This window comes from Malus sylvestris, chromosome 2, assembly GCF_916048215.2.
Source record: "Malus sylvestris chromosome 2, drMalSylv7.2, whole genome shotgun sequence".
In the NCBI taxonomy this organism is placed as follows: Eukaryota; Viridiplantae; Streptophyta; class Magnoliopsida; order Rosales; family Rosaceae; genus Malus; species Malus sylvestris.
In genome coordinates, this window is record NC_062261.1 from 11120043 (window position 1) to 11257116 (window position 137074).

Below are 137074 nucleotides of genomic sequence, written 5' to 3' on the forward strand. Positions count from 1 at the left end.
TTATTATCAAATGGGATTATTATTCATTAAATGGAATTATTATCAAATTGGATTATTCATTAAATTGGATTATTATCAAATTGGATTATTATTCATTAATATTAGGTTTTATTATTCCATATTATTTTTATAATTACTTAAATTTTTACAATCATTTTCTTTACTTCGTATTTAATTCTTCTGTAGAATAACTTTATTATTTAGGTTCTCTTATATAACCGTCAGCACTACTATATTTTTTGGCCAAAAAATAATTGTCTAATTTTCATGAAAAATAAATATAGGTACGTTTAAGATGTCCAGTAGAGTTACTAAACGTGATCCAACTTGGGAACATGGAGACCCAATAGACGGAAACAAACATGGCACAATTTGCAAATATTGTGGTCGGGTAATGAAGAGTGGCGGAGTGACACGACTTAAGTATCATCTTAGTGGATTAGATCCAGCAAAAAATGTCCAACAATGCGATAATGTCCTCCCAGAAGTGAAGGCATTCATCATCACATTATTAAAAAATAAAAAACAGCATAAGGAAAAGATAACACATGGAATGGAAAATATTTGAGCTGGGCTACGAGGAGAAGTCATTGGCCAAGCGGTTGACAGTGATGATGATGACGATGAGGACGAATGTGATGATGACATGGGACCTGAAGAACGACGCAGTTTGAAACAAGCATTACGTGCCTCTAAACAGTCAGCATGGGAAAGAGAACACCTTCATAAAATTCCTAATAGAGCACAAGGTTCCGGGACAAGTGGTGGTGCACAAATGAGACGGGGAGGCAGTCTTAGAGAATCACAACCAACACTACCAATAGCCCCAAGTTTATATAAGTCATCCAAAACACGTCAAAAGAGTGTTTGGAGTTATTTCACTGGAGGTAATGTGAAGGAGGAAATGAGGTGTCTAATTAGCAAGTTCTTTATTTATGAAAATGTCCCTGCTGAGAAAGCATTATCATATCATTTCAAAAATATGGTAGTGGGATGTCAACAGCCAGTGTTGGAGTACAACCTCCCACTCCCTATGAGATAAGAAACAAATATTTGGATATGGAGTATAAAGACATTGGCGAGTATGTTAACAAGTTGAGGTCAAAGTGGGAAACTAATGGTTGCACAATCATGTGTGACAGATGGACTGGCCCGACCAGATTGTCTATCATAAACTTCTTGATATACTCCAAGGGAAAGACAATTTTTTTGAAGTCTGTTGATGCTTCAGACCATATAAAGAACTACAAGTATATTTACAAATTATTGAGGGATGTAATCATGGAGGTGGAAGAGCATAATGTTGTCCAAGTCGTGACCGACAACGGTTCTGCATTTGTCAAAGCTGGAAAAAAATTAATGAAGCATCATAATGTGTTTTGGACATCATATGCAGCACATTGTATTGATCTCATGTTTGAGGCAATGGGGAAGAGAGAATGTTGTTACTGTGGTAAAAAGAGCTAGAACGATCACAAATTATATTTACAATCACGGTTGGTTGTTGGCAAAGATGCGTGAATTTTGCAAAGGAGAAATTATTCGTCCAGCTACAACTCGATTCGCCACAAACTATATTGCATTAGACAGCCTACTTAAGAAGAAAGCAGGGTTGAAGCAACTATTCACTAGTGACGATTGGGCCAACCACAATTTCAGCCGCTCAAATGCAGGTCGTATGGTGGAAAGTATAGTGCTTGATCATGCTTTTTGGACTCAATCAGAACAAGTGTGCCAAGTGTTTGAACCTCTTTACAAAGTTTTACGGATCGTTGACACAGAAGTGTATCCTACTATGGGGGCAATATATGAGTTGATGCGTGTAGTGAAGGATGAATTGGAAAGAAAATATGGTGCAAGGTGGGTCATAAAGATAATTGAAGACCGATGGTATAAAACATTATACCACGATTTGCATGTAGCAGGTATAAATTATGTCATAATTTGCATTCATTTCTTTAGTTGCATAAGTATTATTTCTCTTATTAGAGTATGTGTTTCTTTGAACAACATATTATTTGAATCCTCGATACCAATACAGACCCGGTGTTGGAGATGATGGTACCCTTATACGTGCTGTACATAATGTATACTCTAAATTAGACCATGCATCACCAGCAGTTGGCCAATTTGAAAATGAGGTACACAATTACTTAAATTATAATAATTAATTTGTTGGATTAAACTAACACGATTTATTGAATTCAGCTAACATGGTAAGATACATGGGTGGCATGTTAACAATTACATGCAAAACTATTTTGGGGATTTATCATTTGATAACTACTCTTCACAATACACTCACTCTACACATAGAGATGATGAAGATAGTCAAAAATTTGAACCTCATAGGAACTCTATGTGGTACTAAGTCACTCATGTATCTTACCATGCAATGTATAAAGTGTAAAATATTGTACTAATTCATTATATATAAATTATTATGCTGTGTTTAAACTTTTTTCATTAATTACTACATATTTTCTACACTCACAATGTTTGCCAGCTCGCTATATAATCAACTTGATAATGTTAAATCCATCATGCAATGCATTTCCTTCCAATTTTTTGTGATAAACTAATAGATAATTGACTAAATAAATATCCTGCAAAGTTTCAATAAAAATTTTCAAGTTTTTCTTACAATTTCCGTTGTTTCCATATTATTTTTATCGATATCGATATTATTCTGATATTTTTATCGATATTTCCGTATTTTCAAACTACCGATATTTCCGATATTATCGATATTTAATACCTTGCTTGTAGGTAAGAACAAGGGTAAAGGAAAAGATAGGGAAAAAGTATGATATGAGATACTCTTGCTTTTGACCCTGATGATATGAGATACTCTTGCTCTGGTGTGGCTAGTTTGCATAGTTATTATTGGGGGGGGGGAAGAAAGCTGAGTATTTCGAGAGGCTTCGTTGGGAGTGCCCTCTCAGATATGAGGAAGGGTTGAGCATTTTGGCAGGTCTGCCTGTCCGTGAAGGATGGAGGTCGACATATATAGGAGTCTCCCTAACAACAAGTAGTAATGCTATTCCTTTACCCTTCTTGGTCGTAGCAATGTAATGGGAGCTGCAAGCTTCACGTGTTTTAACTTTGTCAGAGCACTTTTGAAAAAGTGGTATGTGGTTGTGAACACGGAAAATTCCTGAAACGAAAGAGACAAGAACAAACGCGCACAAACAAATATTAAGTATTTGATGATTTTGGGTTACAATCTCTCTCTATTTTGATCCTCTGATTCGATCTCCGTAAGGTGTGTATTTGTGGATGTGTGATTGATCCAAAGGGCCGTTGGGCTTGATCTAAGGATGAACGTTCTTCAAGGGCCGTGGACTTGATCTTGAAGGTGGATTTGAGCGGATCTTCAAAGGGGCTTTTGGGCTTGATCTTTGAAGAACAGTGATGAACGGATCTCCAAGGGCTTTTGGGTTTGATCTTGAAGAACAGTGATGAACGGATTTTCAAAGAGTTTTGGGCTTGATCTTGAAGAACGGTTGGATTTGTGGATTTGTCGACGTTGTTGATCCAAAGGGTCGTTGGGGCTTGATCTTGGATGAACGGATGATGAACGATGGTGCTTTCTTCAAGGGCCGTCGGGGCTTGATCTTGAATTGGTGGATGGTTGATCCAAGGGGCCGTCGGGGCTTGATCTTGGAAGAACGATGAACGAAGAACGAAGAACACTTTCTTCAAGGGCCGTCGGGGCTTGATCTTGAATTGGTGGATGATTGTTGATCCAAAGGGCCGTTGGGGCTTGATCTTGGAAGAACGATGAACGAAGAACACTTTCTTCAAGGGCCGTCGGGGCTTGATCTTGGAAGAACGATGAACGAAGAACGAAGAAGGCTTTCTTGATTCTTCGGGAACCTGGATGCTTGAGAGCTTCGGAGTTTCAGAGCTTCAGAGCTTCAAGGTGTAATATGAATTCGTTTCCCCCCCATGAATGAAATGGGCTTGTATTTATAGAATTTTCCAAGGCCTAATTTTGAATATAATATCCCAGATGAAATAAGTCGTTTCTGCCAGGTGTTGACACGTGTCCTATTTGATGACTTTTCCAACTCATTTCAATTTTCGTTTAGTCACACGCTACGTGTAAAATTTATGTAATACATGAGCGTTGACACTTTGATTTATCGATCAACATTTATTTACCGAAATTTCGATGTCTACAAATGCCCCCACTTCAAGGCACGTCGTATACATGTGCTTGTCACGTGTAGGAGATGCGTTTTGAAGTCCCTTATTGTAGATGTCGATCCAAGGGCCATTCGAGGCTTGATCTTGAATTGGGCTGGAGATTTCTTCAAGGGCCGTTGAGGCTTGATCTTGAATTGGGCTTGAGATTTCTTCAAGGGCCGTTTGAGGCTTGATCTTGAATTGGGCTTGAGATTTCTTCAAGGGCCGTTGAGGCTTGTTCTTGAATTTTTTGTTTGAAATTTCTTCAAGGGCCGTTGAGGCTTATTCTTGAACTTTTATTTGAAATTTCTTCAAGGGCCGTCGAGGCTTGATCTTGAAGATTGAAATTGGACCACAAGGAGCTTCATGTGGTAGATGATCTTTGGCTTTGGTAGTGGGTGAATCGGCACGTATTTTGTTGCGTTTGTTGACTTTCCACAGCTTTGATCTTGGACTGGGTTGAAGGATTTTCTGGATTCCTCCAATTGTTGATTTTCCACAGCTTATTCTTGAACTAGGTTTTGATTCAAGGGTGGTAGACACTTAATCTTGAATCGGACTTGTGATTTCTTCCAGGGCCGTCGAGGCTTGATTTTGAATTTGGCTGGAAGCTTCTTCAAGGGCCGTTGAGGCTTGATTCTTGAAGGCTGACTCGAACACATGGCAAGCAGGCACGAGGTGAAGGTGACGACTTGTTGCTTTGTTCAATCTTTCTAGTTCACACCTGAGCAGTTTGGTCAACGGTATGATCTTCAAGATTGATGGGCTTTTCTTCCAGTTGGTGACTTGATCTTTAAGGATTCGGTTCAAGGGTGGTGAATCGGCACGTGCAGCCCACAACGCCTAGTAAGTCGACCCAAGAATTTGAGGGTCAAAACGAGTTCTTCATCTCAGACTCTTTCTGCCGAGTTGGCTGTGCATGCTGCATTCTTCTCTGCTTGTTTCTTCAGGCAGATATGGCAGCTTCTCGAGTTCCTCAGTTCGGACTCCTTCTGCTGAGTTGACTGTGCAGACCACATTCTTCTCTGCTTGTTCCTTCTGCACTTTGTCTCCACATGTTGCAAGGTATCATTTTCACTTGCCTTATCTGTTCTCCAGGCAGATGTGGCAGCTTCTTTGGAAGTACAGCAGCAGTGCGAAACGAGTACTCGAGAGCAGTGCTAGGTAGGCAATCAGGGAAGGGTTCCAAGCAGTCGGTTCCTTACCCGAGTTTGAGTGGAAGTTCCGACATATTGTTTTCTTTATCCTTGTCTTTGTAGGTAAGAACAAGGACAAAGGAAAGGACAGGGAGAACGCATGATATGAGATACTCTTGCTTTCTACCCTGGTGATATGAGATATTTTTGCTTTGGAGTCATTGGCTTGCAGAGGTACCCCAAGGAATAAGGAACACTGAATGACTCGAGAGGTTTCGTTGGGAAAGCATTTTTGGAGATGAAGAAAAAACTCTGTGTGTCTGCCTTGCTATGGAAGGTGAAGGTGGACAGTTATAGGAGGTCCCTTAATACCTATAGAGGTACTATTCTTTTACTTGTGTCGGCAACTAACGCGTGATTGAACAGTAAACTTTCACGTGCTTTCTCCTTCACCGAAAATCTTCGACAAATTTCCCGTGATTTGCGCAAAGTTGAGTGTGCATATGACAGGTGATGACGCGGTCGAAAAAGACTGGCGCCTCTTCGATAACTGGGATCGGCGCTTCGACAAATTACCCGTGATTTCCGCAAAGCTGAGTTTGCGTGTGATGGGTGCTGACGTGGCTGAAAAAGACTGGCGCCTCTTCGATATCTGGGATCGGCGCTTCGACAAATTGCCCGTGATTTTCGCAAAGCTGAGTTTGCATGTGACGGGTGCCGACGCGTCTGGAAAAGCAAGATGCTTCTTCGATTTCTGAGCTTGCCTCTTCGATTTTTGAATGGCCTCTTCGAATTCTGAGCTCGCCTCTTCGATCTCTGAAATCCCGTCGAGTGCTGATTTTTTATAGAGGCATGCAGTTCGTTTCAAAGCACACTTGAATTTTCGCTTGTGAAAACTCCCCTCTTGTACTTCTAAGATCTTGATTTGTCCGATCTCTTCTTCCTTCAACACTTTGAAAATGTCTGGACCCTCCGACCGTCGTTTTGACTTGAATCTTGGTGAAGAGGCAGTCCCGCCTTCTCCAGACAACATATGGCGCCCAACCTTCATATCCCCCACTGGTCCTCTTACCGTTGGGGATTCGGTGATGAAGAATGATATGACCGCTGCGGTGGTGGCCCGGAACCTTGTCACTCCCAAAGATAACAGACTACTTTCCAGGCGGTCTGATGAGTTGGCTGTTAAGGAGTCTCTGGCCCTTAGTGTGCAGTGTGCGGGTTCTGTGTCCAACATGGCCCAACGCCTATTTGCTCGAACCCGTCAAGTTGAATCGTTGGCGGCTGAAGTGATGAGTCTCAAACAGGAGATTAGGGGGCTCAAGCATGAGAATAAACAGCTGCACAAGCTTGCACACAACTATGCCACCAACATGAAAAGGAAAATTGACCAGATGCAGGAATCTGATGGTCAGATTTTACTTGATCATCGGAGGTTTGTGGGTTTGTTCCAGCAGCATTTACCTTCGTCTTCTGGGGCTGTACCGACTGCTGAGGCTTCAAACAGCCAACCTCCGACGCTTTCTCTTCCTGGAGCTCTGCCGAGTTGTGAGGCGCCACCTGATCGTCCTTGAATATCCCCTCTCTGTAAATTTGATTTGACTTTTTTTTTTTTTTTTTTTTTGACTGGATGTAAAAATGTATATTTCTGTAAAATTTTCAGAAAAATAAATAAAATGGACTTTATTTCTCTCAATGCATTTTTTATTTTTTTTTTGCACAAAATAATATTAAATGAACATGGAATTTGTAAATGGGTATATATATATATATTTTTTTTTTTTATGTGAGAGCGAAATGCTCTCCCCTTGAATGCTTCCTTATGCTTGCTTTTCCGCTAGTAATGGTAATCTCCAAAAATGAAGCTGTTGGCCAACTTCCCGTCTCATCCCTCCAATCTGCTACTTTAAACAATTGGCAGCTGGGATTGCCTTTGAAAGATGCTTCCCCTCATCACCATTGCTGCTCCCTTTATTTTTTAAATCATTTCTCCCTTTTTTTTTTCTTTTTTTTTTTTTTAACACATGGTGCTGTCCACCACGATTTCTTCTTCTTGCCTTTGAAAGATGCTTCCCCTCATCACCATTGCTGCTCCCTTTACTTTTTAAATCATTTCTCCCTTTTTTTTTTCTTTTATTTATGCACATGGTGCCAGACGCACCATGAAACTTTTGATCTACCATGGGGCTGTTCCCTATCTTTGATCCACCATCCCCTTTCTTTATTATATATTTTTTTATATAAATTTGGATGAAGGGTAGAGGAACTTCTGCAGGAGCAGAGCAGGGAGGACGGAGAAGATGGTGCTTCGAGCTTCACGACCGGCTAGTCGTTTGACGGCGGTCGTTGAAGTCGTTGGCAGCTGCGAGGCAAGAGACGGAGGAGCACGCAAGAGAAGAGTGGTGCAGCCTTGATGTCGGAGACTTTGCCGTCGCCGTTGCTGCTTGGAACTGAGCTGCAGAGATGGTGATGAAGAGTCCTGCTCGCGACTACTGCAGTTGTTGTGACGATGGTTGCCTGTTCGTGGCAGAGCTGGAGTTGTAGGCAGCGGCGCAGTGGTGAGGAGAACAGAGGAGGACGTCGTCGCCGCCAACGAAAATCACCAAGTGTTCATAGCCTTAACACTTGTTCCTTCGCTGCAACTTTAGGCTTCGCCGGAGCTGCTGCTTTCTTCTTCTCATCTCTTTTGAGAGTCTGACCAAAGCTAGAAGCAGCCGCGGAAGGTTTTAACGAACTGGAGCTCCTTTTGCGGCAGACAATGATGGGTGCAGTACGCTTTTGCTTAGCAAGCAAGGACTCTGATCTTTCAAGCTGCTCAGGGTGTTTGGGTTGCTGACTTGTGGCGGGTGCAGGAACTACGGAGTCTGATGGCTCAGATGAAGGGTCGTGGTCGGGCCGAGTGATGAGATTCCTCTTCTTCATTAATTTCATTGAAAACTCTTGGTTCATTCTTTACGGGCAGTATGTCAAAGGAGAACTTACCCCCAGCATTTCTGTCCTGATTTTGGAAGACACCGTCATCCCAAGGTTCATCCTTTACTTTAACAGATGTTGACGGGGTTGAACAATGCCTTCTACTTGTGCATGTAGGCAGATAGTCCTGTCCCCCACATGAACTTAACTCCGTGGCATTAGGAGGCATTCTCTCAGATGAGCATTTCTTATCACTTTCAGAACCTTTTCCACCATAATTGGACTTACTGGAATTAACTGAATATTGATAGGTTGTAGAAAATGCTTCAACAATGACATTATGAGGTGAACTAATCATAGAAGTTCTACAAACAACTGAACTATTTCTTCCTGAATTGTCATGAAGTGAACTGGTAGCCACTAAAGCTTCTCCACCGGCACTACTAGTATCTGCCTGTCCTTTACAAGCAAGCTGTTGCATAAGGTCCTTTGATAGTGGCCCTGGAATATCCTCAATAAGTGCTTTTTCAAACCCGAAGAGTTTCCTTGATTGCAGCATCTTTTGTCGCTCTTTGAGGGAAATGTGGTCCAGGTGATCATAAGTAGAGTGATCAGAGATCTCACTTTTCATTTGAACTGCTAACACAGAAGAACCAGCAAAGCCATTCATACCACCTCCAGATGAACAAAAGAAGCTGCAAGAGTCATGTTGTAAATGCTGATCAAGTGAGGGATTTGTGACTTGGAGAGCTCATCTTCTTCTTTAACCGTAACACCAATGAGGGACTTCAAATTTTGCTTTCCAACGAGTAACAAATTGCGCCATTGTATCAATGGAAGATAGTCAAGCTCATCAGACGAACCAGCACCATCAATTTTAATATAATTACCATTTGAACCACAAAAAGTAATAGCCATTTTTGGGTGCACCTTCTCTCCACTTCAGTTCAGGTGCTTAATTCCCATAAGTTACTGGTTGAATAACACTTGTGGCGCATCAGAACAACTCTACAGCTCGCTTTGCCTTCTCCCTCTAATCTTCCGGTAACAGCACAACCATCAGACAAAGCACAAGTAGGCGGAGCGAGGGACCGAGAAATTGGGAAAATGGAGGGTGGAATGGACTAAGCGGCTGAGATAGGAGGTGACGAGTGGAGTCCGGGGTGCTGCGGTGCGAGAATGGCTCTGATCTTCAGAGGACGAAGCGGAGAAGAAGCTCGACCGTACTCTTCGATGATATTCGCCAAATCCTCGTCGGACTTTACGGTAATCATGGTCTCTAAATCTCCGTTCGGCAATGGACACTTCAATTCCACAGAGTAGCCACAGAACTCCTTAAGCTTCTCCACTAACTCTGTACATGTAATGGAGGAATCGACGGCAAGGACGCGGTTGTGGCCGCCGACGTATCGGAGCGTGCCGTCGGAGTGGCGAAGGGGCTTTGATGCAACTGGGTTTTCGTGAAATTCGATTTCTAAAGTGGGTTTCTCGGGAAAATCATCCATGGGGACTTTCTGGTTTGAAACCCCTTTAAACTACCAGCAACCTCGATGCATCCATCTTCGTGAGCAGGCGGCAGAACGGTGGTGGAGATCATGAGATTTGAAACTGAAGTTTAAGATGGTGATGGTGAGGATGAGGTCTTCTTTTCGTTGACAAGGAACGTGGGCTTCTGGGCCTGGGCCTATTGGAATTGCAGATGTGTTTTGATCTGCTTCTGAGGCTATATATATATATATTTATTTTTTTTAAGCTGTAGTTTTTTTTTTGTTTTTTTGTTTTTTTGTTTTTTTGTTTTACAAACAATGTGTAATTTTTTTCGTACAAAGAATGTAATAATATTGACTTTCAATAGCAAAACACTTAATAAAACCTTATTTTTTTTATTTTTATTTTGACGTGACTGTACTCGAAGTTGAACGTTCGAGTTGCCTACGTACCCTTCCAAAGAAGAGATCAAGTCATAACGTAGTTCAAATACATACATATATTTTTTTGGTATTTTCTTTTTTTGTGCCGTTTGCAGTTTCAGCTCATGCAGGCAAGGAGCGTTGGTGTTGCATTTTATGCTCGTGCAGACCAGAAGCGTTGGTTCGTGCAGTTTAGGCTCGTGCAGGCGAGGAGCCTTGTGTCTTGCAATTTAGGCTCTTGCAGACAAGGAGCTTTGGTTCGTGCAGTTTAGGCTCTTGCAGACAAAGAGCTTTGTGTCTCGCAGTTTAGGCTCTTGCAGACAAGGAGCGTCGTGTCCTACAGTTTAGGCTCGTGCGGACAAGGAGCTTTGTGCCATGCAGTTTAGGCTCGTGCAGGCGAGGAGCCTTGTGTCTTGTAGTTTAGGCTCTTGCAGACAAGGAGCGTCGTGTCCTACAGTTTAGGCTCGTGCGGACAATGAGCTTTGTTGGTTTGTCAAGCGATCCGGGAGAGCCGTTCCTCGCAATCTTCATAGCAAGGAGCCTTGGCTGAGTGCTTAAAGAAGTCTTCAGGAAAGAAATCACGCATCGTGATGGGGATGGACGATCTATGTGTCGAAATTTCATCATCTTCAACACGTTCATGTTGCTTTGAAGTTTGACAACAGCTGTTTTGCCCCCTTTCTGATTGGCAGACTTGTGGAGGAGACGTATGCTTCTTGTGCAATTTCTTAGGAGTGACTTGAGTCCATCCTTCAACCTTGCTCGTCTTGGAGGATGCCCCCAGCGGTTGAGGTGAAAACTTTGAGTCGGAAGAGTCAGAAGTGAAGGTGGTATAGTTTGACTTCGCCACATCGTCAAGATCTAGCTCGATGATTCCTTTCTGAGCCAGCTTCATGATGAGATCTTTCAGCACGAAACATTTTTCTGTCGGATGACTGATGAAGCGGTGGAATTTACAGTACCTTGGACTGTCAGTGCGATTCATCTCTTCTGGCAGTTTGCACTCAGGTAAACCAATCACCTTCTTTTCCAGCAAGTCTTCTAACATGGCAACCACATCAGAGTCGGGGAATGGATAAGTCTTCTCCTCAAGCTCCTTCAAAGTGCGTCTACGCATCTCTTGATCACGAAAAGCTTCAGTTTGAATCGCATTGCCTCGTGTGGATATTTTGACGGGAGCTGTGTTGACCGTCATTGTCTCTTTGGTGGGTTTCCACGCAGTCCTCTCCACCTTTGTCTCAAGAACTTTGTCGTTCTTGTAGTTGGTGATCGGTTCCTTCTTCCCATGATGGGCGATGCTTAACTCCATGTCATGGGCGCGAGTGGCCAATTCTTCGAAGGTCCGTGATTTAATGCCTTGAAGGATGTATTGCAAACCCCATTGCATGCCTTGGATGCACATCTCGATTGAAGAGGTTTCCGAGAGCCTGTCTTTACAGTCGAGGCTTAGAGTGCGCCATCTGTTGATGTAGTCAATGACTGGCTCGTCCTTCCACTGCTTTGTGCTCGTTAGTTCTAGCATGCTCACAGTGCGGCGGGTACTATAGAAGCGGTTGAGGAATTCCCGCTCTAACTGCTCCCAGCTGTTGATGGACTCAGGCTCTAGGTCTGTGTACCACTCAAAGGCGTTTCCTTTCAGCGAGCGCACAAACTGCTTGGCGAGGTAATCCCCTTCGGTTCCTGCGTTGTTGCAAGTTTCAACGAAGTGGGCAACGTGCTGTTTCGGGTTTTCCTTTCCATCAAATTGCATGAACTTTGGTGGTTGATATCCCCTCGGCATTTTTAGGGCATCAATCTTCTTGGAATAGGGCTTCGAGTAGAACAAGGAGGTATGTGAGCTCCCTTCGTACTGTGCCTTGATGGTGTTGGTGATCATCTCCTGCAGCTGCTGGATAGAAAGAGATCCCATGAGTGCCGCTGCTTGGTCTGGCTCCGGCTTCCCATCGATTTTCTTCACCGGGGGTTCTTCGTCTCCGCCAGCTCCTCCCTTTAGTGGATCATCTTCTGGGTCGGGTTTATCGCCGTCCTGCGCCTCCAGTCGGTTGACTAGTGCTGCAATTTGCAAGTCTTTTTCTTCCACAGTTCGGGTTAGCCTTGCGATTGCTTCATTCATTTGAGCCAGCTGCTCATCGATTGAAGTTGCTCCAATGGTCATGACTTGCATGGCTGAACTGTCGCTTGAATCGGCATCGGAGAGCATGGATTCGGAGTGTTTCCTTGGGCTTTCCCCCCTTGGTGCCCTTAGTGAGGCTAAGGTGATCAAAGGCTCGTGCCTTGGGTGCTTTTGTTCCCTTGGCAGAGTTGATGCAGAGGTGAAAGAGGCGGCAGAAGTAGCTCTTGCCATGCTTCGAGTCGTGATGCCCAAAGTGACACCAGTTGCGACGAGGACGCTTTTGTTCTTTGCACCGGTTGCGGGAACAGTTTGAGCCTTCCTTGATGCCATTAATTTTGGAAGTGTGCTTGAATTTCTTGAACGGAGAAAGAGATGAGAGGCAGAGATTATCCCACCGGGCGTGCCAATTTGTGAACGCGGAAAATTCCTGAAACGAAAGAGACAAGAACAACGCGCACAAACAAATATTTGTATTTGATTTTGGGTTACAATCTCTCTCTATTTTGATCCTCTGATTCGATCTCCGTAAGGTGTGTATTTGTGGATGTGTGATTGATCCAAAGGGCCGTTGGGCTTGATCTAAGGATGAACGTTCTTCAAGGGCCGTGGACTTGATCTTGAAGGTGGATTTGAGCGGATCTTCAAAGGGGCTTTTGGGCTTGATCTTTGAAGAACAGTGATGAACGGATCTCCAAGGGCTTTTGGGTTTGATCTTGAAGAACAGTGATGAACGGATTTTCAAAGAGTTTTGGGCTTGATCTTGAAGAACGGTTGGATTTGTGGATTTGTCGACGTTGTTGATCCAAAGGGTCGTTGGGGCTTGATCTTGGATGAACGGATGATGAACGATGGTGCTTTCTTCAAGGGCCGTCGGGGCTTGATCTTGAATTGGTGGATGGTTGATCCAAGGGGCCGTCGGGGCTTGATCTTGGAAGAACGATGAACGAAGAACGAAGAACACTTTCTTCAAGGGCCGTCGGGGCTTGATCTTGAATTGGTGGATGATTGTTGATCCAAAGGGCCGTTGGGGCTTGATCTTGGAAGAACGATGAACGAAGAACACTTTCTTCAAGGGCCGTCGGGGCTTGATCTTGGAAGAACGATGAACGAAGAACGAAGAAGGCTTTCTTGATTCTTCGGGAACCTGGATGCTTGAGAGCTTCGGAGTTTCAGAGCTTCAGAGCTTCAAGGTGTAATATGAATTCGTTTCCCCCCCATGAATGAAATGGGCTTGTATTTATAGAATTTTCCAAGGCCTAATTTTGAATATAATATCCCAGATGAAATAAGTCGTTTCTGCCAGGTGTTGACACGTGTCCTATTTGATGACTTTTCCAACTCATTTCAATTTTCGTTTAGTCACACGCTACGTGTAAAATTTATGTAATACATGAGCGTTGACACTTTGATTTATCGATCAACATTTATTTACCGAAATTTCGATGTCTACAGTGGTATCTAAAAAGCTAATGTTGCGTGTGAAGATTGCAGACAAGCTTTATCCAAGGAAATCTGGCTCTCGAAGTTCGGAGAGCGATGCCTCTTCGATTTTCGAACAAGCAATCTTGTCGGGGATCTGGCTCTCGAGATTTATAGAACGGTGCCTCTTCAATTTTTGAGAAAGAAATCATGTTGGGAGTCTGACTCTTGAGATTCAGAAAGCAGTGTCTCTTCGATTTTTGAGAAAGTAATCATGTTGGGAGTCTGGCTCTCGAGATTCAGATAATGGTGCCTCTTCGATTTTTGAGCAAGAAATCTTGTTGGGAGTGTTTTCTCGAATATGAGTAAAGGTTAGACATTTTTACCAGTTTGCCTTGCCATGGAGCATGGAGGTTGACACACATTGGGACTTTCTAGTTATCAAGCAGTGGTGATGTTCCTCTACCCTTGTGGGTAATAGTAGGGTAGCTGGATCTTCAAAATTTATGTGTCTAAACTTTGTCAGAGATCTTTGGCAAAGTTATTTGTGGTACTCGAGGAGCTGATGTTGTGTGTGGAAAGTGGTGCCTCTTCGGAATCTGGAGAGTGGTGCCTCTTCGGAATCCGGAGAGTGGTGCCTCTTCGATTTTTGAACCAACGGCCCTATTGCCCTTTCTTTTATAAGGGCATCAATTGTGTGCAAATGGTACATTCAGAGAGTTATTGCTTGAAAGAATTTTCCCTTTACTTCAGAGATTTATTGCACCTCATTTCTCCTTCATCATTTCTAAGAATGTCTGGCCCATCCGACCGTCGTTTTGACTTGAACTTTGGTGAAGAGGCAGCCATGCTTTCTCAAGACAACATATGGCACCCATCATTCTTATCCCCTACTGGTCCTCTTACCGTTGGAGACTATGTGATGAAGAATGATGTGACCGCTGCGGTGGTGGCCAGGAACCTTCTCACTCCCAAAGATAATAGATTACTTTCCAAACGGTCTAATGAGTTGGCTGTTAAAGATTCTCTGGCTCTCAATGTTCAGTGTGCAGGTTCTGTGTCTAATATGGCCCAACGCCTATTTGCTCGAACCCGCCAAGTTGAATCATTGGCGGCTGAAGTGATAAGCCTCAAATAGGAGATCAGAGGGCTCAAGCATGAAAATAAACAGTTGCACATGCTCGCACATGACTATGCTACAAACATGAAGAGGAAGCTCGACCAGCTGCAAGAATCTGATGGTCAGATTTTACTTGATCATCAGAGGTTTGTGGGTTTGTTCCAAAGGCATTTATTGCCTTCATCTTCTGGGGATGTACTGTGTAATGAAGCTCCAAATGATCAACCTTCGGTGCCTCTTCCTTCTGAGGTTCTGCCTAGTAATAATCACCCTCTGGTGCCTCCTCTTTCTGGAGCTCTCCCGACTACTGAGACTTCTCCTGAGCAACCTTTGTGAAGGCTCCCTCTTGTTTGTTTATTTTGATTCATGTATATGTACATATTTGTAACTTATCAGAGATATCAATAAACAAGCTTTGCTTCATTTCAACGTATTGTGTTAAATACATCAAGGCCTTCTTTACTAAGTTCTTTGAATTTTTCCTTTCGTTGAAGCTTTGTGCGTGAAGCATGTAGGTTGAGGTAGTGCTCCCTTAATTTCCCGAGTGAGGAAAACTTCTCATTTGAAGACTTGAAAAATCAAAGTAACTAAGTGGTCGTGAGTCTTCCGAGTATCAAGGTGCAGTAGCATATGGTAGGAAGTCTCCGGTCGAGGGAGTTGACGAATGAGGCATATCCTTTCTAAGTGGTAGCCCAAAACTCTTTCTTCATATATATTTGTTATGCACAAAATCAGTGAGGACTTTGGTACAACAGAAAGTGTTAAGTTTGTGACCTTCGCTAGATTGCTCCGGTCACTAGTGTGGATAAGTATGTAAATGGATAAGGATAGGGAAGCAAATACAAGATGTACGTGGTTCACCCAGATTGGCTACATCCACGGAGTAGAGAAGTTCTCATTAATTGTGAAGGGTTTACACAAGTACATAGGTTCAAACTCTCATTTAGTGAGTACTAGTGAATGATTTAGTACAAATGACATTAGGAAATATTGTGAGAGAATGATCTCTATTTATAAAATAGAGTTTCTAGTTTCATTCTGACATTGACACGTGTCGTGTTGTGATTGGCTTTTGATGTTGACACGTGTCGCGCTATGATTGGCTTCTGATGTCGACACGTGTCGCGTTGTGATTGGCCTCCTGGTTGGAGGGAAACTCTTCTGGGTCCTTGACGGTATAACGTTGACCGGTGCTCAGTAGTTTCGGGATTGGTCAAGTATGGTACAAACAATATTTTTTTTGAAGTCTAACTCGCTGTGGTTTGGTCGGACAACTGCTCGAAATTAGCTAATCATTTTCGAGTTAACCACTTTTGAGCAGTTTTCGGTCAAATCACGGCGAGTTAGCAGTTAAGAAAGATTCCATTCTTTTTGTCTTGTCGAGAAGTATGATTTTTCGTTTTTGAATCACTCAATTTCGTTGAGTATTGAAGAAGTTACGAACGTTTAAAATTTACCTAGTTTCCGACGAGTTTTCAAATTTTCCATTAGACTAGTCATCTTTTAGGCTATTTTCCAGCAATCTCTGGCAATGGGCTTCCAAATATGTATAATCTTGTTCTACACTTTCTTATCTTTATTTTGATATATTATGGATCAAATTTGGTTAAGAATCGATTGAGTTACAAAGTTTTAAAATTGTTCAAAGAGTTTTTAACGGAATAACCAAAATCATGGATGGTGGACAATTTCGGAGACCATTTCTATTGATTTTCAATCTCAATGACCATTTCTATTGAGCATGCAAATCTCAGGGACTATTTTGTATAATAAGTCTTCTACTTATACTCCATATCAAATATTATATGAGCAATAGTGCTCTTGTTCTGTCATTAAAACCGAAAAAACATTCTCCCGTCTATCATGTACTTATATTTTTCTCATCACTTTGCCACTTTTCACTACTATATTGAAATTTTGTAACATTAAAACTGTGATACATCATCATTTAAAACCATACTTAATATCATATTGCATATAACCATAATATAATAAAATTTTCTTAGTTGTGTACATTAGAAGAAATTTCTGGATGCGTCCTACCTACCACCCAGCTCCTTGGTGCTCCAAGCACCGCAACGATGTCGTTTTTGGGATTATGAATTTTGAAATCAAGCGCGACGATGAGTTCTTGCAGCAGGAAGAAGAATTTCGGGAGTGGCAGCTTCGTGGAGAATTTGAGGGATCACATTCATGAATTTCTTCGTACTTCAATGGACGAGCACAGAACTTGCTTGAAAGAGACAGTGCGGAAGGTACGATTTTACCCCCTTCTCGTTTGCTTTGCAATGGAAGATTTATGTCTGTGAATTGTTGGGCAGTTTGGGAAATAAATTTGGTTTTTGGTCCAAAGCAGATGTTTGAAAGGGCAAAACTTAACAGAGAAAACAGTGGCGGCGGACCAAACGAAGGCGGAAAATCCCTGCCTATGCAAACAACTACAGATTAGGAAGATTTTGCAAGTTTTTTTTTTTTTTTGGGTTGCAGAGAAAAAGAGTAAGTGTAAGACAAATTTGATATCTTTATCTTAGCATATGTATATGCTGTGTTTGAAACAAGTGTTTGATGAATGACATTGAAATGCTAGCGCCAGTTACTCATGGGTTGGAGTTTTATTGATGTGGGTATCACAATGACTTCATATTTCCTTCAAGGATATTGATATTCACACACCTATTTTTACTTCTCATACACACTGTTAATTTTTTACCATTGATATTTTTCAATTCATTCGATTCGATGAAACGGCCGAAAATTGAGAATGTATGTGAGAAGTAACAATGGTGTGTGAATAACACTACCCTTAATCAATTGCTAAAAATTGTCCATGCCCGTGTGAGTGACTGAAGGAGCAAACTTTGTTTTTATTGGAACGGTTGGATACTTGTTGGATGGCATTGAATTTGATTCCACCGGTGCTACACTCAAACTTAGCAGTTTACATCCTTTATGATACTGGTGTTTCATGTTAAAATTTTATTACCAAACTTAATGTAGTTAAGGATTTGGTAGCCACTACCCAGTTATAGTAATATGCTACTTAATGCCTCCTTTCTTTAATTTTTAATCTAAGATTTCTGCCCCCTAATCCCACCCCACCTTGTGCAACTGGAGCTAAGATCATGTGCTAATAGTAGTACGTGCTTTCTTTAATTAATGATGATTATAAATAAATAAGCACTTGCATATGCAGGGATTCTTCCTTGTTACATGTGCAAACAAGGCAAAGGAAAGTATACTGCATCTTGAAGTTACAGGGAAAAGATAGGAGGGAATGGGAAGGGGTGCAGATTTTGGTTATGCTAGATCCACTTCAAGAGGAAATTGGTGCTGTGTCTACCGCTGGAGGGCGTCTTCCTTTAGAGCTTTAGGGTCTTTAGCCTGTAGAAGGTAAATGGAAGTTATTATACACGAAGCTTGTAGTGTTTTCTGAGTTAAGTGCTTTCTACTGTTGCAAATCTTCATCAATGAACAGATTTACTGCCAGCATATGAACAAAAGATATGAGCGAGGTGCATGTTGATAGTGCAACTCCGCCTACGAAGAGTGAGGCCAACGAAAAATGAAGAATGACAAGGGTAGTATCAATTTGTAGCCTGAAAGGTTCATGATCCTGCATAGAAATTGTTATATTTATATTTTGAGTATGGATTTAGCACAGAAGTGAGTTTCGCTGATTGTTTTCGGTTATATATTTCGTGGACATGAATACCTTAATGTCTGAATATGGTCAGTTAAAGATTTAAAATCAGTTTTTCTAGTCTTCATCTTATCAAGTAATAAGAAGAAAGAAGTGTATTACCTCTCTTCTTCACTGCTGATGTTGCTTTCTCCAACTTTCCGATACTTGGGAAGGGGAACTTTTCCTGATTCAATGCGGTTGATGTCCGCTAGAAGGATCTCATACTGCCTCTTCACTTCCTCTTCGGTTGTCCCTCCAACAATTCTGGCTATATTACGCCAACGATCATGGGTTTCCCTATCATATGTTGCCAGAGCGTTTTCAAACAATTTGTTTTGTTTGGCTGTCCAAGAAGAAAGCTTGCTAGGTGCCATTTTTCTGAGATATTAGAGCAAGATTAGTCGGGTGGAGCTGGAAGTGACGAGAAAGAAGTTGCGGGAGAGAACGAATTTGGCCGATGAAAGGAAACGAAATTTAAGGGGAAAGCCTGAGGTAGAGAAACCGAATAGTACTCTTAAGTCAAGATATTAGCAAAGAAGAGAGCAGAGAATTACAGTTCATGCAAATAAGGTGATGCAAGTTGGCAGACAAAATTTAAGGACATCATATTATAACACTTGATAACACTCGATGTGCTTGAAATAAGAAGCAGAAACTAGAAACAAAGGGATCTTTAAGGACGGTCAATTGCTTTATTTTCAAGCTTTTTTTAATGATCGGAAGTACGATGATATAATATAATTAGTATATAAACATGTGGGATGTCATAAATTACGACTTATATTAAATAGTTCTACTTCTAATCGCACCGACACCTTTTGTTATAAAATCTAAACACAATGTCAGGCTGTGCCGGTGGTTAAGTAGTTACAAAAGAAACCAATGTTGTTATAAACATGTGTATGTATGTATGTATGTATGTATGTATGTATGTATGTTTGGATCCTACATTGTTAAGCATTTGTTTCCAAGACATTTCCACTTCTTAGCTCAACTCTTCCCCCATGTTTATGTCATTAGATAACTTCTTCCTTGTTTTCTGGAAGTGGCAGCACCACATGGTTACTTACAAGAATCAAACCACTCTTTTTTTTCCTAGCTACCATATAAAATTTGATACACTCTAGTCCTACCTAACATGTATTCTAGTCTAGGTGGAGAAAGACTTTTGTGCAACAGGATAATGTTGTAGCGGTATCCCAAGTCTAAAAGGTATTGCCTTGTGGGAAAGTTAAAACGCATTACAGTACATGATTGACTTGAAATGCCGTCACAGTGGCATCCTCGGTGCAGGTAAGTTTCTATCATCTTTCTCACTCTACAAACTAGAATTTGGTTTTTTTTATTAACCATTGAGTTAAAAAAAAAAAATCTTTGGAAGTGGTATGATTTGCATTGGGTTCCATTCTTACAGTTGTCCAAAAATGGTCTATAATATCTCAAGTGTGGAACAAATCTTTTAAACTAAACCCCATGTGAAATCCATGGAGCAAAGCATTAGTTTAATTAGTATAAGATAATCATAATTAGGGAAGGTTAATTGCAATTATGTGATAGGTCCTTTTGTGCTTGTCTTGGGGCAATTCCCCATGAAAGCATCTTTTGGCTTGACTAAACATGTGAACCTGTGTATGCTTAGCCCTGAAGGCAAAGGATGGAAAAGCAGCAGGAAATGAGGAAGATACTTAGCGCTTAAGGATTAGTGTTTTGATGAATTCAAACTAAACTCGATGAGAATGCAAAGAACATTTTCTAGCACAGTAGTTTGATTGAAATGAAAAAGTAGGTAGGTCTCATTGATTTTGGGTACATGATAATACGAATGTATTGAATAATCAAGTGTGGGTTGTTTATCTCATATCGATTTATCATCATCCGAATTCTTTTTCAGACTTATTCCTTATTCTTTTTTATCTCCACCTAGAAAGTAACCACACACGCATGAAAAGCAAAAAATTAGAATAATTTTGCACTCATCTTCTTCTTCTTTTTTTTTCTTTTCACAAGAAGCGATAGTAAGTTTAACACACGATTACACAAGTACAAAGGTTGTCGTATGGAGATAACCCGCACAAATAAGCATAATTGTAAAATTCCTAACGGCTACCACAAGCACAAGCACCTCCGTACTACCACAAGTACCTCAACACAAATCCACCACAAAGATGGCATACGTATATCTAAGGTGGGGTTAAAAAAATCGAAAAAAAAGGAACTGGACACCAAACCAAAACCAAAAAATCGAAAATCGAAAAAAAAGGAAACCAAATCGAACCCTTTTGGTTCGATTTTGGTTTTGGATGTTCGGAAACCGAGCCGAACCGAATTCCTTTACACTTTATGAATGCATGCCCATGATGTTTCTTTTGTGAAACTTTGTTGCCAAGTTTGAAACTAAGCCTAGGGCTTTTTCAAGGAGTATATTTGGTTCAATTAGGGAGGATATTTCATTGGTTACAGAGGAAAGTTTTAGAAGGCTTTGGAACTTATAATAGTTTCTTTATTTGTTTACTTTTTGAATGAATACGGTGATTTTTCTTTGCAATTGAGGTTGTTGATAAAATATGATTGGTTTATATAATCTTGTATATGTATAATTGCCTTCCCACTTTCCCACTTTCCCCATTTTTTTATTATTAGTCTACCAATCCAAGCCTCTTTTCTAAATTCTATATTAAAAAAAGATCAAGTTTTATAAAATAAAATAAAAACCAAAACCGAACCGAACAAAATCAAACTGAAAATTGAACCCAAAAAAACCGATAGAAAATTGAACCCAACCGAAGTTTCGGTTTCGTTTTTGGCAAAAAAATTGAACCAAATGAAACCGAACACACCCCTACATACATCGAGACACATGCAAAGTCCTTGCCGGCAAGCAATACCACAAGTGAGGACACATCACTTACCAGGCGATACATCACATGCTAGACGCGTACATACGAAACAAACACCGCTTAAAAAACGAAGGCAACCGTCGGCTCATGTCCACCGGTGGAGTCGTCTCCACTAGAGACAAAACTGCATATGTAAAATTCAGATTTGAACTCTAAATCAGATGTGTTAGTTATAAGAAGTAGGGAATCAAAAGATTTTTTTGTTGATTCCAACAAAGTAAACATACCATTCATTTAAAGGAAAACTAATTAAAAAAGTTTGAAAACTTTGAGTTTTAATGATAATGACAAAATAAAGAGTAAAGTGAATAGTACCATAATTGATTTTTTAGTGTAAAAATATATTTTTTCATTAAAGTGAACAGTACCGAAAATTTTGTTAAAGTTCCCTTCATTTAAAGGAAAACTAATTAAAAGGGTTTGAAAATTTTGAGTTTTAACGATAAAAACAAAATAAAGAGTAAAATGAATAGTACAAGAATTGACTTTTTAGTGTAAAAATGTAATTTTTCGTTAAAATGAACAGTACCGAAGATTTTCGTTAAAGTTCCCTTCATTTAAACTTCTAAATCAGCAGATGTTAACATAACTAACTTGGCTAGAATAGATGCGTTGTCCCTTATGCATCTGAACACGAAAGTGCACTAAAGTATAATGTCTCTTATTTAAAAAACAAAAAAAGGCCTAGCCCAATCAGGACCAGGTCCGTCCCAGTAGTTTGGGTTGAGTGGAGGTGGGAGGCCCAAAGGGGAACAATGGTCCAAATTGACCGTGTGATCCGCTCTCCTTCCTTTTAAAGGTAAACAATCAGGTACCGTTGATCAGGTAAGGCCCCACAATGCATCAAACGGTTGAGGTTTGCACACTCTTGACTGACCGCAGCATTTCGTCTTGCTCAGTAAACTGAAAGCAGACTGCCGTTAAACATTAGATTTAATCAAATTAATTACCAGAAAAAACGACGAGGGGATTGCCTGTAAAGCACCATTTTAATTTTTAATTGCAACACTAATTCTTATTATTATACATGAAAATCTGATTAAGCAAATCACTAAGCAGCAAGCACTACTACTGGTTTAACCAGTCAGCAATCAGCGAAAGCCAGACTCCCATTCCCGTCCCACCAGAGACAAAATGTGGCGAAGGAGCTTTAGCAGCACCACCGGGACAGCCGCCGCTACAACCGCGTTGAAGGACAAGAAATGGGACGCTCTCGTCATCGGCGGCGGCCACAACGGCCTCACTGCCGCCGCATACCTCGCACGCTCCGGCCTATCCGTCGCCGTCCTTGAGCGGCGCCACGTGATCGGCGGTGCCGCCGTCACAGAGGAGCTGGTTCCGGGCTTCAAGTTCTCTCGGTGTAGCTACCTCCAGAGCCTCCTCCGCCCCTCCATCATCAAGTAACACCCACCACATCTGATCATCTCTTCAATTATCTGTTTGTGCGGTTTGCATCGTAGAAATGCTTGAATAATTCAATTTTCAACCAAACAATGCCTTACGCCTCCTTCTAACAGGGAATTAGAGCTGGCGCGGCATGGAATGAAGCTGCTGAAGAGGAGTCCTTCGTCCTTTACGCCCTGTTTGGATGGAAGATATCTTCTTTTGGGGCCAAACAAGGACCTTAACCACTCTGAGATTTCCAAATTCTCCAAACCTGACGCCGATGCTTATCCAAGGTTTATACTTGTACTATCCATATTCCGTATTCCGTATTCCGTATTCCGTTATCTGTGTGTTGGTTTTGAATAAATTGATTGTACAGATATGAGACTCAGCTGGAGAAATTTTGTGAATTTATGGACCCCTTGCTGGATTCAGCTCCTCCTGAATCTTTGCAATGCGAGTCATCTTGTAGTGTTAGTGATCGGTTCAAGAATAAGATGCACAATTCCATGTTTTGGGCTCGGTGTCTGAGACAAGCGGCCGCCTTAGGCCAAAAGGACTTTGTGTAAGAACCATTCATTTTCCTAATAATGTTAGCTCGAACCAGCATTAATTACTATGGTTATGGAGGTAGGGCTAATTGATTTCCTGGTAAAGATTTCGGCTTTATGATTGTGTAATTATTGGCTTTGGCAGCGAGTTTATGGACCTTTTGCTATCCCCGGCTTCGAAGGTTTTGAATAACTGGTTTGAGGTGATCAAGTCATTTCTACATCAATGATTAGTTCAAAGTTCAAACCTTGTGAATTTTTATGCATATTAGTCATATCTACATGATCGAGTCATTTCGCTTTTTACAGGCAGAAGTTCTGAAGGCAACCCTTGCAACGGATGCTGTAATAGGAACTACGGTAAGAGTCATTATGAACGGCTGGAGATTCATCACTTCAAATTTCTAAATACTTATCATACATACTGCACATTTTGTAACTTTTTTTTTCTCGAAGGGACTATCCTACTATATTATTTGCACTGTTTAGTTACTTTTCTGCCTCTCCGCCTTGGATTCTTATGCAGGGAAGTGTACATACACCTGGGAGTGGATATGTTCTGCTACATCATGTGATGGGAGAAACTGATGGTGAGCGTGGAATTTGGTCGTAAGTTACTCTATTGCTTGCTTGACATGTCTCTGCCCTCTATTTTTCAAAATTAGTTTCACATGATACTTTGATAGAAATTCTTGGATAAATGCATTGCTGTTAGCATTCATATGTTATACTCCAGCTTGAATTTTCGTTTAAACAATTTTTGTTCATCCCTGTTTGAACTTTCTCTTAGTATTGGAAAACGAACTTTCCGTACAGGTATGTTGAAGGTGGGATGGGTTCAGTATCCTTGGCTATTGCTAATGCCGCTAAGGAAGCTGGGGCTCATATTGTAACATGTGCAGAGGTATTTATGTCCCTAAAGGAGTTAGGATTAGTTCATGTTTCAGTTCTCAGACTTTTTGCATCTATTGTCTGTCTGCATGACTTTGTAGATTATGTTTTCAATCTTGTTCTTCAGGTTCAGCAATTATTGATTAATGACTCTGGCACTGCGGACGGGGTTAGTTTCTTCTTGCTTCCTAAATGAGGTAGTAGTGAGGTAGTCTTGAAACTTAAATCTAACTTGTTGGATATTGTTTACATGTCTTGTTGTAGGTTTTGCTGACTGATGGCTCACAGGTGCATTCTTCAATTGTTTTATCAAATGCAACCCCTTACAAAACATTCAAGGTAAAACACCGGGCCTGCGTATGTAAGTTCAAATATAAGAGACGACTTGTTCTGTGAGAAACTAGATGGGAAATAACACCTGGGTAAACCTTTAAATTTCTTTTATATCAAATGGATTTTAATCTATATTATAGGTTTCCATTATATGACACAGGAATTGGTACCAGATAATGCTCTTCCTCCTGATTTCGTCCGTGCAATTAAGTATTCTGATTACAGCTCTGTAAGCTCCCTTTATTCCTTCTTTTTCTGTGTCATTCTTCTTAATTTTCCAATTATTATCTTTACTATAACTTGAGCTTACTTACCTTTCGGCAGGGAACTACAAAGATAAATTTAGCGGTTGATGCATTACCCCAGTTCAAAAGTTGCAATTTAGGTCATCCCGATGCAGGTCCTCAGCATGCGGGCACCATTCATATTGGTTCTGAGAGGTGTGCTATTATCTCACTGTGTGGTTTATTTGGTTCCACATGCGGTGCTTTTTCATATCGTTTCCGTCTCTCTTCTAAAGCATGGAGGAGATTAACTCAGCCTGTCAAGATGCTGTCAATGGATTGCCATCGAACAGACCGGTTATTGAGATGACAATTCCCTCTGTACTCGACAAAACTATTTCTCCACCTGGTACGTAAAACTACTTCGCCTTAAAAATGCATTCATATTGTCTCGTTCCTCATAGAAAGCATTCTAGTTCTCAGATCGACATAATCCAACTCTTTGTAGGCAAGCATGTGATCAACTTGTTTATTCAATACACACCATATAGTCCCTCAGATGGCCACTGGGGAGATACTGTTTACAGAGTGAGTTTTTCATTTCTTCTTTTATCTTTCTTTTTCTTTCTAGACGAGGCGTCAACTCTTTTTCGTCACTTTTGATGGAATAATTTTGTGGTGACACAGAAATCTCCGCTCTGGGCCTCTGACTAGTTCTTTCAAATGGCATCGTACCTTTGCAGGAATCGTTTGCACGAAAATGTTATAGCTTGATTGATGAATATGCACCTGGGTTTAGTTCATCAATTATTGGTTACGACATGTTGACTCCGCCAGACCTTGAAAGGGAAATTGGTTTGACAGGTACATCAAAACTCAAATCTTTGTAGAAATGTAGGCAGAGCCGCAGATGGTTCGGCCAAGTTTAGTTCACCATAAATGATATAAGGGCATTGGCCGGAAGTGGCAGCCATTGAACGTCACAATACGGAGATGGGAAGTTTGTCATGCAGCATCCAAAAACTCACACCGATTTGCAAATGTTTCTTGACAGGAGGGAATATCTTCCATGGTGCTATGGGATTGGATTCGCTCTTCCTCATGCGACCTGTGAAAGGATGGTAAATCTTCCGACGTATCCGATTTTGCTTGGGACATAAACTTCCTGCTATAGCTATGCCTTATGTTTGCTTGTGTAAAAAGTCTTATCTGTTTTGTGTTATTTTGGTATAAACGTACAGGTCAAATTACAGAACGCCACTCAAGGGGCTGTATTTGTGTGGGAGCGGAACCCACCCCGGGGGCGGTGTGATGGGGGCACCCGGGCGTAATGCTGCACGCGTAGTTCTTGAAGATGTGAACAAGCCATTAAAATGATTTTGAGATTTGTGTCTTAACCGGGTACCAATCTGACTGGTTCCAATTTCTTATGTTTCGGGTATGCCGAAATTTTCAGGCATTCCACATTGTGTTTGTATCTTGTATCTTCGTCGAACAATACGAGACTGCATTGTACCTGTTTCTGTTAATTATCTTTTGATACAAGCGATGTCTGAAAGACTCGAAACCAAAGAAACACATGCTCAACAGCTCAAGAAAACAGAATATATAATGCCGATAACTCAAGATTGTCGCATGTTTCCTTGTTCTTTTTTTCGTCCAAGTATTCAGCCATCCATCAAGCATCCAAATACTCACAAACATCGCACTAATATTGCAAGAGCTCTGCAGTGATTCCTATCAAAGAAACTTTGGAGGCTCGGCCTCGGTGTGACATCAAAACTGCAAACTATCGACTCCGCCAGGCAGAAACAGATTTTGGGACCAGTGAGATGGCATTTGAGGCTGCTTCTAACCTGCACCAAAAGTTCAAATTAACATAAGCAATCAGACATCGAAATAGTCAGCAACAGATACAAGGAGGGGATAGGGGGAGGGAGGGGGAGAAGAGACACCACCTTGAGATTTCTTCGACGGCCTTCATAACTTCAGTTGAACTTGTTTCCAGCACTTGACCTCCAAAAATGATCTCATCCAATACGGTATGCATCTGAGAACGAAGATAAAACTAATTGAAGCACGGTTCAATGAAAATGGTTTGGTGAAGCAAGATCACAAACATTTTATTCGGCGACACTTCCTAAAACAATAATGTATGTAACCTGACACCCACCCTTTTGTGCAACAGAGTCAAATCACAAAGCAAAACCAAATAATGTTTCACATTACTCGGAGTATCAAAATACACGCAACAGATCACAAGTAAACGTTAGTCACACCAAAACGAAGGGAGCATCTTTACCTTGCTGTAATTGATCACCACGTCAAGCTCGCATACATTTTTGAAGCATTTGTCCAATGTTTCCACAAATACTGAAGGAATGAGAATCGAAGTAAGCAACTCATTCAATCAAAGCAACCCTTAGCACAAGAAAGCACAAGCATTAACTTTGAGAAACAAGCTAATCATTGCCATGTTGGATCTTATCATAGTCTGTTGTTCAAGTCACGACCATATACACAGTAATCCTCATTTCTCATGAGTCATGACATATTAACTGTAACCATAAGGTTTCTGCAAGCAAAATTCATCAACATTCCACTTTTCAACCGTAAAAAACTTTCCCGATATCTTCTGATTGCAATCAATCAACTTGTGAATGCTCTTCAAAGGTGCGGTATCTTGTGAATTCGAAACCTTGCAATTCAGTAGCAGCTATATAACATGGATAATGCTAGGTTACCTTGTATGAGGTCGAGCATGGCAAGCTCGTTTTCAGAGCTATCGAATACAAAGACGATGTACAAAGTTGCAAAGTGCTTGTACACAAGGCGAGTATCCTGCTCAAGAAAGGAAATGATTCAGACAGCCGATTTGAATAACCGTCGTCCCGGATACAAGGACTGTTTCTTATTCAAAGTTTACCAATTTCAGATCATCCAGAAACTTTATAAACAGGAAGAATTTGAGGGAAGATTTGCCAAAATACCGGGCCGAAAATAGACTCAGCATCCACGAAATTGCTCACATTCTCAGCTCTACCGGACAACACTGTGGAAAAGGAAAATCAACATGAAAACCTAATTTGAATTTTAAAAAAAATCACAACAAATTGAGAGTCAAGCTAACATCCACATTGATTTATGCAGTAAATAAAATATAAATCACAGTAGAGAGAGAGAGAGAAAGTAGAGAGAGAGAACCTCCATGGACGCTGCTTATAAGTTCCTGTTGCTTCTCCACAGGCTGCCCTCAGAAATTGGAAAGCCAGCCATTTTCACACAACAATCGTAATAATTAAGAAATAAATAAATAAAATTACAGAAAAAATAAATATTGAAAAATGGAAAGAGGAGGAGGTGACCTGAAATTCGTAAAACTTGGAAAGGCGAGGCTTCCCCTGCGTGTTTATCACCATCACCGATCGGATCATCTTCTCCAGAAACAAGAAAATCTTTTTTTCAGTGAATTTGCAGACTGCACAGATGAGAACTGGCTTAAGATCCACGCCGGCCTGGTCCCTTGTAATTATGTACATCGGTAGGGGCCTATTCGTAAATTCCTGTGGGGACGCATGGCTGGAGATCCAAATCCGCGCAACTTGGCGGTATAAAAAGTGTAAATATCAAATAGTGAGCCAAACAAGCCCTAGACCCTAGTACAATTGAAGTCGAGTCGCAACCAGAATCATCGGCGGCGGCGCATCATCAATGGCGGCTCAAGAAGGCGGTGATTCTGAAGACGATGCAATACTGATCCCCGAGACCGCCACGCTCGTTCCATCGACTCAGCATTGCCTCCACTCCATCAACTCGGCCGTCTTCATCCGGGAGCTCCGGTCTCAAGGCATCTCCTTCCAGCTCTGGCCGCCCGCCACCACTCTCCTCACGCTCCTCGACGGCCACCGTCGTGACCCCAGCACCGGACCACTGGGCCCCACACTCTCGGCGTTGGACTCGAGGCAGCGCCCTCACAGAATCCTCGAGCTCGGCTCCGGGACCGGCATCGTCGGAATCGCCGCCGCAGCCACGCTCGGGGCTACCGTCACGGTAACTGACCTCCCCCACGTCATTCCTAACCTCTTATTCAACGTGGAAGCGAACGCCTCCGTATTGGCAGCTAACGGTGGGGTGGTCCACGTGGCGGCGCTGAGGTGGGGGGAAGCGGCGGACGTAGAGAAGATTGGGCGGGAGTTTGATCTTATTCTAGCCTCGGATGTAGTGTATCACGATCATCTCTACGAGCCGTTGCTTAATACGCTGCGTTTGCTGATGTCAGGTGAGGCGGAGGAGGAGGGAAGGGTGTTTGTGATGGCCCACATGAGGCGGTGGAAGAAGGACTCGGCTTTCTTCAAGAAAGCCAGGAAGCTTTTCGAGGTGGAGGTCTTGCACGTGGACCCCCCGTGCCTTGGCTCCCGGGTTGGAGTTGCCGTTTACCGTTTTACCGCCAAAAAGTCGAGTAGGAAAATGTTGAATTCTGTTGACAATGCTAATATTATCGCCTAACAATCAAATTCCATCTTAATAATTCTTGCGTTTTTTGTTAATTGCATCTTTTAAATTCTAAACGATTCTAAATTACAGAAGAAGAATTCAACCTCGGATGCAAAGCGACGGGCAGATTGACGTGACTAACTGGCGTAACACATTTCTGATCGGGTTTTGTTAACTCGATAACAAGACCGGTTTTACAGTTTACAATCTTTACAAAGAAAGCTATAAATAACCAACAACGAAAACTCACAACCTCGCTCTCACACAATCTACAATAAGCCTCATCCAAACATCGCACACGGTAGCCACTTAGACCAAAACTAGCAAAACCCGGAATGCTTGGAGTGCCCGGCAAAGTGCAGAGTTAAACCACTTCCTTAAAGCCGAGACTCGTGCATGAATTTCAGCATTTGCTAACCGAAAGTGGAGGAAAGCTTTCTTTTAGCCACGTGAATGCTTGATTTTCATGTCTTCCATAGCGGCGATCCTCTGCCCACGGTTTTCATACTTTGCGAGTCTCTAAAGCACACAAAGTGCACTAATGTTTTCCCGTTTGGATATACGGCAAAGACACTGGTTCCTATTTTCTTCCTGCAAAGGGAGCACATGCTGTCACTGGTGACCTTCACCACACCCTTCCTTTGTTCGTAGAGTTCATCTTTAACCTGTTTCGGATAAACATTTATTTGTTCAGGTAGTGAACTACGTTTACAATCGTGAACATAAATAACTGGGTGAGGAATCTCAACCACCTCAAGAGCATTTGAAATGAGCACTTTGAGATGATACTAAATGAACGAAAGGACATGCGGCATGGAGACTACACTATAACACATAACTAGGGGTTCAGTATCATCTGCAACAAGATCAAGCCAAGATACCTACTCGTTGCCAAACTTAGATTCCAAGCACGATATATGCATACCTGCAGGTTCTCGCTTTGTCTCAAACTCTTGATAACTGAAAGGTTCCTGTACGCTTCACTGGATTTCCTCAACAGGGGTCCCATAAATGGAAGCAAGTGCTGCAGATCAACAATAATAACACACAACTTCAGCATCGATATCAGGAGAAAACCATGCGTGAATAAGATTAAAGAGACATCAATATCAATACGTTAATCAAATATTTAAAAAAAAAACAAATTTGAAATATTCTTTTCCACTATTGGCAAACACATTGTGTTGTGGTCGATAAAATCATATTCTTTGAGAATTAGTATGGTGAATACCTGTAGCTTAGTTTCCCTTGGCAAAAGTTTGAGTGCCTGAGCTCCATTTATTCTGTCCCACCTTCGGCTCAACAAATCAAGGACCTCATCAAGCATGATTTTTGACCCTCCTTCCTCACTAGATTCCTCTGCATCTCCATCACTCTTGCTACTGTCAGTGCTACTTTGACTGACTCTTATGTCAGGTGCCACCTCTATTGCAGCAATTTTTTTAGCACCACGCCCTCCTTTACTTTTAACCGTATTTGCAGAACCAACCTTTGGTGTATTGATATTCTGAGGTGATACTAAATTTGTAATTCGCTTCTCAAAGTTCTTGGTTGTTTTCCTCGGATTAAGATAAATTTGTAATAGAGTTAGGTATATATTTCCAGAAGATCTTGAAGATGGTAGATGAACTAAGGATTCATACACGCGATCACAATGGGACAGTGCCAGCTCAGGAACATGAAGCTACAAAAGTCAAGAACTTAATCAACTCAAACAGAATATACATACGTATTGTGTATAGGATGTGAACATAGAGAAAATACCTTATGAACATAGAGAGATAAGGCAAGCTCATGTTGGTTCATTTTTCCCAACAAAATTGCACGCTCTTCATATAAAGCATCCGTTGGAAGACGTTTCAACAAAGCCTCCGGATTATACCCTGAGATACTCTCTAAAGCAGACAATAATTTCTTTCTTGTTAAGGAGTAAGTATGCTCATCCCATTTCTGCTGAGCACTTAAATCTGCATACCAATCAAGTACTTCTGATAGATAGATATGTACCTGCCATGCACTAAATCCATTAGAATGCAGTTTTGGCTGGTAAATACTGGCATACTACTTGCATCACCAATTCACAGAAATTACAACAGCGTAGCTGAAATTGGCAGCAGAGATATTTTTTTTCCGGCCAAATCTACCTTTTTACCTTTTTAGCTTCTCAGAATTTCCAAATGACCCTAAAATTCCAACTAATAAATTGGTCTTATTGTTTTTGAACAATGCGTACATCCTTACCATTTCATTTTGCAGATTTCCAGAGATTCCGTTTTCATCCATTGCAAGCATAAGCTCTAAGTATGTGGCCTGCATGTTTGGAGCATGTTGCTTCAAGTAAGAGTTGACCAGGTCTGCTGGAATATTCCCATTCAAAAAGAGCTCAATTGTCTGCGTTGGACAACTTTCAAGAACAAGCATTGAATACTCCAGGACCAGCATGGGATCAGTCCCACAAAGAGGCTGCACATAAGAAAATCGGTCAAATATTTTAAGGTATTTTACAAATATTTTGGTTCCTGATAAAACAAGTAATCTTAGCAAATATTCAAGTTCCTAAAACAACTTTTCTCCAAATGAAAAATGAAAAGTTTTATGTTCGATGATAACACATCAAACTTCATCCGTTGGATGAAACATTCAAATATAGTTCTTTAGTTCTGAAACTGAACCCTACATCACAATTTTCAGTTTTATATATAACAAAGTATATGGAAAAACATAAGATGATAGTAATGCTGAAAAATTTGTAGTGTTCAGTGGAACAAAACAAACTCAGAGGAAACGTGGAAATAAATAAAAAATTAGCCCGCCTTTCATAGTTGAAAATGGTCAGGCAACTTGTGCTTTTTACTTATCATTTAAATTATACACCAAGGATTTCTGTAACGTTACCATCTAGTTCCAGACTCCAAATGTCAATTACTGATGAAATATAAAGCTTTCATATCACTAACATATTCAAATTTCTGAAATATGACTGGCAGATTCAAGATCAAAGTCATCGATCAGATGGAGAAAACCTACCTTGAGATATTCAACAATTGACTCAGGCTTTAACTTTTGGATAAGTTCAGTTTGCACTTGGTTAGATTTAGAATCCTCTACTAATTGATGCAAGAGTTTTAGAGCTTCATGGTGCATTGAATTGCACCTGTAAAGTTCTAACAAAGCAGCGTAGTGATTATTTTTCTGGAGAATCTCCTCGCATATTTTTACATCGCAGTAGTTAAGACCCTTCAGTAATTCCAAAGCCACCGAAGCCTGTCCAGTAAGAAGTAGAGCTTGGAGTAGTGCTGTATCCAGGATCGCTGCCATCTCCCTAGCACCAGAGGTAACTGGAATGCTGCCACGCCCCTTAGATACCAAAGATAATGTGAGGTTGTTGATATCACAATTGAAATATATGATAGTAACTATATAAATATACAAAAATGTATTCAGGTTGTGAAAATCCAGATGGGCAAATGTACACACACAAGGTCAAATATTGGAGTTAACTGAGAAAAAAAAAAAACTAACTTCTGACAGTTGCGTTATGCATGTTTGCAAACACGTTAATCTAATGTAACAAAGCATGGTTCCTTCTAACCATCATATGTAACCAAGCTAACTTTAATGAAGTAACCAAAGCCTATGATTTTTCGTATTAAAGGAACAGCATGGTAATAATATATATCTCTTACTCACCAAAAAGAAGAAAAAAAAGAACTATTTGTTAGTTTGCAACCAAAACGTCATAATATCTGTGTTCACAAAATCTAGAACACTGCATTTAGTGACACAAAATCCTGATCACACGTTCATAACCCATAGAAATTTGTGTATCACTACCAGATCACATACTGAAATATTGGAATCATATATAAAACAAATATAATTAGTTTACCTTGTTTGATTTCTTAAACCTAGATTCATAGGACACAAAATTGTCTCCAACAGCATCTAAAACAACCTCTTCTGTCCCCTCAGCAGTGGCCTTTTCAATTATGCCATATCTTTTTTTCTGTAAGAACTTTATGAGAGCCATAAGAGTGTTATGGCTCATTTTCTTGGACTCGAGTGCTGCACTCTCCTCAGATTCCAGTAGTGATGGCAGAGAGTGTTCCATATCATCTGATATACCAGACGAACCTCTTGAGAGATACGATGAATCCCCAGAAATATCCATTAGCTTCTCTGGCTCAGCAACCATAGTTGTCTTAGGAAGAATAATAGATGGATACAAAGAAAGAACATAGGTTATATCCACTTGAGATGCCAAAAAGTGCTCCATGGCGTCCTCATAGGCCCCATTATCAAAAAGATGATGAGCATATCTATAAACAATAACACAATCTCCTTTAACATATAAAATTTAAAACGCATAAAACAAGCATGAATTCCATGCAGCATCAGGTTATGAATTCTTCAAATCTACTGACTGGTTCGCACAAATAAAAGCATTTTAAGAAAGCTTGGTAAACTTTCACCTTAGTTAAGCATTACATGGCATACTTAAACACTGTCTGATGTACTTCAACTTTAAATTGCATATAATATACATACATATATATACATGTGTGTGCATGTGTGTGCTTAAGATGGAAGGCCATATATATAACCTGTGATAGATGTGATATACAAGCAATCACAATAATGTCTCTTCCCAAATCGCTTCCTGACTTATCGAAAGTCAACGAGCATGTAATTGTATATATTGATGTATCCATGATCTCAATATCAATCAAGACATTTTACCCAGAACTTTATCGCTTGCTATGCTTCTTGTCCAGCCATGTGACCCCGCCTAGTAAAAAATAGTATTACATGTCCAAGTGTGCTAAACAAATAAATTTCTCCAGCCATTTTATTGCAAGTCAGTTTCTACCATATGCATGTTAGATGAAAATACAAACACATCAATTTTATTGCAATTTTAGACCAATACATTTGTTTATTCAAATAAACGAAAAGAGAAATGAAAGTAGAAATTATTCACCTCATATGAATTGACCCCTCCTTTGCAGCTCTAAGACTTGCTTCTTCTGGAGGAAGCATCTTACACAATGCCAAAGCTTCGTCAAAATCGCCAGATGCTGTTAATTGTACAATCTGCAGGGCAAAAACACAATTCTCACCTCCTTACCAAAGAAGATTGTGCATGTACCATAGAAGTTTAGCACATAGAGCATCAGGAATACCTGAGCACCAAGAGGAACAGGGAACAGACCATAAACAGCATTCTCTAATGCAACAGTTACAGCGTCATTGCTCTGTAGAATACGACGAGCATTTCTAAGAACTACCGTCTGTATCAATGGATAGGGATCTCGGAGGGACCGTACCTGCAAAAGAAGGCATATCTGACCTGTGTCTTGTAAAATTTTAAAAGCAGAAATAAGTACTTCTTTCTTTAGGAATATGAGGCCAACCTACCTCGACATATCTTGGTAACAGAGCAATTGCATATGGCTTCTGAACAACAACAACATTCGGGGAATCTGACCAACAAACCCTGCCTTCTTGACAAAGCTTCCCGTTTTGGTCCACAAAAACCCCAATATTATGCTAAAACACGAGAACACGGTAATCACTAATCAGTATTGCTTTTAGGAGTCCTTCTACTATAGATCTATGTACGGTATACATTGCATTTTCACTCGCTAAATTTCTTTGGATTCTTCCGGGCACATCCAGCCGTTAAATTCAGCAATCATACATTCATGTACTCTAAAATTTTTGCGCTTTTATTCCGAAAAACACAAACCAAATGGGAGACACGATAAAAGCAAGTACCTTTCCAAGAAGAAGCTCTCCCGAAGGAAGAGAGACCACCAATGGAGGCGCTATCCTCCCCGAAGGAAACACCTCTGACAGTGCACCATTTGTAGAATTCAGTATCATATACTCTCTTCTAATCCCTATACATATATTATCTCCACACCATGACATCGACTTCACCACATCCGGAACCCCAAATTCCTTCACTTCCACAAACCCTCGTCCCCCTAAACACATTCAATTCCCAAATCATTTCAAAATTTGAGCATTTTCAACTGAAATTCCTAAAAAAATAAGAAATTAAAAAATCATGTATAATTACCGTCGTGCCGGAAAATACAGACCCGCTTCTGCCTGGCGAAACAGAGGAACCCTCTGCGGTCGTCCCACGAGTAGACATTGGCGCCCTTCGCCTTCGTGATCACGGCGATGGTGCCCAAGTTCGGGAGGCCGTGAAACGCAATCGACTCCGAGAGGGAAAGGAGGAGCTCTCGCGATTCCAGGACCTCCATTGAAACCAAGGGCTTCTTTGAGAAACCGGCGACGTTCCTCTCCAGCGCGTACGGTTCCTTCTGGAGCCTGTGACCGTGGTAATCGGACGGCAGAGAGCGGTCGGTGCCGGAGGAGTCCGGAGCGTAGATTTTGAGAGATCCATCGGAGCAGCCGATGAGGATCTTCGGTCCGTACGATTCGATGGCTTCGATCTTCGTCGGGCAGTCGCTGATGAGCTCGAAGGAATCATAGGCACTGTGTACCATGTCGTCGTTGTCCTTTGATCGGAGTTCTTTTTGGCTGGGGCGATTAAAGAGCTACGCCGTTTCCGTTGTCTAGGCTACGTTAACTAACTTTTGAACGCAGTCCGGATCCTCTCTGTGAGGATCCGGCATTCGTATTATATGTATTATATATATGTTTATCGTATATCGTGCTGTTAAAAATTATTTTAAATATTTTTATTTAAAGTTAAATATAAATAATATCTGACAAAAATTGAACCCACAATGTACGATTTACAAATACCTAGGATCCCCACCAAAATGATCCGGAGAGGATCCTGTTGGTTATTGGAACTTATTTCAACTTTACTATGGGCTCGTTTGAATGTGTTTTTAAAATGATTGACATCACTTTTAGAGAAAATATTTTTGGGTTCTAAAAGCACTGAAGGTGTTTTTGGTAAGGAGCACCAGTTATGTGCTCATTCTAGAAAGCACTTTAAGTGTTTTTCCAGGATTTACTTGCATATTTACTAAAAGTTGGTTCTAAAAACATTTTCACTAAAAGTATTTTCAGTCATTTTAAAAGCACTTCAAAACGAGCTCTATATTCTTGCAAGTGGCTTTTTACCATAATGGTGGAAATGTGTTGAGTTCTCGCATTCACAACGTGGATTTAAACCCTATCGGAGACTAATATAACAAAATCAATCATTTGACAAAAAATAAAAACTTTACTATATTCTTAAAATTCAACTTTCGCTACTTAACTTTCAGAATTACGTCACTTATAAGTCCAAAATTATGTATCAAAATAAAAAAGTATTTTGGGTGATTTCAATTTTGGTCTTAAACTTTTTAGAATACTCCAAATAACAATGTAATATTTCATTGACGTTAGCCCAATATGAACATATAATTATGGAGTCCTAAATCACCAAATAGGTCATTTTAGCTAAGCTAAACTTTAAATTTGTTGTAAAAAATAACGTGAGTTCGAAAACTGGTTTCCCTTTATTATGCACATCATTACTTAATAGTTAATGCTAATGATCCAACAAATGTTTAATTTATAGTTATTTAAAAATTTAATTAATTTAAAATCACTTGTAAAAAGTAAATATTTATTCCTAATTAACCCCACTATTTTTTCTCTTAGCATACATTTCTAATACCACATCTCTCATGCGAAAGAAATTGCAACACCAAAATTTTAATTTTACACGTGATTTTGTATTTCGTGAATGCTAAATTAAACGTATACGATGATTAATTTTGCGACTAATCCTCTAACGACCACCATCTCTCCATTGAACTCACACATTCAATAATTAAAATTTGGCAAATAGTTTTGCGACCAATCCTCTACCGACCACCATCTCTGCATTGAACTCACACATTCAATAATTAAAATTTGGCAAATAGTTGGTTATGATTAATTGGCTCGTATAAGTGTAAGTGGGAATCGGACGTAATAATAGCATGTGAGTGGAAGAACCAAAGTTATAAAATATTTCCCATAAAATAATGAAGAGTGTGAAAATAGAAGACAAAAATTAAAAAAAAATGTAAAAAAATAGAAAAAGACAAAAAAGTGGTCCCGGCGGGGCTCGAACCCGCGACCTTCGGCTCATAAGACCAACGCTCTAACCAACTGAGCTACGGGACCACGATGTTAAATTTTTACACAATATTGTTAATGTACAAAACTGGATTCGATTATTCTCAAGGGCGTGATTATTCTGTTTTGTTTGTATGGTATTGAGAAGTGACAACCGATTGACGTAAGACTTCTAAGTGGGACACGTGGCTTATTTTTAATTGCTTGTTATATAAAAAAGTAACTAATAGACTAATAGTACAAAAATAAATAAATAACCCCACCAACTAGAGCTCTTGAACGGGGGATCTTAAATTCGAAACTAGATTTATGGTTAAAAAAAAAAGTTAAAATGTTTATGTGAGTATTTTTGGCCTTTCAAAAGAATGGATAAAAATGAATAATCATGATTTGTCATTAGTTGTTCAAAAAAAAAAAAAAAAGCGCTAGAGCTCGTGACCAGGTAGGTAAAGGTGGTTGGTGAAGTAGAGAGGTCTTAAATTCGAAACTAGATTTATGGTAAAAAAAAAAAAAAAAAAAGTTGAATTGTTTATGTAAGTATTTTCGGTCTTTCAAAAGAATGAATAAAAATGGATAATATGATTTGTCATTAGTTGTTCTTAAAAAAAAAAAAGAAAAAAAAAAAAAAAAAAGGGCTAGAGCTCGTGACCAGGTAGGTAAAGGTGGTTGGTGAAGTAGAGAAAGTAAAAGACTTGGACTGGAATGTGAGCTTGTAAAGAGAAGGAAGAAGAAGATGACGTTGGGTCTGATCAATGCCAACCCCGTGGTCCACGCTAAGAAGGAAAGGGTTGCTCGCACCGAAGATCTCCACGCCGACGACGCCGTTGATCCTCTCGATATCTATGATATCCTTTCCCATTCCATCTCTTACCGCCTTTCTTTTTTTTCTTTTTTCTTTTTTTTTTTTTTGATTTAATTATGTGAAATTTTGCTGAAATTTGCTATCTTTGACTGGAAATTGCAAATTTCGTGAGGGATATAAGAGATCCGGAGCACCCCTACTCGTTAGAGCAGCTCAGCGTGCTTTCGGAGGAGTCGGTCACCGTGGATGACAAGCTCGGCCGTATTCTGTGAGTATCATTTCTCAATTTTCAGCTTCAATTTTGCATTTTTCTGATGATTTGGATTTTGGGTTTTTAAAGAAATCACCAAAATTTTGATCTTTATTTATTTATTTTGAAATTTGATTGAAGGATAACTTTTACGCCGACGATTCAGCATTGCAGTATGGCAACAGTGATAGGTCTGTGCCTGAGAGTTAAACTGAAACATTGCTTCCCTCCTCATTACAAGGTCCGTCTGTTTGCTATGTTAGAGATTTTGGTGCATTGAGTATCAAGCGATTCATTTATTCTCCGCGTCCTGTTTTTATGTGGTGCTTCGGAGTATAGAATACCCAGTATTATAGTAGAAAGTCCCTTGGTTTTTAGTTACGACTCTGTCAATGGAGGTAGTTGCAACGAGGGCCAAAATTTGATGCTGTTTAGTGCAAACACTCACGCTGCTAGATGAAACTCGCTTGTATAATTCTCGTTGAATTATCATGCTAGTTGCGTAATGCAATAGTTGATGTGTACTTACTTGTTACATTCCAAAGATGATTACCATCGTGTGTTAATTGGCTTGTAATGTGATTAGAAAATGTTGGTTACCCGGCACTGCTCCAGCTATTCGTAGTCTCTCTCATTTGTCATAGACCCCATAGCTTTCCCTCCATTTTTTGAGAGGGTTCACAGAGAATCTACCCTGGGGTTTTTACAAATTATACTCCCTTGTGAGTTGTGACCGCCAACTTAGCTATCCCCCCATTTGGAGTTGCTCAACTCTCTCCCTCGCGCTAGCAGTCTTCCGCATTTGATCTTTAGCATCTTTTGATCCCCTTATCAACACATAATTGACCGCATATTTTGACCTAGAAGCAATTACAAATCAGGATTTTTCTTTGAGCAATTGGTGTATGTTGAGAAATAAGTCTGAAATGGTAATGAGAAATCACATTATACAAGACTTCATCAGGTGGTTATCTTTCCATATTGTAATTGTTTATCTATTTGCTTAACCATGTGTTTGATGATGCATTACAACAGGTTGACATTAAAGTATCTCCAGGATCTCATGCAGATGAAGAATCAGGTAATCTCGTTTCCCCTATTCGAATCAAATAATGACTAAGAAATCTTATCACGATATCGTCTTCTGGAAACAGCTGTTGTGAAGTACCTAAGGAATTGTTGGAATGATTGTAACTTTGTATTGTGCCTAGAGAATTGTTGTAACTTTGTTTTGTGCCTAGGGAATTGTTGGACCAATGGTTGTTAGATTGGTATTCAACCCACTCATTTCGCTTAATGTCTTTACGCTAGAATAGAAAGGATTTGGTTACATCTCTAAGTAGTTTTGAGATAAATGTTACCACTTACCAAACCGGTTTTTGGTGCCTCGAGATGTTTTTGCTCAGATACACATGATCCATCAATGAGAGGTTGCACTTGGTGCGATGGCAAGTGCCTTCGCCCATGAGCGGTAGGTCTCGGGTTCGAGACTTGGGAGTAGCCTCTCCATAAATGGGGGTAAGGCTAGCCGACATTCACCTCTCCCAGACCCTGCGTAAAGCGGGAGCCTTGTGCACTGGGTACGACCTTTTACACATGATCCATCAATGACACCTATCTTGGCTGTCATTGATAACATGTCAAGTATCAAGAATGCATCAATCGTAGTTTGTCAATTTCCAGTGTGCGAGAAGTAACTTTTCTTCATTGCATTTTGTCATGTGAGATTTAAAATTTGTTTCTTTCCATTTTCCTAGTTAACAAGCAGTTGAATGATAAAGAAAGAGTTGCTGCTGCCTTGGAGAACCCCAACCTTCGCCAACTTGTGGACGAGTGCCTGTATTCCAACGAACTCTGACCAAGTAAACTTCATAGCTCAAAACCCACTGTACAGAAGAAACATCAGTAATACATATGCTATAAGAACTTGTTTTGTTGTAATATTACTTGGCATGTTTGTCTCTTATCAAATGGAGTTGCTTTGCGGTCAGTGGCCTTGTTATATCTACATGAAATTCAGCTGCAAACTAAATTGTTTCTAAATGTCTCAAAAAAAACCAAAAAAATGGATCATTAAAAACATTCTGTTTATAAAAGAAATAATAAAAGAACTCTTGGATTGAGAGAAATGGAAGTATATGAATTGAGTGAAATTAAAAAAGATTTAATAATCAGTAATGCTTTTTAAAAATCAAATGGATTCGGTCTTATGCATACGCGAGGAAGGTAATCAAAAAAGAAAGAAGTCATCCAGTAAGCTGTGCACCTTGTCTGCAGGCTGTGTTTGGATTTGTGTAATAATATCTAATGTGGTTTGTGGGCAACCAGTTGCATAATCTTGAATTTCATCAGCTTATGAATAAAAGATTCAGCTGGAGATGCAGCCATGCGTTTCAATCCTGGTTTGGTACTGAGGTGATTTTGAAAAAAGTGGCTATCAAAAAAAGCTAGAAGTTTTTTTATGTTTGGTAAACATTTAACTTCAGCTTTTTTTCACAGTTTTGGGTGAAAAAAAAGCCAAAAACACAAAGCTGCAAAACTCATCTTTGAAAAACCAGTTTTTTTTCACATCTATTTTACATAAAAGTATCAAACACTATAATACTGCTTTTTTTTTTTCGAAAACACTTCTACAAAAAAGTTTACCAAACACTCTGCCGCTTTATTTCACAGCTGCTTATTCTCACAACACAGCAGAAGCAATTTTTTTCCAAAGGACAGCAATACCAAACCAGCCCTCAAGGTGATGGTTCGTCAGTTGTAGGCCTTGCCTTGTTTGTTTCCCTTAAGAGGTCTTGCCTTGCATCATGGTTCATACTCGGGGCAATCAGAAAGTAAGTAGAGCCTCTTAGGCGAATGGTTAGTTTGGACTTCGGGAGTGAAAATAAACGCTCTTAACCATTTGAATTGTACTTTTACGACCTGCTATTTCAATGTCAACGTTGCCACGTTGATACCTGGCAAGTCACATTTTAAGGCACTGGCATACTATCGACAAGTGAACTTTGCCTTGTGAGGGATGTGAAATGTTGCAGCAATTGGAATGTATATGAAGTAACCAAGAGAATAAAAACCCATTAAAAAGATAGAAAAACATCACACTGTACGTTTAAGTCGAGAACGTCAGAAATACAACTCAGAGGTTATCGATCTCCCCCGTATTTAGCAGTTAAGTACAGTAGTACAAATGCTTATTAACCCGCAACGAGGAACTGAACCACAAACCCCTCCCAGGCCTCATTCCGAATTCAAAACTAAAGACAGCTTGTACTCATTGTATAACTCTTTAAATTCTTACTATACTCCACCGGGCCGGCCAGGGTAATCAGCTAGCCACAGGTGCAACGGGGAGAGGCTCCGGTGCCACCTCTGCTCCAGAATGCCCATTTGTTATATGGAAAGGCTTCTCATCAAATCCCCAGAACTTGGCAGTTTTCACATCATCCTCCGCCATCATTCGTGAAAACTCCTCGTGGTTATACTTTAGGGTGGCTTGTCCCCCAAACTCGCTCGGAAGATTTTCAGCATCAAAGAATGTCTTCATGAGCTCCACACTTTCTTTACCTTTCGGGTATACAAACTTCACCTTCTGAAAGGTCTTGGCATCCAGGAAGTACTTGACAGCCTACAGAAGTGAAAGGCAACAGGAAGATCATCAAATGACAGATATAGTTGCTAAGCTACAAATGTTGTACCACTAAATATAATGTAAGCGAACTCAAACTATAACCAATGCCAGATCATATCAAAAATGAAGTTTTTGGATTTACATCGGACGAAGCTCGAAGAACCATGTTTGATATTTTTATAATGGCAGGATAAAAAATGAAAATGAAGGATACTACAATAATCCCAATGAACCCTCACTAAATTCCCTTCCAGTTGAAGTTCTACTAACCAAACTTTTATATTCTGAAAAATGAAAGTTGGAATACTGATGCTTCAAATTCAGTTGAAGAAGTATGGTGTGGGAATATCCGTGTCAATAACAACTTAAAAAATTGCCATGAAAAGTTCATACCTTCCAGAATGCCTGAAAAATTCTTGGTGGGTTATATAGAAATGCAACCGCAAGCCTCTCGGGGTAATGGTTCTGTAGAATGTTAATAATATCCCGGGCTGTCTTGACAGTGACATTGGTGTTGATTGAGAATCCAGTGAAGTCTACCAACCATGACATCTGTTCTTGACCTTCGGGAAGGTTGAGGATACCATTTTCTATAAGATAGACTAAATGGCGGATATTATCTTTGGGCGAGTTTGTGTTCTGAAAGAAGAAATAAAAAACGAAAAAGAAAGAGAATTGAGTTAAATCTATTAACTATAAGCTTACTGAAAGTGTAACCATGTTTTAGGGGGTGGGGAGGATAGCCTACTACGGACCTGCTGTGCTGGCCTCATTATAAGCACACTCCTGCCAAGTCGATCGTGGAACTTGGCTCTAAATACTTTGCCAGTCTCACCTTCATGCGCTATTTCATGCTGAACAATGACATGTTTCAGTGGTGAGTACAAACTTAAATCAAACCCAAATAGTGAATTGAAAATTTTCCTAGTGAACTAGAATTAATCATCAATAAGTATGACGGGCGATAGCCTGTGCAATGCACAGAAGTAAGCTGCAGATGATGCAAATGAATTAAATGAACGCAATTCACGCGTAATGTGGTTGGAGAACACCATCTGAGTCCATATTAAGTTTTGATTCTGCCATATATTTGATGAAAACAAAATATACAAACTCAAAAGTTGATCGGTTTATGCTCAAGCAGAATTACCAACATATCAAGAGAAACAAACATCCTACAAATATATCTATTTCTAGTTTGTGAATATCATAAAAGTTCATCCAACTTACCCAACGGGTTTCTTCAGGCTTATAAGTTGCCCTCCACTTCAGTGTCTCTTCAACCATTTTCTTCGCCTTCTCAAGATTCCAGCTCCGAGCTTCCAAATATCTCCGAAGGCATCCATCGGTGCAGTACTTCAAATTGCGTCCAGACAGGGGGCCAAGCGCTGCCCTGAGTTCTTTGACCTGAATGTACATTCATGTCATTCAACGTCAGATTTCTATATTGCACACTGCTTTGTTTTTCCATCAAAATTGGAAGGTAAGCTTTAATATTTTTGGCCGACTTAACAATTACGATCATGTGTACGCCGGAGAGGCAGACCGATTTACTTGAGATACACAACCCCTTTGGATTGCCAGTTGTACACTTTTGATATTACTACAAACCAGAAAAGTAACTAAATTTGTTACCTTTGCATCTTTTTGTGCAGAATCATCCTCAGGGGTTGGTTTTTGAGATTGTCTTCTCAGAAGATACATGTTGCTCACCAATTTACTTCACTTTTCAACCTGCAGTCCATAACAATGGTAAATAAAATGTTAAAAAATAATATAGTTTAAAACATTCCTCTTTCAAATACAATTATACAACAACTGAAGAAAGAAAAATTCACCCACTTCTTCCTAGTAAAAAATCAAAAGCATTGAAAATTACATGATCTTCAAGTTCAATCTAAATTCACCAAATATTTAACAACAGCAGCTAGTTTCACATTTGGTCAACTCCCACAAGGTAAAAACGACCACACTAATTTCCAACCCAATCTTTCACCAAAAACTAATGATTTGTAACACAATCAGGTAAAATCATACAAGATCCATTTGGAGAAATGGACAAAAGGGGTGTAGCTACAATCATTGGATAATCATTTGGGAGTGACAGATCCACTAAAAAATCACAAAAACATGATAAAATACAAAAATAGCAAACGGGGTAATTCTTGGGCAGCTGTGTAATTTACAAAAGCAGCTGAAAAATCTCATCTTTATTGTTGGGAACAGAAGGAAACGAATACCTTTGCACGTACCTTTGGGTTGATGAGAGAGAGAGAGTAAAATGAGAGATCCCTGTGGGGGAGGGGGAAGCAATAGGTAGCTTTGTGCTTAGACTTTTACGGCAATTAAAAATGTTCTAGAGAGAGAGAGAGAGAGAATGTGTTTGGTTAGATGATGTTGATTCTTGACGTTTTAGGGGGTGGCATTTACTGGGATTTACCGAACGAGAGGAGGATTGAGAGCAATGGGAAGGAGAAGGGGATTGAAATTGTGAAGGGATTAATGGTTGGGATTTATATAATTCTGGGAGGAAATTGGCGTGGTGATGTGTGAGAGTCGAGAACACCAAAGTTGGCTACTTTTTGGATGTCAAGGTCTGCGACTGCCACTGACTTTATCAAAGTGGGGACTACCTACCTCCATTGCTTCTTTCTCCATTCATTTCTCATTCATATTTATTTTCCCCTCTGTTTTTTGTTTTATTCATATATTTATTTATTTATTTATTTCTTATTATATGTTCATTTATTATCCTGTGAACGGATCCTCTTTGTGAGGATTCCATAGATCCTTCAATCACATTTATTCATTATACATGGTGTGATAAAAAATTATTATAAATTTTTTTATTTAAAATTGAATATAAATAGTACCTGATAAAAACTAACCGCATAATATACGATGAACGAATGTGATTGGAGGATCCCCGAGATCCTCACAAACAGGATTCGGCGAGGATCGTCATTCTCTTGTGAATGTTACCACGTTTATTTTCTATTTATTTAATTATTATCGTTATTTTCGTTTAATTTATTTAATTCGGCAATCGGTAATAAAAAATGTGTGTAAGAAGAGAATAATAGAGCAGGGTTATCATTTCTAAAAAAATTAGGGAAGTGTTATTGGAATTCCAAAAATCTCATTCTACACTCCTCACAAGTGTATTTTTCTTTCCTAGTATAGAAAGTTTGGAATGTAGAATGAGATTTTTGGAGTATTAATAACAATTCCCAAAAATTATACATGATCTTGCAAAGGATCAGAGGTTCAAGGTTTTTGTGGTGTCCCCTGGAACCTTCTTTTCATCATTGGTGGCATCAGTTGGTTGGATTCATAGTTAACCAGGATCAGGTGGAACCATATCTTTCGTTAGTAAAATTTTATTACGGATGCTTTTGCTCATCATGGCCTAATTGTTTCTGATAGTCATATTTGAGAGGATTAAATTTTCAAGTTTTGCTCGGACTGCTTATTTCTTCGGTTGTACAAGGAACGGTTGTTTTCGTGATTTGTCTATGTGAATGGAGTTTTTTCTCTATCAGAAATAGAAAAAATAGGGGTATCTGCCAGAAAATATTATAATAAAATTTAATGGACCCATAGTGGTATTGCACGACTGAAATGAGGAAAGGAGGTGGTAGATACAAATATTTATTCATGTACCTAAAAGCAAAAAGGTTATCATTTTAAAATAATAAAAATTAATGAAAAAGATTTTAAAATTTTAAGTTTTAATGATAAGAATAATAAGGGTAAAGTGAATAGTATCAGAATTGACTTTTTAATATAAAAATGTGATTTTTCATTAAAGTGAACAGTACCTAGAGTTTTTCGTTAAAATTTCATTTTTAAGTTTGAATTTCATGAATAGTGAATTCAATACTAAATTATTCTCTCACTCCTTAGTATTTATATAATGTTGTATAAAAAAAAGGTTTGGTTGTTGGTAGCCTCCTTGGTTGGAGCAAATTTTATGCTCAACTCACATAAATGCGAGAAAGATGTATGTACTTGTGACGACTTTGATATATAGTTGTGATCGACTCAATTTTGATGGTGAATTTTTTTTTTTTTTTTTTTTTTTTTTGTGTGAATGAATTTATAAAGTGCCATATTATTAATTGTTTGCGACACTACTACCTTTACTGTGTTTTCTTTTATGAGATACCTATTAGTGTTCATTTTCTTTACTTATTTAGACATATTCCTAAGAGTTTCTAGAAACGTTACTTACCATGTAATAATTTATTGTCCTTGTACTAAGAACCATGTGATATTTCTTGGAATTATTCTATTGTATAGATCGCCGTTTATAGTGGAGGGAGAACATTTTTACAGGCAAATTCGCATTCAAATGAAAAGAAAGAAACAGAATTTTTTCTCGCTTCGTTTTGTTCGATATCAAATCATCCTCTAGCTCTTTTTATGTAAATATATCGTTATATGAAGAGAAAGATACAAAGAGACAATGAAAGAGAATGACAGAAATGCAAAAGAAAAAAAATGAAACTTGAGTTTAGGTAAGTTATGTTAGAGTAAATGTATAAATATAGAGAATAATCCAAATGGTGACTTTAAGGTACGACTTGAATCGTTTCCTTAAAGTGTTATTTGCCCCCACTCAAATGAGTTTGCTAAAAGGTTATTGACAAATTACTCCCAGGATACAACAAAGTATTTAATATTGAATTAGCAAAACCGAATTATATTCCCTTAGAAATAACTAGAAAGAAATTGTATAAATGTGACAGAGAAAGAAGAGAGCAAGAAATGTAGAAACAAATTTTTGAAATTGTGTAGACAATAAATTTCTGAATGAATTTCTCTTCTACCAATTTACTAATATATAGGGAAGATTGCACCCGTTAGACATATCCTTTAGTTTTGAATATGCCTACTCGGCATGAAATACATCATTTGGTTTTGGGTATGTCTTATCGGTATACAACTGAATTAATATAATATTACAACAATATACCCAATACGCATGTCTGATGCAAAGCATCAATTACCAAAGGTTATGTATGTTAGTAAACTATGCACTAGTCATACATGTCTTTTAGCAAAGTTGGAAAAGTCACATTGCTTTAATCTGATGAAGAGTAACTGTTGGGCAAATACCCAACTTCTTCCACACGAATATATTAATATATTATTAAAATCTTCAACAGGTTAGTTAGAGAGTATATGTCATTACACAATTTTGAATCATTTTTTCAGTACTTGTTTGGTTTTGGGTATGCCTAGCCATAATTATTTGGTTTTGAATTCTCTTTTTGCGAGAATGAAACATTTTACTTTAAAATGAAGAAAAATATCACTAGACTATAGTGTTAAGTTACAAAAAAAATCATATGCTTTTAATATTATAAAAATGTACAGTATATGGGGTTCAGGCCAAGAGTGCTATTACCGTTCTGCCCCATCGGTTTTTAAAATGGAACTTTAACAAAAAGTTACATGTACTGTTCATTTTAACGAAAAACCACATTTTTACACTAAAAAGTCAATCATGATACTATTCACTTTACTCTTTATTTTATCTTCACCATTAAAACTCAAAATTTTCAAACATTTTTCATTAATTTTCTATTTTAAAAATGACAGATCCCCGCAATTATCCATACCCAAATGACAATCATAAATCTTTTTCTCTACAATAATTTCCTTTTACATCACGCAAATAACGTGTGTGATAACTGTAGTTGAAAATTAAGCAATCATGATGAATGCCTCTTTATTTTTTATGTTTTATTTTGTGCCTATAATTCTTTAATAACTCATGAAACACACCAAAAATCAACCAATATAAAATAAGGAAAACTAATGAAAAGGGCTTGAAAACTTTGAGTTTTAATGATAAGGACAAAATAAAGGGTAAAGTGAATAGTACCAGGATTGACTTTTTAGTGTAAAAATGTGGTTTTTCGTTAAATTGAACAGTACCAGGTGCTTTTCGTTAAAGTTCCCTATAAAATAACTAAAACCATATCTGTAATACACACACATATTATTATATTGTAATTTATAATTATAATTTAGTATTACGATCTAATAATATTCTTCTTTACTTATAAGTGAGAGGTAGGTTCGATTTTCGTCAAAAGACGAATTTGAACCATTGCTAGCCCATGAGGCTAAGCTCACACACTCCTCCTTAGTGTAGATAATATCATTTTTTTTCAAAAAAAATATATATGTATCTATAGGGGATCAGCTGGTAGCTTCACCACGTCAGTTCATCCTTTCGGGAGCCGAAAAGATTTATAGAGACATTTCAGTATTTTCCTGACCACCATCGTATGATTCACCAGCAATAAAAATCGAACACAGAACATACCATGTAAAATAAAAATCTGAAATTCGTCATCAACAACTTAATCATCCCATCCCATGATGATAAAAGGCCAGCTGTGTTGAATGTAGGCTTTGGTTGCTATGAATTGGGATATCCGTACATAATATTATTATTATTATTATTATTATTATTATTATTATGACCAATAAATGGGCGAAGAATTAAGAAAAGCGACTGGAAAGTGGAAACCTCTTTTTGTCAAAGACGTAATTCAAGTCAAAAGCGCTTCGTGTTAAAGAGGTTTTTCAATATGATTGAAAATGGAATGATATATTACATGTCATTATACAAATAGTTGGGTATTTATGTTAAAAAGTTAATAATTTAAAAAATAAAATTTCTCACCCCTTATAGAGAAACACGTGATGTACCACTTCTGTCCGATCACAATGAAAATTTTCTCCTGGGGATCTCATAGTCCACTCATGCATGTTACATGTCAAGCCACAGGAAGAGATAAATTGTGGTACCCAGCATGTAATTTGGGTTTTTAATCAAGATGATGCCATCATAAAACGCCAAGTATAAAGGAGAGATTTTTGAATAAGGCTTCAGCTGTAGTGAAATATGATTATGTACCTAATTTAAGTTTACCCAACATAAACTATGATTATGTACCTAATTTAAGTTTACCCAACATAAACTAAGGTTAGTAGGGTTGGGACCAAAATGGAATGTGACCTCGACTTATGAAATAAGCACATCTGTCATAAAATTAATTAGCAACGGATGGAAAAATTCAAAGAAGATGACATCACCCAAAGACAATGGTCAAGTCATTGCGTTTCAATACACACCCAGCGATTTTTACGAGGGGCCGGTTCAACAAAGTTTGACAACTTTTTTTTTTCTTGAGTTTAGAGTTTAGGGTTTACGGTTTATGAATTGTAAGTAAATATATAGAACACTCCATACATGAAAACCAATAACCACACTGAAGTTGATACAATGGAACTACCCAAAGCTCAATGGAGTATACCAAATAAAAAGTTAGCTAGATTAATACACTTGCATTAAGTTTGGTGAAATGCACTTTTGAGGTGCAATTTAGATCACAGTTTGTGGGATCAAGATCTTTTTCAGATCTCACACTTCAGCATGCGACCAAGCAATTCGGATCATTCAATTTAAATCTTACGGTTTTCATTAGCTGATTTCATTGGTCCACATTACAAACAATCTTTCCCAACGCTCAAATATCTCCCTCTCTCTTGAAAGCTCCAGGTTCCTCAATCTCCAATCTCTGGAGTCACACTCCAGAGATAATCTCAATCTCAATTTGTAACCACATATGGCTTGAAAAATTGGCAATTATTTTAGATTAAATAATTTTACGAAATGCTTCATTTTTCAGTTCCATATTATTAAGAGGTACAGATGGATTCCAACAACCAAACAACTCAAAGCCACAACTACTTGCCCTACTACTCTTCCGACTTCCGCTTACAAATAACTGCCAAAGTTCAACTAACACCATCACTTTCACTTCCCACTTACACCACACACTAACCTCCTCTAATAAAAGTCATAAGCAAAAAGACAGAGAGACTTACATGAAATGAGAACGTTAAAAAGGTAGTGTCTTAAACAAGGTTTTAAAAGACACTAGGCGCTAGTCGGGCGGCGGGTTGAGCACCTAGACAGCTAAGCGGGGGCTTAGGCGGACTAAGCGGATTTAAGTAAATTTATTATATTTCGTGTAAATAAGTGTCTGTTTATACTTAAAATATATATAAATTACAACAAAAATGACATATATATTATGAAGTATTGGAACATAATAAAAATATGGGGAACAAACATATAATGTGTGTTTATATAAGTATTCAACAAGTCTCTTACAATTTATTGAAAAAATTAATATGAATGAAATTTATCTATTTTCTGTTTATGTGAGTTGCAACCTACGGGTGCCTAGGTAGGTTTGGGCGGGCTAGGCGGTAGGTTTAGGCGCCATTTTTTAATTTTCAAACACCTAGGCATTAATCGGGACAGTGACCAACCGCCTAGATGCTAGGCGGGGATTTTTAGAACAATTGTCTTAAATGTATCATGCATAGCTGCGTGTTTTGGTTTTACCACATGATGTCTTGTAATTAATTTGAGACATTGCAACCATGACGTCAGAGACCAATAGACAAGTAGTAGAACGCATGACAGAATCTAAAGCCAGTGAAAATGAAGGACAAGCCTTTAATACTTAATAAAACAAGCAAGATATAAATTAGACATTTAATATGAAAATATGTATTGAACTAAGAATTTCCGAGTAGAAGGAGATTTACGCTACATCATGAGCATTAAAAGGTTTTAATAGTCATTTACAAATTCTCCAGAATTCCTCGCAATCTAATTAGTTTTTCTAGTTCTTATTTTTAATATTTTGCAATGCATTTCTTACTAATTTAGCTTAAATCTCGTGCAACGGAGTTATCCCTAGTCCTAAAGGGGATACGAAGCCAAGCAACAAAACAAAGACAATCTACGAATAAACGATCACTAAACCGAAATGGGGAGTTGAATAAGCATTGTTCAAAGACGAAAAAATTGCCATCACATTGACTAAAGTGGAAATGCTCCTCCACAGTCGAGCTTGATTTCATCCTCTCACCCATTTGTATAAAAAGAAAATGCTACTCAATGCCAACTCTCTTCGTCTTTGTCCTTCTACCTTGTTATGAAGATGCAAACCAATCCTCTGTAATGCTTGTTTAAAAACAGATATCCAAATATTGTTTCTATAGAAATTGTCAAACAATATATCAATTACTTTCCTTTGTCACTAACGATAAAAACACACATACGACATACGAGAATTGGCGCAAAAGAATCCTATTTTTCAATTTGTAGTGTATTTTATATTTTTTGTTAGTCAAAAAGCTCTTCAGAAGTTTAGCTGTAAAATGTGAAAAAGAAATAAATGAGACGAATGTGGTTTTTGCGTGTGTCGCCATTGAAGATACTCGACAAAGAAATCCACTTTCAATAAGACAAAACTTTGGCTCCTTCCTTTGAGAAGAAAAAGAATATTTATTGGGACTTGGATCCTCTCCTGAGCCCAAGGAGAGGATCCTCCTGATCAAAGGTCTTAGACCGTTACATGAAAATTTAACAGCTATAATTATTATAACTTTAAAGGAACCCCATTGTTTGTAGCCGTTGGCTTTTCATCCAACGGCCCAAGTCCTTTGGTCAGGAGGATCCTTTCTTTGGGCTCAGGAGAAGATCCAAGTCCTATTTCTTGCTCCCCCTGCCATTGATTGTCCCAAAAATACCAACAGGATCCTCTCCGGATCCTTTTGGTGAGGATCTTGAAGATTTGTAAATCATGTTCATTCAACGTACATCGTGCGGTCAGTTTTTATCAAATATTGTTTATGTTTGTTTTTAAATAAAAATATTTAAAATGATTTCTGACCGCATGATGTACGATGAACGGACACAATTCACGGATCTCTGAAATCCTCATAAAGAAAATCCGAACTCCCAAAAATAAAATCCAACATTTGAAATTGTATAACAAATAGATTAAATCGAAACCTCAACTTAAGACGGTGAGCAAAAGTGCACTCCAGAAATAGGTTCTCCTATCTTCCAACAAATAACAATCGGACAAGCATGGAAAAATTAATTTGTTTTTCTGTAGTTTAGATGATGACTTGTTTTATAAAAAAAATGATCAACTAGTGGCTTGACCACGACAGTCCAATTTCCCGACGGCCAGAAAAACTTGCAGAGGCATTTCAGCCTTCCCTAGCCACCATTATGTGATTCACCAGCGCAAGAAATCAAACCCAGGATGTGTCGTGTACAATACAAGTCTAGAATTCATTCTCAACCATTGGACCACCCCGTGATGGTTTTAGATGATTACTTCTTGATACAATGTTAAATGGTATTTACAAGAATAAAAAATCCACTATACTACCAGTATCCCCTGGTAACAAGTGGAGGAGCGAAGATAAATGCGGACCAAAAAGAAAATAGAGTAGCCCATAAACAAACTAAGGGCCAACGTGTCATAACCAAACAAATTCAATGACCAAAAATTAACAAGATGAGGAGGTAAAAATAGTTGTATAAATAACGTTCGAAAATTAATGTAGTGTAGCATCTGGGTGGATTCGAACCGCCAACCTCCCAAAGCCCAACTAAGGGCTTTAAGAAAATGCACCAACATCCAGCTCATTTAATCCACTCAGTGAACAGAGATAGACCTAATGAACAATAATTGGCTAAAAGCATCTCCACCCTTAAAAAATGCGGTGGCACAAAATCTAAAAAATACGTTGGCACAAACAATCTCTACCCCTACAAAATGTGCAGGCACCCAACCCATTTAAAATATTATTAATTTTTTTATAAAATAATAAAAAAATAGTTTTAATTTCGAATAGGATTTTTAACTAATCTTGTCACGCCATGTGTCATTATCCGAAAGTACTATTTTGTGGATAGATGTCTGATAACATTTTCAACCAATCTCGATGCGCCACATGTCACTATCTGTTTACAATAATTTAGCCAAAATTTCGATCAGATTTTCAAACAATCTTATCACGCCACATGTCATTATCCAAACATACTATTTTTTGGACAAATTTTCGATAAGATTTTCAACCAATCCCAATGCGCCACATGTCACTATCTATTTACAATAGTTTAGCCAAGATTTCAATCAGATTTTCAACCAATCACGTAGTGCCACATGGCATTGTCTAGAACATCATCCTTTCTTTTTTTGTCCATATAAACCCTACATCCATCATCATTCATACACCAAACTCAATCCTTTATTTTTAGCTCAGAATCATTCTTCATCGTTTTTAAATCTTGAGTTCTTACAAGGTCTTTTTCAAGGAAAATGTATGAAATTGATGAGCACCAGAAAAAATTGTTGGCACAACCGGAAGAATTGTTCAATGTGGAGGAAGGTGGAGATGAGGCTTTCGTAATGAAAGAGGATGAGGATGATGAAGATAGAAGGCATAGGACCTCACATTCCCGTCGTGTCCTGGAAGCTGTGGATCAGATAGCCAAACCTAGACGTGCCGCAAACCTTGATAGAAAGAGGGAAAAAGAAGGTAAAGATCTCTTAGAATATTATTTTATCCCCTACACTGTATTCCCTGATCATATTTTTATACGTCGTTTTAGAATGCAACGAAGTTTGTTCGACAAAATCATGAGTGCTATTTGCAACCATGACCCATACTTTGTGCAAAAAAAAGATGTTTTTCATGTTCTAAGTCTTATTCCTGAACAAAAAATCACGGCTTCCTTACATATGCTTATATATATAGCATATGTAGATCAAGTGGTTGAGATAGTGAAGATGGGAAAAACAACTGTTCTTGAGCCCCTGATGCGATTTTGCTCCGCAATCGAAGCCCTGTACACCAATGAGTACCTTCGAAAACCCACATTTCTTGCAACTCCATCTCATTACCCATAAGCGAGTCATGAGTAATTTAAACCCAGCATTGACACAACGTAACATCTTCGATAAGCTTCCACGTAGCCATTTTTTCCACAAAAAAGTAAATTGAAATTTTAAAAATATTGAAATGTGGTGTAAGGTGGAAGATGATGGTTAGGAATTTAATTTTTTTTTTTTACTTTTCTGTATCTTTAAACAATTTTTATTAATTTAAATTAAATTAATTAATTTGGACAGTTGGATTTGAAAAAGACTCAAATCCAACAGCCCAAATGTTGACACGTGGCCAACGGTACTAATTCTGACCATTGTGCCCTGGATTGAACGACTCAGAAATCGCCACATCACTAGCCGTTGGATATGATTTTCAAATTTTTTTTACCATTGAAAATCCACCGATCTAGAAAACTAACCATTGGACCTAGAACGAGCCAAATGGTGTCTACCTCGCCTCCTCTGCCACGACTACAACGGTAGACCCCATAGCCTTTTTTTTGTCGGGAACGCACGCCTACGCACGCGTGCTTCCACTCGCCAAACGAAAAAAAAAAATTCAGTGTGCTGTGACATCATGCTGACGCTAGCTTTACGTCACAGAGGCTAGCTAATTGCTCAGCACATTTTGGCCCAGCCTACGGCCTGGGTTTGGCTGGATGCCAACCTATTAGGATGGGGTGGAGGACTTTCGGGGAGTGCCAGTCCATTATTTGTGCTTTGAGCCAACCTACCCCTTGGGATGAACTTGCTCTTACATATCTTCATTTCAAACAAGTCAAGAAATTCAATTAAGACTCGAGCATACTTTGTTATTAGGTGAAAAAAATTGAAGCAACTATGTGCAGCCATTGTTTAAACCACATTTCAATAATATTAAAGCATACTTTGATCTGACTCATTTGATCTTTTTGTCATAGTAAAAAAAATTGCAGCAGAAGCCACAAAATTTGTTTTTCAACTGGCATACGACATAGAAATTCTGAAGAGGTAAAAACCCAGCACTAGTGTTCGAAAAGAAAAGGACCACAATAAAAATAACGATTGATTTAAAATTATGGTTCTTTAAAAAAAATAGTTTATTAATTATAACATTAAACGTGTTTAAAAAAATTAAAAAAAAAAAAAAAAAAAACCTGTTGCCAATGACAAAATTAAAATGGAAATGTAAGATCACATTAAAATCTTATTATTTTTAGTCATTCAAAAAATTTCGCAGCAATTTATATAATAGTTAATCAAACACTCAACAATTTTACTTGATAACTGTTTATTCTCATAGTACGACAGTACAATAAAAACCATTTTTTTTTCAAAGCATAACAATACCAAACCCACCCATAAATAATACAACTTATATAATACAAGTAAGAGTTGCATGTCTAATTCACAAAAATCTTTAACAATATCCCTTTCTATCTATCGTGTGGTGTGGCTATCTTGTGATCTGAATATGCTGAAAAATCTCCCAAAAAAGAGCAGGTTCACAAATTTAACATACCAAAATTCTTTGCTCGCCTAAAAATTTAACATTAATAATATAATTTTGACTAAAAAATTATCATACCAAAATCCTTTATCTTGGCATAAAATGTTTAAATCAAGTAATCTTCACAGTAAGTTGTAAAAGACAAAGGGAAGCTAAACTCATTTCATTATTCACCTCAAGATCCCCAAGTAGAGATTGCAGACGGGATTTCATCATTTCCACAACCAAGCATGCATGTATTCGAGATTGTAATTGAACGGAAACATACAGGCTTCCGGCTTCATAGATAAGAGAGAACTCAGTGGCCCGCCAATCCAACTTCTTGAACCATCTCCAACCGAAAGAGAACCAGAGAGCTCTCTTTGACCCAATAACCCTCTAAGAAATTTTATTTTAATGAACAGTATCAGATCATATTTTATATAATCTCCAAATAAAATTTTGAATATAGGAAGACATAAAAATGAAATTTTGAACATAGGAAGACATAAAAATGAGATCAGATATTATAGAATGATGAAAAATATTTGAGAAATGATTAAATTTTTTTTTTTAAAAAACAAAAGTGAGCTGGACAAAAAATATTCTTCCCAAAAAAAATACGAGTTAAGCCAAAAGAGTTGATTGGGCTAAAATAACCATCCCGAAAAGAGAAACAAGGAATTGGCTCATCGTACTAACCGATTGATTGAAAATGGTCAACAAGCCCAATGAGCCAGCCTCCCTGTTTTTTTTAAGAAAAACAAATAAAAACAACTTGAAAACTTTGAGTTTTAATGATAAGAACAAAATAAAAGGTAAAATAAATAATACCAGGATTGACTTTTTAGTGTAAAAATATGATTTTTCGTTAAAATGAACAGTACCGAATGCTTTTCGTTAAAGTTCTCTTTTTTTTTTTACAAAGAATTTTTTTGCCCAATCCACATTTGTTTTTTGGAGGACTTTTTTTAATTTCTAATTTTTTTCCTACATCATTTCTCATAATTTTTTTACCATTCCATACTATTTTATTTCAATTCTTCACATTAAATTGAATAGCCTTTTGAGCCCCTCAGTTAGAGAGGGTATGAAATATAACATAGCATTTTTTTTATCAAAATAATAATTTTTTTGAGAGGTATAGGGGTAAAATGAACTCTCTCACCTTGAAGATGACCTTAATGCCATCTAACGAGTATACAATTTCCAAATCTTAAAGCAGTAGCAGCCACAGGCAACAAAATTACTTAGGATCCAAACAGCATCCTATCCAAGAATACATCATAACATCGATCGCAATCAATACCCTCCCGCAATTAGTATACAAAATAAAACTTCAGCTTCAACTCACACAGCAACACGTAATGAAAATTTCCGCTCATACACCGGAGTGTCGTAACAAAAGCACGAGGCGATATTGGAAAAGATTGCAAGCATGAACAGTTTCATAAATATGAATCACAATAACAACGTAGGTTATATTACAACGAGTGCTCAAGCCTTACAAAATTAAAATTTATTTAACAACATTCTAGGTTAATTTGAACATTAAGCCAGACATGGTAAAAATCCATATCCGTTAAGGTTTTAGATCGTCCGAGTGTAACATATTAATTGGTAACAATTGTAACTACTGTCTTATAACTTGCTACTACTTTGAAAATCAGTTTAGCGGTTTGAAGGAACACTGCAATTTAATAATACTAGGAAGGCCATATTTATAAACTAAATTTACAAATTAAATCATCTATCAATAATATAAAAAAAAAACATGTTAATCAGTATTAAGTAATACTCCAATCATTTTTCATGTTTTATTTTACACAATATAATATCTCTAACAACCTAGTTATATTTAGGATACCCAGTTATATTTGGTTTCATCCGTTTTTAAAACAAGATTAGATGTTGGACTTAATGCTAGAAAGATTAAATTTACAAACTATATAATGTTAAAATAGAGATTTTTAACGAAAAATATCCCGGTATTGTTTACTTTAATAAAAACCATATTTTTACACAAAAATTAATTCAGATACTATTTACTTTACTCTTTAGTTTGTCATTTTTGTTAAAACTCAAAGTTTTCAAGTCATTTTCATTAATTTTCCTTAAAATAAAAATAAATAGTAACAGAATTAACTTTTTAATGTAAAAATATGATTTTTCATTAAAATGCAATACCAATAGCTTTTCGTTAAAATTTCTTTTATTTTATTATCATCTTTAAAATTCAAAGTTTTCAATATCATTTTATTAATTTTCCTTAAAATAGACACATTTATCAACAATTAAGAAATAATCCACTCAACTTCTTTATCATTTAATTTACACAATTTAATCTCCTAGCATTACTCTAAAAATATGATTAATCCCCTAAATTAAGTTGAAGTGGTTTGAGCACGAGGCAAATTAATTGTACACAATAAAAATGGGTTTGCTGTGTAACCGGAGATGTGATAGTAACATGATTAGATAGATTCATATCAATTGAAATAGGCGTAGTCAGATAGTACCTTTGGCGGTGAGATATGCCGTCGTCGTTGCTGTGCTGAATCCGAATTCAAATGCATATGTGAGCAGTAGAGCAAAAACAAACACAACACAACAGAGAAAGGAGGGCACACCACACACCGGAGGGGAGACCCTGGGCCAAAAAAGACCCATGCTGTCTCCCCTCCAAACCACAAACGATGTTATTTTTTTTATTGAGATTTTTTTGACCTGCCATGCAAGCGCACCTGCCATGGCAAAGGCCGGATGACAAAGATCGGTCCAGGACTCAGCTCTTCCACCGAGCCTTTCGTCCCGACATCTCATACATCCGATGCGTACCCAATTAACCCCATAAACACCCATCTCTTCAGATTCCCAGTCATCAAATTACAATTGTAGCATTCACATAGCCATCGATTCGGTGTAGAGCACCTTCAGCCTTCATAAGACTCGGATCTGCTGCTGAAACGCCATCGAATCAAGCTCGGAAACATCAAGGATTCAAACCCGCATAGATTGTGCAAGAGCTCCGTAGCTATATCTGATCGAAAACAAAACAACAAAGCAATCAGAATCTGTAGCAAGCAGAAGCACTAGAGCATAAACAAATAAGAAAATCGAATCGAAAGCATACGAACCTGTGAAATCCGAATCGAAGAACACAGGCGAAAGCCGGTTAAACCGGCTGAAGTGCAAAAGCATATCAAATCATCATCCCAATCTCAAACGACCATCAACGCGAAGATCTCGATGCGATCTACGCGAATCCGCAAGAATTAGACAGAGAGAACGATCCATGCAGAGCAGATCTGCAGAAGAAATCAGGAGGCGAAGCATAGAGTTGTTAAGAGAAGGAAGACTGGTAGCGTTGAAACTTTGAACGGTTCAGAGTCAGGCACCCTAACGTACTTTTATAGTGGGATAAGAGATGCGATGGACGGATGGGATTTGACTCCTCTTCTTTGAGATGGACGGTTCATATGGGGCGTTGTGGTTAGTGATTCATGAGCTGGACGTTACCATCCAACACACGTGGGAACAGGTGGGACCATGGATTTCCTTTTTGTTTGGGAATCCGATACCCCGTAAAAAGGTTATTATAGCTGTTTTTTTTTTTTTTACAATAATTAGGTTGTACCTCCACAATTTCTTTATTAATTGGTTCTACAATCTTATCAATTATTTGACCGGAATAAGAATATATTGGGCCATTGGCACTTATCCCTTGGGAATTTATTGGGCCATTGGCACTTTATCTCTGACTGAAGGTCAAATTCAAGAATTCAGTATTGTTAACTTTTGATAATTTTTTTTACTTAAAAGTGAGAAATTTTAAGTTTGATTTGTTCGAATATCGTAGCTGGTAAATTCAATACGAAATTGGACTATCCATTATGTAACTTTGCCAAACTCCACCTCCTCTTATTGTCAAATATCAATGTAGTAAAAAAATTAATTAAAAACCTATAATTATCACCATCAACTTTATTATTTGATAAACCATTGTATTTTGTTATTTTTTTAATAATTTTGAAATTAATTTTGTACGATCTTATCTTATTTGATTGTTTACGTACATTTTGATGTAAAAAATTCATTTCATGCAGAGAGGATCTGCATGAGAAGAAGAGCCGCGTAGAATTGCAAGGAGAGAGAGCCTGCGAGCGAGCTTTGAGGGTACACTTTGAGGCCCAATTTTTTTTTCCAATTCTTGTTCAGTTGAAATTTACCTATTTATTTGACGGTTAAAAATAAAATTGGAAAGACAAGAATTAGTTAAGCTTTGTAAGACAAGACATTAACGCATGTCTAACGAGTGGCTATATAGCTCACTTTTTAGTGAATTCATAATCCGTCGTATTTAGCTCCTATTTTTTATTACAAGACTCAAGTCCATTTTAATTAATCACAACGTATCCTAATCAATCTATCAAACATACCCGATGCCCAAACACCCTATTAAATTAAACGTTAAATTAATCACCGACTAAATTTAAACGTAAAAACTCAACATCTTTCCACGATTGTAATACAAGACCACTTGCTAGAATAACATTAAAAAATAATTTGTACAAATACCACTTTTGCTAGAATAACATTAAAAAACAATTTGTTTTGAATGTAAAGACTCAGCCTTTTCTCCACCACTGTAATACAAAACCACTTGCTAGAATAACATTAAAAACAATTTTGCTGTAAAATATAATTTTGCATTAAAAAAAACAACAGAACAGACAGCAAAAAGGTAAACAGAATGCATACCCAAAAATCAACAGACTACATCAAATCATGTAACGAAAAATTCATAGCAAATCTGGATGGATTCGAACCACCAACCTCTCAAAAGCCCAGTCAAGGACCTTGAGCGCTCTTCCATTTTTGAGCTTACAGATCTTCATTTCAAGCAACGAGCAGGAGACAAAACTTCTGATATTTCCAGCTTAATTCTTTTCAATAAGAAATTTACAGTAAAAGCAACTACTTGTCCACTTACGTTAAGTACATATGGTAGATCAATTTAAATGGGGGGTATTCTACCCAAATAAAGAAATCTAAGTTAGGCCCCGCAATAAGCCAACAATAATTTAGTTGAATTAAAAAATAAAATAAAATAAAATAAAAACCATAAACATAAACAAAAACAAAAAAAACGACCAAAAAAAAAAACCCCTAGGCATGTTGAGATTATCCATGATTTGAATGCCAAATTACCAATTGACCGGTAGACTATCGAACCCTCAACCAGGCATTAAATTCTATAATAATTAACTTGGTCGAACAGTGAACCAGGCTTTGAATTCCAAAGTAACCAACTCGGAGTCAATTTAAGGCAAGCATCATTTAACCACAGTGAAAAAATACTGAACCTTTGCATAACGTGTGTTCAAATCTCGTCGGTGACTAATCTAAAATTTAATTTAACAAAATCTTTTGTTTGGTCAAAAATAAAATAAAATTAAGATCCCCCAAAATGTTAGGGCTTCCGTTTTCTAGTATGATTTAGAGATCCAAAAATTAACTTCTCCGTAGGCATAAAAAATACAAGTGTTCTAAGCAGAGCAACTATTCCCTCCGAAATTAACTTCTCCAAGGGCATAAAAAAATGGACTTGGATCCTCTCCTAAGCAGGAGATCGAGATCCTCGGGATTAAACAACATGAGCCGTTGGATTTTAATTCAACGGCTATAATTATTATAACTTTTAGAGAACCCCTGTTTGTAGCCGTTAGATCAAAATCCAACGATCCATGTTGTTTGATCCCGAGGATTCTGATCTCCTGCTCAGGAGAAGATCCAAATCCTAAAAAAATCAAGTGTTCTAAGCAGAGCATCTATTCCCCAGCCGAAGAACAAATTCAGCTGTTTCATTTTTACAATTAACTTAACAGTAACACATACCCTTCCAGCAAATTTTTAGCTTTAGTTAAACCCCTTGCATCATATAAAGGAAGAAATCATGAACAAAACACCTTCGGTAAGTAATTGTAAATAGAAACTACAGAATACAAACATAGAACGACTACACGGAAGCTGTTTGAAAAATAACCAAAATCATGTACTACAAAAACGACACCGGTTTAACAGTAATTCCTCCGCAATTCAATACAACAAACAAAACTAGGGCAAAATATTCAATCTAAACTCTTTTAACAAATGAATAGAATAAATAAATGATAATGCGGACACCCATGAATGATCAATTGCAATGACTTAAATCACAAAACGTAAATTAACCGAAAACATTACTTGCCAATACTTAAAAGCTTTAGAGACGGAGTAATGCGAAGCTCAACTCGTTTCATTGGTCACCTCGAATCCTCAGAAAAGAGATTGTCGCGAAAAGAACTTCTGGACCTATCCCACAACCAAGCAGCTTGAATTTGAGCCGAAATTTAGTTTAACTTGTAATTGTGATGAGAGGCTTCGTCCTGGCCATTCAGGCTCGCCGAGAAGTAATCTGCCGGCATCAAACCTCCCTAGAATCATCTAATTGGAATACAAGACATGGCTTACAGCAATGGAATCCAAAACCAACATAATTACATAAAAAGATCCATCAACTAACAGATCTCACAATATCTAATAACATCCGTTATCAACAAATATTAATGCAAAGGCCAACAATTTAAATGATAATCTCATCCTCAGCTCATAGAATTTGTACTACAATAACATTAATAACGAGGCAATAATCAGTGCAGAAGAGACTTTGGTATCATAAGGATGACTTGTAAAAGTAAGCAGGAACGAATCGGAGGTTTCGGGAATTGTTTAGTAGGATGACAACGTTTGTGCATAAGTGAACAGATATTACCAACTATATCAAACAGAGTTTTGATTCGTGGTTGGATCTTTCGGTTGGAGCTTTAAAATTGTGATCAAGTATTGCAATTTATATTTTACAATCAACAGATAAAATAAATTTGCTCCCTTTAAAGTCGATTGAAAACAATTTGGAGTAATTTGAGATTGATTGAACAACTCCACAGATTGTAAGCATCGTCCACTAGCATCATCAATCAATTACCAGGTTCCAATAAACATAATTTATATTGTGTTCACAAAATTAGATAAAACCCATATTGATTTGAGACAATTTGAGCAAGAAACTAATTAATTGTGCAAGTGATTATATGTTCCCTGTGTGAGTGGCAGGCTTTATTTAGTATTATTAGATTGATGAAATCAGTTGAAATAGATTAATACCTTTGGCGACGAGATATCGATGCGGCCGCAGTTGTCCAGAATCCATGTCCGACTGTTTGCAGTTGGGGGCGAGCGAAAATAAGAGACAAAACAATAAGAAAGGACAGAGGACGCACACCACACACCGGAGGGGAGACCCTGGGCAAAAATAAACCCCATGCTGTCTCCCCTCTGAACCAAAAATCGTTATTTTTTTATTGAGATATTTTTTTGACCTGCCATGCAAGCGCACCTGCCATGGCAAAGGCCGGATGACAAAGATCGGTCCAGCACTCGGCCCTTCCACCGAGCCTTTCGTCCCGATATCTTATACATCCATGCGAAATCAACCCATAACCCCAACCCAAATCCCACGATATAAAAGCTTCAGTCTCATGAAATTACAACCATGAACCATGACCCTTTGGTTAAGATTAAACATGCTTCGGCCACCACGAGATCGAATTGGATCAGCTGCTGAAACGCCGCCGGATACTTGTAATCTCCTCCGATTTGGTTAGAGCTCCGTCTGCGAAATCTGTTTGGACGCCAAAACACACATCAATCAAAATCTATACGGAGCAGAAACACTAAAGCTAAAATTCGTTGCAAATTAATAAAATTTAAACAAAAAAGCAAAAACAATAACGATTTGATACAAAAGTTCATATCCAGATTAGTAAAACGAATCGAAAACATATACGAACCTGTAAATTCGAATCGAAGAGCGACGAACACAGAAGCTCGGGCTGGTAAAACCAGCTGAATTCAAAAGCAGCTCAAACCATCACCTCACAATCTCAAACCACCATCAACACGTAGATCTCGATACAATCGACGCGAATCCGATGGTGATCGACATAGAAAACATTCCATCGAGCGCAAATCTGGAGAAGAACTCCGGAGGCGCATGAAGTTGTGAGAGGCGAGAGAGAATATTTGGTGGCGTGAGCCTTGAATGGTTGATAAGCAGGCACCCTAACGTACTTATAAGAGGATAAAAATTGGATAGACGGCTGCGATTTCTTAATTATCATCGTGATCGACGGCTGGTGTTGATCATGTGGTTCGGTAGATTTGGCGGTGGCGTAACCATACACGTACCCTGATGAGCTGGAGACAGAGAAAGCACACCCCATTTTATTGACCATATCAAACACGACATGTAGTTTATTTGGCCGCCTCGATAGGTTGTTTGGTGGGAATCGGATTCAATTTTTATGCAAATATCTATTTTGTCGAGATAGAATTCACGACCATATCTGGATTCTATCTTTATTAGAAAGATAATACACATAAATAAACCATAAAAATAACATTTTTATTTTATTACTATAATTTTGGTTGGTTCTAGATTATTCGATATATATGGGCTAATGGTTTCTTCATTATTGGGCCTTAAGAATATACAGATATTTTGATATAAGTACGCATTATTTTTTAATTTTCTAAATCAAACATCTATGTCTTTTAGTAATTTAATTAAACTTTTTTTTGTCATAATATTGGTGCTATATGCACATTATATTGTAACAAATTTCATATAATCTAGCCTTTTGATTACACTCTTCTTCGTTAGAGATAATTGTAAAAATAAAAAAAAGTTGGTTAGATTCAATTTATTTTCACAATAATGCTTCAATTTAGCAATAATTATCTACGATTTAAGATATTTTCTTTTCAAAATAGTTTAAATATTTTTAATCCCCAAAAATCAAACATACCGAAATAAGTTTTTCTTTTTGTACATTAAGAGAAAATAGGATTGAGAATAATACAAACATACCAATATACAAAATAAAACATACCAAAATAAAAATAATGTACCAATATTAATAATATGTATCAAATCAAACATACCAAAATTGCAAATAAACATATCAATTAATGATTTTTGTAAATTCAAACGTACCCTCATATAATATATACGTAATGTATCGTACCTAATAATAATTCGTCAACAACTATACTTAAAAAACAACCAAAAATATATATAATTTCACAAAAAATTGAAAAAATTACACGGAACTTTTTATGTTGATCACCAACTATTTGAAAAAGAAAAAACCATTTGAAAAAATAAATAATATTAAATGTTTGCATAACAAAAAAAAATTGTGATCGAAAAAACATATTTGGAAGAAGAAAAAATATAGTTTAATTACTAATATCTCCACTAAATAAGAAAAAATGCATCATACATATAAAATGATAAATTCAAAAATTATTTTAATTTTAAATAATAGAGGTAACTATTAGTCAAAGCACTTTAATCAAATTTTAAAAAGACACAGATGTTTAATCCAAATTATAAAGAAAAACTGTAGGGGATTCTAATTTTCCCAATAATACATTGGGCCATTGGTTTTTTGTCAAAGGATATAATTGTATTAATAATCAAATACGAATGGAAACATTTGCATCTTCAGCTAGAACATTAAACAAAAATTGAGGTCCTAATTCATCCCAACCATAGCTTCCACCATGCTTAAGAACGTACGCCGCCACCATATGGGTTGCATGATTGCAGTGTCGAGGGGTAAAGATAAACTTCACCTATTGGAATGACTGCATAATATTCCAAATACCAACTAAATAAACCTCCATCAACACATCAGCTTGAATCTCCTTATTTAACATTTGAACCAATCCTTTCGAATCAGACTCCACCTCCAGGTCGAATTCAAGAATTCAACTTTGTATTTTTAACTTTCGGTGTGATGATATTTCGTTTTACTTGAAAGTGAAAGGTCTTAAGTTCGATTCGTTCGAATATCGTGGATGGTGAATTCAATACCAAATTGGACTACCCATTATGTAATTTGCCAAACTCCACCTCCTATTATTGTCAAAATATCAATGTAGTAAAAAAAAAATATTAAAACCTATCATTATCACCATCAACCTTATTATTTGACAAACTATTGTATTTTGTTTTTTTTTTTAATAATTTTGAAATTAATTTTGTACAATCTATCTTATTTTTATGTTTACATACATTTTGATGTAAATAATTCATTTCATGCAAAGAGGATCTGCATGAGAAGAAGAGCCGTATAGAATTGTAAAGAGAGAGAGCCTGCGAGTGAGCTTTGAGGGTACACTTCGAGGCCCAACTTTTTTTTTCCAATCCTTGTTCAGTTGAAATTTACCTATTTATTTGGCTGTTAAAAATAGAATTGAATAGACAAGAATTAGTTAAGCTTTGTAAGACAAGACATTAATGCATGTCTAACGAGCGGCTATATAACTCACGTTTTTGTGAATTTATAATCCAACATATTTAGCTCATATTTTTTTTTTACAACTCAAGTCCATTTTAATTAATCACAACCTATCCTAACTAATCCACCAAACATACCCAATGCCCACACACCCTATTAAATTAAATGTTAGACTAGTCACCGATGAAATTTAAATATAAAGACTTAGCATCTTTCCAACACTATAATACAAGACCACTTGCTAAAATAACATTAAAAAACAATTTGTACAAGACCACTTGCTAGAATAACATTAAAAAACAATTTGTTTTGAATGTAAAGACTCAAAATCTTTCAACCACTGTAATACAAGACCACTTGCTAGAACAACATTAAAAAACAATTTGTTGTAAATGGTGAGACGGATACCAATTTATTTTTCCAATTTGCTGTAAAATATAATTTTGCATTAAAAAAAGGGTAAATTACATAGTAACCCATCAGATTTGAGGTCTATTACAACCCCATACAACATCTTTAAAACATTTCACTTTCATACTTCACGTACTATTTTATTACAATCTCATACAATCTCTTTAAACATTTCACTTTCATACCTTATGTATTATTTTATTTCAACATAATACCTCTGTTAGATTTTTCATCCATTAATCCGTTAAATCCTGACGTGGCTATCACATTTGTGCTGATGTGGCTGCCATGTGGCAATTTTTTTTTTATATACATTAAAAATATTATAATATTAACCCTATTAAAAAAAAAAGAAACTCAAACCCAGAAATCCTTCCCCGCAACACCACATCCCATCTCTTCCTTCCCGTCCCTCCATCCCCTCCACCCGAGCACCCCTCAGCTCGGGTCCCACCTTGACCTCTCTCTCTCTCTCCCTCCCTCTCTCTCCTCTGTAAAATGTGGAATGGTTTTTGAGGTCTAGTGCCTCGCCTCCCTCCCTCCTCCTGGACCCTTCCAACCTCGACCTCTCCTGCCTCGCCTCCCTCAACCTCCTGCCATGTATATTATAATATTATAATATTTTTAATGTATAAAAAATTATTATTTTTACCACATGGCAGCCACAGCAGCACAAATGGGCTGTCATGTCAACATTTAACAGATTAATAGATGAAAAATCTAACCGAGGTATTATGTTGAAATAAAATAATACATGGAGGTATGAAAGTGAAATATTTTAAAAAGATTGTATGAGATTGTAATAAATTTCAAACCTAAGGTGTTACCATATAATTTACCCAAAAATCACCAAACAACATCAAATCATATAACGAAAAATTCATAGCAAATCTGGATGGATTCGAACCACCAACCTCTCAAAAGCCCAGTCAAGGACCTTGAGCGCTCTACCATTTTTGAGCTTACAGATCTTCATTTCAAGCAACGAGCAGGAGGCAGAAATTGATCAACAAAGTTTAACTTCTGATTTTTCCAGCTTAATTCTTTTCAGTAAGAGATTTACAGTACAAGTAACTACTTGTCGACTTACGTTATGTACATATGGTACATCTATTTAAATGGGGGTAGTAGTCTACCCAAATAAAGAAATCTAAGTTAAGCCCCGCAATAAGGCAACAATAATGTTGAGCCTTTGCACAATGATGTTAGTTCAAATCCCAATGTAATCAACTTGGAGTCAATTTAAGGCAATTTAAGGCATGATGAAAAAATGTTGAGCCTTTACATAATGATGTTAGTTCAAATCCCGTCGGTAACTAACTTAAAATTTAATCTAACAAAATCTATTATTTGACCAAAATAAAATATAATTTTAAGGTCCCCCAAAAATTTAGGGCATCCCTTTTCTCGTATGATATAGAGATCCAAAAATTAACTTCTCCGAAGGCATAAAAAATACAAGTGTTCTAAGCAGAGCAACTATTCCCCCCAAAAATAACTTCTCCGAGGGCATAAAAAAAAAAGTGTTCCAAGCAGAGCAACTATTCCCCAGCCCAAAAACAAATTATGCTGTTTCAATTTTACAATTAACTAGCAGAAACACAAATGATTCCAGCAAATTTTTAGCTTTTAAAACTCATTTGAATTTGCTTTTAAAATGAAAGAAAGCGCTTTCAAAGAAAATGTTTTTTGAATCCAAAATCACTTTAAATGCTTTCCGGAACAAGCACATGTTGTGCTTCTTCCAAGAAGCATTTTAGATGTTTTGAAGAAGCATTTTAGATGTTTTGAAGAAGCATTTTAGATGTTTTTTCAGAATTTACTTGCATTTTTACTAAAAATGCTTTCAGAGAAAATATTTTTTTGTTCTAAAATCACTTAAAATGCTTTCCGGAACAAGCACATATTGTACTACTTCCAGGAAGCAATTTAAATGTTTTTTTTTTCAGAATTTACTTACATTTTTTACTAAGAATTGGTTCCAAAAACATTGTCACCACAAACGCTTTCAATCATTTTAAAAGCACATCCAAACAAGCTCTAAGTTAAAAACCTTGCATCATATAAAGTAAGACATCATGAACAAAACGCCACCTTCTGTAAGTATTAGTAAATAGAAACTACATAATACAAACATTGAACAACTACGCAGAGCTGTTTGAAAAATAACCAAAATCATAACCCCTAATTGTGAATCGGGGAATATCAACAGACCACAATTTGATCTATCATCCAAGTACTATAAAAACAACCCCAGTTTAACGATAATTCCTCCGCAATTCCATACAAACAACAAAACCAAGGGAATATATTCAATCTAAACTCTTTTAACAAATGAATAGAATAAATAAATGATAATGCCAACACCTATGAATGATCAATCGCAATGACTTGAATCACAAAACGTAAATTAACCGAAAACATTACTTGCCAATACTTAAAAGCTTCTTGTAAATTAACAGAAAACATTACTTGCCAATACTTAAAAGCTTTAGTTTCATTGGTCACCTCAAATCCTCAGAAAAGAGGTTGTCACGAAAAGAACTTCTGGACCTATCCCACAACCAAGCAGCTTGTATTTGAGCCGAAATTTAGTTTAACTTGTAATTGTGATGAGAGGCTTCGTTCTGGCCATTCGGGCTCGTCGAGCAGTAATCTTCCGGCATCAAATCTCCCTAAAATCATCTAATTGGAATACAATACATGGCTTACAGCTATGAAATCCAAAACCAACATAATTACATAAAAAGATCCATCAACTAACAGATCTCACAATATCTAATAACATCCGTTATAAACAAATATTAAGGCAAAGGCCAACAATTTAGATGATAATCTCATCCTCAGCTCATAGAATTTGTACTACCATAACATTAATAACGAGGCAATAAACAGTGCAGAAGAGACTTTGGTATCATAAGAATGACTTGTAAAAGTAAGCAGGAACGAATCGGAGGTTTCGAGAATTGTTTAGAAGGATGATATAAGTACGTTTGTGCATAAGTAGACAGAGAAATTACCAACTATATCAAACAAAGTTTTGATTCCAAATTATTTCTCTGTACTTTCTTATTCCAAACAAAGTTTTGATTCCAAATTATTCCAAATCGTTTGTGCATAAGTAGACAGAGAAATTACCAACTATATCAAACAAATTATTCCACGATACAATAAATTTGCTTACTTTGAAGTCAAAATGATTGAAAACAATTTGGAATAATTTGAGGTTGATTGAACAACTCCACAGATTGTAAGCATTGTCAACAAGCATTATCAATCAATTACCAAGTTCCAATTAACATATTTTATATTGTGCTTACAAAATTAGATAAAACTCATCATTGATTGAGACAATTTGAGCAAGAAACTAATTAATTGATTGTGCAAGTGATTATATGTTCCCTGTGTGAATGGCAGGCTTTATTTAGCATTATTAGATTGATGAAATAAATTGAAATAGATTTAGATAGATTAATACCTCTGGCGACGAGATATCGATGCGGCCGCAGTTGTCCAGAATCCATGTCCGACCGTTTGCGATTGGGGGCGGGCAAAAATAAGAGACAACAATAAGAAAGGACAGACAGCGCACACCACACACCGGAGGGGAGACCCTGGGCAAAAATAAACCCCATGCTGTCTCCCCTCCGAACCAAAAATCGTTATTTTTTTATTGAGATATTTTTTTTGACCTGCCATGCAAGCGCACCTGCCATGGCAAAGGCCGGATGACAAAGATCGGTCCAGCACTCGGCCCTTCCACCGAGCCTTTCGTCCCGATAACTTATACATCCATCTGAATTCAACCCATAACCCCAACCCAAATCCCACGATATAAAAGCTTCAGTCTCATGAAATTACAACCATGAACTATGACCCTTTGGTTAAGATTAAACATGCTTCAGCCACCACGAGATCGAATTGGATCAGCTGCTGAAACGCCGCCGGATACTTGTAATCTCTTCCGATTTGGTTAGAGCTCCGCCTACGAAATCTGTTTGGACGCCAAAACATACATCAATCAAAATCTATAGGGAGCAGAAACACTAAAAGCTAAAATTCATTGCAAATTAATAAAATTTAAACAAAAAAGCAAAAACGATAACGATTTGATACAAAAGTTCATATCCAGATTAGTAAAACGAATCGAAAACATATACGAACCTGTAAATTCGAATCGAAGAGCGACGAACACAGAAGCTCGAGCTGGTAAAACCGCCTGAATTCAAAAGCAGCTCAAACCATCACCTCACAATCTCAAACCAACATCAACGCGTAGATCTCGACACGATCGACGCGAATCCGATGGAAATCGACATAGAAAACAATCCATGGAGGGTAAATCTGGAGAAGAACTCGGGATGCGCATTGAGGTTGTGAGAGGAGAGGGAATAATTGGTAGCGTGAACCTTGAATGGTTGATAAGCAGGCACCCTAACGTATTTATAGGAGGATAAATTGGATAGACGGCTGGGATTGGTTAATTATCATCGTGATCGACGGCTGGTGTTGATCATGTGTTTCGGTATATTTGGCGGTGGCGTAACCATACACGTACTCTGATGCGCTGGAGACAGAAAGCACACCCCATTTTATTGACGGACAAGGTTGTCTGCCCTCTTGTTTTTGTGCCTTTTTGTTTTGTGTGGTCACGGTTAAATCACGTTAATATTTTATATTATTTTTTTTATAGAGATAATAAGACAAAAATGAATACTAATATAAAATGTTGACGTTGATTAACCTTAACCATACAAACATGAAGGCATGAGAGGGTATGGGAACAAAGAGGATTGTGCTTTTATTGACCATATCAAACACGACATGTAGTTTATTACGCCGCCTCGATAGGTTGTTTGGTGGGAATCGGATTCGATTTTTATGTGAATGTTTATTTTGTTGGGATAGAGTTCATAAACATATTGGATTCTATTTCTATTAAAAATATGATACAAATAGTTGTATAAATATCTATTTTGTTTTATTACTATAATTTTGGTTGGTTCTCTATTATTCGATATATCTGGGCTGATGGTTTCTTCATTGGGCCTTAAGAGTATTAGGAGATATGGCCCAAGCCCGAAATTATAGGTTTTTCTGTATTTGTAACTCGGTTTTATAAATGATTACTTACGTAAATATGACTAATATATTGTGTAACTTATGTACTTATCACCTGTTTCAGATGCCCTTTGTTAAAATGTTGGTTTTTTATGTGCCTGGTGATATTATTCTTTACTTGTAAGTGATACTTCTTAGGTTTGATTCCCATCAAAGGCAAATTCGAACAAAAATATTATAGCTATTTCATTTTGAGGTTTACCTCACTCCCACCCATCAACATAGATTGTAGGGGTGTGATATCCACACACCCTTTTTTACTTATCTCACACCTTTTTGGTTTTCGGCCGTCGGATCAGATGAATTAAAGAAGATCAACGGACAGAAATTAACAAGGGGTGTATGAGAAGTAAAAAGGAGTGTGTGGATAGCACACCCCTAGATTATATTGTATGTATTCAAAAAAGGTTGCTTGTCCCACTCAGTACTATTGTTTTGTGATATTTCTCTTCACTTTGAGAGATCATCTCGTGGATAGCGAATTCGATACCAAATTCGTTTATCCATTGTGTGGCTTAGCCGAACTTCCCATATCCTTAGTGTAAAAAAATATCGATGTATTTATAAAAAAATAAAAAATAAAGTTGCTTGTTCGTAATTTGTTTATACTTGTTTCCCTTGGGTGTTTTTAATATGTAGCAAGCTTTGATCGTGTTTTGTTCTTGAAGGAATTTTCACTTTCGGTTGGGTTTGTTACTTGGGCCATAAGAAACTCTATCTGGCTTCGGTCTCCTTCTGATTGATCGTTGAAGGGGCATTAACAACTCAATCCAATCCGTCTAAATTGATGGTTCTTCTGCTCTCATGGGCATTTGAGTTTACACCACTTTTGGCATTCAACTTTTTTAGGGTTTACACGTATCTTAAAAATGTGTGCTATTAGGTTTAACAAATCGAACCATGATGCAAAGTTCACAATTCAATCTATGCTGGGTCGGATGCAAGTTGCTTTAAACTTTAACGAACGTTAACATTAACACATACAAACTATGAAGATAATCCGAATGAAAAATCAAGCAAAGAATGATTACTTATTAGCATTAATACTTACATATAGCTAGGATTACCAAGAAGAATTATAGTTCAATCACTCAAATTGAGCGTCCATGCACTCTTGATTATCAACACATAACAAAAATAAAAACTTTGGATGCGGTCTTTATAAAAAATGAAAAGGAACTACATAAAAAGCCACGTATCCATGCAGTCGTTTTGTAGAGACATTAGGGCTATTGGCATTGGTTACTTAATTAGTTTGTAGATGCATTGGCCTGGGTCTGGCATCTCCCTTTCTCCTTCTCCTTGACTTCGCTTCCCTGCGTCTTGTCATAAGCAGGGTGATTCTCATGGATCAGCTGATCCTGTTCCGTCTTCGGAAAAGTCTGATTGTCCGAAAACACTCCTCCAAATCCTTCTTCATCGGACCTTGTCGCGTACCCTTCCCCAAATGATTGGGACATCACATCTCTATATATATAAGAACGTACATTAAGTGATTACATTTAGCTGCTAATCATAAACAAAACTTTCTTGAACTGTCTAGCATCATAAATTGCTTACATTGTACTACTGTCAATTTTTATAAGGGTCTTTATGAATCTAAACGTTGATTCTAATGAAAGTTTAAGAGTGATTAAACTTGACCGTTAATAGGATAATTTTTGTTTGAATGTACATCTCAAGCTATGGAAAATATATGATATATCAAACAATACGTTTACTAGAAAGTGCTTTTAGAATATAGTTAAAAACACTTTTAAAGCACAAAAAAACAAATATTCGTGATAATTTTTGGCAGAGAAAGTATTTGTGATTTTTTTTATTGGAAAGTTAGTGAGAAATATTTTGTCAAGAACCACTTGATTTCTTATTATGAGTCTCGTAGTATTGCTTATAAGTTATAACATCAATTTCAAAAAAAACGTTCACGAACAAAATTGTTCGAAAAAAACACATTCGAAAAAGAATCCATCCTCGAGCATGACAAGATAACATTACCTGCACACAAAAGCTAGAAAATTTTGAGTACCACAAGGCAATGAGCAACTAACCCAGTTTTCTGATCGGGACACTCTGCCTTGTTCATGTTGTGTTTACTGTTTGGATCGCTAGAAATAGTTGTGGCCTGCCTTAATACGACTCCGGAAGCAATCCGACCCGAGTTCGACGGTGCTCGGATTTGGGTTCTGAGTGATTTTACTGCATGAATCATCTTTTGCATTCTTACAAAATTTTTACAGCTTGCTATAAATACATGAAGAAAAACTTACGACGATGAACCAGTAAATACATGCGGGTAAAATTGTCAAGTCCCCAAGTGGCAAATATGTCCGGTTCTATGGGACGGAAGTTCAATTTCGCCCATCAAAACTAGAAATAAATGGATTGTAGCGAATAATGGTACACCGCACACTCCACTTTCTAATTACAATTTAAATGTAGGTTTTGTTTGTACCGCATTTAGCGGGTAATGTCTCGTCTAGCGAGTAATGTGGTTGCTTGTTAACGATGGTTTGATGTGGTCTCGCTTATTGGCAGTGTCATTACATGTGCCTAATTAGGTTCGTTGCGTATTTGTGATGAAGCTAAACTTGTGCACTTTTGCTAATACATAATCCTTGTGGTAGCCAAATTGGGAGGATTATCCTTATGCTTGTTTGTGCGAATTATATTTAGATCATTGAATTGGTCTAAAGAATGTATCTATGTGGGAACCCTTGTACTTGTTCTTATCTGTTAATGATATCACTATCGTTTTCTGTAAAAGAAATAAAGTATACAACATGATTAATATGTCTCGTGTTACCCTACACGTGTTGTACCATTTTACTTTCCTTAGAAAAATCTCCCATCGTGTTGTAACCGTTCACTTGATCGTGAACTAAATTAATATGTCTCGTGTTACACCACACTACACGTGTACCACTTTACTTTCCTTATGTAGTGAAAAATCTCTCATTGTGTTGCAACAATTGACTTGATTGTGAACTATCTCCAACCACGAGATGAGAAAACTATGACATTAATTATTTATTAACACAAAATATTTACATACACCTACAACAAGCTGAGTAATAAATTACACGGAGGACATATAGTTAACCACTCGAACCAGACTCTCACACGAGTCTGGCATTTGCTCTTCAAAAAACAAACGACACATGCAGATGCAGCGTGCTGTATTTTATCTATGCAGAGGGACTCGTCTTGTGTCGGGCTTTCTCCTTCTCCTTCACTTCACTTCCCGGCGACTTGTCGTTGGCCGGATGGTCGTCATGGATCAGCTGATCCTGCTCCGTTATAGCCCCGTATATCCCACCATATCCTTCGTCCTCGCACCTCGATGCATACCCGACCCCGAAAGACTCCAACAAAATGTCTCTGATAGTGTTCATATACAAACACCTTAGTCAACAGATTTAAACCACCAATTTTGACACTCAAAGTTTTAGCCACTGAGGAACGTACACCTCTCCTGATTTTGCACTTTTTTTTAATATTTTCAATCAGCAAACTCAATATTCTATTATTTTTACCAATTTTTCTGTACCACTTTGTTATATATATATATATATATATATATATATATATGTAAAATATACCAATCTATTTTATGTAAAATGTCCCTATTTTATTATTTTAGAAAGTGAATCCATTCACTTTTTCTTTTTTATATACGCATATTTTGAAATGAAATGTATCTTTTTTTTTAATTTAACACACACCACTATTTAAAAATAAAAATAAACATTTTACTTTTAAAAATTAAACATTCATATTCAGTATTAACCTGTGCATGATTTTAAGAATAATTTAATAATTTATGTTATTAAATTTCTTAATTAATACTGAAATTTGATATTTTAATCAAAGTATTCAAATTAATAAAGCTTTCGACCTAAAATTTTAATCAATCAAAGACGAGAACCAAAATTTCCACAACATAATCGGCATATTATTGATAGATTAGCCACGGTATCGACACAAAGTTCTATCTTTTCTAGTCATGAATTTGAAAAAAATACAAGTATATGTAAAAGAAAATATTCTAACCCAGTTTTCAGAGTAGGTTCCTCCTGCTGCTTATCCATGTTACTGTTCTTACTAGAAACGTGAACACTTGTAGCTTGCTTGAATCGGACTCGGGTAGCTTTCCGGCCAAAGTTTGACGGCAGCGGCGGCGTGAATATCAAACCTGGCGGTTGTGGTCTAATTAATCTGATCGCGGTGATCATCTTTTGCATCTTCAAATTTGCGCTGCTTTGCTATTTATACTCAGAGGTTGAAACTTGTGTTGTTTTATACACTCACGCAGTGTAAAAATCTGAAGTCACCAGATTTCTCCGACTCTTGTAGGAATATGTTACCAGAAGCCTTGTTCTCGCGTCATGGTACATGGTGATGTGGGGACACGTATCGAATTTTGGAGAGAAAGTGATTACGTAGCAATTCAAGTGCGCACGGCACTACATGCCATTTGAATCTTGACACGGTTTTTTGCTGGGAAAAGATAAGGGATACGGATGAGCAACGACATGGGCAGGTTTTATTGGTTGCCCCTGAGGGAAAGAAAGGTATAACCAGTGTATAAAATAATATTCTTTGATTGAAACCTTGTTAGTTTTTAGTTTTTGATTGAGGTCCCTAACATTAATGTAATAATGTAAGTTACTATATTTTTTAAATTAAAAATTAAAAATTGAAAATTGTAATTGTTTATATTAATGAGATTTTAAATAAAACCCATAATTAATGGGATTAAAAATAATAAAATATAAATTATACTCTATTATATTGTGTGTGTACATATATGTATGGGTACAGTAACCAAAATTAACAAAAAAGGTTATTGTACCAAAACATGGATACATTCTCAAATCAACGAAAAAGAATGTACCTATATAAGTTTAAACATGGATTAAAAAATTTGAATGGATTTTATATTAAAAAAAAGGGTACATTTTACACATAACAAATTGATATATTTGAGAATGGGTACATTTAAGATTAAAAAAAATTGAAAAATTATATGAATGGGTACATTTAAGATTAAAAAATTGAGAATCTTTTTATATATAAAAAAAAACTAATAGGTACAAACTTAATTTAATTTAATTTTTTTATTATTTTGGAAATGTTTGAATTGAAAATTAATTAGAAGTTTAATAGAGGTGTGAGTATTAAACCCTAAATTAATTACTAATTTTTATATTAAAAAATTATATAATAAACATGTAAATTCATTATCACATTCATGCTAGGGACTTGAATCAAAATTTGAGAACTAACAAGGTCTTAGTCAATGAACAGTAAAAACTAGGGACCAGATACTAATTTTTCCTAAAAAAAATAGCCTGTTTAGTTTTTCTTATTGGATAAGCAATAAAGTACGGATTTTTTCCCCAGCCCCTAAGATCATCTTCAATGATTGTGCTAAAAGTAAAATATTTTAGTTCGGAAAATTTAGCTTTTAGCCCATAAACAGTTTTTCTGCTCCAACCGTTCTAGCCTAAAATTTTTGCCCGGGATTATTTTTTTTGTTAAATTAAATTTTTTTAAATAAATATGTAGACTATCATAAATTAATTTTATGAACATTTTAATCTAAAAAATAATTAAATTCAGATTTTTGGGCTAAATTTCGGGAGGAATATGGCTTTGGTTTAGCATTTAACCCAAATTTTCCCCTTGGGTTGGAATGGGTTTGGAGAGAAATTTTGGGGGGTAGTTTGGCTTTTAGCCCACCATTGGAGAGATTTTTCGGTGTGACCACTACACGGAGTGGTACACCACGTGTTACTATGCAAATTGTGGAATATGTGTACTAAAAAGTTAATAACTTAAAAAATAAAATTTCCCACCACTCATATTAAAACAAGTGGTGTACCACTTGTGTTCCCGTTACAACTAAAAATTTCTTCTCTGAGGATATGTCAAATATAGTATGTCAAAATTTTATTTGATGACTGATGTGCAAATTGAATACAAATGCTAAATCTTCTTCTTTTCCAATGGATGTGTCAAATAATTATTTTTTTATTTTATTGGGCCTAAAGTTACATTAACTATTAAAAAACAATCAAAATTAATTTTAGTTTGTATTATATGAGTTGTTAATGCGACTCATACATTAAAATTTTAAATTAAATATATTTGACTCTTTTTTTGTTTGCTGTAAAAAAAGGCAGCTAGAAAGTAAGAAGTCAAATGACTCACATGCCACATCATATATGGTATATCTATTGATGAACATTTGAATGTCTTTTAATCCTATTTGATATATTTGACATCTCCTTTGAAGATAATCTAATTATCTCGCAATCCCTTCTACAGCCAACCTAACAACAATAACAGAAGCGGTAGGAATCAGTGTATTCAGGTTAAGTTCCTCGTACCCTAAGAAAATGAAATAATTAATGATACAAGCAACAACTGAATTATGACTTGGCCCACGTAGCTCATAGTTGGATTGTTGATTCTTTTGATAGTGTTACAGTCTTATAGTATTAGTTTCACAATGAACTAGTAATAATGTGGTTAAAATTCATCTTAGACGAAAATCGAATATAAGATCTTTCACTTACAAATAAAGAAAAATACTAATAGACCGTAGTACTAAGTGGCTCACATTAACTGCACAAACCCGTGCCTACAAACAAATAAAAAAAAAAAAAAAAATCTGCTCCCACACAAAGTGTGTGGGTTTAGACTAGTCGGTGTCGTTGTTCATTCTATAGGATAAAAAGCCCAATGTTTTCCAGCCCAGAACGCAGCCTATAGCCTCCACTGTTGACAACTATGGGCTACCCCCAACTGGACCCATTAAACCCAACAGAAAGTTGTTTTTTGTTACGTTGCCTTGGTGTCACCGTAGTGTGCGAGTGTAAATCAGAACTAAGAACTTATGTAAACAAGATACTGTCATACTGTCATCGTAGTGTTCCAAATTAATTATATCGTGTCACCTCGTTTGAGATTTTACTAAAATCTTTTAGTTGCCTTTCCGATTCTTGAAAGGTGCATGCAAAGTCTTCTCATTCACAAGATTTAAGTTGGTTTACCACAAAAAACAACGTTCTCATAACAGTTGGAACATCATGAAATCAGATGAGATCAAAATACCAAAAACTCATGTGACCAGATAGTTTGCCGGGGAACTTTTTACGTCACAACTAGACCTGTAAACGGGTTGGGTTTATTGGGTTTGGGTCGGGTTGTTAAACTAACGGGTCACCCGAACCCGACCCGTTAAGCTAACGGGTCACCCGTTATCACCCGTTAACAATTATTATTATTATTTTTTTAATAAAGTTTATTTTTTGATATCAAGACTTTACTAAAATTACTAAAATATCCTCAACTAACTGGTGCTAACGGGTCTAACGGGTTGACCCAAAGTGACCCGTTATTTAACGGGTTGTTAACGGATTCACCCGTTAGTGACCCGACCCGTTAAGCATCCATCCAAATACAAATATTAACGGGTTGGGTTGGGTCGGGTCAAGTTAACGGGTTGGGTCCAAAATGCCAAGCCTAGTCACAGCTGCAGCAAAATGGTAGAGCCACAATCTTTGGGTTACCTAGTTTTACAGGAAGGTAAGGGAATTTATGAGACATGCCGTGTGGACATTCCATAGAATTCAACTACAATTTGCAGTCGATTCAACGTAAGATGATCTTGTCGATGACAACCTTTTAGTCTCTTTACTTTCGGCAGCGTTAGTAAATATGAGTCATGATCCAGTCAGCCAATGCATATCTGACATGTCACTTTCTTATGCTACTACAAGTCAACAAGTGCGAAGGAAGGTGGTCCCACACGACCGTTGCAGCATGCGATGTCATCATCTCACCACATTCTAAAATCCAGCCTTGGCAAGACGAAGTTAGATTCTCTCGCTTTGTTTTTTCAAATATGCAGCTGATCTTTTCAGCAGTTCAGTTAATTTTTTTTTTCCTTCTCTTTTCATTTAATTGAAGGGCCATGATTAAGTTAAAATTTAGTTGGAATTATGTGAGTGAGGGAGCAGAGTCAAAAGCGAACAAATAAGATTCAGACGTTACCATTTTGTATTAACTTCTTTAAAAAAAGAAAAATAAAACATAAAAGTGTGAAAAAAAAATGAGAGGAAATGAGTTAAAAAATAGAAGGAAGAAAATCCTTCTTGCGAACGACCAACCAGACCCCAAAATATTTGGAGAATTGGACTTATTTGTTGCTTACGACCAATTACGATTGAACACGTGTTCACGTTTTAATTAAAAAATAAAAATTTAGATACATATCTAGCCATGATTGATTGTAAACAGCTGCTGATGCTGATCGGATCAGCAACGAAGTTCTATCCGTATTTGGGTAGCGGAAAGTATGATTTGATCGGATGAGAGTCGTGCAATTGCAAACTGCAAAGCAAACGCTTCCTATATTATCAACAGCTTTTGGCTGCAAAAGACTAGTCAAGGTTTTGACTAAACCCTTCAATCCTCTTTGCACTATTCCATTACCGTTGTCTAAAGTTCTCACCTTTTAACCCCAACTATATCTATATCCCAACTAAAAAGAAAAAATCTTTTGTTCAAAAAAAAAAAAATCTATATTATTTTGTTTTATGTACTAAAGCACTTTAAAAATCTTTAGAATTTATAGATTGAAGTACTAGATTCAGTGTTTTATTGTGCTAAGACAATAAATTCTCCTCACACGGACACAGTGTGAGTTAAACATTTACGAAAGTTTGTACGATGATATCATTTGAGCTTTAACAATAGTAATAAGGTATACGCATTCTTTCGACATGTTCTTAATCAGTAAATATGTCTAGGTACAATATACAATACACACACATGGCATTTTTTTGACGAAATTGCACCCCCAATTTCTTAGTGTTGGGCTCTTTCACTTGGCCGTTTTTGAAAATTCACATGTCACATAACAATGTTTGAATGGCCAAAGGCATTTCCAGAAGAGTTCTCTTTGACACACGTACACTAGAGTAACCAAAAAAAAAAACTGGTAACTCTTGTCAATTACTTCCAATTCCACCATTTATTAGTTCATGACCTTCAGATTATAACTGGGTTAACCAGTGCCTTAGCTGTCAAGTTACCAAATCAGGTGGTCTTGGGGACAATTGGTGATGAACACATACCTCTTTCAAGTAATTAACAGCAAAAATTTTACTAGGTTGAGCCACTACATATGCAATTTGCTGGACTAATTAAATTAATTAGTTAAGAAAGATAAAAAATAGTTTATTTGTTTTACTTACAACGCGATATTTCAAACTGTTTGAACTTACAAAGAGAACCAATCGTATTTGGGTACTACGAAACTGACATTTTACTTTGAAGATCAACTCGTCTGGCTCACATTTGCTCGAAGATACAAATTCTAAGTTTGAAACAACCATTTGATCATTTCTCGCCACTTGTGAGAATGATATGTCGCATTGTAGTTGCAGAGTGGAGGGGCTAATAAGGGTCTATTTTTGCAATTCAAGAAGGGATTCGTGTTCTACAAGTAAACTGAGCAAAAAGATTGAAAGAGACTTATACCGAACCCCACATTTGTGATTTTTAGCAAAAATAGGACCCTAACCCAAGGCAAAATATGAAATTTCTATAAACTCAAACGTTTCCTTTTACAATTGAGTCCTGAATTGTCACAATCGCTAGGACCTTAAGCAGCAGCATTATTTGTCATGCGGTCCACTGCATTTTGGCCCCACTGATTTTGTACACTGACTAGGAAAGGCAATGCTTCTCCTCCTCAGCTGGTTCAATCCCCCTCTCTCTCTTCGCTCGAGAGGTCGAGATCCAGAGGGAAAGAGGAATTGATCGGAGATTGAACGGGACCGCCATTAATATTAGAATCGAGAAGATAACTTGGACCCATGGATTTGAAGTTTGAAGTCCAAGTCATTGTCCTTGCGCTGGTTTAAGAAAATTGATTACGCAACCCTAAAGCAACAGCCTCTGAATATGGAAAGGTTTCCGCTGCAGGAGAAGAAAGATTTTTGTGGCAGATTGCTTTTGCTTGCAGGCCGTCCTCCTCGGAAGGCCACTTTACAGTCACTGTCGATATTGAAGCAATTAAAACTGTCATATTTGATCATTTACTTCTTCTGCAAGTCACAAAAATGAAAAATCCGATGCCTTATTGCATAAGCATTGAAAAACCCTAATGTGGACACCAGTTAAGAATTTAAGGAGGCAAAATATTGAGTCTACTGTGAGAGGGAGACTTACCTACACCGAATAAATCATTGTCGTTGTGAATCTCAAATCAATATGCAATTCTATATATATATATGTGTGTGAGAAAGTTGAGACATAGAGCAATGCGGTGATAGTTAGGGTTTAGGGTGATGTTAGTTTAGGATAACACCACAAATGCATAGTTTAGGATAACACCACAAATGCATACCTTTTGATAATATGACATGCGCTGGATGAATGAAGTGTGGAATAAGCAACCAATAATCCAATAGTTAAGAAACCAATAGCCTCGGATGCCGGTGTAGTATGCGCAAATGTATTATGTAAAATCCCTGCATATTGGTATTAGTTTAGGAAATTAAGATGGATAATCCTAAGGTAGTACTCACTTTCTGATTTGGCCTAATAAAAAAAAGTTACATGTTCCTTTCCTTTTTTTTTTTTTTTTGACAGAAAAATAAAGCTAAAATCTGTAAGTAATGCTCCCAAAAGTGGGGGTACGATAAGGTGAGACCATGGTGTGCCAAAGGCATCAGCTACAAAATTTGTTTCTTTGTACACATGGTTCCACTGAATACAATTGAACTCAGAGCCCAACTATTTTATGTCTTCAATAATTGATTTCAGGTTCCATCGAGCATTCCAAATTTACCAGCAGTTAAAGAAAACCTTACTTAAGTTACATAATTCCTCCTTTTATGTAGAATTCCAAATTAATTCCATACAGTTTTTGCATATTGGCAGTTAAGAAATAAGTGAACTTGATCCTCTCCATTTTTAATAATTTACTCAGACGTTTTCTAGTTTGAAGCCTCTCGTGAATTAGAGCTCGTTTGGATGTACTTTTAAGCTGACTGAAAGCACTTTTGTTGAAAATATTTTTCGAACTAATTCTTAGTAAAAATGCAAGTATATTATGGAAAAGCAATTAAAGTGCTTCTTGCAGAAAGCACTTTAAGTGCTCTTGAAACCAAAAAACATTTTCTCTAAAAACGTTTTCAGTTATTTTAAAAGCACATCCAAACGAATCCTTAGAAGCCAAGGAAACATTTTCACCTTTGGGAGAATCAATAGTTTCCACATTTTCTTTAGTAACTTCTGTCTATTCTCATGCCGTTGGTTATGACTCTGCAACCATTAACCAAGTTCCAGTCTTAATTGAAAATTATCCATTAGTTGACGCACCCTACACAAATCTATCATTGGATTTTGCGAAGGATAAAAGAATAACAATGTCCTGATCAACAACTTCAATCGGATGATTTCTATCCCAACAATTATTGTCAATAAAATCACCGACTCTTAACTCCCGGTTCAAACTTGTCCACTGATATGTTCCTTGTTTTTTAAGTCCTAGGAAAAATTAAACATGTCCGTTATATTTTAAAACAATAAAACACGTGTTAAATATTATTGAACGAATTAAAAAAAATAAATACTAGTGTCCAAGTATGATTAGTTGTTATTTTCCAGTCTTGAATTGACTTGAATTGAATAAATTAAACGGGTCCAAAACGAGAAAACGAGAGTGAAAATCACTACTCAAAGAATTAAGCTGAAATTAAATAGCAACTAAACTCAATATCAAGATTCAAATTTACAAACAGAATTACAGAGAACAAAGGGGGCCGAACCCTTTTACCCTTTCATTTCAATGCCCTTTTTTTTCTTCTTTACAATTAGTCATATTTCATAGTTTTAAACGTCAAACCTGTAAGAAAAGCCCCAACCAAGAAGCCAAAAAACAGAGGAAGTTGAAAAAACCTAGGAACCAAACTACGAAATTAACAAGCAATTTGCCACCCAACAAGCTCAAAATTAACACTGATGGTAACTACTAACTGTTAGGGTTTTCACTAAGGCAGGGTCTTGAGTTCCATCTCTGATTTCCGTCAATGGCTGTCAATGGCGTACTGAAACTAACAGGCTCCAGCCCAGAACAAAAAAGACCTGGCGAAAACCCGATAACCCGATTTCGATATCGAAGCAAAACCCATTAACGCCATGAAGAAACCGTGAACAGAGGAACTTCATTCCAGGACAAAGAGAGAAACCCAGGTGGAGATTCACTTAGAGAATACAAAGAACTGTAGTTGTAGTTCCAGAGCAGGATTTTCGCTTGGCTGACGGAGTAATGGCTGAGGGCTACCGGCTCAAAGCCGGAGCATTCCATCAGATACTTCCACTGCTCTTTGTCTTCGAACCGTTCTCTTTTGGTTCCCGGTTGCTCCGGCCCGACCAAGCTGCCAATTCGTCGACCCAGCAAAAGCCTCTCCACTTTCAGCCGCTCCGGTGAGTCTCGGATCATGTTCGGCTCCAACGATTCGAACAGCGCAGCGTAATACTTCAATGCGTTCTTGAACCGGCTGGCAAACCCGACCCGGTTCAAATTCGCTTCGTACTCGCCCAAAGTCACAATCTGTGGGTTCAGAGACTTCGCCAGCTTCAGAGCCGATTGAACTGCTGTTGGTTTCTCGTCAAGCAGGTTGTACAATTGGAGCACCAAGTTCACAGCCAAGGCCTCGTCCGGGTCCACCCGAACGCACGATTCGTCAAGCTGGTGAACCGGAGTCAGAATCGGTTCGAACTCGAAGTTGAGCTCCAGAAGCTTCGCGAACTCTCGGAGTCGATTTCCAGTAGCAATTAGCGAGGCCGCCGGAGAATCCCCAAGAGAAGGAGCGGGTATGCCAGAGATCCGAATACTGACTGGTTTTCCGGTGGACCGGGTCGCGAGAGCCTGCAGCAGTGCCGCCCATTGGACCCCTTGGACGATTCCGAAGTCGACTATGTGGAGCTTGGTAGCTCTCTCCGTCGCTTCGAGTATCGCTTGGTTCGCCGTTAAATGGGCGAACTTGGAATACGGGCATGCGTCGTTCAGGGCCTTGTACGACAGCGTGAAGTCCTCGCAAGGAGTGTCGTGCGCAGTCGTAAAGCTCTTCTCTGATTGCAGAAACGACACTCTATTTTGCAGCGCTTCTGCGAAGTAAAAGGCGACTCTTTGAGTTGGATCTCCGTGGTCCGAGATCGATTCCCTGAGTCGAACCAGAGACTTGACGGCGCCGTCGGGGTCGGACTCGGCGAGCCTGGCGCAGTCGAGGAGGGCTTTTAGCAGCGGCGGTTCTGACTCGATCTCGGGCGACCTTAACGACACTCCGACGGCGTCGTTTTGGAGTGACTGAGGGTCGGTTGATTTGGACTCCTTAACCGAAACCTGGTGTAGTTGCTGTGGCAGCGGTGAAGTCCACGCTGGCAATTGGTTCTGGGTCTCGGAGAATATGACTCGGTTGAGATCTGACGGCGGAGAACAGGGATTGCTGAGTCGACTCGGGCAGTGGGGTCGAAACGGATCGGCGCCGTAGAGACCGAAATCAGAATTGCTCCCCTGCCACGTGTCGCAAGCAGAAGGCAGGTTGGAACTATCCGTTGAATCCCCACCGCCTATTATGCTATCCATCCACTCGTCCGAGTCGAACTCGGCCGGGCCACCGCCGCCCAAATCCGAAAACCTAAACCCGGCGGAGTGGTGATCCAAGTTAGGAAACGGAAACCCAGGCTCCCCACCGGCGTCGGAACTTCCCGGAAGCTGAAACGGGTCTGAAAACCCCGACCCGGTCAACCCGAAGCCCAAATTGGGGCTTTGAGTGGGAGTGTGGTGGTTGTTGTTGGGCCATGGAGTGAGGGAGAAAGCACCGAGCGGCGGCTGGTGGTGATGGTGGCGCTGTTGCTGCTGCTGCTCCTGCTGCTGCTTCTGCTGGATGACTTGCTGGGCAATCGCCATTAGATTTCCACTGTCCGCGCACATATATGCCATTCTCCGGCCGAAAGGAACCGGAAATCACTGCACTCACATTACAAAAACAGAAACCCAGGATCAGAAAATAGCAGGAAAGTGAGTTCGAGTGCGAAAGATTGAAACTTTATAGAGTGCGAGTGGAAGTGAGAGGGACAGAGAGGAGTGCATACACAACACTAGAGGTCCAGAAACAACGGGTTCACAACTTGGTTTTTGCCGAGAGCTAGAGAGAAAGCGTGTGAGAGGGAGAAGAGTAAACTACAAAGTGTGAAGTGTGTAAAATGGCCTCGTTTATTCTTATTATTTGATTTTAAATATAACGAAGGAAAAGAGGACAAGCTAAAATCTCAAAGAGAGTATGTTAGATGGATCAATTTTCAGTTTATAGTTGTAAATTATAAGGAAAATTAATGGAAAAATGTTTGAAAACTTTAAGTTACAGCGATAAGAACAAAATAAATGGTGAAGTGAATAGTATTATGATTGACTTTTTAGTGTAAAAATATGGGGTTTTTTATTTTTTATTAAAGTAAATGGTACCAGGAACTTTTCGTTAAAGTTTTATAAATTATATGATATGTTATCAATAGAAAATAAATATATTTATGAATATTTAAATAATAATTTATTCAACAATCACATCATATAGTTTAAATAGATAGTCTCCTTAACATTTCCTACAACTTATAAGATACGGTTTACTACACTACAAACAGACGTTTATGATATTTCAGTGACATAAGACACTACAGTGAGGTAAACTTGTTAGATAAATGTATTTTCCCACTCAAAAAGTTGTTGGGGACCATATTTCCGTCTACTTCATAAACGATTTCTAATCAATTTCCTTGTTGGATTCATAAATATAAAAATTTAGAATTTCAGTATAGAAAAAAATATCGGAATTTGGGGCCTCCAATCCTGAAGTTCAAATTCATGTAAATGAGTGTCATTTCCAAATTTCTATAAGTGATAGTTCAAAAGTCAAAAATCCATATTCAAATTTCATTGTTCTTTTAAGTTAACTAACCAATAAAATTCACAAATTATAAAAAATAAAATTCTATCATTTTGAAAATCTTAAGTAATCTTAAATTTTCTCATTCACACTATAAGTTAAGGAATTTGAATTTAAATAATTAAACGATTGTTAATCTAATTTATTTTTCAAGTTATAATTATGTACGTTTCACGATCACTTAGACACAATTAAAGAAACATAAAAATACACCATAGATCAAGTAATTTTCTAGAGTGCCAATGGGTGTTATACTACCAACCTATTTCGTCACTTAATTTATATCGTTTAATCAAATTTAACCATCAAATATATTCAAAACACAAGACCTGTAGGTGCTTAACAAAAATTGAATCATCTTCAAAGTTGGGATTTTTGTTTAGAGTTCGGACAAATAATAAGATAATTATGTTAAATTAATTAATACTATGATACATAATTTACAGTTAAAAGCATAAACTCAAATTTTCCTGAAGCTTCTTTTTCGCTCATAAGCAGTGGCGAAGCTACGTGAGGGCGAGGAGTGGCGGCCGCCCCTCCCCTCGCTGGAAATCAAGCCCAGGAGTGGTGGTTCCGCCCCTCCGGTCTCGTCGAATGTGATGAAATTCCGTATGGTTTTCGGCCTTTTGGATGTCCCTGCTTTATCCCAGCACAGGCTGATCGTGTGCTCTCTTATTTTTCACAAAAAAAAAAACATAGGCCAAAGAAATGAGGAACGAACATTTTGCAGTTTCAGGAGAATGGAAAATAAGTTATGGAACTCTGGTTCTAATGAAGAAGAAGAGAAAGGAAGAAGAGAGAGACTTTCTCTCTCTCCCATCCCACCCCACGTGACCTTTCTTAATTACAATTTGTTTTTTTTTTAAATATTGGCCAATCAATTGGCACCACCTAACCTGCTTTGTTTTATTTTTTAATTATTGTCAGATTTTTATTTGACCACTCTTTTAATATTTTTTAAGCCATTTGTTTGACACTATTATTTATCTTAAAATTCATTATAAATTTATACGAGCTTCAAAAAATAATTTGTAAAATATTACGAACTCCTCATTATTTTATTTCTTTCTCTTCCCATCAAATTCAACAAAGTAATAAAGAAAATTTGTCAATATTTTTATATATTATATGTTTTATAATAAATATTTTTTGGATATTATAAGCTATATAATAAATAGACAATTATTTATACGGTATATAATAAATTTATTCAAATTTGCCTACGCCCTCGCCTAAGTGTAAAGTCATGTTCATTGCCTGATTAGAGCTTAGCATCTTTTAAAACTTTGCTAATTATACAATTAAGTAATAGGACGATACAACGAGAAACGGTGCTAAATCATCCTTCAAATAATATTGTTGTTCAAACCCTCCTTCGACTATTTTGAATAGTCCAAATCCTCTTTTGAATATTTCGGTTAGTGCAAATTCTCCTACGGGTAGTTCAAATAATCTTCTTGCAAATCCTAGACTTAAACCTCAAATGAATGTTCACATTTTTTGTGGACCCTAAATTTTTTAAATTTCGCCCCTCCTCCAGAGAATTCCTGGCTTCGCCACTGCTCATAAGAAAATAGATAGTCGTGACAAAGCCACACCTGATTCTTTTATAAAAGGAAATTTCTTTTCTTAAAGATGTGATTAAAATCCTTCCAAAATGGAAAGTTGTGGGACTTACCAAATTTAAAAAAGTAAAAGTGAAAATTAGAAATCATGAAGGAAAGGAAAACCCTGCCTGACGTGGCGGGCTTATGAGCATGGGACCCGGCTACTCAACAATAGCCTGTCACGAACGTCCACGTATTAAATTTATTTTTTTTGCTCCCGCCGTGTTCGGGTATGTGGGCCTTACAACTTACATGCCGCCACTCAATTACGAAACGGCGCGTCCGTGTCGCCGTCTAGGAATGACGTCACGGGGGCTGATCTTTTTGGGAAAGGGGTAAGCAAATCCTGACCGCCCGTTGGACTGACTTGCACAAAAACAGAAACGGTCTGCGAAACCTGTCAACTTCATTTCTTATTGCCCTATGTGCGTATCCTGTTGGCGCTTCGTACGACATCCAAGTGAAGGCAATTAGTGTCGTATGTAGTGCGCCACTGCCACCTGGGTGAAAAGTTATAATTTGAAGCGGTGGTGGCAGGTGCGTTTAGAGTACAGTTTTAATTGTTGATTAGATTAGATTAGATTAGATTAGATTTGGTCATTAGATTAATCTATCAGACTATCACCATCTTATTTATTACCTATTGCCTATTAGTAAAAAAGAAATTGAAATAAATGGTGTATGAAATGCTTCGGTTCTCATTGAATAAACAAGATTTTCCTAGTAAATTCCTTTCTTTAATGGGTTATCGAAAGATATGCAATTTGGGTAAGGTCAATTTGAATTCGTTATGGTCCCACCAATTTCAAACCCAATTGTTATAATGAAGTAAAAAGTTCGTTCAAACCCAACTCGACCTAACCCAATTTTTTTTTTAAAGAGAAACAACTAGTGGCAAGCCATGGTTATCCATCATTTTCGGGGGCCGGTAAAACTCATTTGAACCCGATAAAGTTGGACAAACCCGAACCCAACCCAAGTAAGATCGAACTCATTTGAACCTGAACCTGAATAAACCCACATACCCAACCCAACCCACGAATTGGGATTGGCTAACCTATTAGAGTTGTGCCCTAAAGCCAAATTCGTAATATTGGATATTATGTAACAAATTCATTTTAGTTAATTAATAATAGGGCAAGATTAATGCATTCATAAGTTTGGTTTTATATTATAGACATAATACACTATGAATGAGTCCATGAGATTTAAGGTATGGAAGCAATGTCCTAAACAAGGTTGGGGGGGGGGGGGAGACTTGTATTCCATAGTCATTAGTCCATAAATAAAGTTTCTAGCTATTGAAAAGTCAACTCGACATTGACTATCTAAAAAGGCAGGTGTATATCGCCTTAAGATTAGCATGGTGTCATGCTATGTGTTTAAACAAATTCACTGAACATTGATCGCCCAATAAACTAAAACGTATGAATGCTTAATCAACCTAATATTAAATTTAAGAATGAGTGACAGTCCTGAAATATATGCTTTCATGATTCACTTAGAGTTCCAAAATTTCTTGTATGCACAAGTTAGGCATAAAGTGTTTCTCACAAAATTAGAACCCATGTAAGTTCAACATGCTTGAACGAAAAAAAGAAGTTATATAACCAACGCGTACAACTTTTCCAAATAAACGCTATACATGTGACACAAATGAATCAATGTGCATATAAGTTCAACTTATATGATAATATATATATAAAACCAATGCGTACAATAATTTTTTCAAATAAATGCTATTCATGTGACACATATGAATCATTCTTTTTATGGAGACCCTTTCATGATGCATTCCAACTCCCTTTTTCCTATTTGATGAAACTTTTTCCTATTTGAAGAAACTAAGTGTGAGTCTACAAATCATCAAAAGAAAATATTACTTAAAATTTTCTAATGGGCAACTTGATCACTTGAATAGGAGTTATTTGCACAGTTGAATCTGCCTAAAGCAACTTTAGAAGACGTCAGTAGCTTAGCACATAAAGGGTGGAAATTAAATCAAATACTAATTAAGGTTAATCAACTTTATTAATTAGAGAAAAAGCCATAAGCAGTTTAGATATAGCTTGATCAAACCAGGATCCTCTCCTGAGCAATTCCCTAGGGATCCTGCAATCATGTTCGGTCATTGTATATCGTGCGGTCAGAAATCATTTAAAATTTAAATTTTAAAATTCAAATATGAATAGTACCTAACGAAAACTGACCGCACGATATAAAATGAACGAACAAGATTGCAGAATCCCTAGGGAATTGCTCAGGAGAGGATCCTGGTTCAGCTTGATCAACAATCTGATTAAGATCCAGGACTAAAATTGTACTTGAAATTATAAAATTATATGTAAGTATGGTTAATAGCAGCCAAGAGATCTTGCTAGCCTGAGGTAGTTTTTTTTAGGGAACTCTAACGAAAAGCTTCCAGTACTGTTCATTTTAACAAAAAATCATATTTTCACACTAAAAAGTTAATCATGGTACTATTTACTTTACCATTTATTTTGTCTTTATTATTAAAACTCAAAGTTTTCAAATCTTTTTTATTAGTTTTTTTTTTATTTTTTTTTATTTTTTTTTAAAGGTAATAAAGGATTTCATTCATAACCGACCAAATAAACGAGTACAGACAACATAGAAAAGAACGTGGCTCTGGAAAAACCTCGTCTCGAGGAAACTACATGGAAAAAACTCTCATGGAGGGAAAAGAGCCACTAAACATTACTGTATTATGCAAATGGCCATCTCTTGAAAGAGAGATTTAATATTTCTACTTTTTAACCACTTGAATATTTGACCATGTAGTTTGTATATCATTATGGGAGATTTAGGGTCAGTTTGAGATTGATGTGCTTTTAAAAAAAAATTGTTTCTGCTGTTCTTTAAGAATAATCAGCTGTAAAATAAAATAGATGAGTGTTTGGTTAATTGTATTTTAAAAGTGATGTGTGTAAAAAAAGCAGTGTAAAAGCGTTTAATAATTTTAATGTAAAAGTAATGTAATTGTATACAGTGACAAAATTGACATAGTAATAGAAGTGGGGGTGACGATGACAATGGTGGGGATGATGGTGGTAATGGCAGTTGTGGTGTTAATAGTGGGATGTGGTTGTTGGGCTTTAGAGGTAACAATGGTGTTAGGGCGGTGGTAGCGCCGGTGGTGACGGTTGTAGTTGTGGTGACAGTGGTGACGGTTGTGGTTATATGGTGGTGGTGCTAATAGTGGGATGTGGTGGTTGGGGTGTAGAGGTAATAATGGTGCTAGGGGCAGTGGTAACGCTGGTGGTGGCGGTGGCGCAATGAAGGTGGTGACAATGATGGTAGTGGCAGTTGTGGTTATGGTGGTGGTGGTGGCAGTTGTGGTGGTGCTAATGGCGTTGATTGTGTAAGGTTAGTTTTGTAGTGGTAGGTTGTAGCGATCATTTTATTCTCTAAGAGATAAAATGTGCGGAAGGCTAAATAATATTATTAAAAAAAATTAATGAAGGTATTACAAAAATTGAAAATATTTATTAAAGGCTCAACTCTATTTTTTATTCAAGCAACCTACATGTTGCTTTGAAAATAAGCAGGATATTTTACTTTTACCAAAAACCTTTTTACTGATTAAATTAAGTGAAACAGTTTTTTGTGAAAAAATATAATACCAAACGAGGCTTTAGTAGTGGAACTATTCAATATAATGTGGTAATAACCTTATGAGTTTTGCAAAAAACGCGGGACATACGCTTCAACAAGCCAATCCTAGTGGACTTTGAAGTTTTATAGAGTTTATACCTACTTTAAGATAGTCTGTATCTTCACAAATATGTCTCACTAATATTTTGTGTTCTTTCTTAATTTAAAAACGAACCATTATATTGAATCACAAATAAAAACTCGAAAATAAATCGATGATTTGTAATTAAACGTATCCTTATGGGATGGACGCACTAATTATAAGAGTATTATTGAATATGTAGGTTCACAAAATATTAAAGTGTTTGGTCATTATATTTCCTCTTTTTATTTAATTAATGTAGGTTGATGATGTGGTACTTAAGTACTTTGGCTAATAATCAAGCGGCGTATAAACCCCTTTTAATTTAATTAATGTTCTCTTTTACAAATTTAAGATACAAATTCAAGTCTTTTTGTGGTCCACCAAAATCCCAACATATGCAAATGAAGAACAGGTACATATATGAACATTAAGAATGAAAAAGTTAGGATTAAGATAAGTAACATGTTTTATATATTTTTAGTACGATGCATAAATGAAGTTTTAAGGTGTAGAAAAACTTGGTTATTTCGAGAGATTATTTTTCTATGCCTCTATCTCACCCCTCGCAATGAGTGACGTATTTTTGTGATAAATTTTTATCATACGATACTTGTATTAATTTACACGAGGGAATTACATTTACCTAAATCCTAAAGTAATAAGACTTTGTGCGATTTTATTTAAAATAATGGCACTTTCTTAAGTAAACTATATAAATGGGTGGCCTTAAAATGAATAGTGTTTTTCACACACTTATTTTTTAATTCTCACACACTCTTGTTATTTTTTTTTCATTGATTTTCTTCAACTCATTCGATTTGACAGTCGAAAATTAAGAGAGATATGTGAGAAGTAAAAATAAGTATATGTATAGCACTAACCAAACAAATAAATCCAAACATAAACCTCTTAACTCAAACCTGTTACTAGTATGCAAGTGGTTATCTGCCACATTGGTGGAGATGAGTGTTGTCCTTGCACTACGGCGTGTGTTCGAACTCTGTCGGCTTCCTGATCTAACATCTAATCTAACAAATATATCGTTTAACAAAAAAAAAAAAAGATTTGTTACTTGTATCAAGATGATGCCACCGGGCATCATATCAATATAATTTAAGCCGTTATTCAAATTAGTGACTCTAGTCGTGATTACTAATGAGTACTTAGTTTTAGATTAAAAATGAAACACTTAGGGAAAAGTTATGAGAAAACATCAACCACTACTAGGTCCAGTTGCTCAACACTCGTAAGCGAGAGGTTTTTTACTTAAAGTCCCACACAAATAACAAAGATGTGTAATATTTGTGTTCAATTGTATTTAGCTATAACTGAACCACACAACAAGTGATCCAGTGTAAGGGCAGACTGCGGCTCTCTAATAAACAAAAAAATGTAGAAGGTCTTGGATTCGATACTCTGAAGTGATGAGTCTGCTTGACATTGGCCACATGCAGAGTGAAATTCCCCATAACCTCTTCGGACCCGTAACGGATGGATAACTATGATTTGCCACTAGTTGTCCTCTTTTTTTTTTTCTTTATATATATATATATAGCTATAACTGATCTATTATGTGACTCAACCCAATATCGAGAGTGGAATATTCCTTCTCGTAAATAGAATATCATATATAAAAAAATGAAGGGTTAATCTCAATTACTACTTTAAAGTTTTTTGGTTTTCAACATTTGGTACATGAAGTTTTTTTCGTTCCAGTTTGGTACCTAAAGTTATAATTATGGGACACTTTCATACATCCGTTAAGTTCTCCGTCAGAACCTCCGTTAATTGATGACGTGACATCCACGTAAACAATAATTGGACGCCACGTGTCAATATAGGCTCACGTGAATATTAAAAAATTAAAAAATTAAAAAAATAAGAAAAAAATAAAAAAGAAAAAATATTTTTCTTTGCAAACTCAATCCGTCTTCTTCCAAGGAAGAAACCAAAATCCACCTCTAATTCTACCAAGAATATCAATTGAAGAAGCTCAATCCCATATCATTACCCTCAAATTCCACCAAACCCATAGCAAATTCCAAATCCGCCAACACATGTTCTCTAACCTTGTGTTCCTCTCCTCTGGACTCCTTGCTGTCACCGCCCCCTCCATTTCCTGCAATCATCTTCCTAAACTTCGAGATCTTAAAGTCGGTGAGGGACTTGTTGAGGTGGACGGTCTTGGACACAACATTGGCAACCTCGAAGGAGAGAATGCCAATGGTCTGCTTATGGGTTTTTTGCGGCGGCAGCACCGACACGTGGTAGCTCATCTGCTTCAGCGCTTCGATTCTTCTCTTTCCTCGGGTGGCTCGCGAACTAGAGCTGCTTTGGATCAATTTTAGATTCAGGCTCCTTAGATTTTAGGGTTAGGTTTTTACAAAGGGGGGAGAAGTAGGAATGGGCAACGGTTATGACGGGCGGGTAACCGCGGTTATTTACCCATAACCGTTTATGCTCATACCTGCATAACCGTTTACCCGTTAGGTAATTGCCTAAACGGTTATACCCATACCCATAACCGTTTATAAACGGTTAACCATACCCATAACCGCATACCCATTTAACCGTAACCGTTTAATACCCGTTTACCCATTTACCTTTTTTAACCCGTTTATCTTTTTCTTTTTTTTTTACCATTAACCCTTTTTCACCCGTCTACATGTTTTTTAACAACTTGAAAATTAAAAAAAAAAAACTGTCATAATTTTCTTTTCTTTTTTACAATTAACATCGTTATAGTACATTCATCATACATTTCCGTATTTTAATTTTTGAAGTCCTTATACCATTCCAATAATTGAAATAATAGTTTACGGACAATATTTTTAACTGTTACCAATGAAGGTAAATATAATATTTGCTAAGTATTATTGGGTTACAAAAATTGTTTAGAAGATATTTCTGTCAAATCATTTTTGTCAATTTCACGGTTACCCATAAGGAATGTAAATTAATTTGGTGAATTCCTTGATGATGAGAATCATCATTCATGTAGCAGTGTTATTGAGATAATGACCGATAAATTCCTTGCTAATTTATTGGGTGCTAAGTATTATTGGATCGAGAACATGATTTGTGTTAGTTTTATATATATAAAATAAATGGGTAAACGGTTACCCGTTTATAACCGTGGTTAATACCCATAACCGCCCATTAAAATTTCGCTGTAAACGGTTATACCCATAATCGTTTATTTATCTAAACGGTTACCCATAACCAATGGGTATTTGTTCATCCCTATGGAGGAGAGAGAAGGGAGGGGAGCAGACAGGTGGGTGCAAAGGATGAGAGAAGGGAGAGAGCGGATGAGTGGGTGTAGATGAGAGAAGGGAGGGAGAAGGGAGGCAGGGGCGGGGGGGGGGGGGGGTGAGGTAGGAGACGGATCGGGTTTGCAAGGAAAAATAAAACTTTTTTTTATTTTTTATTTTTTTAATATTCACGTGGGCCCATATTGACACGTGACGTCCAGACATTGTCCACATGGATGTCACGTCATCAATTAACTGAGGTTCTGATGGAAAACTTAACGGATGTATGGAAGTGTCCCATAATTATAATTTTAGGTACCAAACTTAGACGAAAAAAACTTCATGTGTCAAATGTTGAAAATTAAGAAACTAGTAAACTGAGATTAACCCAAAAATGAATGAGTGGTTTTTGATTTTGTTGAGGGCCATAATGTCTCCCATTAAAATATGTATATGAAAAGACATGGTCAGATTGTATCAACTTCTTTCTCAGTCCATTAGTTCGGAGGAGGATTCTCTCATTTTCTATTTGAACATTTACGGTTTAATCATGTCAACATCTTATATTGATTTTTTTTTATAAAGACAATAAGACAAAAAATAATACATAAGAAAAGAAGAGGGAAGGAGATGAGAATAAAAGGGAGAGAATCAATACTTCTATTAATCTACAACTAAAAAGCCACTAGTGTCGCCTACTTGTTGCTAAACTCACTCAATCTAGAAGATGTTTTAGCGTGCCCGAAACATATGATAATAGCCAAAGGTTATTAATAATTAGATAAACACTTAAAAAAGCAAACATTCCCTCAAATTATATAAAAATTTATAGTATAGCGTATACCGCTCCGTGTTCGAAAAGACAGAAAATTTCTCATCAACATGTCTATATTATTAATATTATATTATACCATGCACATTTGAAATTCCGATAAAGTTGCATTTGGATCAACACCAATTCATTGCAAATTTGACTCCCAAAAACTTACTACATGCTTATTTGATAATTGGCCGTTGTGGATGCCTATGTAGAAAGATTTTTTTTGCTCAAAAGTGCTTTTAGAAGAAGCGCATAAAAATGCTCAAGTGTTTTGACGGTCCATAAGCACTTTTGTTTATTTTATATTGAAAGCAGTTTTTTTTTTTTGAACAAACAATATTATCTACACTAAGAGGAAGAGATGATCTTAACCTCACAATGAGCTAACAATAATATGATTCAAATTCATCTTTAGCAAGAATTGAACTTTAAGACTTCACTTACAAGGAAAGAAAAATATCACCCGACAGTAGTACTAAATCACACTTGAAAGCAGTTTTAACCATTCTGAAGTGGAAACAATTGTGTCCCCGTTGGAGGTAGTAGACGTCTAATCCCTCGATTTAAAATCATTAAACCATATCTTCAATTAGCGTTATCGATTCAAATCTAATCGTAAGACGTAAACATCAAACGAGGCCTATAGGTTAAATACAGTTGAGTAGCAAGTCAAAGTCCAACAAATCGCCTAGAGAGGCTCTAAACCAAAAACACTTAACAAATTAAATACATTCGGAGATTTATTCCCCATTGCTTCAAGTACACATTCCAATCCTCGATTGAAATTATTGACACCATGAGTTTTTAACCCAGAGAAATGCAACACATTATTAGTCAAAAAGCTGTACCTACAACAATTGACAGAATTCTTCCTTACGGAATCACTACATGCTCGTACCAGCTCTGCAGTCTAGTCGTACCTTCTCAGTAGACACGAGCTTTAGGTGGGAATGTCTCGATTTCATCATCTAATGTGTTCATGTGAACCGGTCTGTAGTCTAGTCGGACCTTCTTATTTTCCCAGTATCTGCATTGAAAATGAACATAATTTATACAATGAAATGCCGAGAATAGATAACGACATATATCCCAAAACATTCTCAGTTACAACTTAGCATAGACAGCTTAACAGAGAACGTGTGTTTTTAACAATTGAGTCTAAAGTTCCTTGTGCCTTTGAAAGTCCCTCGTCCAAAGATGGGGTAAAAGGTGTTAAGTTATAAAATATAAAGACAACAGGCTAATGAAACGTTCACCGTTACTTTTGAACTTTGCCTAGTGGGGATAAACTGTTTGATCTATCAAGTAATTGTGAAGAGAATTTTGCCTAATTGACCATTGTACCTGTGTTTTCTATTTAATTTAATATTATTCTAAAGAGGATGGAAAATTGACTTACCCCAGTGTATGTTTCATCCATTTCTCATCATCCCTTGTCTGCAAAACCAGAAGAAATTTCATTATATAGTGGTAGGGAAAACACATTTTAACTAAAAGAAACAGGGCTAACCGTGAAATCTTCACGAGCATGTGCTCCTCTGCTTTCTTTCCTCGCTTCAGCGGAATGCATGGTGATAGAGGCATTTATCAAAAGGTTTTCCAACTCTATAGTCTCTATCAAGTCGGAGTTCCTGTCAAAAGATATTATTTTTCAATTGTAAGCTCATAAAATATATAAACAAACGTATATACTTATTTGTCAACATTCTTGTCTAAAACTTTTCACCATATCAAACTCCGATCCTTCAATTGAACATCATGAAAGCTCTCCCATGCCTTGTCAATCAACTGAACACCTACAGAAGAATGCAGAAAGGGGTTAAGTTAAAGGTTGCAATAGTAATTGACCCCGAATCTATAAGTTTGGGGAGAATGAGATCTTCAGTTTCAGGAGAATACAATGAAGCCACTTGACGTATCCAGAAGGGTAGAAAATGGGGTCAAGGCATTGTAACTTCTGTGAATAAGAATACCTTCTTCTAATGTTTCTTGTGTGCGGAACACAGCAGCATTATTTTGCATTATTCGTTGCATATTCAACCGGATTTTTGAAGTTGGTAATGAGCCATTTGAATTCCTTATTTTGTCCAACCATGCAATGGTCTTCTCTCCAGCATCCTTTTCCAGGGGCTTTTGTTTCTCCCCTACACAAATTAATTAGAGAAGTTTAAGTCTTTCATACATATATTATTATTGATTTTATCTTCATTAGCACAAAAATAAGCTTGCCTGGTTTATGGATCTCTGCAACTCTATTTGCACATGCTCGACCAAAAACAACAATGTCAAGGAGTGAATTTGCACCAAGCCGATTGGCACCGTGAACAGATGCACAGGCTGCCTCCCCAGCTGCCATTAAACCAGGAATTGTTACATCTGGATCATCACCTTTAATGGTAACTACCTGAAAAACAAGAGAGCATGTTGGTGAGCAAAAGCAAACTTTCACAGAATGAGCTACATTGCAGGCCGTTGACTAAATAACAAGGGGGCCATTTGACACGAACTCCATCAACTCATACCTCTCCGTGGTAATTTGTTGGAATTCCACCCATATTATAGTGCACAGTAGGTAAGACAGGAATAGGCTCCTTTGTAACATCCACACCAGCAAAAATGGCAGCAGTTTCGGAGATACCAGGAAGCCTCTCCTTGAGTACATCTGGGGGCAAATGATTCAAGTGGAGATAGATGTGGTCCTTCAAAGGTCCTGATGAAAACAACTGTAAGAGTTACTAAACCACACACCCAAAGCATAAAAAACAAAAAAGCGAGCTTCGCTCAAAGATAGACAGCAGCATCAGCAAGGATGAAGGTCAATATCATTTCAGAATGCATCATTACCTACACCACGACCCTCCCGGATTTCCATGGTCATAGATCTCGACACAACATCCCTAGAAGCAAGATCTTTCGCTGTAGGGGCATATCGTTCCATAAATCGCTCACCTTCACTATTCCTCAGGATACCACCTTCCCCTCGTGATCCTACAAGTTGCAAAAATAATCACATTATATCACATTATATCATTTTATAACTTCAATTGAACTGTGACTAAAGCAACAGCATAACAAGATGATAACAAGGTGAGATTACATAGTGGATCATATAACCAAGTTTGATATTAACCTAACAATTTTATCGAAGTCTTAAGAAAGCTAACCTTCAGTAATGAGGCATCCAGCACCATATATACCAGTAGGGTGAAACTGCACAAACTCCAAATCCTGCAGAAGGGACATACAACAATAAAATATACAAATAAAGACAGGGAAAGCTTGCTTTAGATTCAAGATTGGGAAGGACCAAAACACAAACCTGAAGTGGGAGGCCAGCACGTGCAACCATTGCATTACCATCTCCAGTGCAGGTATGTGCTGAGGTTGCAGAAAAGTATGCTCTACCATAACCCTGAAAGAACCACAAAAGATAGATTTAGATATGATTGCTTAAATGGAATAAGGGAAACACCAATGAAATATCTCTAATGGAAGCAAAAACGGAAAATATACCCCTGTGGCCAAAATTGTTGATGACGCTTGGAAACGATGTAGAGTTCCATCCTCCATATTTAATGCAATGACTCCTTGGCAGCCCCCTGAATATTCAATCTCAATAATCAATTACCTTAACCAACACGCACACTGAATATACAAACAACAATCCTTTTGTCATATTCTACATGCAATTCTATCAATAAAAGAGTAAATCTTACGGTGGAGACAGCTGAACATTTTTACACAGTATACCAAAGCATCAACATATAAGTATGAACCTTCAAAATGGTGAGGATTAAGATTTATATCTACAAGTGGAAGAAGGGTTCTCATGATACCACTTCACTAAATTTGAATTTTATGAGGTGTGTCTAATATGCATCAACTTACCCTCACTGTCCATTAAAAGATCCAAAGCAAAGTATTCAACAAAAAATTGTGTATTATGTTTCATTGCTTGTCCATAGAGAGTATGCAATAGAGCATGCCCAGTTCTGTCAGCAGCACAAGCACATCGGTATGCCTGTCCACCTACAGGGTAGCAAGATAAAGGTAAAGGAAGTCAATGTCAGACAACAGAAACCATAAGATAAAAGTAACAACTTCAAACCTGCATGGATACATCGTCTTACCTTTTCCGAAGTCAAGACTTTGACCACCAAATGCACGTTGATATATTCTTCCATCTTCAGTTCGAGAAAATGGCAATCCATAATTTTCAAGTTCAATCACAGCTTTCGGAGCCTCTCTACACATATACTGGATGGCATCCTGATCACCTATAGAAACATGAAACCCTTACATGTCAAATACAACCAAAAAGTCATAAAACCACAAAGTCCGTGTCGATCTATCTGCAAGTGCACGTTGGGGGTGCAAGAATATGAGTGCCTAGGAAATCCTATACAGATTAAATAGAATAACCCCTTTAATCTAAACAGCCAAGTTTTTCCGTATAACACCCCAGCCCAAAATCTAATGGAATCATAGTTGTGTCAAGTTTTACAGGTAACATACCCAGCCAATCGCTTCCCTTGACTGTGTCATACATATGCCACCTCCAGTCATCCTCAGTCATATTTCCTAATGCAGCATTTATACCACCCTACACACAACTCATAGCATAAACAAGGATATCCAACCGAAAGAAACGAACTTGACATATTGACATTATTTCGAGGGAGCTATATGCAATAGTCGGAATAAGTTTTGCAATATCTCATACCTGGGCTGCAACAGTGTGGGAACGAGTTGGAAAAAGCTTAGTAATGCAAGCAGTGTTAAATCCATGCTCCGAAAGTCCAATTGCTGCTCTCAGCCCCGCACCGCCTGCCCCGACGACCACTGCATCATAAGTATGGTCCACCACGGTGTACGGAGAACGTCCTGTAGCCTGGAAAAACCAAAAGTGCATACATTATTGCCAAATACAATCGATCACAAGTGAAAATGCCTAAACTTGCACATATATTAAACAATAATCAACTGGTCAAATAGAGAGTTAAAATGATTGAAACCAAAAAAGGAATAACTTCGAATCAAACTTTAACTTTCAAAGGAAACTAATCCAATTAGCAGCAATGAGGGCGTTTCGAATTCGAGGAAATGGAAAAGCAGACGCATGTAAGCGTAGATTCCCTTATTTTCCTGCTAATTCTCGGCAACCAAACAGAACAGGAATGAAAAAATCAAGTACAAGCACATATACAATGAAAAATACCAAAACAATCAGCTGGAATCCGATTAAAATCCAATAAATTCATCCAAAAACCAACAAAAAAAAAGTTGCGTCTAATTTCCAATGAAGCTTTGCAGAGCAAATGAAATCAATAATCAAAGATAAAACGACGAACAAGTTGGAAAAAATCCAAAGATTGAGAGAGTTATCGTACGGATTCGGAGGAGAAGAGCCTGGAGAAGTGAGATCTAAGAGAATCGGTGGAGGCGGATCTCTTGGAGGAAGAAACGCCGAGCCCACGAGAAACGCAGCGCCACATCTCGCCGGAAGCAGTGGTAGCTCTGGGGTGGTGTTTGGTAACGGGTTTATCTCTGTCCCTCCGTGTATCCTCTGTCCGGGGTTCCTTTTTTATCGGCGTCGCAGTGGGAGGCGAAATGAGAAGCGCAGCATGTGATTAGCGAATAGTTAAGGGCCTTTGATCACCATGTGCTTTTTAGTTTTCAGCTTCTAATTTTCAGTTTTTATTTATTTAATTATTATCGAGCGTGTCGTGTAATCTTCGTATATCAATAAAGTTCAATAAATTTTTTATAGGAAGTCAATAATGCTTTATGGCACGAAAATATGTTTAGCTTTTATAAATACTGAATGACGAATTCGATATCTAAAAATCGTTGACTTATTATGTCGTTTAATTTAAATCCGTCCTGCACAAAATATCATAATAAAAAATATCAATTCATGTCACTTGGTACTACAATCTAGTGATATACCGCATGTACTAATTACCTAAACCTAAGTCTGTCTAATGGTTCCAAATTTCATCACAAAGCTCCCTATTTTGTTAACATGAATTTTGGAGAATATTTGTTCAAGTATAGTTAATCACATTTGTGTATAAATATGGCATTGGAATTCAGTGATTGGCTATTGAGCACGCTTCACGTATAAAAACCTCAGGTTGATCACTTTCCTCCTCCCCTTCCTTTAACTAATTTGTTATAAGTCGGTTTAGCATGTGTGATTGGATAATGTTGCAATCAGAGTGGGCCCATTGGCATCATAAGTGGGTGCTTTTAATGCTAATAGTTTTAAAGTTTGGTAGAGGAAGGGGAATTAAAATCATCTTTGGATATGAGTGAGTCGACGGTCATACAGATTCGGACTACTCATTTTAAATTATATCAGTTCTCATTAATAGATTTCATTGGCTCACTTCACATAAGCTAAGGGTCTAGATCTCCCTTTAACTCTTTTCAACAGCCTAAATCTCCGAATTCTTGAGTTCTACACACAAAAAAGATCTCGACTCGAAGAAGGCTGCTATTGGTATTTAAGCCACTATGGACATAGAGAAGACAAGGACCCTGTGGCATGTGATCCATCATTAGCTAAACTCTTGGGGTGCGTTTGTTGCACCAGACTATCTCGGACTAGACTAGCTTCAGGGATTAAGCTGGATTGGCTTAGACTAGACTAAACTAGACTGACTTAGTGAAGCGTTTGGTTCAGTGTCAGACTAGTAAGCAGGATAACTATTAAATTTAGATACTATATTATTTAATCTCTATTTATTAATATTTTATTATTAATCTATCATTTTACTTGTTTCTAGAAACAATCTAATGGCCAATATTTTTTTTTTTCCAAGCATATCACTGACCCATTCCTCTTTCCTCCGGTACTCTCTCCCTCCCCTCTCCCTCTTTTTATCTGGTTCACCATTTTTCTAGAGTTCTCTTCCATTCTCCGTATACATCTCTTTATTTTCCTCCGCCCATCTCGTTCCCATCCCCTCTTTTCCACCATACACTATCTCCCTAACCTCTCCATTTTTTCCTTATGCAGAGGATTCATCAAAGCTCACCACCCAACGCCTCCTCTGATTTTCTCAGAAAATCTCGGGATTTTCTGGTGATTTTGCGTTTTTGTTTTGAATTTGTTCGGGAGATTCGTCTACATGTGCTTTTGGGGGAATTTTAGAGGTTGGATTTTGAGGTTTTTGTTTTGAATTTGTTATGGAGATTCGTCTGCATGTGGTTTTGGGGGAATTTTAGATGTTGGATTTTGAGATTTAGGCAGTGGGTTGGGGGGGGTGGGTTTCAGATCTGCACAGGGGTAAGGGAGCAGGAGTTGCAGACGACAAAGGTGTGCAAATGATGTTAGAGACGGGATTAGCAATCTCGTGGTTTTTGGGGGGTCTCACTAGGGCGACTTAGCGAAGCTCTTAGTTGGAACGAGTCTGACTTAATCTCATTTAAGTTTAGTCCAGCTTGCACCAAACATGGGATTAGTAGTCTTAGCAAAGTAGTCCAATCCAGTGAACGTTAACGAGGGCAAACAAACACGCCCTTGGAGTTCTATTTGGATTTGAATTACAAACTAGGGCAATTATTGTCACATATATGACGACTCAAATTCAAAGTTAATAGAATCAAGAAGAAAACATTGATTTATTTGATAAGAAACAATATCCGTGAATGAATAGGCTAAGGTTTATTAGTTTGCTCGAAATGGATGGGTGACGGTGGTGGCCGATGGCCAGGCGGTGAGGAGCAGATGGATGGCTGACGGGATTGTGCCAACATTATAAAATAATGTGGTAAAAATATAAAGTGACAAAGAATTTATAGAAAATCTTACTTTTGAAAGAGTTCATTTTCCATTTATGTTCTTGCACACACGCACATTTTGTGACACAATATCAACGTGAGGAGAAATTAAGACCGTTCACTTATAAGTAATGTGAAATATTATTAACTCGTAATCCTAGTGCCCTCACACAAATTAATCGAAAAGAAAATGATGACATGCTCATCGAATAGAATTTATGAACTTCTCATTTGGGATTGAGCCGAACTTTTTGGCTAATTATACATGAAAGCCCGTTAGATGAAGCTTTGTCCAGACTCCGTAATTAATCTGGGTCGAAAAACAAAGTGTACTATTATATAGGTTGGGTCGGGCCCAAATCTTGGTTTCCTGATTGCCTTCTTTTTTTTAACCACAACTATGAAATCTCAAGTATGTTCTTCACACATTGCCTTATTAATCAAAGCGAGTCATATTTTATTATATGTAATACAACGATATAATTATGGGAATTTTAATGAAAATGGTTTGAGTTTATTTTAATAAAAAATTATGTTATAACTTTATTTAATGGAAAACCTTTAAATTTTAATAAAAAGGACAAAAAAAAAACTTAATTTTTAATGAAAAGGACAAATTAAAAAAAAATTTTGACACGTGCGCAAGACCTCTGCATTGTTTATGAAACTGAATACTGTTTATGAAACTGAACACTATTTATGAAATTGCAACTATTTATGAAACTGCACTATTTATGAAACTAAACGGTATTATACTATTTATTGGTCCAATTTCATGAATAGTGCCTGGTTTTTTGTCCACTTTCATAAATAGTGTCTAGTTTTTTTATCATGTTTCATAAATAATGTCTAGTTATTGGGTCCAATTTCATAAATAATGTATAGTAATTGATCCACTTTCATAAATAGTGTCTAGTTATTGGTCATGTTTCATAAATATTGTCTAGTCCAGTTTCATAAATAGTTTCCACCTAGTGATTTAGTTTTGGAAATAATGCTTAATTCTTGTTTTCGTTTCATAAATAGTGTCTATTTATTGATATAGTTTCATGAATAGTATCTACTTATTAGTGAAGTTTTATAAATAGTGTTTAATTATTAGTTCAGTTTCATAAGGTTTGAAACTTAAACCCTTTTTGGTCAAAAGTGACTTTTTAGATCAAAATCTTGAGAAGATTATGTTCTCAGTAATTATATTTAAAAAGCTGTTTTCAATTACCAAATTAAAATTTCCTCATTTTTTTCATATACCTACAATAATAAATGTAGCTCTCCATCCAATTTCTTGAGCTTGGGTGCCATCTTGGAGAAATTTTTTCTTGTGTCTGTAACACAAATGGAATACCACGTGTTATTATATAAGTTTTTTAACATAAGAATCTCACAACTTGTATAAAATGTACCATCCCGTATTCTGGGCATATTGAAAAGTTTATTATCATCATGACTACTATTGGAACCACAAAAATAAAATAGGAGAATGCAATTCAATTCGAAGTATTTTTCTTATTCTAAGCCAAAAAAAAAAATCATAAATATATCTGACGATGGACAAAAAGATAGGAGGAAAAAGTGGAGTATTTGAAGTTGGGGAGGGGAGGGGGGTATGCGCCCAGCGTAAGTTGGGTTTGTTAGGGTTTGTTTTTTAATTTCTTTTATCTTTATTATTAATCTTTTGTCTTTATTATTAAAATAAAGTTAGTGAGTGATTTTTTTAGTAAAATGTAAAATTTTGAAATCATTTTCATTAGTTTTCCTTATAATTAAAGGGGGGTCCCTAACTTCAAAAAATTGTGAGATGTAGATCAAATGACGAAATAGATTGAAGATCAAATCGAAACACACAAATAGGACATCATAAATGAAATTTTGCTGATTTGGGCTTCAACTTCGGATTTGGGCCTATGACCCGTCATTTTGAAGAAAACGGCCACCCACATCAAGATCATCGTTATGTTTTGATGTGGGCTTTTATCCCCTAAATTTCATATTTTACAGTGTTTTATTAGGGTTCTAAGTTTTAAACACGTTTTTGATATTTTATTCCTATTTGGAATCCACTCCTACTCAAAATCTCTTCGTGTTCAAATCACAGAGTTTTGTGCTTATAAGCAAAGCCGTTCATATTATTGACCTATGTAAAGATCATTTATGCAAAAAAAAAAAAAAAAAAAAAAAAGATGAAGTAAAACTAAGGTTGTTTAGTCAACTATTGTAGCAAATACATAGGCGGTTCATAATGCTTCTACCAAGTCCGTTCATTTGTTTTTACATAGTTCGATGACTAAACGACCGCAGTTCTAATTGATTTTTTCAAAGAAAATCTTTATAGAGTAATTTATAATATGAAAGGTTCTGATCATAAACATGAAGTTCTTATGAATCGGCAACGAACAATTTTGAGTAAGAACCCCTTTTCATATTCCAACATAGATAGGATGAATCATGCTTTAGGTTTGTTAGCTTATCAATCAATCAATAAACTTTGATGTATTTTCATTTGTGACGGATCCTAGTTTTCTTGTTCTTTACAATTATTGTTGAATAGTCGTTTGTTTGTCACATTGTCAGTGTGGTAGGTTTTGAACATGTATGTGTTAATATTTGATCCATATTCGAAAACTTAGAAATCAAGTTGTACCTAAATTTGACAACTATAGAGAAAATAAGATGCTTAATTATCCTAAGTTTACGTTGTAAAATCATATAAGTTCAAAATTTTGAGTGGACAATGCCCTAAAACAAAAAGAGCCTTTGATTTGGACCTGCAAACAAACTGATGGTGTACTCTCAAACCTAATATTTATTTCCGTTAATTTAAAAAGTAATCCTAATTGAGGTCCACATTTCTTTGAACCATAACGTGCAGCTTCCCAGACCTCAAACAAAAACCCATGAAATATTTCAGAAGCTAAAGGAAATAAGAACAAAACATTTCCACATTGGAAAGCGAAGTAAAACCTAACAAGGGCGACAACTGTTGCACTACAGGGATCAGAAAGTGAACGATGTGTATATATATAGCTTTGTGATGCTTTCATTCATCAAATTTGTATCCCTTGGCGTTTTTATTGGTTGACTTTATACATATAAAACCAAAGAAATTAACAAATAAAACATAAACATGCAAAACGAATGGTGGTTTCTATAGCGATATTACAAGGAACGGGTGACATATCAGTTTTGGTAGTGATATGGTTGCTTTAAGTAGGTGTGGAAAATCGAATCAGTTGTGTACCTAGTTCTGTATAATGTTATCATAATATTGGTGTGGAAGGAGCGGTGTAACAAGCTATAACGTCTAAGTATTTGAATTAGGACAATGAATAAGTATTTGAATTAGGACAATGAATCTTTGAAATTTAAATTGAGTAGAGTACCCACAAATGATCTTGTAGCGTGTTTGGAAATCTATATGTAAGTTCATTAAGTAACGTGAAGTGTTATGTTATTACTATTTCTGTTGTCAGATTGTAAATTTGAATCATTAATCTAATAGCGAAAGTAAATTGTGTTGGGTGGCTAGGAAAGCTTTTGAAACTATGCTGCAAATGCATGCATGCATTATGAAATATCAGGAGTAATAGTACATGTTGGAGGTAAAACTGTTGAAATACACATAGAAAACAAAAGGTTAGCTGTGAACTAACTGCAGTTTAAATAGGTGAATACTTGACCTCAAACAGTAAATAGTAAAAAATGATGGAAATGTAAAACATTAAATTTACCGTAAGAAACGAAAAATCAATATTATTACATATAAATAAATAATTTACCCTTGAGTCTCTGCCCACATGCATTAAGGACTCAAGACAATCAAATTTACAATGAGAGGAAGGAAGACGAGATCATTTTTCTCCTCTAGCTAGGGTTTTGCATACATGCAACTCGGTGAGACTGGTCCTAGTATACATCTGAGTAGCAGAGTAGCGGTGGTACATTAGGTCTTTTTCTTCCTTTTTGCATCTGAGTACGTCAAGTAGTAGTACCACAAAGACTCATCTACTTATCTACACTCCGTACACCACCGTGACAACCACGTTTTTACACGAAGTTGTATTATTAGTCCGAGATATTACGATTGTGTGCCAGAGTGCAGGAAAGTCTCTCTCCGAGTACTAGACAATAAACTCAAAAGGAAGTTCTACTACTACAAGCCGTTAATAAGCTCTCCTATCCCTGGTGCAGTAGAAACAATGGAGTTTGATTTGATTCCAATTCCAATTCCAATGAGTTTTAAAATCTTGGGATTATATGAGATTAGTTTGGTAGCGGTGGGCTGTGATTGGTAGTCCTTTTTGGAAATCGACAAAAGGGAAAGCAAGAGGTTGGTCGAAAGGATCGGCTAGGTCCCAGTGGAAGTTGAGGACAAGGTGGTGGATGAAAACGGCCATTTCAAGTTTGGCTAGTTCTGAACCGGCGCAAAGTCGTGGTCCTCCCCCAAATGGCATAAAGTTGTTACTTGTCATGCTCGTGTAACATGATGCTGATGATGATCCACGGTGGTGGTGGTTGTTATTCTGCTGCATAATCATTAACAATAAACACAGAATTAATCACATGTTTAGACTTCCAATCGAGCAAAATTTATTGGTTTTTCTTTAAGCTAAGTCGGGTCCCATATGGGAGGAAAGTCTAGGGTTAGGCTGTCCGACACAACAACACACTCGCACTGAGTGGAACTCCTTGCATTTAGGCTCACCTAGTCCCACTTCTCGATGCATGAGACATCCTCACCCTAAACTCTCATTTTGCATGAGTTATTTTTTGTATCACATTTGTTGATCACATCTTTAAAAAATGTAAGAATAGTCAATAATTGTGTCTATCATCCAGTGACGGATTCACTAAGGAGCAAAAGGGTTCATTTTATCCAGGCTCGGTTTCTTCCCATTAAATTCTTAAGAGTTACCTACAACATGTTTGAATTCGCCTATTCTTTACAATATGATATATAAATGTAGTATATTTAGTACATCTAGAACTATGTTAGCTTCTAGGTTAGTTTGCATTGTCACAAAGAGTGTGACTATTCAACCAAAATCATTGCAAATTTCGTGTAAGTTCCGTGGTGTACTCTCTCTCTTCCTTTTTTTATTTGGGATTTTCTGGAGCAGCTATTTGGGATTTTTCTTCTTTGGTTAATAAAGAAGAAGAAATTGGTCAGGACCAGTTCGGCATTTGACCCACTAGAGAGCTAAAGCACTTGTGCACACGTGCATGGCACCATGATAGAACCCCACTTCCACATGGTGCCTCTAAATTCGAATCATTTCCCAACCCTAAAGTCTCTCCCCACACGCACACTAGGGCAACAAAGCAAAGAAAAGCAAAGAGAGTTGGACCTAATGTAGTGTCCGTGCACGGTATGCAGCTACCAATCCTTTCAATTGGGATGATCTAGACACTTCATTTGAATGGGAAATCTCTAAGATCTCTCATCATGCATTTGCAACTATCTTGTTATTATGCCTTAGCTATTGGGATTCGAGGAGGCGTCAACAGCGAATCAAAGTGCGGACTAGGTTAAATCAATATCCGAGGGTACATTTCATATTCATAGCATGTCAAACGAAATATCATATGTATCTAGTGAAAGAGATAAGATGTATGATTGTAATGTTGATACTGATTCATAAATATCTAAACGTGGCATTAGAAGGGAGTTATAATTTTTGGATCTCTATGTTAAAGAGTGGGTTCATACTAAAACAACCAATGGCCGGAGAGATTTTTCCGATTGCCGAGAACATAACTTGGTACAACAAGTATCATAATACATGAGGTTGAATTTTTTTTTTTCCAACTATCTAACTGCTTGTATTATAACATTTGATGTACTGAGCCATGTTTCTAACACTGAAAATTTTCTCCAACGGCTGCTACATGGGAGTCACAAGAACAACCGAAAAATAATGTAAAATAATAATTATGAGGCATGCTGTAGCTGTACAAAGGCCAAAGGTATTGACTGACCTGCCATCTCCATGGATTGAAGTGTTGAGGGTGGTCAAAAAGTAAAGGATCCAAATGCACGGCTGCAATCACCGGAAGCACTTTCCACCCACATGGAATGTCATACCCTTTACAAGTTCCAAACGACAAACCAAAAAATAAATAAGAACTCAATCCTGAATGAGAAAATACTCTTTCCAAACTTCTTTCATCGATAAAATTTGAGCAGGACAGTTGATGATGGTCAAACAACACTCACAAAGAAATAGGGTTTGCAGCATTTGAGCACCATCTAACGTAAGTAGAGGTCCCAATGCAACGATTCTTTTCTCTGTGAGAGGCCCGATCACTGGGCTAGTCTGGCCATAATGACCTACTAAATGTTATCTACTTTCAAAGACAATTCTTTCTACTTAACTACTAATTAAAGTTTGACACACGTGTATAAATTTATTTATTTTCTCAAAGTACAAAACTCTTAAAATTTTTAATTTATTATTTTTGTGTACTTGTAAAATTGAAATTTCGAAGTAAATAGAGGAATGGCAGAAGCAGCTTCAGATTTGAGATGACTTTTTGGCTACAACTCCCCAACTCTTACACTAAATTATCCTGAACACTCACCTTTGTACCGAACATCCTTCAGAGCCTTTCTGTGTAAAAATCTCACCACATTCCCAAGCCGAAGCGTCTCACTGATAACCTTCACAAAAAGAAGAAAATTTCAAATCCTGAAACAAGTCACTTTTTACTGCATAAAGTTAAAAATATTAACCCATGATTAAATACTTACACATTGAGTGAACTCCATTTTCTTGTAGTCCTCCCAATCCAACTCTGTCTTCCCAGCTAGTTTCTTGGCTTTGGCAATTTCACTGTGTTCTTCCTGCAGAACAAATCAAATCGATAAAATAATAATGATGATAATAATAATAATAATAATAATCAAATAATAATAATCAAATCTCAAAAGGAGATGGATTAAAACTAAAGAACTTTAACAAAAAGCTCTAGGTACAGTTCATTTTAACGAAAATTTATATTTTTACACTAAAAAATCAATTATAGTACTATTCATTTTACCTTTTATTTTGTTTAAAACTCAAAATTATCAAATTATTTTCATTAATTTCCTTTAAAATTGATATTTTTTTACTTACCCTTAATTGCAGAATTGCATTAGGGCAGCTTGGTAAAAAGTAAATTGCTAAAGCTATGGAGACTGATGAAGTTTCATGGCCAGCAAAGAGCAAGCTCAATATTAAGTCAAGGATTTGCTCTTTTGAAAGATTTGAATTCTTCAAAACCCATCCAAGCAGATCATCTTCCCCAATGTTTTCGGTTCCCTCCGTTAATCTTTCTTTCATTTTGCACTCTATAAACTTCAGAATTGTTGATCTTGACTGTGAAAAAGTCAAAAGAAATGGCAATTAAACAGTAAAAAGTTAAATTCAGATGAGCACCCATGTTGAAAAACGATGTTTATTTACCTGTAAGGCTCTTCTGTAAGCTGTTCCTGGTAAATTCACAGGAGGAGAAACCACACCTTTCATGAAAGTAACATACAGTTTCTTGAGCTGCTCAGTCTCTGGCTTTCCAGGTTCCAAGCTCATGATATGTTTGGCCATCAAGTTAAATGTGAACTGCAGTCACTTTTTCAAAAAGCCCAATTGAGCTGTTGTCTTTCTTTTCCTTAATTCACAAGCATTCATTCACATAAATGTTAACGGTAGTGATTTTCACACTCTCGTTTTCGCCTTCTGCACTCCTCTTATTTCTGTCCCGCGATTCTCCTTTGATTTATTCAATCCGAATGCCATAAACAAAGAGAGGAGTGCAGAGAAGGCAAAAACGGACTGCGAAAATCACTTTCCGTGTTAATTACCTTCTTAGCTTCATCCTGAGCTGAAAAAACAGAGTTCTCCTTCCAACTCCCCATAACAAGAAGAGTGTGCTTTTCAACTTCTCTCATCAGATGGGTCCTGAGCCTGGCATGGCTCAAGAAATTGAGAGAAATCATCCTCATGTCTCTGTGCATGTCACCGACCAAAACCAGCATGGACCATTTCCCAAGAATCCCTCCTATGCTTCTTGGGTAGCTGCATTCAAACAATGTCCCTTCATTCTGCAGTATGAATCTGTTGAGCCCTGCATCTGCTGACACAATTGTTGACTCCCCAAATAAATTTGACTTGTAAATTTTCCCATACCTGCATAAATTTTAAGTGAAAGTTCCAGCCTTTCATAAAAACGTAGCAAAAGTGTGCTTCATACAACTTCGAAAATCGCTCGAATAAAAAATCTAAAACATGGGTTTTGAAATTCGAGGATTTTTGCTATCTGGGTATCTTATGATTTTTTACCTTGAGATATGCTGCTCCATGAATTTGCCAATGGAGATTGCAGAGTAGGGCTTCAAGTAGCCAATGGTTTCACCAAGAAAAGGCCAACCCATGTTTCCTGGCGGGAGATTGAGTCTGGTTTTCTGGTGCTGTTTCCTTCTGAGGAGAATGAGGAAGAGGAAGAGAGCTAGGATTGATGGAAGAAGACAGAGAATTATCTCTGAGTCAGCCATGGAGGCTGCTGCTGCCTTCTAACTTTTCTTTCTTCTGTTTTTCTGTGGGAGTTTTTGCTTAAGCCGTTAATGCAAGAACGAAATCGGATATCTGCTTTTTTTAAGCTCTGCAGCTGTTGAAAAGCAGTTCTGAGCTTATTTTTAAGCAAAAGGAGGTTTTATGAAACCAAAAACTCAATGAAAACCTTTTGCTCCCAGTAGGTAGCTTTTTATACGCTTCATCATTTGATCTTTTGAGCGAAAACAGCGGATAGTAGTAATCTGAGTTTTGTTATGGGGAATGCTAGAAATTTCAAAAAAATTTAGGCTTATTATATTAACATTCCATTGTTAAATAAATCTTACATACTTAATACATCTCATATTTGTTTTTTCACTTAAAAATTTGAATACATCTCATATACTTTCCCATAATACCCTCACACCCCACAATCTCAATATACACCTTATATTTTGTACATACATCCCACATTTTATATACACCACATATTTCTCAAATCTTATAACACTCATTTTTAATTTTTAGGAACTGAATCTAACTATTTGAACATTTAGTTTGCCGAAAGATTTCAAATCATCTGAACGTTCAATTTGCCGAATGATTTCAAAATGATGATTTGAAATCATCTTAGTATAGTTTGCATCGACAGAAGTAGGGTAACATCATCAATGGCTTCATTGCCAGGTTTAACTCTTGTGGTACACAATTTTTGTTTTGACTTTCACGAACTTCATTTATGTAGTGTGAAGCACTTGGAAAACATTGGTATCCATTACTTCCAAACACTGAGAAATTGGAGAAAAAAATTTCTTGGACGAACAAAGGCAAGGAGATTTCATGTAAACTCTCATTGGTATCCTTCCCCAAACAATTTGACTATAAATGGTGATTACATATTATGAAGTCTTACCTCATGTGAAGCTTCTGAAACATCGATTTCATGTTTCGTTCGTCAAAAACAATTTTTCTCAATCAACATTTTTGTAGTTTCATTGGTTAGGGTTTTGTTTAACATTTGAGGGTGAGAGGGTTTTGATAGTTGAGAAGATAAATAATACGCTAAAAGTGAGTTTGAGTGTATTTAGAATTTTATTTTTTAAACCTAAAAAGGTCAAAATTATCATTGCATAGTGGGGTAAATAAGTCATTTAATATTAAATTGATGCATTCAATATTTTGTTGGGTACTAATATAAACAGCCATTTTTTAAAACTAAATGATGTGTTTCTAATAAGAAACAAGCACGTTAATCAACACTTATTAATAATTCAATCATCTACAACCACATAATTTGATTTACAAATTTAGTTTAAAGAATTTGGCATTCCTAACATTAACCTTTTATTATTGAATACGTAATGCCATCGTATTTCCTATTGGAATATATGATTTGAGATTTTAGTAATACTACACACTTATTATATATTTATATTACATAGGTATTATCTCTCTAATAAAAATAAAACTCACTGACACATGTGAGTTTATCTCTATTAAAGAGATGATACAATTGTTGTAAGGGTAACATTTTTGTTGAGATTTTGTTCCACATAACACGAAGTTTAACGATTTTATTGATCTATATAAAATTACAATTTATGATAAGCTCGAACGAGTGCTTTTCAACTGTAAGTATATTTTTTTCATACTCAAGTTTTTCAATTGAGCTTTGTTTAAAAAAAAAAAAAAGCATTTCAATTGAGCTAATCTATAAAAAGAACCAAAATATACATTATGATATATGTTTGATGGATTTCTAATAGTAATGACATGGTGGTACATTTACTTTAAAATTAAAGTCCTTGTCAATAGTTAGGACTTTGGAGGTGTATTTTTTTCTATACTACGTCGTATTGAAAGATACGAAAAATAAATGATGTGTCACTAAATTTTTATATTAAAATTGTAAACTAAATATTGTGTCAAAAATAAAAAGCAGCACGTTAATTGGCATATAATTAATAATTTAATAATCTACAATCATATCATTTGGTTTACAAATTTGATTTAAAGAATTGAATAATGTTAAATAGACTAAATTTTTAAACCAAATGATGTATCACCAATAAAAAACAAACACATTAACCGACACTTAATTAATAATCAAATTATCTATAACTACATTATTTAACTTGTAAATTTGATTTAAAATTTTTAATTTTTCTAAGATTACATATTGGGTTACTTTTCTCTCTATATTATTAATAAATAAAAGATTTGGTTCCATCATAACAGCTTTTTAGTTAGCCCTAGATTAAAATGCAGTTTTTGCAGAACTTTTGAGTTGTTCGTATGGGCTAATTAGATGATCAGGAGATCCGTGTTATTGAAATTTGATTTAACAGTTAAATTTATTATAATTTTTAAAGTGAGTTCCTATTTATAGTTGTTGGATCGAATTTTAACGATACGAATTCCTTAATTTGATGGATTAGAAGGAAGGGATCCGGAAAGAATCCCTTTCCGACGGTGGTACAAGTTATCATAATAACATTTATAATTAGCCAGTAACATGACGAGATGTATCGGATAAAACATACAGCTTTTCTCTTTTTTATTTTTTTATTTTTTATTTTTTATAGACTGGTGCATTATAATCAAAAGGTCAAATAAACAATATAAATAAATCTTCTATATTCGGCCCCGACATGTAAGCATACAGACGTAGTGTTTTTTTTTTTTTTTTCTTTTTTTCTTTTTTTAGGGTAAACTGTTAATTTATTTTTTAAATTATCATTTGAGTAAAAATTAAGTCTTTAAATTACTTTTTATGTAAAATAAATTCTTATAAAAACTGCTAATTTCATCTCTAATATTACATTAAAAGCTATTTTATCCAATTTTCATCAACTTAAGTCACATGACACATTTAAGAGGGTAATGCTGTCATTTTTTTGCCTAGGCCTTAACGATGTATATAGATAGCGAGTTTGACTTCTAATTTATCATCCAAAATTAATTTCATACACTATTTCTTCAAAAAAAAAATATGACCTTAAACTATGAAAAACTATCAATCTACCATATAAATTGTATCACATGCAAATCACATGACTTAAATTGACGAAAAATTGAATAGAATAGCTTCGAATCTAATATTAGAAAGTAATTGGCAACCTTTATTAGTTTAAGAACCGATTTTTCAGAAAAAAATAGTTTAGAGACCTAATTTTCATTCAAGTAATAATTTAGGGACTAAAATCGGCATCTTACCTTTTTTTTCTAATTATTATTATTATTATAGGATGAAGGAGGGTTCAAAATTATTACAATAATTTGGATAGAGAGTTTTGCACCTCTAACGCATGGGTATAAAACCACGTATCGTATCCAATAGGATATTGGACTACATGAAGCAAACAAATATGGTCTGATCATTTGTTTCGGTATTATGAAAGATTGAAAGTTTGAACTTGAGCATCTCAAATGCAAGATTAATATTTTTACACATGTATTCATGTATTGACATCTACAAAAATTACATGTGTTATGTTCTCTATCTTGGACTTAATTTTCGTATTGAAACACAAATTGAAGTACTATTTTGGCTGGAAACTGGATTATGAGTTTAGCTAAGATGTTTGGAGATGTTTTCCCTTATATTTTGACGCAAATGAGCACCAAGAACAATTATAAGTTATTTTTTTCATTTGCAAGTTTTTGTCTCGTCCGCACTTTTTTTATCTCTTCCTCATCTCTCTCACCGTTCTTCATCTCTATTATCCTTCATTGATTCTCTCTCTATTTATATATAAAAAAGGATAATTTTCTATAAATAAAAACGGAAGCGTTTTCCAAACCAATAATTTTCTATATATTTCTACTTTCGGTCATCCATTCCATCTTAAGCTATTATAGCATTGTCTCTTCTCTTGCCGTCCATTCTGTTATTATCTTTCTCCTCTGCATCACATTTAGCTAATAAAAAAATTGAAGTCTTAGGTTTAATCAAGTTAGTTATCATATCGATTTTAAAATTTTTATCTAAAAATAAATTCAAACCCTAAAATGTCTAAGGTGATAAACTAATAATTTCCACTTAGTTTTTGGGATAAAAATCAGTCGAAATAACTAAGAAGTATACGAGGGTTTGAAATATGCTGTGATTACTATGTTTCTGCATGCTCTTATAGCAGAAGGAGAAGAAACACAAACAAAAGCAGGTTCCATTTTCATGTTACGTAGAACTAAACGTTACGAGTATTGAAGATCTGAATTCATCAGACCATAATAAAAGCAATATTTAAATCAATCTAGACATCAAAAGGGATATTTAAATCAACCTAGACATCAAAAGGGTTCTACTTCGATCCTACGTAACAGTGAAGATTTTTCCAACAAGAACCTTAGTATTGTGAGCCTTTTTATTAATGGTCATTACTAGTTGTCACCTATCCTATGTGCAATTACTACGACCATAAACAAAAAAGAGAAATTCTTAATTTTACTGCGCATCTGCATCTGCAACTGCAACATCGATCACTATGAGCAATTAATTTCTTTTGACTGTGTTGAATGTTGATGACCTGCACACCTGGGTCGCCTACAGAAGCCAGTAGCATATATGTATATATATTTGCTGTTTAAAATTACAATTGGCTCTGTAATTTTAGCAATTTTCTACTTTAGGTTTGTGATTTGTTAGCGGAAATTCTATAATAATGCAGTTGTATATTGGATCACTAGATTTGCATGGGTGGATTTTGTTAGTTTTAATCTTTTGCCGTAAATCGTATACACCATTATTTTGTAGAAAAATTTAGTTACACATTAGGTTTTAATTGTAGTTTGATATGACTTCATTTCGAAGTATCGAAGCAAATCAATTTTGTTTTATTTTTGCTGGCTTTAGGGTATATTTTCAAAATTTCAACATGTTTGATGGACGTTACTTGTCAATCTTTTTAATTTATATGAATGGTCAAATGATTCGTGATAAAAAAAAATTAAAAAAAAAAATGGTTAAATGATTCAAATCAAATATTTTTTTTTAGAGATGTTGTTAAGATGAAGAGAATGCCCATTTGGCATATGATCTTTGTATAAATCAAATAATGTCATGTGGTTGTATAAAGAGCTAACTAATATACTATAGTAATTTGCAAGTATGGATTCTGTCCTCACTGTAATTATGGGTTTTATAATTTGCAATTTCATTATAAATGTAGATCTTCAAACTCTAATTATCTTTTTATGTACGTAAAAATGAATCTTTGATATCATGACAACCATCTCTTGGTTGGAGGATTCTTTAGTTTCGACTCACACGAATACGATAGCAATTATTTATATTACGTTCGATACTTAGAGAAAACTGCGAATGATCCATTCGCACAACTTTGTTTCGGATGAATTACATTATTGTAAATATACTCTTGTAAGTATCATATTGTTTGTCAATCAAATAACACTCTAAACATCTTTTTCTGATAAGGATTTATTTTTATTTTTCCGGACAATCTTTTATTTACTTTGTATGAAACCTAATTAAGTTGCTTGGTTTCATTCAAGCATCATAGACCATGTAGGTACGTAAGCATACCATCATCACCATTATTAAACTCATATCTATATTATAATGATATCAAATTAAATGAATTTTAACAAATATCAATTATTAATCTAATAAATTAATTTGTCACCTCACACAAGGTACTTAGAATTTCTTAACAAGCCAGTGAAATATTCCAGCTACCTAGCTACTTAATTAATTGGTTGATGATGATGATAGCAACTAATCATATACATTAGCATTATTGCTAACAAATATTCTCATCTGAGCTGTTCAAATCATCCACAAATCTAGGACATGACTGATGCATGGCCTAGCTTCCAAGAACTAAGAAGATTAACGAGAAGTCTAATGAGCTATTTATATACAGACATTAAAAAATTAAACCACGTACAGTTTCCATCCTTCATTTCCGAAAAAGTCTATTCCTTCTCTAATATGAATAATAATACTAAAAAAAATAAGAAAATGCAGGGTTGGTACCTACTAATCTAATTAGATGTTCTAAAGGCTTAAATCGTTTGAGGAAAATTCACCGAACCCATACTAAGGTTTAATAGCCTTCTTCTTCAACTGTAAGTGGTGAGGAGGTTTAGTTTTGACTCTCATAGATGTCGGGATCGATATCAATTTATTGGTTGACACATTTTGTAACTTAGTTCAAATCTTCAAACCCTTAACTCGTGTAACTGTTGTTTACACAAATATAAAGTATTTATATATAGTTTCTGCTAAGGATCATGCATGCCTCATTTTCTAGTTGTATGTGCGCCCATCCATGAAGAAATAGTCATAGAGAGGACCGGTGTGGTGCTAGATGAATTTATGCTTCGTGCATCCCATGTGTTCTACTTTAATCTATATGTGGGGGCTTGGTAGTTGGTAGTACAATATATAGGTTCCAGCTAACCTCTTAGATTGAGAGATGATAAATAAAGAAGATGAAGATATAGCGCAAGATTTTGTTGGTAAGTTGTTGCTTTTCTTTCTGTTATTTCGAAAGTAGCTCTATCAACTTCAAACAAACTAATATAAGCACTACCTAACCTTTGAATATTATTTTAATCACTAACTTAGTTTTGGAACATAATATTAATTGTTCTTTGTTCTTTATGCAGAGACAAATAATCCCCAAGATTAGGAATAGCTTCTTCTTATTTCTTTTTATTTTTGTTATTTATTCTTCTTCATTCTCCTCCTCTAAACCACAGTCATATGTGTTATTTCTTCTTATTCTCTCCTCATGTATTTTATTTTTAACTCTTATAATCAACATATTACCTACCCATATGACATATTCTTTTTTTATAATCAACGTGTATCCCATATTAATTGTACTGCTTGTAGGTTTATTATGTTTTTGTACCTTTTAGTTATGTTTCATATTTGACAACCCGTCCCTAGTTCTACGATTTTATAAATTTTAAAATAATGAATTTACGAAAATGCCCTAGAGGTGAATGTTTTGACTTTCATTGACCAACGTGTAGAGAAACGTATGACTTATTCACTTAGCGCATTTGTGTAGTACTCGTTGGTACGAACACATAGGCGAAAGCCGTTTGCGAGTCCGGATTATATTGATATAGTTTCAGACATTTGAAATTGGTTATTTAAAGTTTAGTTATAAATTAATCCAAACTCCTACCATGTGGGAGTGGTAGTAACCAATCAATTTTAAGAGCGGAAAAGGAGAACCAATTAGGAAGGGAGGAGGAAAAAAAAAAAAAAAAAAAGAAACCTTCCCGTCGAGCAGTACACCCGCACACCCAAACCGGTCAAAATTCGGCCAATTTCTGCCATTTTATTTCGTGGAACACCATATCCACCACCTGCAACATCTTCCCCAATCTTTCTTCTTCCATCTTCGCTCAAGATTGAAGAGTTTTAGGCCAAAAAACGCGAAGAACATCATCGAAGCATCGAAGGTGTTCGACAGTGATTCCTCCGATCCAGCGAGTTTCACCACCCACCACCACCCTTAATCAACTCCTCTTGGACCCAGGAACAAGACCCAAGCAGTTGTAGGGGTGTTGGAACATCGAGGAAGTCGAATCGAAGAACACCCATCTTAGGGTTTCTGGCGGGTTTGAGTGAAATTGGAGCCTTTCCCGGCTAAATTGGACTTAGCTACAGGTATAAAACTTGTTCTACTCATCGAGATCTTCATTTCTATAAAATTTGGTAAATTTTAGAAATAGTTAGATTTTCCGTCGAGGCGGGGCGGCCGACCGCCACCCATGGCGGCGAGTGGCCAGAGGGCCGTCGATGTCATTCTTAGGCTAAATTAGATGCCTTGAGTTCATTCTTGGTAACTGTACGACTTAGGTTGATGGTTGGAACCTAAATTCTGTACGTCACGTTATTTGGTAAAAGTGTGAATTGAAGATCTGACCATTGGATCGTCACCAAACTTTAATATATTATAGTACGTAATATTTGAGGACCATAGAAACTTCCGAATCAAGAATTTGACGTACGGATCTTCCCGAATTGGATTTGTAAGTTCATAAAATAAAATGTTGACAGTCACTTGGTTTTGACAATTGGGGGAGATCCGACCGTTGGATCATAATGAAATATTAGGACGTGGTTCTAGGAACATAATGTGAATCTTTGGAAGTAACGGATTGGAAATCTGTGATGCAGATCTTCCAAAGTGAATTACGTAGGGATGTTTTGTTTCCTTTAAATTATGTATTATATCGGAAAGAACTCTGAGACGTGATTTGATAATTGTTCTAGGCGACATTGGTTCGTGATGTCTCGATATGCATGCTAGGAAGTCGTAGTGCGGACCTCAGGTGAGTGGGTATTTTCCTTTCTATCGTGTATATTATATATATGATTGATAATTCACAAACATTTTAAAATTGATTTATGCATATTACGTACCTACATATAATTACTGTGAATGCTTTGAAGTACTACTGTGAAATACGAATGGCTTGATCCCTGTTTAGGGTACGTAAGCAGTCTAACAAGTGTTAGATGCAGCCATACAATAAATGAGACTAAATAATTGAGACAATAGCCTTGTTTGGGAAATTGAGCAATGTGAAGGAGATTGGTGGAAAATGTGAGATTTAACCTTATGATTTGGTGGTTAAATGTTGTTCATAAATCAATGTGTGAAGAATTAAGAAATTGAAGCAAGGAAACGTAAGTAATGATAGTTAATTAAACTAGTGTCTAATTGGGCTTATCACCGATAATTATTCCCGAAAATAAATAGTTCAGGAGTAGGGCGTTACAGCTTATGCATTTTATGCCATTATATATATATATATATATGTATATAATTGAAAATGCAATGACATGGTTGAGTATTAGATTTGTAACATTCCACATCGCGCAGGGGAGTGATCCTTAAATGTATATTCTCATCCCTACCTAGCACGAGGCCTTTTGGGAGCTCACTGGCTTCGGGTTCTGTCGGAACTCCGAAGTTAAGCGAGAAGGTGGCCAGAGCACTCCCATGATGGATGACCCACTAGGAAGTTGCTCGTGAGTTCCTAGAAACAAAACCGTGAGGGTGTGGTCGGGGCCCAAAGCGGACAATATCGTGTTACTGTGGTAGAGTGGGCCCAGGATGTGGTGGAACCCGGGCCGGGATGTGACAAATGGTATTAGAGCCAATCCCTGGCCAGAAGTGTGCCAATGAGGACGTCGGGCCCCTAAGAGGGGTGGATTGTAACATCCCACATCGCCCAGGGGAGTGATCCTTAAATGTATATTCTCATCCCTACCTAGCACGAGGCCTTTTGGGAGCTCACTGGCTTCAGGTTCCGTCGGAACTCCGAAGTTAAGCGAAAAGGTGGCCAGAGCACTCTCATGATGGGTAACCTACTGGGAAGTTGCTTGTGAGTTCCCAGAAACAAAACCGTAAGGGCGTGGTCGGGGCCCAAAGCGGACAATATCATGCTACGGTGGTGGAACGGGCCTGGGATGTGGTGGAACCCGGGCCGGGATGTGACAAGATTGCATCATGATATATCCATATGTATATTACTTGCACATAATTATTGTGAACGCTTTGAAGTGCAAAGGTGAACGCCGAAGACCCAGGTAAGTTCAGGTGAGTTTATGGTATTAGTTGAAATGATGAAGTTATTGCATGACAACATGTATATTTTAGGCAACTTCGACCTTGTCGTATATGTTGTAATGATAGGCAACTCCGACACTATCGTACAGGTTTTCCATGAGTCATACATGTTATAATAGATGCAATTAGAACTCATAAACATGCACCTAGGTGTTAGTGCTCCCGCCCGTGGCCAGGGCACAGTCCTTCACGTGATGTTCACCTCGCGCATCTTACGCTCACCTTGGATCCAAGGTAGGTGCACAATGCTGTTGTATAGACCACTATAGGTGGTTTCGACTCGTATGTGACCCACGATTATTCGCACAGTCTTCATGTGATCGTAGCACTTGAGCGTACTTATTTACACCCAGTCCTGTCGTACATACCACTAGAGGTGGTTCCGACTCGTGTGCAGGGATATATGATGAGCTATGGGTTCAGCTGTACAAGCCACAATAGGTTGATTCGGCTGACATATTACTTGGATATTTGATGAGCTATGGGTACGGGCTATGGGTTCAGCCGTACATGCTACAAGAGGTGGATCTGACTGACATATTACTTGGATATGTGATGAGCTATGAGTTTAGCCGTACATGCCACAAGAGGTGGATCCGACTGACATATTATTTGGATATTGGTTGAGTTATAGGTTCAGTCGTACAGGCCACAACAGGTGGATCCAGCTGACATATTACTTTTCATGGATTTATTTCACTTGGTTTACTTATTTCATTATGTTGAGATTTTGGGCATGGCATACGTGTGGATTTTTCTATTCCGAGTATGGTTTAGATATAGATATGTATTCTATTTTCTGGGAAATTATTCATGTTTTACGGCGAGGGATTATTACTTTTGATAAGTGAAATGGTTTTGTAAAGCTTTGTTTTTACCCACTCACACTTTCTGTTTTGCGCCTCTCCAGGTTTTAATTGCTGAATGTTCGTATCGACGAGGATTTTTGGCAAATCTCAGGATATGTGACTACTTCTGAGGGTATAATCCTTATCCACTCTACTATACTTACTTATGCTCTAACGTCATGTGTGAAGTGGGTTCATTCCCGCTCACCAAGGCACTCTGGTATTTAGGCACTCTTAGGTTCAAATTTATTCATATTTTTCCACATCATCACACTTTATGGCTTTGTCACCTTCCAGGTGTCGGCCAGCATAGCTCGATTCGGAGTCTTTGTGGATATTATTGGTCGGGGTGTGTCAGTTTGGTATCAGAGCATAAGTTGGGCAATATTGCGTTCATCACACGCGTGATGTGAGCATTTTTTATTCTTGAACCTAATTTCCAAATCTTGCCACCTCGTTGAATACGAAAAATGTGTTAGTTTTTCCTAAGTTTTGGGCAGTTTTGTCGACTTGTCGATGTTTTAGAAGATCATTTTGGTGAACGCCTCTAAATTATAAGGGAAGAATTTCCCTGCTAAGGAAGGATGTAGATTTGGGGATAAGTTGATGGCCTTGAAGCAAGACTACTATATTGATAATTGTGTATCCTAGGGGGAGAATTTCCTATCAATTCCACTACTATCTAGTCATTTCTTCCAATCTTTTCGAGTTATGAAACCATTGATAGTTTTGATTCCTTGGCAGTACTCGTTAATGTTTCACTTACCAGAATCTTTACGAAGTTTTAGTTTTTGTCGAAATTTTCAAAAATGTCTCGAGTGACAATGTAGGGCTATAGGGGTAGCACTCGACGAAAGAACATCTTGGGATAATCACCTTAGTCTCTGATAACACAAATTTTTCCAAACACGCAGGTGATCATTTTGGATCTTCAAGGGGAAGATCGACTTTTGTTTTAAGTCCGTTCTAAAGTAGATGACTAGAAAATTTTATTTTTCTGACTTTAGAACACTCCAACCAATATTAAATTCCACATTACTTTTGGTGCTATACTTGTCATTTTGACGAGCATTGGCACATGAGTAAGAATCGTTATATCTAAGGTTAGTAGAAATTCCCGAAGTGGTAAGTTTTTTTTTTCCTTGGAATTATGGAATCAATTCCTAGTACATTTGGAGGAGGTTTACCTTTGGCATCAATTCTCAAATTTTTATTTGGGATTCTACCAAATGTGAGAAGTAGAATACACTATTGATCCACCTTGTTAACATCACATTTATTCTCCCTATTTCTTATCAACCAACCTTTGTAACTCGAGTTTCCTTGTGTAGTTTGATAAATTCATAATAGTCTTGTAGATGACTATTTTACATATTCCATTAACGAGATTAAATTCTCCAATTATCAACAGTTAGCTTCACATAAAATTCCTCAAATATTACCTTTGTGTAAATTGGTACTTCTCTTAGGAGATGTGATTTTCAATGATATTCTTTTCTTTTCTCCAAAGGTAGTAGCGGAAGAAAGTTGGAATTCTCACAAGGTATTGTGAATTTCAAGATGTCTTTGGTCTTGTTGATTTTATCGACAAATTGTTAGCAATTTCTCAGATACCAACCAAGGAAGGTCAATTTAATTGAGATGTTGAATATGAATAAAGTTTCTAACAAAGAATTGTTGTCTCACCTTACATTTTCTTTACATATTTCGATGAAATTGATCATTTAGAAATCCATGATGACGTGTTCTTTAGATATTTTAATTGTGGGGGAGGTAACATGACGATGAATCGTTTAGACTTTCCAACTGTTAAAATCGTTCGAAATGAACCATCTTATTCATGACTAGAGTAAAGTGTTATTATCTTTATTTGAAAAACCGAATGATACTTCCTGGTGGAGAAACATGTTAGAGACCTTTATCAATCTTGGACTTTTCAAATATATTCTCATTTGAAATAGGTTAAATTCTGACAGCAGTAGTGGAAGAACTAAATCAACTTTTATGATTATCACGATTGTGCAAATGTATTACTATTTAATGCAGCAAAAGGTTTATGTATACTTGAACACTTTCGGCCTATCCTATTCCGCCTCAGTTGGAATACACAAGTATTGTTTTGACGTTACTTGCGAAACATCAAGAAAGGGTTTGAATGGTCATAATCACTTCTTGTATATGGAGTTGAGAAATATCATCATACACCTTTGGAACGAGGTATCTTGTACATGTAGTGATGATGATGATGATGTTTCGATGTTTATAGATCGACTTGACAAGTCAACCCTTTTTTTTTCATTGGTCCAAAGGGACTACATTGTTGACCACTTGGTATTATTTTTGAATTAAGCAAATTGTCTAGAGGATTGTTAGGACATTGACATTTAGTCGTGAACATTAAATTCTCAATCACCCAACAAACACTATACTAAACGAATCTTAACCGTTGGTGATTGAATGTTCTAGAAGCTACCGTTGTAGCGATATGTTATACATTAATTTCAATTACCTTGTATTTAAAATTTGATGGACTTATTTGACCCTCAAATTCTCGAGTATTATGTTAGCCTTCTTGACATAATTTTCACTAAATTCGAGAGAAATTCAATAGGAATCTCCTCATTATGGTGTTATGAATTGCATTATTGAGTTATGTGGTGTGTATGTTGTAATAAATAGTTTTTTTTTTTTAGTTGGTTGTAACTACGATTACAATTTTTGGTTTCGAGTATGGCATTATTAATGCGTACTGTGAAAATTTTATCTATAGCACATGACCGAAAATTTTATCCATAGTTGAATGATCAAGATTATGATATAGAAAATTATGATATTTGTTGATGTTACCTGTAAGGGTAGTGCGTGAACACGATCAAGACTTGGATAAGATGATTTATGCATATTTTCCCATTGGGGGGCATGATGGTAATATTGCACCCTCGAGAATCTGTTACTTACTTATCGGGACAATAGTGAGTTGTTGGTATTACGGGTTGCTGACCGTAATATTGAAAACGTAAGTGTTGAATTTGTTGAACAAGTAGACATCTAGGTCCGTCTACGTTTAGTTATTTAATTATTGTTTGGGTTTGACCCAAAGATAGCACACACTCATCTTCGAGGCACGTGACACATATGGGTGTGTAGGTGAAGTTTTCTATTTTTGGTGTTGTTTGCAGTACAACTATTTTAACTTCACTTTATTATATACGTGCTTCGACATTACATTGTTATACATCTATTTTTCTACCTTATGTTTTATAAAGGACTGTATATTTTAGTACTGTACTAAAGGAGAAGGAAAGTTTGAATTGGAGGCACGAAAGAGGAATTACTGCACTCTAATCGCGACGGAATGACATTCTCTTTTATGCAACCACTCTAACTTGATTTCCTCCTTCCATATATATATATATACTTTTTCCTTTCTTCTGAAGTACATTATGTTTAGCTAATGATTTCAAATTTTGGGGACGAAATTTTTTAAGGTGGATAGATTGTGACAACCCGTCCCTAATTCTACAATTTTATAAATTTTAAAAGAATTAATTTATGAAAATGCCCTAGAGGTGAAGGTTTTGACTTTCATTGGCCAACGTGTAGAGAAATGTATGACTTATTCACTTAGCGCATTTGTGTAGTACTCGTTGGTACGAACACATAGATGAAAGCCGTTTGCGAGTCCGGATTATATCGGTATAATTATAGACATTTGAAATTGGTTATTTATAGTTTAGTTATAAATTAATTCAAACTCCCACCATGTGGGAGTGGTAACCAATCAATTTTAAGAGAGGAAAAGGAGAACCAATCAGGAAGGGAGAAGGGAAAAAATAAATAAATAAATAAACCTACCCATTGGGCAGTGCACCCGCACACCCAAACCGGTCAAAATCCGGCTAATTTCTGCCATTTTATTTCGTGGAACACCATATCCACCACCTGCAACATCTTCCCCAATCTTTCTTCTTCCATCTTCGCTCAAGATTGAAGAGTTTTAGGCCCAAAAATGCAAAGAACATCACCGGAGCATTGGAGGTGTTCGACGGTGATTCCTCCGATCCGGCGAGTTTCACCACCCACCACCACCCTTAATCAGCTCCTCTTGGACCCAGGAACAAGACCCAAGCAGTTGTAGGGGTGTTGGAACATCGAGGAAGTCGAATCGAAGAACACCCATATGATGTACGTATCATATGATGATATATATAAAAAAAAGTTGAACCATTTTGTAGAAAAGAGATTAGATTTTCATATTTAAATATTTAATTAAAGTAGAAAATAGGACACTGAACTAAATCTAACAACAACTCAAATTTTTGGACATAAATTAAAGGAAAAACAAATATATAAATGGGCATTTTGATCCAAATCCATAAATTCAGCTGCTTTCACATTAAGCCTAGTTTCATTTGGATTTTTTTATGTCTATTTTGCCCTTCAGAATAAAAATAAAAATATTATTTAAATTTCTTAAATTTGAATTTTTTTAATGCCTTAATCTACCCACTTTCAAATAAGAAACATTTTTAAAAACTCATATCCAACAAATATGATAAGTTTATAAGGATGAAAAAAAACCATTATGAGCCGTATATAAAAAAAAAAAAAAAAAACTTGTGATGTAAATAATATAATCAATTTGTAATAGAGGCAGATTATAACCAACACAAAAAACATGTGAGGTAGACTTTGAAATAAAAACTTAGATAAACAAGTGTATTGTCGACCTCCGGATACATTGTACTCAGGGCCGACCATTTTTAATGTTTTATTTTTTTAATTATTTTTTTTCAATTTCTCTTATATAAAATTAAAATATTACAAGTTAATGAACCAAAAATAAGGTTTGTTTAGTGGACAGGAGTGTTTCCTATCTTCAAAAGGTTCTGAGTTTGAAACATGTTGAATGTCTTTGTGTAAATTTGTCAAGCTTTTGTGTAAATTTATCGCTTGATAACTTTACAAATTTTGCAAAAATTAAAATTAGCAGAGGAAAACCACAACAATTAAAATTAGCAAAGGAAAACCACAGTGAGTTGAACCCAACTCGTGCACAAAATGGTAGAAAGCCTAACCACTAGTGTTGGAAGAGAACTTTGGTATTATGTTGCACATTTTAATATACGTACACATGTAAAGAGTATTTGGGAGACCTTCTGAATCGGGGTCCTTGTGCAGTGACACCTTTTGCACATCCTTAGGTCTGACTCTAATTGTACTTTATGCATATCTACTGCCTAGGAAGACAAATACCTTATACCTATAAAGCATACATATTCTACTTACTATATACCAAAAGTATTTTCTACCTCTACGGCTCTACCTATTGTAACAAAATAAATAAACTTCATTTGCTATAACTTTTTTACTCATAAAAAGATAAGTCAATATAAACAAACAAAAAACTGAGGAAGAAATTAATAGTGAGAGCAATATATACACATGAACACCCATGGTTTTGGGTTCGAAGGCTTTCTTCCTAGCCATGTGGTTAAATGTTCCAACATGAACACCCACGGTTAGTGGTGAAGCTACATGAGGGTGAGGAGTGGCGGCCGTTCCTCCCCTTGTCGGAAATCAAGTCCAGGAGCTGTGGTTCCACCTCTCTGATCTCGTCGGAAGTGATGAAATTCCGTATGGTTTTATGGCCTTTTGGGTTTCCTTGCTCTATCGCAGCACAGGCTGATCGTGGGCTCTCTTTTTTTCCAAAAAAAAAAAAAAAAAAAAAAAAAACCTAGGCCAAAGAAGGGAGGAACGAAGATCTGTATTTTGCAGCTTTTGGAAATGGAGGTCTGGTTCTAACGAAGAAGAAGAGAAAGGAAGAAGAGAGAGACTTTATCTCCCTCCCATCCCACCCCACATGCCCTTTCATAATTACAATTTGTTTTTTTTTAACTATTGGCCAATCAATTTGCGCCACCTAACTTGTTATTGCTGATTTATATTGGAATTTGTTTTTTATTTATTGTTCAATTAATTTGACCACTCTTCCAATATTTTTAAGCCACTTATTTGACACTGTTATTTATCTTAAAATTCACTATAAATTTATACGAGCTTCAATAAATAATTTGTAAAATATTACGAACTCGTAATTATTTGTTTTTTTTTCTCTTACCATCAAATTCAACAAAGTAATAAAGAAAAATTGTCACATTCTAGCCCGGGCCCCCACCACATCCCAAACTTGACTCTACCATAGCATGATATTGTCACTTTGGGGCCCGACCACGCCCTTACGGTTTTGTTTCTGGGAACTCACACGAGAACTTCCCAGTGGGTCACCCATCCTGGGATTGTTTTCGCGCAAACTTGCTTAACTTCGGAGTTCTTATGGAATCCGAAGTCAGTGAGCTCCCAAAAGGACTCGTGCTAGGTAAAGATGAGAATATACATATAAGGCTTATAGGATCCACTCCCCTGGGCAATGTGGGATGTAACAATCCACTCCTTTTTGGGGCCCAACGTCCTCGTCGGCACATTTCCAACCAGGAATTGGCTCTGATACCAAATTGTTATATCCCGGCCTGGGCCCCCACCACATTACAGGCTCGACTCTACCGTAGCACAATATTGTCCGTTTTGGGCCTCGACCACGCCCTCACGGTTTTATTTCTGGGAACTCAGACGAGAACTTCCCAGTGGGTCACCCATCCTGGGATTGCTCTCACGTGAACTCGCTTAACTTCGGAGTTTTTACGGAATCCGAATCCAGTGAGCTCCTAAAAGGCCTTGTGCTAGATAGAGATGAGAATATACATATAAGGCTTACAGGATCCACTCTCCTGTGCGATGTGGGATGTAACAAAATTTGTCAATATTTTTATATATTATATGTTTTATAATCAATGTTTTTATGATATTATATGCTATAAAATAAATAGATAATTATTTAAACGGTATATAATAAATTGATTCAAATTTGCCTAGGTCCTCGCTTAAGTGTAAAGTCATGTCCACCGTCCGACTAGAGCTTTGCATCTTTTAAAACTTTGCTAATTATACAATTAAGTAATAGGACGATACAACAAGAAATGGTGTTGAATCATCCTTTAAATAATAGTGTTGTTCAAACCCTCCTTCGACTATTTTGAGTAGTCCAAATCCTCTTTTGAATATTTCGGTTAGTGCAAATTCTCCTATGAATATTACGGGTAGTTCAAATAAATCAATTGAATGTTCACATTTTTTCGGGACCCTAAAGATATATTTTTTAAATTTTGCCCCTCCCTTCGAGAATTCCTGGCTTCGCCACTCCACGGTTATGGGTTCAAGGGCTGGTATTGGAGAAATGATGACAATGATCATAAAATGCAACTATATAAACACACATAAGACAATTGAGGAAGAAATATATATAAACAAACCAAATAAACGTAATAATTCGTTTAGCAAAATGTTTCTTAAAAGAAGATATGAATAAACGAGAATCATGAGAGTTTGCAATTCATGGAAGAAAGAAAAAGTGATTTTGTGAAGGAGGAGGAAAAAAAAGAAACAAAAAGAGGAAGAAGAAGACCATGCATAAGAGATAGTACTGCTTGTACGCATTGTTTAAAATATCGATATAGGTGAAAATATCAATATGCAAATTTATAAAAATATTGATGAATATATTGATATCGATATCGATATCGATATCGGTTTGGCAACTTTTGTGCAGTGAATCGGTAAACATCATTGGTATTCATTGATTTTCCTATATATTATCAATATAGGGTATATTAACTCATTCAGATTTAGTCGAAATTAAGGAAGGAATTCTAAAAAAAATTCAAAAGTTTGAAATCTAGAATGGGTTATAGCAACTTTTGTAATGAATCAGTAAACATCATTGGTATTCATTGATTTTCCCATCTCTTGCCGATATAGAGTGAAATTTGCATTTCGACCTTCCTTTTCATATCGAATATTGATTGTTTGGATATTTTGATGGAAATATCGACAATTTCGTGGATATTTTAAACTCTGCTTGTACAAGAGTAATGAGGAAGAAGTGATAATATTATTCAATGGCTAGTTTGGGATTGTTGTGCTTTTTTATATCGATAATTGATTTTTTGGATATTTCGATGGAAATATCGATAATTTCGTAGATATTTTAAACACTGCTTGTACAAGAGTTATGAGGAAGAAGAGATAATATTATTTAAAGGCTAGTTTGGAGTTGTTATGTTTTTTTTTTTTTAAATTGATTTTGTTGTGCTGTGATAATAAATAACTGTAAAATAAAACAATTAAGTATTTGTTAAACTATAATTATAAAAGTACTCTTAGCCTAAAAAACAGTACAATGTTTTGTAAACTTTTATTTCGAAATACTTTAACTACGTAAAATGATTGAAAGAGACATGGTGTTAGTTATGCTATTAGTTTTATAATAATAATTGCTCATAAAATTAGACTAATAATAAACATGAGTAAAGCTAGCAGAAACAACACACGAACGTTTAAGAAGTGGACGGAGCCACTCGTGCGCGCGGCCAACACGCCAATCATTGCAACCATAAGACTGTACTGGGTATATCGTCCAAGTGGCAGATCCCGCACGTGTGGGTGACAAGATCGATGCAGTTCCCGTGGAGGGAGGGCGAATTTAATGCGCACCAACCGGGTGAGTGACTGCATGCCTGGTTCCTGAAACGTCCTTTTAACAACCCATTTGGATTCGACTGTGATATGCCGGGAACACTCACAAAAAGTCCAGCAAGAGATCTTTAATAAGACAAACCTTTTAGATTTGAGAGATATTAAGTAGATTCTTTCGAAGCTTGATTTTTCATGAATTTTCGTACTTTATATTTTTTGTATAATATTTTATAATACTGATAATGAAATTATTTCAAAAATATGAGACGAATCCTGAAGAGTCTCTTTTAAAAGAGTCTTTCCCAATGCATTTTACATCAATAATCGAACTTCGGAATGCTTGAGAAAAATGAAATCCACCGTCTAGGCTCTCCTTTTCATTTAGTAATTTTGTAAAATAATTTCAACGTTAATTTTATTTTACAGACATAATCATTAGATAGTATCAAATTATTGTGCAACATTTTGAGTTAGAAACATAACCAAAAAAGTATTACTAGATTCTTCGTCTAACTTTTATCTTTTACGTGCCCAGTGGGACTATGTCACTGTTCTTGCTACTTAATCTTTTGTTGAATTTGCAAGCATTATTTGTCATCATAAATTTTCCGATGCAGGATGAGTGTCGCAAGTTAGGATTGTTAGTTGACGACGAAATAGGAGTGCCAACCAACCAGCATCCTCCAATTCAGGATGAGTTTTTTATGATACGAGTATCCGTCAATCAATACATTTGCATGTTGGTCGAGCAACAAATTAATGAGAGATAGTTGAGAGATGATACGATACAAATCATCACTTACGCTTAAGGCAGCTAGGGTTTAAACTCCTCATCAGGCTGTGTTATCAGTGTTAAGTCATCTGCGGTCAACTGTTTCTAACATTTTTCTTAATTATAGATATAAAAACCACATGAATAGTGCTATTTCACACACTTATTAATTTTGATTATTTATATCCTTCAAATCATTAAATTTGATAATAAAAAATAAAAAATTATATTTAAAAAATAAAAATAAGTATGTAAATAATATAAATATCCGATCAAACTTGATACAAAATGATCAATCACGAATCACAAAATTAAGCCACTGTGGTTAGGCTAGTGGATTGTTCACTCACGATGGCAGTCAAATCAAGTCGAGCGGTTGCCTTCAGTCTTTATGTGGTTTAGGACAAATATACATGCCACAACCGACACTACGTACGGCGGGATTTTGTATGCTACCTTCGTGTAACAAGACCAAAGTACAAATCCATTTAATTTCGGTTTGCAATGCATGCATGTGCTTTTACCATCTCCACAAGATATAAAATCCAAAAACATGTGTTCCTCGCATAAAGTTTACTGATTTACAATTTATATGGTTAAGGCAAGAGGCATGCATGCGTACTATGAGTTTTGTCATGTGTTAACTGTGAACTTGGTATGCTATCATTGACGAATTTAGAATTTTTAAATAATGATGTTATAATTTTAACTTAAAAAAACTTTATTGAACCATTAATTAATAATGTTATTTATATCATATTTTTGTACTACATTTATATACTATGACATCTGATTTAGATAGACACATCATTTAAATTAATCAGATTTTTTAAATTTAATTAAACATTATTTAATGAACTAATAATTAAAAAAACTAGTTAACTAAATGATGAATATGGTATAGGTCTTTCTCCCTTCCTTCCCTTTCACTGCTGGGTATACCGAATGGTTGCTTCTTTTCTTAAATCTGCATCTGTGTTTCCCCGACTGAAGAAACTGTTGGATCTAAGTCAACAATCTGTGATTTAAATATATATGCTAATAAACAATAAATGCAATAGGAATTAACAGAATATAAACTAGAAAACGAATTATAAAAACAGACAACTTGAAGATCGAGGCTTGCGTACCGCAATGTCCTTGAAACAGAAATTTCGTCCCTACTCAGTGCTTGTAGTTCTACGGACGTCTGCTTCACCAGGATTCAACGATCTAAGTCAGAAATTCCAGCACCGGAAAATTGACTTCTAGCGAATATTAATGTGGTTCTCTCAGAAAGGATGTTTATGATTGCAGGAGAAGATTTATGGTTTTTCTATTTCTAAATGCCATGCAGATGGATGTATATATAATGTGATTATACCTGTTCGCAACAGGTATGAGGAAGGGATGCATCTGTTGGGAGACATATGCTGAAAATGGTGTTTTTGTTTCTGCGTTTTCACACTTCAGACTTCATCTGAAAAGATGAGTCTGTTGGTAAAAATAATTAATTAATTCATTTAAATTCGAAATTAAAAATAATTAATTAATTCCGAAAATAATTAATTAATTTAATTATTAGAGCCCAAGAGCTCCAAGGCCCAAGTTTTGACAATTAAATAAATATTAATTATAATTAATTATATATATTAATTACCAATTAATTAGTACACCCCAAAGCCCAACCCCAAAGGTGAGCCCAATTTTAGTCTCCAGGCCTATTACTCCAATCACTTTCTATAAATGACAAAGCCTTATAAAGTGATAAAATCTTTTGGAAATGGTCAATGTGGGACAAAGAAATTTCTACTCAAACTACTCAAATTTTCAAAAGAAACCACAAAACCCAGTGGTTCTTCGCTCTCCCAATCAAGTATTCACCCTTTCGACCAAGAAGTTTGCTCCAATGGCGGCTATCACCCACCAATTTTCACGGCTTTCTATGCACAATGAAAGCTGGGTTTTGAGAATTTTCATCATTTGGTGTGCTATTTTTTACAATTGTGTTCTCTCATTTGAATCCCTGTTGAAAAATTTGCAGAACCTACCAAATCTCATGCGTTTCTATACCCAATGAGATATGGGTTTACAAAGTTTCATGATTCAGTGTGCTTGTTATAAAATATCAATGATATCAGAAATATCGGTAGTCCAAAAACACGAAAATTTCGATGGAAATATCGGGATATTATCGATATCAATAAAAATTAAATAAAAACCACGGAAATTGTAAGAAAAACTTGGAAATTTTCATTGAAACTTTGCAGGATGTTTATTTAGTCAATTATCTATTAGTTTATCACAAAAAATTGGAAGGAAATGCATTGCATGATAGATATAATTGATTTAAGTTGATTATATAGCGAGCTGGCAAACATTGTGAGTGTAGAAAATATGTAGTAATTAATGAAAGAAGTTTAAACACATCATAATCATTTATATATAATGAATTAGTACAATATTTTACACTTTATACATTGGATGGTAAGATACATGAGTGACTTAGCAAGGTCTAAAATATCGATGATATCGGAAATATCGGTAGTTCAAAAAAATATCGGTACTCCAAAAACACGGAAATTTCGATGGAAATATCGGGATATTATGGATATTTTAGACCATACTTGTTCTGCATGCTTTGTTCTTTGATTTGAATCCCTGTTGAAAAACTTGCAAAATCCACCAAATTCATGGTTTTATGCCCAATGAAAAATTTGCAACACCCACCGGTTGGAAGGAAAAACTCCTTGTATATCACAATCATTATTTAATTTATCATTATTTTTAATTATTGATTTATTAAATAATATTAATTAAATTTAAAATTTTGATTAATTTAAATGATGTGATTGTCAACATCATATGTCGTCTAAGATGGTATGAAAATATGGTACAAAAACATGGTATGAATAACATTACTCTTTCGTCAGACACCTAGTAGGAACATGTTAATGTTTGAAATATTTGTTAAAGGCTTATGCCGATATATGTCAACAACTAGAGGCCTGTTAAGAGTGATTACATGAAATTGTAGAGTAATATCAAAGACTTGTCAACTAGGCATTTCTTCGACTTGTCGGTGATCGAATTTGTTTGATTGCTGCTTAATTTGAGTAAAAATAATTTCATGTAAATCCATTGTATGATACATCTCCAGCAGGATTCTCTATGTGAGGATTCTGAGGATTCTAAAATCGTGTCCATTTATTGTATATTGTGCGATCAGTTTTTATCAGATACTATTTATATTTAATTTAAAATTAAAATATCTAAAAGGATTTCTGATCGTAAGATGTATAATGAACAGATACAATTTAAAAATCCTCGGAATCCTCACAAAGAGAATCTGAAAAAGATCCTCATTCAATACATCTTTCACATTTAGAGTTACGTGTTATTCAGATTATGTAACAAACATAACTTTATACATACACTGCTATTTGCTCAGAACACCACGATAGAAGTATGGTTATACATCTTTCACATTTAGAGTTGCGTGTTATTCAGATTATGTGACAAACATAACTTTATACATAATACAGCACTGCTATTTGCTCAGAACACCACGATAGAAGTATGGTTTTCGACTGCATGCAAGTCCTTTCCGGTATCACGAGTGGATCATCAAGATTGAGTAGAGCCAAATGGAGGAAAGAGACTGAAACAAAGAAACACGTCCTTGTTGGAAGTTGGAAGCTTAATTTGGCTGTATATATTGTTGACCAAAACAAGCAGAAACTTCCAAAGACATGTTTGATTAAGATAAGGTTTTTAATTTATCTTTTTATGCAGAGTCAAAAGAGTTTTGTTGTACGAAATGAAGTTTTTGTATTTTCGTGTTGCAGATATCAGAAGATGAAGAAAAAGCTGGTGCGGAGTCAAATCCAAAGTTTCCAAGTACAGAAATCAATATTAGTTTTACAATTCGAATCAGAAAAGTTGGAGTATTATGCTCGGTATATATTATGCATCAGAAAATTGTGGGTTGGAATTCTTGTTCTTTTTGTTTAGCTAAATGACTTAAGAAAGCAGCTGGTTAAGACCGTGATAGATAACATGTTTCAATGCATTGTGGAAGAATCTTAAATTGAATAATTATTTATATGTCGCAGTTATCTTGTCGTAATGGTGTATTGTACTTATAATACAAAAATAAATAAAGTTTTACCATAAAATGATTGACAATATAAAAAGTAGATTAATAATTAATTACTTATAAACTTATACATGATCTTTTCTTCCATTAATATAAGACTAAAAACGTGGAAAAAAAACTAATACATTATTATATCAAAAAAGATGGACAATCAAAGGGTTTCTCAATTCAATAGGAGCCCAAAGGAGTGAGGTGAATAGGGTCTTATCCCAAATAAGAGAGATATGTAAAAAGCTTGTCTATTTACGTCTTATTCCTAATCTTAAATGGAATTTAATGATGTAGGGATCCATGTATAAACATAATACCTATTTAAATACATTCGAATAACCTGTTATCAACGTTAAACGTTATTGTATTGGTAACCATTCCATTCAAGTCGCTGTTTCGAAATTGATGCATGTTAAGTGTTGCTATAAGGGCAGAAGAGGTGCAGATAGCAGGGAGAGGGGAGGTCCACAGGTGAGTGGTGACTGCTGACTGCTGACTGAGGTGAGCCCATGAAAAAAGATGATGATGATTGTGCAAACCAAGGATAGTTACTAGTTCAATCAATCATTGCTCACGAGCGGGTTCGCCTTACAAACGTGGCCGCACGATGCTCCAAGAACCTGCACAGCTCAGCTGAGGACCCAGTCACCCAAATTATCCCACTTTATACTCTACTTTCGACCAACTTTGACTCAACTGACTAGTTCATTTTCTTTCTCCAAATTGCACTTTTGGTTTAGGTAGTTTGAGTAATTTTCCACTTAGTTTGGAACCTTGGATTTTGGCCATTTTAGCCATGTAATTGTAGTTGGTCTATTGGGAAGAGGATCCGGTTCGGATCTCTCCCATCAAAGGCTCAAGATCAAATGATCTGGATCGTTGAAATTTGATCAAATGGTTACAAACAGAGAACCCCTCTAAAGTTATAATAATTGTAGCCGTTGGATCAAATTTTAACGACCAAGATCACTTGATCCTAGACCTTTGATGGGAGAGATCCGGACCGGATCATCTTCCAGTCTATTGGGGCAATCTTGGTAACCAGTTACTTAGCCCGTTATAAGTGAAGACGGAAAATTTGACATG

At 36.6% G+C, this 137074-nt stretch overlaps 13 protein-coding genes, 5 long non-coding RNA genes and 1 other non-coding gene across 26 annotated transcripts; 6 read left to right on the forward strand and 13 right to left on the reverse strand.

Moving 5' to 3' along the window:
• Nucleotides 1-8964: 8964 nt before the first annotated feature.
• On the reverse strand, nucleotides 8965-9774 carry LOC126585610 (uncharacterized). Its single transcript, XM_050250070.1, has one exon. It carries the CDS (start codon nucleotides 9740-9742, stop codon nucleotides 9362-9364), a length of 381 nt encoding a protein of 126 aa, XP_050106027.1. The 5' UTR covers nucleotides 9743-9774; the 3' UTR covers nucleotides 8965-9361.
• A 7036-nt stretch (nucleotides 9775-16810) lies between these two features.
• LOC126583401 (uncharacterized) lies at nucleotides 16811-18605 on the forward strand. The gene is made up of 3 exons (XR_007609740.1): nucleotides 16811-17054; nucleotides 17156-17295; nucleotides 17993-18605. It is a non-coding gene; the product is annotated as an uncharacterized LOC126583401 (long non-coding RNA).
• LOC126583387 (protein RADIALIS-like 1) lies at nucleotides 17923-19160 on the reverse strand. 2 transcript variants are annotated; one of them, XM_050247734.1, is made up of 2 exons: nucleotides 18602-19160; nucleotides 17923-18336 (listed from the first exon to the last, which is right to left on the reverse strand). In XM_050247734.1, exons 1-2 carry the CDS (start codon nucleotides 18853-18855, stop codon nucleotides 18264-18266), a joined length of 327 nt encoding a protein of 108 aa, XP_050103691.1. In that variant the 5' UTR covers nucleotides 18856-19160; the 3' UTR covers nucleotides 17923-18263. The 2 variants fall into 2 exon arrangements, with proteins under 2 accessions (XP_050103691.1, XP_050103700.1); XM_050247743.1 differs by having other exon boundaries at nucleotides 17923-18180; nucleotides 18602-19129.
• Nucleotides 19161-19205: 45 nt separating this feature from the next.
• LOC126583409 (uncharacterized) lies at nucleotides 19206-20371 on the forward strand. Its single transcript, XR_007609742.1, has 2 exons — nucleotides 19206-19774; nucleotides 20121-20371. It is a non-coding gene; the product is annotated as an uncharacterized LOC126583409 (long non-coding RNA).
• A 1941-nt stretch (nucleotides 20372-22312) lies between these two features.
• Nucleotides 22313-26312, forward strand: LOC126590967 (uncharacterized). Of its 2 annotated transcripts, XM_050256495.1 has the most exons (16): nucleotides 22315-22778; nucleotides 22896-23057; nucleotides 23144-23329; nucleotides 23461-23518; nucleotides 23625-23675; nucleotides 23842-23924; nucleotides 24132-24219; nucleotides 24334-24375; nucleotides 24471-24545; nucleotides 24700-24768; nucleotides 24864-24979; nucleotides 25060-25172; nucleotides 25272-25351; nucleotides 25507-25627; nucleotides 25818-25884; nucleotides 26005-26312. In XM_050256495.1, exons 1-16 carry the CDS (start codon nucleotides 22513-22515, stop codon nucleotides 26138-26140), a joined length of 1713 nt encoding a protein of 570 aa, XP_050112452.1. In that variant the 5' UTR covers nucleotides 22315-22512; the 3' UTR covers nucleotides 26141-26312. The 2 variants fall into 2 exon arrangements, with proteins under 2 accessions (XP_050112459.1, XP_050112452.1); XM_050256502.1 differs by lacking the exons at nucleotides 25818-25884; nucleotides 26005-26312 and having other exon boundaries at nucleotides 22313-22778; nucleotides 25451-25597.
• LOC126590991 (AP-3 complex subunit sigma-like) lies at nucleotides 26270-28383 on the reverse strand. The gene is made up of 7 exons (XM_050256524.1): nucleotides 28129-28383; nucleotides 27968-28010; nucleotides 27754-27815; nucleotides 27508-27604; nucleotides 27066-27136; nucleotides 26722-26813; nucleotides 26270-26619 (listed from the first exon to the last, which is right to left on the reverse strand). The coding sequence occupies exons 1-7, from the start codon at nucleotides 28300-28302 to the stop codon at nucleotides 26553-26555; spliced, it is 606 nt and encodes a 201-aa protein (XP_050112481.1). The 5' UTR covers nucleotides 28303-28383; the 3' UTR covers nucleotides 26270-26552.
• Nucleotides 28384-28442: 59 nt separating this feature from the next.
• LOC126590980 (uncharacterized) lies at nucleotides 28443-29291 on the forward strand. The gene has a single exon (XM_050256513.1). It carries the CDS (start codon nucleotides 28475-28477, stop codon nucleotides 29267-29269), a length of 795 nt encoding a protein of 264 aa, XP_050112470.1. The 5' UTR covers nucleotides 28443-28474; the 3' UTR covers nucleotides 29270-29291.
• Nucleotides 29292-29385: 94 nt separating this feature from the next.
• LOC126590959 (vacuolar sorting protein 39-like) lies at nucleotides 29386-35887 on the reverse strand. The gene is made up of 12 exons (XM_050256483.1): nucleotides 35343-35887; nucleotides 35036-35247; nucleotides 34676-34807; nucleotides 34441-34584; nucleotides 34239-34351; nucleotides 33147-33576; nucleotides 32285-32614; nucleotides 31499-31720; nucleotides 31022-31264; nucleotides 30489-30941; nucleotides 30183-30281; nucleotides 29386-29922 (listed from the first exon to the last, which is right to left on the reverse strand). Exons 1-12 carry the CDS (start codon nucleotides 35776-35778, stop codon nucleotides 29722-29724), a joined length of 3015 nt encoding a protein of 1004 aa, XP_050112440.1. The 5' UTR covers nucleotides 35779-35887; the 3' UTR covers nucleotides 29386-29721.
• A 1444-nt stretch (nucleotides 35888-37331) lies between these two features.
• TRNAI-UAU (transfer RNA isoleucine (anticodon UAU)) lies at nucleotides 37332-37405 on the reverse strand. The gene has a single exon. It is a non-coding gene; the product is annotated as a tRNA-Ile (tRNA).
• A 614-nt stretch (nucleotides 37406-38019) lies between these two features.
• On the forward strand, nucleotides 38020-40399 carry LOC126600863 (protein AE7-like 1). Its single transcript, XM_050267559.1, has 5 exons — nucleotides 38020-38202; nucleotides 38322-38427; nucleotides 38551-38650; nucleotides 39445-39490; nucleotides 40167-40399. Exons 1-5 carry the CDS (start codon nucleotides 38091-38093, stop codon nucleotides 40265-40267), a joined length of 465 nt encoding a protein of 154 aa, XP_050123516.1. The 5' UTR covers nucleotides 38020-38090; the 3' UTR covers nucleotides 40268-40399.
• Nucleotides 40400-41459: 1060 nt separating this feature from the next.
• LOC126600853 (uncharacterized) lies at nucleotides 41460-44583 on the reverse strand. 2 transcript variants are annotated; one of them, XM_050267549.1, is made up of 6 exons: nucleotides 44278-44583; nucleotides 43673-43771; nucleotides 43268-43444; nucleotides 42793-42891; nucleotides 42431-42676; nucleotides 41460-42034 (listed from the first exon to the last, which is right to left on the reverse strand). In XM_050267549.1, the coding sequence occupies exons 2-6, from the start codon at nucleotides 43739-43741 to the stop codon at nucleotides 41735-41737; spliced, it is 891 nt and encodes a 296-aa protein (XP_050123506.1). In that variant the 5' UTR covers nucleotides 43742-43771; nucleotides 44278-44583; the 3' UTR covers nucleotides 41460-41734. The 2 variants fall into 2 exon arrangements, with proteins under 2 accessions (XP_050123506.1, XP_050123497.1); XM_050267540.1 differs by having other exon boundaries at nucleotides 44290-44582.
• Nucleotides 44584-48959: 4376 nt separating this feature from the next.
• LOC126611974 (uncharacterized) lies at nucleotides 48960-59147 on the reverse strand. 2 transcript variants are annotated; one of them, XR_007618942.1, is made up of 4 exons: nucleotides 58435-58773; nucleotides 56466-58337; nucleotides 49014-55696; nucleotides 48960-48974 (listed from the first exon to the last, which is right to left on the reverse strand). It is a non-coding gene; the product is annotated as an uncharacterized LOC126611974 (long non-coding RNA). The 2 variants fall into 2 exon arrangements; XR_007618941.1 differs by lacking the exons at nucleotides 48960-48974; nucleotides 49014-55696 and having other exon boundaries at nucleotides 56448-58337; nucleotides 58435-59147.
• Nucleotides 59148-61330: 2183 nt separating this feature from the next.
• Nucleotides 61331-70763, reverse strand: LOC126611966 (uncharacterized). Of its 2 annotated transcripts, XR_007618940.1 has the most exons (3): nucleotides 70366-70763; nucleotides 63190-63273; nucleotides 61331-63020 (listed from the first exon to the last, which is right to left on the reverse strand). It is a non-coding gene; the product is annotated as an uncharacterized LOC126611966 (long non-coding RNA). The 2 variants fall into 2 exon arrangements; XR_007618939.1 differs by lacking the exon at nucleotides 70366-70763 and having other exon boundaries at nucleotides 63190-63703.
• On the forward strand, nucleotides 67892-69840 carry LOC126611981 (uncharacterized). The gene is made up of 2 exons (XR_007618943.1): nucleotides 67892-68567; nucleotides 68613-69840. It is a non-coding gene; the product is annotated as an uncharacterized LOC126611981 (long non-coding RNA).
• Nucleotides 70764-72243: 1480 nt separating the features above from the next.
• LOC126584074 (uncharacterized) lies at nucleotides 72244-73483 on the reverse strand. The gene is made up of 2 exons (XM_050248576.1): nucleotides 73290-73483; nucleotides 72244-72705 (listed from the first exon to the last, which is right to left on the reverse strand). The coding sequence occupies exons 1-2, from the start codon at nucleotides 73457-73459 to the stop codon at nucleotides 72489-72491; spliced, it is 387 nt and encodes a 128-aa protein (XP_050104533.1). The 5' UTR covers nucleotides 73460-73483; the 3' UTR covers nucleotides 72244-72488.
• Nucleotides 73484-74244: 761 nt separating this feature from the next.
• Nucleotides 74245-75721, reverse strand: LOC126584090 (uncharacterized). The gene is made up of 2 exons (XM_050248577.1): nucleotides 75292-75721; nucleotides 74245-74619 (listed from the first exon to the last, which is right to left on the reverse strand). The coding sequence occupies exons 1-2, from the start codon at nucleotides 75480-75482 to the stop codon at nucleotides 74427-74429; spliced, it is 384 nt and encodes a 127-aa protein (XP_050104534.1). The 5' UTR covers nucleotides 75483-75721; the 3' UTR covers nucleotides 74245-74426.
• Nucleotides 75722-83006: 7285 nt separating this feature from the next.
• LOC126604949 (SCARECROW-LIKE protein 7-like) lies at nucleotides 83007-85566 on the reverse strand. Its single transcript, XM_050272282.1, has 2 exons — nucleotides 85420-85566; nucleotides 83007-85294 (listed from the first exon to the last, which is right to left on the reverse strand). Exon 2 carries the CDS (start codon nucleotides 85265-85267, stop codon nucleotides 83453-83455), a length of 1815 nt encoding a protein of 604 aa, XP_050128239.1. The 5' UTR covers nucleotides 85268-85294; nucleotides 85420-85566; the 3' UTR covers nucleotides 83007-83452.
• A 10842-nt stretch (nucleotides 85567-96408) lies between these two features.
• LOC126600230 (succinate dehydrogenase [ubiquinone] flavoprotein subunit 1, mitochondrial) lies at nucleotides 96409-101376 on the reverse strand. Its single transcript, XM_050266799.1, has 16 exons — nucleotides 101099-101376; nucleotides 100432-100599; nucleotides 100224-100311; nucleotides 99839-99985; nucleotides 99597-99737; nucleotides 99222-99307; nucleotides 99028-99120; nucleotides 98873-98936; nucleotides 98553-98696; nucleotides 98231-98418; nucleotides 97938-98112; nucleotides 97682-97852; nucleotides 97435-97504; nucleotides 97219-97339; nucleotides 97108-97145; nucleotides 96409-96735 (listed from the first exon to the last, which is right to left on the reverse strand). Exons 1-16 carry the CDS (start codon nucleotides 101201-101203, stop codon nucleotides 96633-96635), a joined length of 1902 nt encoding a protein of 633 aa, XP_050122756.1. The 5' UTR covers nucleotides 101204-101376; the 3' UTR covers nucleotides 96409-96632.
• A 5820-nt stretch (nucleotides 101377-107196) lies between these two features.
• On the reverse strand, nucleotides 107197-112287 carry LOC126613856 (cytochrome P450 90B1-like). Of its 3 annotated transcripts, none has more exons than XM_050281463.1 (8): nucleotides 111815-112281; nucleotides 111337-111661; nucleotides 110942-111094; nucleotides 110612-110854; nucleotides 110245-110337; nucleotides 110076-110154; nucleotides 109473-109579; nucleotides 107197-108016 (listed from the first exon to the last, which is right to left on the reverse strand). In XM_050281463.1, the coding sequence occupies exons 1-8, from the start codon at nucleotides 112024-112026 to the stop codon at nucleotides 107747-107749; spliced, it is 1482 nt and encodes a 493-aa protein (XP_050137420.1). In that variant the 5' UTR covers nucleotides 112027-112281; the 3' UTR covers nucleotides 107197-107746. The 3 variants fall into 3 exon arrangements, with proteins under 3 accessions (XP_050137420.1, XP_050137419.1, XP_050137421.1); XM_050281462.1 differs by having other exon boundaries at nucleotides 107197-108019; nucleotides 111815-112279; XM_050281464.1 differs by lacking the exon at nucleotides 107197-108016 and adding an exon at nucleotides 109197-109375 and having other exon boundaries at nucleotides 111815-112287.
• Nucleotides 112288-137074: the final 24787 nt, after the last annotated feature.

Bases quoted from the DNA above. Each gene is read 5' to 3' on its own strand.
- LOC126600853 (XM_050267549.1), bottom strand. From the start codon at position 43,741: ATGTATCTTCTGAGAAGACAATCTCAAAAACCAACCCCTGAGGATGAT. The intron at 42,677-42,792 runs GTCCGTAGTAGG...TTCTTCTTTCAG, and splicing joins TAATGAGGCCAGCACAGCAG to AACACAAACTCGCCCAAAGA. The intron at 42,035-42,430 runs GTATGAACTTTT...TCACTTCTGTAG, and splicing joins TTTTTCAGGCATTCTGGAAG to GCTGTCAAGTACTTCCTGGA.
- LOC126590967 (XM_050256495.1), top strand. From the start codon at position 22,513: ATGTGGCGAAGGAGCTTTAGCAGCACCACCGGGACAGCCGCCGCTACA. The intron at 22,779-22,895 runs GTAACACCCACC...TCCTTCTAACAG, and splicing joins CTCCGCCCCTCCATCATCAA to GGAATTAGAGCTGGCGCGGC. The intron at 25,885-26,004 runs GTAAATCTTCCG...ATAAACGTACAG, and splicing joins ATGCGACCTGTGAAAGGATG to GTCAAATTACAGAACGCCAC.
- LOC126600863 (XM_050267559.1), top strand. From the start codon at position 38,091: ATGACGTTGGGTCTGATCAATGCCAACCCCGTGGTCCACGCTAAGAAG. The intron at 38,203-38,321 runs ATATCCTTTCCC...TGGAAATTGCAA, and splicing joins TGATCCTCTCGATATCTATG to ATTTCGTGAGGGATATAAGA. The intron at 38,428-38,550 runs GTGAGTATCATT...ATTTGATTGAAG, and splicing joins GACAAGCTCGGCCGTATTCT to GATAACTTTTACGCCGACGA.
- LOC126590959 (XM_050256483.1), bottom strand. From the start codon at position 35,778: ATGGTACACAGTGCCTATGATTCCTTCGAGCTCATCAGCGACTGCCCG. The intron at 35,248-35,342 runs GTAATTATACAT...GAATGTGTTTAG, and splicing joins CTGTATTTTCCGGCACGACG to GGGGACGAGGGTTTGTGGAA. The intron at 29,923-30,182 runs GTATGCATATAT...TATCCGAAACAG, and splicing joins GACAAAGCGAGAACCTGCAG to GTTAAAGATGAACTCTACGA.
- LOC126585610 (XM_050250070.1), bottom strand. From the start codon at position 9,742: ATGGATGATTTTCCCGAGAAACCCACTTTAGAAATCGAATTTCACGAA.
- LOC126613856 (XM_050281462.1), bottom strand. From the start codon at position 112,026: ATGGCTGACTCAGAGATAATTCTCTGTCTTCTTCCATCAATCCTAGCT. The intron at 109,580-110,075 runs GTGAGTGTTCAG...GAACTTGTAAAG, and splicing joins GAAGGATGTTCGGTACAAAG to GGTATGACATTCCATGTGGG. The intron at 108,020-109,472 runs GTCAGTCAATAC...ATGATTATGCAG, and splicing joins TCAATCCATGGAGATGGCAG to CAGAATAACAACCACCACCA.
- LOC126583387 (XM_050247734.1), bottom strand. From the start codon at position 18,855: ATGGCACCTAGCAAGCTTTCTTCTTGGACAGCCAAACAAAACAAATTG. The intron at 18,337-18,601 runs GTAATACACTTC...CACTCTTCGTAG, and splicing joins ATCAGCAGTGAAGAAGAGAG to GCGGAGTTGCACTATCAACA.
- LOC126600230 (XM_050266799.1), bottom strand. From the start codon at position 101,203: ATGTGGCGCTGCGTTTCTCGTGGGCTCGGCGTTTCTTCCTCCAAGAGA. The intron at 100,600-101,098 runs GTACGATAACTC...TGGTTTTTCCAG, and splicing joins GGCTCTTCTCCTCCGAATCC to GCTACAGGACGTTCTCCGTA. The intron at 98,113-98,230 runs GTATGAGTTGAT...CTTGTTTTTCAG, and splicing joins CAACAAATTACCACGGAGAG to GTAGTTACCATTAAAGGTGA.
- LOC126590980 (XM_050256513.1), top strand. From the start codon at position 28,475: ATGGCGGCTCAAGAAGGCGGTGATTCTGAAGACGATGCAATACTGATC.
- LOC126584090 (XM_050248577.1), bottom strand. From the start codon at position 75,482: ATGCAAAAGATGATCACCGCGATCAGATTAATTAGACCACAACCGCCA. The intron at 74,620-75,291 runs GTTAGAATATTT...GAACACTATCAG, and splicing joins GAACCTACTCTGAAAACTGG to AGACATTTTGTTGGAGTCTT.
- LOC126590991 (XM_050256524.1), bottom strand. From the start codon at position 28,302: ATGTACATAATTACAAGGGACCAGGCCGGCGTGGATCTTAAGCCAGTT. The intron at 27,816-27,967 runs GTTCTCTCTCTC...CCTTTTCCACAG, and splicing joins TATAAGCAGCGTCCATGGAG to TGTTGTCCGGTAGAGCTGAG. The intron at 27,137-27,507 runs GTAACCTAGCAT...TCATTCCTTCAG, and splicing joins CATGCTCGACCTCATACAAG to TATTTGTGGAAACATTGGAC.
- LOC126604949 (XM_050272282.1), bottom strand. From the start codon at position 85,267: ATGGCATATATGTGCGCGGACAGTGGAAATCTAATGGCGATTGCCCAG.
- LOC126584074 (XM_050248576.1), bottom strand. From the start codon at position 73,459: ATGCAAAAGATGATTCATGCAGTAAAATCACTCAGAACCCAAATCCGA. The intron at 72,706-73,289 runs GTTAGTTGCTCA...TTATATATATAG, and splicing joins TGTCCCGATCAGAAAACTGG to AGATGTGATGTCCCAATCAT.